This window comes from Xenopus laevis, chromosome 2L (assembly GCF_017654675.1).
Source record: "Xenopus laevis strain J_2021 chromosome 2L, Xenopus_laevis_v10.1, whole genome shotgun sequence".
NCBI classification, from domain to species: domain Eukaryota; kingdom Metazoa; phylum Chordata; class Amphibia; order Anura; family Pipidae; genus Xenopus; species Xenopus laevis.
The window spans coordinates 56,886,222-57,027,966 of record NC_054373.1 but is presented as its reverse complement, the minus strand read 5'-3'; the positions used below and the strand labels follow the sequence as shown (position 1 = coordinate 57,027,966).

The 141,745-nt window shown below is 39.1% G+C and overlaps 2 protein-coding genes across 5 annotated transcripts; both read right to left on the bottom strand.

The window, feature by feature from the left end:
• Nucleotides 1-21,146: 21,146 nt before the first annotated feature.
• Nucleotides 21,147-82,362, bottom strand: map7d1.L (MAP7 domain containing 1 L homeolog). Of its 4 annotated transcripts, none has more exons than XM_018246363.2 (18): nucleotides 81,869-82,362; nucleotides 49,895-50,356; nucleotides 47,995-48,063; nucleotides 44,503-44,666; nucleotides 40,868-40,982; nucleotides 39,660-39,770; nucleotides 36,741-36,863; nucleotides 36,481-36,620; nucleotides 35,679-35,815; nucleotides 35,307-35,602; nucleotides 33,071-33,476; nucleotides 32,439-32,631; nucleotides 26,531-26,635; nucleotides 25,962-26,012; nucleotides 25,281-25,344; nucleotides 24,236-24,335; nucleotides 23,771-23,988; nucleotides 21,147-21,692 (listed from the first exon to the last, which is right to left on the bottom strand). In XM_018246363.2, exons 1-18 carry the CDS (start codon nucleotides 81,921-81,923, stop codon nucleotides 21,682-21,684), a joined length of 2,820 nt encoding a protein of 939 aa, XP_018101852.1. In that variant the 5' UTR covers nucleotides 81,924-82,362; the 3' UTR covers nucleotides 21,147-21,681. The 4 variants fall into 4 exon arrangements, with proteins under 4 accessions (XP_018101852.1, XP_018101853.1, XP_041437834.1 ...); XM_018246364.2 differs by having other exon boundaries at nucleotides 21,147-21,689; XM_041581900.1 differs by lacking the exon at nucleotides 81,869-82,362 and adding an exon at nucleotides 52,281-52,299.
• A 28,840-nt stretch (nucleotides 82,363-111,202) lies between these two features.
• Nucleotides 111,203-135,684, bottom strand: LOC108708071 (angiopoietin-2). The gene is made up of 9 exons (XM_041581256.1): nucleotides 135,661-135,684; nucleotides 134,778-134,933; nucleotides 134,474-134,595; nucleotides 133,703-133,935; nucleotides 129,352-129,476; nucleotides 125,673-125,774; nucleotides 116,476-116,642; nucleotides 114,433-114,563; nucleotides 111,203-112,483 (listed from the first exon to the last, which is right to left on the bottom strand). Exons 1-9 carry the CDS (start codon nucleotides 135,682-135,684, stop codon nucleotides 112,323-112,325), a joined length of 1,221 nt encoding a protein of 406 aa, XP_041437190.1. The 3' UTR covers nucleotides 111,203-112,322.
• Between the last annotated feature and the right edge of the window lie 6,061 nt (nucleotides 135,685-141,745).

The window sequence follows — 141,745 nt, the reverse complement described above, 5'->3', positions numbered from 1 at the left end:
AATGGTGAAAAAATTTTTTGCACTGTCTGTGAGAAACGCCATGGCGTAAAGATAAGGAACATCGTGCAAACAAATAATACTAATTTAAACAAATGTATTTTAAATTGGATGTGAGGCTTCCATTTTTATTTGGTATTTGTAGATTGCTCTTCACTCCTTTCAATGAATTAGCCAGGTGCAAGTAAAAGTCCCTTGATGATCTTCATAGGTTGTCCATCCTTAACTGGAATAATTCATGAACATCACTCTGGCTCTGTTTTTGTATCCATCTCTTAGATCCGTCTTCCTTTTATGACATTTTCCGTAGGTATACTTTTTCAGGTTTCCGTTTCTGAAGATTCTGAACATACTGGATAATCTAATTCCTTTAAGGCCATTTTGGTTTCATTTAACAGCTGTAATGTAATATCTGGTGGTTCCAATGCAATTCCTTCAGTGCAGATCTCTGGAACTTTTATATTAGGAACAAATGGAGGCTGGACTTCTTTTTTCTGTAAAGCCTCCCAGTCTAATCCCTACAAAAGAGGAGAAAGAAAATGGCAATTACAAGCAATTCTGTGCTTGTAAAATAAATCCAGATGGGCAAGAGTAAAACTGTATAGAGGATGTGAGTAATATCAAATAAAAGGCATAAACAGAGGGACTTGCATCAATCGCTCCAAACATCGAGGCTAATCAAGATGCCTAAACAACTTACCTTAAAGGAAAACTATACCCCCCAAACAATGTAGGTCTCTATTAAAAGATACTGAGTAAAACAGCTCATGTGTAAAACCCTGCTTCATGTAAATGAACCATTATCATAATAATATACTTTTTTAGTAGTATGTGCCATTGGGTAATCATAAATAGAAAATTGCCATTTTAAAAAATAAGGGCCGCCCGCTGAGATCGGAGGATTCACTGTGCACACATACAAACCACATGTAAGGTCACATGAGCCAATTAACAGACAGAGTTCTGCCTTTTGCTTCCTCACTTCTTCCTGTTACAGTTAGTGTTGTAGTATTTCTGGTCAGGCAGCACAGATAAGAGTCACGAAATGGTGGTTCAAGGCAAGAGATGTAAAAGGGCAATATATATGTAAATATATATTCCAGTTTGGTAAGATTCTTTAATATGTCATTCAATTTGATATAAACTATCTGTTGCTTAAGTATTCATTTTGGGGGTATAGTTTTCCTTTAAAGAAATCACTTTTCTTTACATCCTCAGCACCATTTATGTCAGACCCAAGGCGACGATATGGGGTTTTGGTCAATAGCTGCAAAAAAGAAATAACATACAAATTAAAACTAATTAAACAATACACAGACAGCATCGTCTTAGCAACAAATTAAGATTATAAATGGGTTCCAGACCATTCCAATCTAAAGGGATTTGTAACCTATGGAACTGGGGACTTGACCACCACAATGTCCTCAAAGGGTGAATCATTTATGAGTTGGACCTTTGCTATAGGCTGGACATTCAGAAATAGTAACTGTACATATACTTTATTTAATGGAAGAATAATATGCTAAACATAAACAGGTATGGCATCTGTTATCCAGAAATCTTAAATTACGGGAAGGCCATCTCACATAGACTCAATTTTAATCAAATAATTAATTAATTTTTTTAAATGATTTTCTTTTTTCTCTGTAATAATATAACAGTACAAGTATGGGGTCTGTTATCCGGAAACCTGTTATCCAGAAAGTGTTAAATTATTTAAAGGCCGTCTCCCATAGACTCCATCCCAATAATCCAAATTTTTAAATATTATTTCCTTTATCTGTACAATAATAAAACAGTAGCTTGTACTTGATCCCACCTAAAATATAATTAATCCTTATTGGTGGAAAAACAATCCCATTGGGTTTATTTTATCTTTAAATGATCGTTAGGCTGATTTAAGTATATGGATGCAATTTACACTGATCTGGAAAACCCTGGTCCCGAGCATTCTGGACAACAGGTCCCATGCCTGTACAAACATTTCCATGGCACAGACCTGATTCCCTGAGGATAATTATTTTTTAATTCCCCAAATTGCCTAATTTTTGGCAGTTTTAATCCACCTAGTAAATTGGCCAGGAATTCCAGGGAAATCAGGGGAAAAGAGTATAATATAATTTGATAATAAGAATGTAAAACTGTGTGTCTAACAGTAAGGACAAATATAAGTGTGGGTGTGAGTGATAATGGAAGGGGCCGTCTCACATTGCACATTAGAACTCACTTGTGTTATTATATTGTAGATTTCCGGGGTTAGGGATGGCGGATATATCGGCTCTTCGTAGACAATGTTATCAATAATTTCATCAGCGTCATCTCCTGTAAAGGGCATCTGCAAGACAAAAACAACACTAGGGTTTTCTAGGGAATTAACTTGCAACGATAGCAAGGCGCTATAACATATGGGCCTGTGTTTCTAGGATTAAGTCCATAACCCCAATAAATCTATAGGCAAGCACCATGGAATCTATTGAAGTACACTTACCTGACTGAGGCGCATTAAATAAATGCACACTCCCAATCCCCACCAGTCCACTGATCTTGTGTAGGGGTATTGTGTAAACATTTCCGGGGCCATATACGGCAAAGTTCCACATTGAGTTTGGCTTCTGTCTGTAAAACTCATTCCTGAAGTAGAAAATAAAAAGTCAGTCAAGTTGGATCATTTCTACATTTATTTTCCTTTATTTATAGAGTGTGAACACAGATGATAATTTTTATTGGTCTCTGCCCCTGAGTCACAGGCATGATACACAAACTAGTTTCAATTATGTTACAATGAACTTGCATGTAAGGGGGTACATTTAGGGGTACACAGGGAAGCAGACCCTGTGGCTGCAGGGGGGCCCAGGAGGTATAGGGGCCTCATGAGGCTCTAATTTATATACAATTTCAATAAATATTGGTAAAATAGATCAACCTCTAGATATTTTTGAGGCCTTAAAAATAATTTGCTGTGGGGCTCAGTAATATCTAGTTACACCACTGGGAGGAAACCAACACAGATACAGTAGTTATGTGCGAGTCATTTTTTTCCCCGATCCGCTGCCCCCTTCCCTTCCACCACCCGCACCACCCGCACCACCCGAATCTGACTTCAGGCTTCCCTTCATTGACCCACCCACACCGGTAATAACATCACAAACAGGGCAGGGAGACCAGGCATGCAGCTATAAAGCCGGAAGCCGCAAAGGGGGGTGAGAGGTTGGCCTGAACTGTGGGACCCGCGGGTATCGGCCACGGCCACACATCACTAAGACACAGGGAAAATGTACAAATTCCAATAGCAGTTCTGCCTCTGCCCTTCATGCCGCCTTAAAATTACTCTATTAACTGGACACATTAATTAGTTTTCCAATTAATAATGTGTTTTTTTCTTACAAGTGACATATACATAGAAGTATCATCGCCACGTCCTTTATTGTCTTGAAATAAAATGAGAGTGTGATTGGAAAGTTGTGTTTGTGTGTCAGAGGCAGATACATCACTCGCTGTTGTGTCCATTTGCTCATCCATTTGGTTTGAACAAATTGAATCAATCCCCATCTAGAGTTTAGTGCTATGGAATTATAACTAGAAATCTTACCTTCTTTGCTAATGCCAAAGTCAGTAATTTTGGCGTATCCATCTCTATCCAGTAATACATTTTCTAGTTTTAAATCCCTGCAAGGAACACAAATGAACATTTTAAAATAAAACTAAATAAAAACATTTCAATTAAGTAGAAAGAAGCTAAATAAGGCAGAAATGTCAAAGACTCTGGGGATGCGGCTGTGTAATTAGGGTCAGACTGGACCTGTGGGGCAATGGGGGAAAAAACCCAGTGGGCAAAGCCAGACCCACTACTTGTGCCACTCCCTGGTCTCCTCTACTGACCCCTATTCCATCATGATTAGACATAAAAGAGCTCAGGGACCAGGTGAGAAGGTTGTGACTGGGGCAGGGGACTGGGAGAGGTGGGTTGTGGCTGGGGGGTTGTGTGGGATGCCCTGATTGATCCCAGATCCTCAGTCTAACGCTGTATGTAATGTTCAGTAGTACTTACCTATGGGTGATGTTCCGATCATGCAAAAACTGCAGCCCAAGTACAATACAGGCGGAATAAAATCTGTAAAGATAAAAAAACACAAATATATTAGAGTAATTCATTTAAGTGCAACAAATGGCAGTTATTCCTGAACGTAAATATTCAGCAGGTCATTGTCTGTGTCACCTTCCTACAGAGCACCTAGATTGGGATATTAATGGTAGGGAAATCTTTCTTAAATCCTCTAGAGCACAGCCATTCTCTTTCTTCCCACTGAAATTAATGGAGGGCTGGGTTTTACTTCTTGGGATCTAGATATTCTTATAAAAATGTTGGTGACAGTTTTCCTTGGGCCATGAATGATCAAAGCATTTTCCTGTTGACTGATCTTATTATGGAATTAATTCCCAGGGAAATACTGGAAGTACAAAAAGTTCCAGCTTGTCTAGTGGGAAAGAAGCAATCTCCCTTACACTGTCTATGGATATCTCAATGGTGCTATTTAGGTGCAATCGTGAGAATAACATAAGGATAAGACCTGCCACCTTCCCTAGAACTCCCAGTGGTGCTTACCTAGTTCTCTCCTGTGACATTCCGTTTCTGACCAAATGGGATGCCAAGTCTCCCCCTTCTACAAACTCCATAGCCAGGCAGATATAATGTTCCGTAGAGAAAGAGGCGAATAATCTAGTAAGGAAGTGGCAATTTTCCTTCTTGGCCAATAGCAGGATGCGTTGCTCTCGGAGAACACTGGCAAAGAAATAACAACGTCAGTTTCAATACAGGAGAATCATACACAGGACTAGTTCTACAACTGCGACTGGGGCAGAGCCTTTAATGGGGAGGCCCGTTTATAAAGTAACCCCCCCAATATATCAATTATTAACTCAGGGTTTGTGGTTTACAGTTCCATAGCTGTATTAAGAATCAAATACAATTCGAATATAAACCCACCTGAGACAATTATGGTGTGAACCCCAAAATTAATAAACATGAATTTATGTGAAGCCTTTTCCTATTTTAAAAGCATCACATGTCTAAAACTACAGGGCAGCAAATGATATATATTTTTATGGAAAAATATAATGTTATTTAAAGCCTTAAATTCAGTCTTAAAAGGAGAACTAAAGCTTAAAGGAAAACTATACCCCCCAAACAATGTAGGTCTCTATTAAAAGATACTGAGTAAAACAGCTCATATGTAAAACCCTGCTTCATGTAAATGAACCATTATCATAATAATATACTTTTGTAGTAGTATGTGCCATTGGGTAATCATAAATAGAAAATTGCCATTTTAAAAAATAAGGGCCGCCCCCTGAGATCGTAAGATTCACTGTGCACACATACAAACCACATGTTAGGTCACATGAGCCAATTAACAGACAGAGTTCTGCCTTTTGCTTCCTCACTTCTTCCTGTTACAGTTAGTGTTGTAGTATTTCTGGTCAGGTGATCTCCGAGGCAGCACAGATAGAGTCACGAAATGGTGGTTCAAGGCAAGAGATGTAAAAGGGCAATATTTATGTAAATATATATTCCAGTTTGGTAAGATTCTTTAATATGTCATTCAATTTGATATAAACTATCTGTTGCTTAAGTATTCATTTTGGGGGTATAGTTTTCCTTTAACTAAAGATGTAGCTAGAAATGTTGTACATGATGTTTTGTGCTTTTGTACCAGCCCAAGGCAACCACAACCCTTTAGCATTAAAGATCAGTATCTTCAAAGATGCCCCAGTAGCTCCCCATCTTCTTTTCTGCTGATTCACTGCACATGCTCTGTGCTGCTGCCACTTACTGAGCTTAGGGACCCACTCACAAAATACAGAACACATAGAATAGAAATGTCATAATATAAGGCTGATTAGAAATAAATACAGATAATTACTACATGGCAGAACAGAAACCAGTGCAATTAGCATCAGAATTTAATAATCAGCCCTGTAGCATCGGCTTATATTACAGACAAACGTAATTTTCTGCTGGATAATTAGTGATGACCCCTAAGCTTAGCTTCTCAACAGCTGCTCAGAGCCCACTGAGCATGTGAGTACAGTGAGTGTCACAGACACTTTCCAAGATGGTGACCCCCTGTGACAAGTATGAAGTCCTGGATCATTGCTGCTATTGACAAGCTGAAACTTTAGGCTGGTGCAATAAGTTCACTATATAAAATATGGCATTTTTAGCCACATTCATTTTTAGGATTTGGTGCTCGTTTAAGAATAACTCACCCAGCAAACGCCGTAGGTTGATCCATATAAAAGCTTTCAATAGTCTTAATGGCAACGGCCCTTCCTGTTTTTCTGTAGTTTGCCTTATAGACCTGAAATGAAAAAGTGCAGCGTTTATACACAATGCATGTTTCATCTTACACACAATTAAATGAATTAGCAACAACAGTTGCTCATGTAGATTACTTGTCTGTAATGCATATCTGCAAAACTGGTATTTTAGGGGTTCATTTAATGACAGTTTGCACTGGGCCTAGTAATCCATAGTAACTTATAGCCACTAGGGGATACTGAACTTTATGCAGACTTTCTGATGTCCCCCATAATGTGCCAAAAGTGTAAGAGTTGGATGTTATGCAATATATTGCTCATGTGTTTCAAGTCCAAGAGGGTTATTTACTAAAGTCCGGTTGGGCTTTTTGGTGCAAAACTCAAATTTTTGGTATTTATTAAAGTCCAATGCTGCAAAAAGTTTGAATCCAAAAATCCGGCATCTCAGACCTTTATCTAATCAATGGGAGAGGTTCCTATCCTATTTGGAAGTTTATGTGGTCTGCACTGAAATTAGCCCAAAAATCTATTTCAGGCAACAATCTGAAAAATGTGGGCTTTTCAAGAAAAAGCCAGAAAGAATTGCACGATTCGGGTTTTTGCTCGATTTAATCAAGTTTTTCTCCAGTCCAATTAATTGTGCTTTTTCAATAATAAATTAGGATTCTAGTTTGGTTGGACTTTTTTTTAACTAAGTAATCGGAAAAATTTGAATTTAAGTAAATAACCCTCCAAGTGTAAAACCCCTGAGTATGTTCATAAAGATCTATCGTATTTAAAGGCAAAGTAACTCACCTTTCCATATGATCCCTCACCAAGAAGTGACTGGATGTTGAAGTCATCAATAGATGGTGGGGTTCCGCACACAAGCCTAAAAACAAATAAATACACTTGATTAACCCTTTTGTTTGTTTCACTGGTAGAACTTTCACAGTTCTAGACTAAGAATCCTTTGTATAACAGGCAATCTAATGGAACATATATCCACCATCAACAAGACCTCATGCAATATGCCATCCAAAATGGACACCAAGAAAGCAACAGACAGATCTTATATCCATACCTTGTGTGGTTCAGGGCAGTATCAATCCTTTGGATCGTAGTATCAAAGCGAGTATTCTAGGGAGGAGAAGGGAATACCATTAATTTAGGCTCATGATGTCATTTAAGAATAAAATCTCCTGGAAGTTTGTTTTAAAATATCAAATATGAAGACTTACCCTCTGATTCTCAGGATGAGCAAAGCTTAGAAGTCCTGTAAAAGAAAAAAAAAGAAATGGTTCAGAAAGAAGCCGCTGCAACCACCAGAATATTTTGGAAGTGAGTGTGAATAAAAAGTCTGTAGCGTAACTAGATGGTTTTGGGCCCCACAGCAAATTAATCTTAGGGCCCCCAACATATATAGATTTTGTCCTGTTTTACCAATATATGTTGAAATTGATCATTACTTAGGGCATCATGGGGCCCCTATACCTACTGGCCCCCCTGCAGCCATAGGATCTGCTTCCTCTTTAGTTACACCCCTGCCTAAAAGTTACGCCCCTGCCTAACGTCTGTAGGTTTCTTGGCTTCTGTCCAGGAATGGCTGATCCCAATCCTATACCTGCACCTTCCATATACTTAAAGTTTAACTGCTCAGTCTGTGATGTGAATATATATATATATATATATATATATATATATATATATATATATATATATATATATATATATAGAGCAAACAAAAAACCGCACACACAGGACTTATGAAGTGCAAAAAAATAAAAAAATTTATTGCAACGTTTCGGCTCCTGTACTCGAGCCTTCTTCAGGTGGTGTCCACCACCTGAAGAAGGCTCGAGTACAGGAGCCGAAACGTTGCAATAAATTTTTTTATTTTTTTGCACTTCATAAGTCCTGTGTGTGCGGTTTTTTGTTTGCTCTATGTATGATTGATCATAACCTGCACCCGGGCAATTGCCTAATGGATTAAGAGTGCTCCAGCCGCTAGAACGAGTATATATATATACGAGTATATATATATATATAGTAAAGAATGGACCCGCACTCCAATGTTCTTAGTGAAAAAAATGATGTGTTTTATTCACAATGCATATCCAACGTTTCGGTCCACGCTGGGACCTTTCTCAAGGATCCTTGAGAAAGGTCCCAGCGTGGACCGAAACGTTGGATATGCATTGTGAATAAAACACATAATTTTTTTCACTAAGAACATTGGAGTGCGGGTCCATTCTTTACTACATATGCAAAAAACTTGACCAACGCACCCATCATCTAAAAAATCCGGTAAGAGTGCGCTCACCACAATTGACTTTATATATATATATATATATATATATAGATAGATATAGATATAGATATATATATAAAGAGTGGAAGTGGAGATCTCTAGCCCAATATATATTTAGTATGGGGATCTAACTGTGATGATCATTGTGCTTGGAAAGCAGAATAAAACTCAGAATAACAAATATTTATTTTAAAAAAACTGCACCTGGAGGGGCCAGAGCTATTCTCTCACTATCTATCCTTTCTACATTTTCCATCTTCTCATTTTTATCTTGATTCACTGAATAAAATTCTGCCCTCTCTTCTTTATTTTCATCTGCCTCCGGAGCAAACACTGAGAAGAGTATCTTGTCCTATTCAAATGAATAAAATACGTTTTTAGAAAAAATAAAATGTTAATCATTATGATTCTTTAATTTGACTTCCATTAATGTAAGATGCAAGTTATCAGAATTGTAAAAATATATCTGTTTCTAACCCCACTGTCAAATCACTTCCAGTCCCCATTTCTTGGTAAGGTAATGTAATATATAGGTATGTACCGAATCCAGAATTCGGTTCGGGATTCAGCCAGGATCCAGCCCTTTTCAGCAGGATTCGGATTTGGGCGAATCCTTCTGCCAGGCTGAAACTAATCCAAATCCTAATTTGCATATGCAAATTAGGGGTGGGAGGGAAATCGTGTAACTTTTTGTCACAATACTAGGAAGTAGTATTGTGAAACAAAAAATGTTTTCCCTTTCCCACCATATGCAAATTAGGATTCGGGTTCGGTATTCGGTCGAATCTTTCGCAAAGGATTCGGGGGTTCGGCCGAATCCAAAATAGTGGATTCAGTGCATCCCAAGTAATATATATATATATTGTTTATATAGATGTGATAAAGAGAATACTAGAGTATGTGTAGCACGTGGTGCCATTAAGCCTCACTACTGAAAGAAGTTCTATAGCTTAGTATAAGCTGTAATTTCTGGGTATCAGAGCCTAGGATTTTCCCTTACAAACATTAAACTCACCGAATCATTTTGGGCAGGTACTTCATGTTCATTGCTGTAACTTTGAACAAAAGAAGCTGAAATAAAAAAGAACAAATAGCAGTTTACCTACTGAGCATCAGTTTCTACCAAATGCTATTAGGAAATATGATGAATGATTGGAAAATAGAAGAATCTGACATTCAATTGAGAAATTGAAATACATTCCAGGCATTTGAGCTGCTGGCAGAACATGTTACACCTGCAGTAGCCATAGTGATCATTTATGGGATCTGTTTGTGCAGATTACGTGATTTGTGCTGGACGTATTCTTTTACTGGCAATTCTCAACCAACCAGTCCCCGAGTGGTGCCAGACCAAACCCATCTCTTTTCATTTCTATAAATGGGTTTTGGACCATATTTGCTCTTAAAGAAACTTTACCTGGAGCGATCATTCGAATTCGCTCGTGCTCCTCCTCGATCCACTTTCTTTGACTGTCGTTAAGTTTAAATAATACAACTTCATCGTTTTCATGGGAGCCAAAAGGCATAGGCGTGATGTTGCTACTACAGCTCTGTAGTCAGGAGAAAGAAAAAAGCATGTTAAGAACCGAGTGCTAAAAAGTACACTATTTAATAAAACCAAGGTCTACAATGTATTGAAAAGATAAAGCCCATTCATGAGTATCAGGTTATTGTCAGTACAAAAATAATATAGTGTCAGTAGAGTTGTGGTGATGAGTATATTGACTCAGTTTGTAGTAAGTAGCACCGAGACTCATTGCACAAAGCTAAAAGTCACTCTAACCCTAATCCTAACCCTATCTTGCAGTTGTAAGACCTGTATAAAGGCAATTTCCCCAGGAGGAAACAAATGCTTTTATCCTTCCCAAAAAGGAAACTTACCGGTGGCTCCCAAGCAAGATCTTCATTTTCTATTGAGCAACTTCTCCTTGAATAATCTGGGGGGAAAACAAATAATGGTCATCTCTATGTATCAAACACCATTAGGAACTGTACAGACAGGCACGTTTCAGGGGCTGCTGCCGCCTGAGGCAGCAGCCCCAATGCCGCCCCTCCTCCTGCTCCGCTCTTTTAACTACCAGCTTATTGCGCTCGCTGCGCTAGAAGAGCCGAATTTCTGTTTTAAAAAACGGAAATTCGGCTCTTAAAGTTACCAGAGGCGGCTTTTTGCCGCCCCTGGTAACTGGCCGCTCCGTGCCGCCTGAGGCAAGATTCTCACCTTGCCTCATGGCCGGAGCGGCCCTGTGTACAGATAAAATGATTGGGCAAAGGAAAAGCCTCTCTTATTGACTAGAGGGTTTTAAAGGCAGAGCAGGACTTGATTTAGTACCAGGCATTTAATCTGCTATTAGGAAATGATAATGCTGCCTCATCCAGATACTACTATGGTAACTCTTTGCAGAAATAAGGTGAAAATGTAACAGGCTTCTGCTCTGGGTAAAGTCTGGCTTATAATATTACTAGCAGTTTTAACAAACAAACATGCCTTCAAGTAGTGTCAGTCCAAGACCCTCTGATCAAGAGACCACATTCTCTGGACACTGTAGTAGAAATATGTATAGAACTTTATAATACACAAAACCATGAATATCTTGTAAATTATATTCTTATAAACGGTGAGTTCTGATGTCATCAGTTATAAACGGTGAGTTCTGATGTCATTCCTGTCACATGACTCACTGAAATTTGTGTATTATAATAAATAAAGTACCCCCAGTTGCAAAATATATGGATATTAGAAGTTACCTCGGAGTTCCATAACCTGTATAATAATATTCGGCCTTTGGCCTCGTGTTTTTATATGGTCATGAAACTCCTCAGTAACTTATAATATCCTTATAATTTATAAGAGGGGGTACTTTATTCACAATATAATACACAAAAGCCATGAATATCTTGTAAATTATATCCTTATAAACGGTGAGTTCTGATGTCATCAGTTATAAACGGTGAGTTCTGATGTCATTTCAGTCACATGACTCATTGAAATTTGTGTATTATAATAAATAAAGTACCCCCAGTTGTAAAATATGAGGATATTAGAAGTTACCTCGGAGTTCCATGACCTGTATAAAAACACTCGGCCTTCGGCCTCGTGTTTTTATATGGTCATGAAACTCCTCGGTAACTTATAATATCCTTATATTTTACAAGAGGGGGTACTTTATTCACTATATAACTGCCATATTACTACTTAGGGCAGGCCAAGACCTTATATTTAGAAATGCTCTTCCCCTGCATTTACATTAATATCCTGTTTCTTACAAAATTTACCTGGAGTGATCGGTCTAATAATATCTTCCTCGATCCACTCTCTTTCTATGTCATCCAGTGAAATGACTTCAGTTTCATCATCTTCCAGGTAGACAACAGGTGTAAATTCTATGTTGTTGCTACAGACCTATAGAAAGGGCAAATAAAAAAAAGAGACTGTTAAGAAAATAAGGAGAAAATAAAACTAAAATGAATGCAACAAGTACACAATTTTAATACCAAAAAACTTCTAATCTAATTCGATCGAATGTACTAGTAATTCGATTCAAATTTAGCCAAATACGGACCTATTCGACCAAAAAAATTTTTGACTTCATTTCAGTTGGTCATTTTGAATTCAAATTTCGAAGTTTTTTCAATTCGAAATTCAACTCTTGATAAATATGCCCCTTAAATAAACTTGACATTCGAATTCAAAAATTCTAATCTCCAATTCGACCCTTGATAAATCTGCCTTGTGCATTTATAGCATCGTATTGATGTCTGTACAATAAACATAGTACATTTATTCCTGTACAATTGAGTTGAATTAGAATGATTATTATGACATCACCATGTTATTCCAGGTGCACAGGAAGTATTCCTATTGACTAAAGATTATGTTAACTAATAACTGAATTGAGATAAACAATGCTAAGAAAATGTTTAATAGCATCAACATTATGTTATAAAGGAACTACAGTAAAACATCAATTTTAAGTTTTCCCTTATTTTACATTGTTGTTTGTTTGTGGTCCCACCTTTATTTTATACATTATACATTTCCCTGATTTCACTAGGTTTTGTAATGGCATATTTATCAATGGTTGAGTGCAAATTATCCTAGCAACCATGCATTGATTTGAATAAGAGACAGCAATATGAATAATAGAGGCCTGAATAGAAAGATGAGTAATAAAAAGTAGCAATAACAATACATTTGTAGCCTTACAGAACATTTGTTTTTTTAGATGGGTCAGTGACCCGAATTTGACAGCTGGAAAGGGTCAGAAGAAGGCAAACAATTAAATAAACTATAAAAAGAAAAAAACAAAGGCCGATTTCCACTTGCAATTGGGGTCAGGAAGGATTTTTTTCCCTCTTGTGGCATAATTGGCACTGGCTTCAAGCTGGGTTTTTTTTTTTTTTACCTTCATCCGGCTCAAAAAAGCAGCTATATGATCATGTATTTTACATTTTGGGAGTTATTTAATAAAAACTGAATGTTAAAATCTCAAAAAACTTGAATTTTTAGAGAAAGAAAACCCTCAAATGTTTTGAGATTTATTATAACCCAAAAAAATCCGCCATCTCAGACTTGTCAAGGTCCTGTATAAGTCATGGGGGAGGCACCTATCCCAATTTGAAGTTTTTGTGGTCTGTGCTGGATTTAGACAGAAAATCCGACTTCTGTGGGGTATTTGGGCAAAAACTGCCTGCCTCCTGTGTTTGGGTTGAGCCATCAGCAAAGGTGGCAACCCTATGTAGCAGATACCAGCTGTAAAATGTATTTTGTAAAGAAGACAACCTACTTTTTAATTTTAAACTATGCAAGTCTATATCGCACAAAGAAGATTTTTTTTATGTCTCTTTATTTATAATTTTTAACATTTTTGTCACAAAACAAATAATAATACAAGAAAAATGAATAAACCATGGACATTACATATTGAAAGAGGTGTTGATCGCAGAAGCATTAATATAGAGTTGCAGACATAATACCCAGATAGTATTAGCATGAAGCCATTTAAAGAAAATTATTTCATTTGTCATAACATCAGTCCATGGGACCATAGCGGTTTTGTAAGTGTCCCAAGGAGACCATATCTCAGAGTGGGTATCCAAACAGTTTTGGATAGAAGTCCAAATCTTTGGCCATTTGTCATCCATATCCTAAAGATAAAGATTGGTTTTCCAATGGGACAAATATGAGAATTCTGAGTCTGGAAGTAATTCCATAAGTAGGTTGTAGATTACATTAATGTTATTGATAGTAGACATTGGATGTAAACATCTCCTTTCAAACTGGGGCCCCTCCAGTGTTGTCTGATGTGGTGCCTGGGAATGGTAGAGGTGTGAGATCTGTTGGAATCGAAGTATCTCATACGGGGGGGATATAATCTATTTTTGTAAATACTGGAGTGTTTTAAATCTATTTGAAGTAAATGATGTATGTATAATTAGCAGGCCCTTTTGCGACCACCAATTGTGAACGGGCCAGACTTGCCATTGGATATTTAGTTTGGAGGAGGCAGTATACCAGAGCTATAGATGGAAAGATATGTTTGTATTTTGGATTCTATATTGTCAAACTTTTGCGGGGGTCACCCACACAAGCGATGATATAGATAACGAAGCCAACACATTGGAGAACATCTGGGTTTTGCGTGCCATTGGATCAAATGGGCCAAACATGCTGCTTTGCAATAATTGCATCGGAGTGGTACCTTTAACCCTTCTTGATATGGCAACCTGTACAATGTTGATTTGTTAACCCTATGATATTTGTTTTGCCAAATGAAATTAAGGATTTTTCTTTGTAACACATCAATATCTTTTGTATTAACAGAAATCAGAAGGTCTCTATAAAGTTGATTTTTTAAGGGGTGGTTCACCTTTAAGTTAACATTATAGAATGGCTAATTATAGGCAACTTTTAAATGATCTTTATTTTTTATGGTTTTTGAATTATTTGCCTTCATCTGATTTTTTCACCTTTCAAATGGTGGTCACTGGCCCCCATCTAAAAAACAAATGCTAATGTATTGTTATTGCTACTTGTCATTACTCATCTTTCTATTCATCTCCTATTCATGTTCCAGTCTCTCATTCAAATCAGTGCATGGTTGCTAGGGTAATTTGAGCCCTATCAACCAGATTGCTAAAATTGTAAACTTGAAAGCTGCTGAATAAAAAGCTAAATACCGGTAACTCAAAAAGCACAATTAATAAAACATGAAAACCAGTTGCAAATTGTCTCAGAATATCTCTACATCATACTAAAAGTTAATTTTAAGGTGGACAACCCCTTTAATAAACATTTAAGAAACTTACTGATTTGTATTCAAATTTATTCCAAACAGGAACGTGTATGGGGCTGTTTACTGTTGAGTGAACCAGAATGAGACTTTAAATTATTGCATTGTGGTTTTTTGGTTTTTTTTTTTAAAACATTCAGAATTTCATTCTTTAAAAATCAGCAGGATAAAGGCCCATAAGTCTACAACTGACCATTAATTCTTTTTGTTCGCTAGTGATCCTTTTATTGTTTTTCATTCTAAAAACTGCTGTGTTTTTAATATCTTTTGATTGAACTGCCTTTTGCTTGTGGTACAGAATATCACAATGACTGTGTATGTTTTCATGTTGATGCTTTCATGAGTTTCCTTTTGAACACTATTGCTGGATTTTTTTAGGCATTTTGATGTTGCACTTTTGTGACGCTAAAAACTGCTAAAAGGAGAGAAAAAAACCTTGCTAGGGTTATAACAACAGAGAAAGATAAGGGTCTGCTAGGAGCCCAACAATATAGAGGGCTGACTGATATCCTAATTGATGAATTAAGTAATTTCCCTTATCTCCTTTTTATTTTTTATTTACAGAAAACTAGGAAGTTACTCCCTGAGGAAAATGCGTTGCACCAAAATTATAAGGCCCTGTAGAGATGAGCAGATGAATATGCACATAAGAAGATTAACCCAGGAAGCCAACTCTCTTCTACACACCCTAAATAGAGTTTATTTTTCTACATAAATCTGACCTTTATTCCAAGTATCTGCCTTAACCTCTTAATGCCCAGAGAGAAGGGCAGTCCTTCCAGCCATGGCTCCCCGGAGGTTTCCTCCACAGGTGGTTTTTCCTCTCCTGAGTGCTGAAGGATGACTCTTCGTGAGTCCAGAGGTTCCTCTAAATATTGACACTACAAGATTTTATTTCTTTAAAGAAGCAGTGAGCGATTTATACATTAAAATACTTTAATTGATCTTGATTGTCCTGTTTATACTTTCAATGATTTAGGAAATCCACATCTCTGAATGTAAAGAAGTTGGGTCATTTTGGGGTTTTTTTCCCAGTAAAGGCCAGGGCTAGAGGACTAGTTTTTACTGTCAAGTACATTGTCGATAGTTTTGTAATATTGACTCCAACCTTGGCTGGTATTTTAATAAGCAATATTAGCACTGGCTACCCCAGGCCACTAAGGAAAAAGGGGCAAATATAACATTTCTTAACCAGTGAGAAGGGTTGCCTTGTCCTTGTATGGAATAGGCATAATCTCCTGCTCAGAAACAGCAACATGAGATGCAGATCATTTTAATTGCCCATCACCTTTTAGTACCCACAAGTTGCCAGGTTACAACCATCACGATTATAAACTTGCTTTCTTGACCTTTGAGTTGCACTATATTGTCAAGATGGTTTAGTTCTATCAACTGCCAGACTAAAAATAAGTCCATAACATGTCATAAAAACGTCTTGGCCCTTAATAACAGCAGGGCGAATGTGCAGGACTAGAAAAATGAGTCCAGGTTACTGTGTCCAGTGTTTGCTTGTCCAAGAACAGAATGACACTTGGCATGACTCCCAGAGCTTGGCCCTTCTCCATTCACATGTGAACCTATCAGGAAGCCCGCAATTCTAAAATAAGATGACTTTAGATTCCTGTTGGTATAAAACAGAAAGAGATAAGACAGAGAGACACTAATAATACTTTAACTAATGCATCATGTACACAACCTTTTACATCCCTTAAATACACAAAATTCAAATGATGTGGCATAAAATATAGCTGAAAGCACAACTGCATCTATGGGCAAAGTTCATGTATATTTCTTGTTGTTCCTGTGCAAAATGCAGACATGGCTCTTATGTTCAGTCCAACACAAGTGTGCATGAAAGGGGGAGTTCATTCCTGCTCTCTAATCATTGGCAGATTGGAGAAGCTGTATACATATGCTAAACTACACAGACAGGCACAACACAGCATTAACCTAAATGATAAGCAAGTTAGGAGATGGGGAGGGGTCCCTAAATTCCTCTGCCTACTCCTGGTGAATTCAGTGCCACCAAACACAGGCATAACTTTATACATGGAGGGACACAAGTCCTTGTGCTGCTTTTTAGAGCACATGGACCTGTGGCCAATGGGAGGGCACTTCACATTTTGCCCTGTCAGAAGTAAATGACCCCCATTATTTAAATAGAAAGTTGAGTTATGCTAGTGAGTATTCCCTAGAGTTGAGACATTTTGATATCTGCCCAAAGTCTGTATAAAAATGTGTTTGCATGGAAAATGCTTCACTTATGACATATAGAGAAAATTAAAACGACCCCCCTAGGGAAGAGTCCAGGCCCAGTTAGTTACATAGTCCTATTCTACAAAAAATTTAATATACAGTTGGTGGGCATTTTACTTTTTCCTGCAATTAATGGTCCATACCAATTCTACGATCAAATCTCAATATGTCCCATTTTAATTTTTTTTTCTCACCTGAAAATGGTAAACCTTGATTTCACTGTATACATTAAAGGGGTTGTTCGCCTTTAAATTTAATTTTAATATGATGTAGAGAGCAATACAATTTGCAGTTGGTTTTCATTTTTAATTATTTGTGGTTTTTGAGTAATTTAGCTTTGTATTCAGCAGCTCTCCAGTTTGCAATTTCAGCAATCTAGGTGCTAGGGTTTATGCTACCCTAGTAAGCCTGCAAGAGACTGAAATATGAATAGGAAAGGACCTGAATAGAAAGATGAGTAATAAAAAGCAGCAATAGCAATCAATGTGTAGCCTTACAGAGCATTTGTTTACTAGATGGGGGTCAGTGACCCCCATTTGAAAGCTGGAAAGAGTCAGAAGAAAGCAAATAATTTAAAAAACTATAAAAAATAAATAATGAAGACTGAAACATTGCTTAGAATTAGCCATTCTATAACATACTAAGGTTAGCTTAAAGATGAACCACTCCCCCCCCCCCAATCTTTAGAATTATTAGAGGGGTAATTAAATGTATAGTCCTCTAAGAAAACTTGCTTAAGCAGGTCCTTCGCTATGTTTAGAAGTACAAGATCTCTGGGCAGTAGGATAGAGAATTTGGCCAATACAGTAGTTTGAATAGATGTAGCACTGAATAGTTGAGGTGAGATTATCTTAAGTTTAGTGAAGCTACAGAACTTTAGTTCAGTTTTAGCCAGGCCTTTATTTTAATCTTCTAAGGCGGGGGCTCCCCCTGCTGTTCATAAGTATGATTGTTTCCCAGCTCAGCATTTAGGGACCGTCTGACAATTCCTATCCACAGCAGTAAATGAAGGGAGAATTTCACTGCATACAGTCAGGTTTCTTATAAAAACGGTACACATTTTTTAATTAAAGTATATTGGAGATAGGTTTCTTTTTCATTAAAGAAAGTAAAAATGGGATTTTATTTTTTTGCCTTTCCTTGTCCTTTAAACAGGACGGTTGGAGGGGATGTGGTGTGCAAGGTAGTGTCACGTAACTGTAGTAAATGGCATGTATTCAAAATGCTTTCTGCCTGTTTATTTAAACAGTGGGTAATTTTGGACCAAATTACCCTACACCAGCAATATATGTAAGCGGGATGGGGGGCATGGGAAGAAAGGGTGGCATTTGCAGGCCTTTACTGGGCCACCACAGTCATAGGGACTGCTCCCCATTAGTTACACCACTGCTTTCAAATAGCTTCTAATTTAACAAATCCAATTCTCAAAAGAGCAAACAGATTTTTTTATATTAAATTTTGAAATCTGACATGGGGCTAGACATATTGTCAGTTTCCCAGCTGCCCCAGTCATGTGACTTGTGCCTGCACTTTAGGATGGAACTACTTTCTGACAGGCTGTTATTTCTCCTACATCCCCTTCCCCTATTTCTCCTACTTCCCCTATCTGCTCTAGCGATTCCATAAGGTTTGCCCCGTCAAGTTAAGGTAGATTTGCCTCCTGTAGGCTTGTTGAAGGTTTTGTTGGTCTTCCATGAGGTACGGCCTTTATCGTTGGGCTTACTGCAAAAGTATGAAGCTGTTTTTGTGTGTATAGCGTGTGCTTTGGCCATGAAAAATTTTCCCCATCTGGCTTTCCCTGAGGATCTGCTCTTGGCCTGAGGAAGAAAGGTACTTTTCCCTCCTGTAGCTTGTGAAATTATTTTCTCGAGTTCCTCGCCAAACAGACGGCCCTTGAAGGACAGCAAAAAAACAAGTCGGCTGACAATTTTTAAGCCACAAGGTTCTACACGCTGCTATGGACAGGGCTGAAGTTTGAGCTGTGATCTGTGAGACCATTGGAGCCCCTTGCCCCATTGAACAGGATATGCACAGCGGTTCACTCTGGCCCCCTGCAATTTTGGACTGACATTTTCTACATACAAAATATGTCACCTGTGCTGTGGTGGGTGCTCTCCCCCCCATCCTTGTGAATAATCCCACTGGCCTACCTTCTGCCATGGGTATCAACTGAGTGGCGAGTCAGTGTGCTGGGCTGAGATAAGGTGCTTGCTGTGCCTGCTTATAACTGTGACACTTCACCACAGCTATGAGTCAGCTACTCCGGTGCTGCTTGCCCAATCGTGCGGTCTTACTGAATGGAGTGTTTCCACTCTGGCCCCCTTGAGCTCCCCCATGCTATCCGCTGCTCTGCAATGTGTGTGTGCTCCGCCGCACGAGTGAGACAATATGGCCGCTGGAAGGCAAGTGGGTTCCACCTGGAACCTAACCCAAAATCGCGCCGGGCACCAAAACGCAGTGGCGCCAAACTCTCCATCCCTCTTCGCAAGTTGTAAGGAGAGCCTCACCGTTTCCTCACAGACGGCACATAGGGCAAGGAAGGAATGCCCACCACGGGAGTATTCACAGGCGCCATCTTCTCCCGAGCGGTCTTCTTCCTGCTTTGACCGGCGCATGCACAGTAGGAGCATTTACCAGTACGGATCTACTGCACATGTGCCGAAAGTCACAAAAACTTTGTGACTTTCGTCGCATGCGCAGTAGATCCGTACCAGTAAATGCTCCTATTGCGCATGCGCCAAAAAACACCGGTCAAAGCAGGAAGAAGACCACTCAGGAGAAGATGGCGCCTGTGAACTCCATGGACAGGACCTGCGCAGAGGGGTTAGGGGCATTTGCCCAGGGGGGCAGGTAGGCCAGGGGGGAGGAGGGATTTTTGCGCCTAGGGGGGTTTCCTTCTCCTTTAACTAATTATTATCAAGTGTCCTGCCTCCTGGACGGTGGAGCTTAACCCAGTCGTTCCCTGTGACCCCCTAAGACGACAGAGGAAAATTTTTTATGATATAGTTAGTTAGCCAAAAATTGCAAACTCACTAAACAGTTACAGTATGTCCCATGTGGCCCCCTTCAAGTAGCTGACTAACTCAGAGTTATGGAGAGCAGAAAAGCAGGTTTGATTCTGATCTGTTAGACATCCAGTCACTCCAGCCTTTATAAATTACATTTTTGCCTAACTAACTATATTAGAAACAATTTTTATTTTGCACACCCTATCTATTTACCCAGTTTTTATTTTGACACTAAACTGTTCCTTCAAGGGTGGTTTTATCATAAATGATACTTTACCAATAATTTACTGGTGAGGGACCATGCACCTGTATACATGTAAATCCATACTTTGGATCCTCCAGCTGTATTTACAAAAGGTGGGTATACAGGGTTTAAGAAAATATCCAGCAAAATACCTACCCTTTACCCTATGTGTGTTTAGTGGTTACCTGTGATATTGTGTCCATTACCAATTCCAGTAACAAAGTAAAAATATACAGTATAGGGAATAATGTAACCCTACTAAGGAGTTCCTTCAAAATATATCAAAGTGCTTTTATATTGGGCATAGAACTCTAAGGGTAACAGTACCATTGGCACACTCCATTCAAGGGGTGGGCAGGAGGAGGCATGTAGGGGTGCACCATTCCCACACCTACCTTGCAAGTCATACTGAGACATAGGAGCAGCAAGATGCACAGCCAGCAATGGGGCCTTGTCCTTAAGGGGAGCAAGTGCTTAGGAAATGAGCACTAAGAGGTGCACTCTTGTACATCATGAATGAACGAACCCCCATATTTTTCAACATCTGCTTTATCATAGGATTAACTGGCATTTGTCTACAAGCAATTCCCCTCATGTGCCGACAGTGAAACACATTGGGTTGATATGGGCATTAGTTCCCACAAAACTAGATAACCCGTATTGTTTTATTATTGTAATATACTTACATTGTTAATATTCCCATGCAAAAAAAAAAGAAAAAAAACCTCACGCATTTTCATTCCTTGATGTAACACTGTGAGGTTTTATTTACAGAATTCACATACAGCAATGTACCCAGCAGTCTCTGGTAGTTAAATAGCTACATAATTAGGAACACCAAAAAAGCTCTTTCAAACAATTTTCAGTCATGTCTGAGATACTCAATCGTCTTCTTCTTCCCATTCTTTAGTTTTTTTTTTAATATTATTTCCACCATCTCTCAGTGGCGAATTAAACCATGTCAGTTTTTTTCTTTAATATAAGGTGCATGTTAAAAAGAAAAACACAAAAAATTGTAAATTATATTAACACTAAGAAGTGTCCATTATTCATCTGTGGTGAATACACTGTGGCACTGTAAAGTGGATCTTGGAAGTCTCTTTCTTAAGCACTTCAATGCCAAATTTATTCGGATAACTGATGCCATTTCCAGCTCAAATCGGCAGTGACCGAAAACAGGAACAGGGACAAGCCCCAAAAGGATTCTGTTCCCTTGCTCGCCTTCTGTGGCTTCCAAAACGTCTTGCAGTCAGCAGCAGTAGAGATTCACTGTAACAACTACAGAACTTCTGGGGAGAAACAAAGGGGGAGTATATTACTAAGTGCTTTCTCTTAAATTATAGTATCAAAAGCAGCACCCTATATCTCAGCCTTTAAATATTGTATAATACCAAGCTAGAAGTTAAAGGGGGACATATAGCCTCATTTTGAAAACTCTATAATGGCTCCTAAACTTAAAATCAAATAACTTTCCCAGGAGTGTGGGTGGCTCGGGTATTCACAGGAGCTCTATACATAATGAAAGTAGAAAGAAGTGCTGTTTTTTGTTTGTTTTTTTCTTGACAATGGTACATGTGTAATACGTTTATAATACACAAAAGCCATGAATATCCTGTAAATTATATCCTTATAAACGGTGAGTTCTGATGTCATCAGTTATAAACGGTGAGTTCTGATGTCATTTCTGTCACATGACTCATTGAAATTTGTGTATTATAATAAATAAAGTACCCCCAGATGTAAAATATGAGGATATTAGAAGTTACCTCGGAGTTCCATGACCTGTATAAAAACACTCGGCCTTCGGCCTCGTGTTTTTATATGGTCATGAAACTCCTCGGTAACTTATAATATCCTTATATTTTACAAAAGGGGGTACTTTATTCACTATATATTATCAAGTGTTTTATTTATGTTTATTAACTAATGCAGAGTTTTCACAATTAGGCTATATGTCCCCTTTAAAGGAGAAACAAACCACTTCACGGTTCACGGCAGCCATCTTCCGGCTCTTTGGTAATCTGACAATGAGACCGGAGTGGCGGCGCATGTGCAGTTGGAGCAATTTCCTGGTTCACGGCAACTGCGCATGCCTCGAAATTAACAGAAATTGCAGAAGCTCCGGAAGAAGACACAAAGACCCGGAAGATGGCTGCTGTCAACTCTGATCCCTGAATCTGCACCGAGGGGTAAGTAAAAAGTTAGGGGTAGCAGCTAGGCTGGGGGGGGGGGTCTATGTGGGGTAGGGTTTTTTTTTTTAATAAGGGGCTTGGTTCTCCTTTAAGAAATGCAGTTTTCCTGTGCTGCATTTAGTCTTCTTTTATTCTTCAGATGTTTGATTTCTTCATATAAAGACAAAAGCCTTCCAATGTGGACTTTACTACTACAGCCCCACTGGCCAGTACTATTTAACCTGTCCATAAGGAATACCACACCTACTCCTTAGTAACAGAATAAAAATACCTGGGCCTACCCAGTTCCCTTGAGCCCAGAAGCAGAGATTGGTAAACAAACTTGAGCAAGAATTACGGTGTCAAAACATGTTAAAAATAGCATGGGGAGGGGAAAGAGTTAATGCCATTTAAGGTAGGCTGAACAAAAGAAAAGAAAAGGTTATTACAGTATAATGGTCATTACTAAAACCTAGAAAAAAAAGCTGTAAGTGTACATAGAGAATATTACATGTCCTGTCTTATAAGCATCAAGCTGAATGTTGGAGTAATTAACATGTTAAAGGACAGGCACAGCTGTATCAAACAGGAGGAGTTGTTCATTCTTGTTGTTTTTACTAAACTCGCCCTGCCTCCAAGTGGACAAACCCTAATTCAATGGTTCCTGTGTCTCTCTGAGGCAAACACAAAAATTACCCCTGGTTATCCAGAACATTACACAAAATAACACACCAGAGACTGCAGGATTTAATTAGCAACCAAGTTATCATTGCACCCGCTGGGCTGAACACTACATTTTTTTGTCAAGATGAAAAACATATATAACAGTAGGTAGCAGACTTAACCACTGTACTAATATAGCATGAGCACCTTGCTTGGGTAGAGGGTGCAAAAATTGAATTAAAAAAAGCAGTCAATGCAAGGCAATTGCAAAGAAGTTGTGGAGGGGGGACGTGTGTCTACAGAAGGGGGCAGTTGCCCAAGGCAACTTTGGGCGACTATTGAAAACGCATCGCCGCGTGTGCATTAGCGCAGGCGATTTTGCGCTGTAGCCTATGGGGAAAAAACGCTGAGGCAGTTCGGGGAGATAGTCGCGAAAAAGACGTGGCGATTAGTCGCCAGGCGACAAAACCTCCCCGAATCTCCTCGTCTGGCCTTACCCTTAAATGAACCCTCAGCAGTGGAATTCAACTTACCTGTAACTTGAGGGGGTTGCACAGTGGCCTTCTTAATGAAAGAGTCTTTGCTGCTGAATGCAATAATGGGGTCTGCAGGTGGTATTCCCTTCTCTCCATTAGAGCCACTTCTTTCAGCCAGTGTTATCACCTCCTCAAAGACAGATGAGGAATCCTTAGAAGAAAAGCCATTTTCCTGTTTTGGAGGCTGCACACCATTTAATATAGCTCCGGTGACCCTAAATAAAGTTAAGAGAAGGTGGTCAGTAAACAGTGCCAGACACAAATGATGACAGACCCAGGGTAAAATTTGCAACTGCCCCCCTACCCTGTTTGTAACAACCCACCACCTTCCTTACAACCCCTGAAACTGTACTCTCAGTGCAGCTTGAAATGATATGGACATGCTGAATAATAGGAATCATGTCACTGACATAGTCGGAACACTACTGCTGAGGTCCCATTAAATAAACAGAAAGTACTTACCCCTGAGAGGGATCCGATGTGCCCATTCTGTCCTGTAACCACACGGACTTCTTTTCTGGATGCTCAATCTTTATAATATCTTCAGAGGACTTGGCTTCATCTAGAAATACATGACACACATTTTAAATTGATGAACTTTAAAGGGATACACTGAAAAACTGTTCAACAAGAGGAAGAGCTGGTGATTTGCACAAGGCTGCACTGCCCAGCAATAGCGTACCCACCCTCAAAAAAAATTATTATTAGAAATATACCCCTTATACCTGCAGCTGTCTTTATGTTTTTGTAACTTTGACGCCTTTCCCTACATGAAATACATATGCTGGCTCTTGTAGCATCAAAAAATGAAATGGTTTCAAAGTAATTAAAATATAATGCTAAAATTGGTCTGTTTGCTTCAGAAACACTTCTATTGTTCATATAAATAAGCTGCTGTGTAGCCATGGGGGCAGCCATTCAAAGGAGAAAAAGCTCAAGTTACACAGCAGATAGCAGATAAGCTCTGTAGATAATCTGTTATCCACTATTTATCCTGTGCCATATAGTCTTTTTTAAATTTCTGCCATTGCTACTCAGCAGCTTGTTTATATGAATTATAGTAGTTTTTCTGAAGCAAACAGATCAGTTTTACCAGTGCACGGCAACATTACATGATATTTTCATTACTTTAAAACACTTTTATTTTTTGGCTTTACTGTTCCTTTAAGATGATGGCAAACAGGATATTTTCTCCAGCCATGATATAGTGCTCTGTGCTGCCTTATACAGACAGTGGTGGAACTACCGGGGGAGCAGGGGGTGCGAGCGGGCCAGGGCCCGCACCCCCTCAGGGCCCCCCGGCAGCCCGTGCGCCACTGAAAATGCGGCCGTACAGAGGGGGGCGGGGCCCGGCTGCACGTCACGCACCAGGGCCCGCCCCCCTCTAGTGAGGCTACTGTATACAGAGTTTTAATAGGAAGTGCCTGAAAGCACTGGTGCAAGGTAATTCTCAGAGCAATAATATGCATTACAGTATCAGTAAAATGACAGCCTATGGTTCATTTACCTTTGCTAGGAATTGATTCTAGCTTGGTCTCCTTTCCATTTAATGCTTGTTTATCTTCTTTCTTCTGCCAATAAACAAAATGTTTTATCATTTCAGGAAAAACAACCACCCAAAAAACATATACCATTTAAAGCAATAGCAATATCACACATCACAGAGTTGAAGTTCTTTAAACTCTATAAAGACCAACAATGTGTTGTTGAAATGCCCAAAACAAACCCTTACCCTTAATTCGGTGTGCACATTAGGGAGAACCTGATTTCCTTTTAGTAAAAAGATGAAAGACAAGTCTTTTCTCCTTCACTATGAGTAAAGACAAATAAATGCCATGCACAATGCTACACAGTAAAATCTCAAAAATGTATGAGCAATGACTAGGAGATTTATGCCAGTTCTTTCCTGTACCACCAAATACTGTGAACTCATTATCATGATTACCTAACTCCTCACTAGTGCTAGCTTGCTACATCAGGCCAATTTAGCACATTTGGCCCCCAAATGTACAATAACTCACGCATACCAGTAGGCAGTATTTTGGCCAGTCTATCATTTATGAAATCCTCAGTCCAAATGGATGGGCCATTTTACTCCTGTGTTTTGCTATGCTCCATCCATGTGACAAAAAGAGCCAATAGCAGATAAGAGTTTCCGTTCTTGAAACAAGTCTCAAGCTTAATTTACCTTGTCAGTAGCATCAGATTTCCTAGTTCTTTTCATAATCTCTTCCAGGCGCTGAAATATGAAAGCATATGGATTGGTTATAGCCTTATCATTTACAGCAGATAAGCTAGTCAAAACAGACATTGCATATGGGAATGGGATATATTGCACACATTCAGGGTGACCAAGAAAGATTGATACTTTGAGGTTAGAAAATTATTATTTGCAATCTATTCCAGCATGGGAAGGAAGAGAAGGGGGATCTCATTAAATGAGTTACCGTAGATTTTAGTTACGCAAATAGAACTGCTGGAAAATTGTATCCTGCCTTTTTTTTGTTATGTATATTTTTGCTCCTGATGAAGACCTTAAACAGTCGAGACGCGTAGGGCCTATATTTATGGGGCCTTTATGTTTTGTATTATTTACTTGATCGAATAAATATATTTTTTCAATTTCTGAGTGTGCAGTCTTCACCTTTGGAACGTTCTATACCCTTGGTGACTCGATTGGTACTGCACCTCACTTTTGTTATGTGCGGTCTGACTTTTTTGTTTCCCAAAATTGTATCTGACAGTTTGATCAAATACCTTTTTACGCTCTAATCGTTCCCGTTCCTCCTTCTGGAAATGCTGTTCCCTCTCCAGCCTCTGCTTTTCAGCTTCTTCCCTGGCTTTGGCTTCAGCTTCTTCTCTCTAGAAAAATGTAATAGATATGTTTTTAAATTAGATGCATTTTATGATTATTTTACTCTCCTTGCAGGTACTTTTTTCAAATCACTTTGTTACTGCAGCAAAGTAACATTCATATTACACAATAAATAACTTGTAAATAGACTTAGCGATAAGACCATCAGTTACAGTAAGTAACCAGCACCCCATTGTGACCTACATCCTCTCAATAACTTGCACATTTAGGGGGTTGGAAGGAAAAGCCTAATAAGGGTTCTCTGTATTGACAGAGTTAGTCGCAGGAAGCCTTTGGCAATTTGTCAAAGGTGGAAGTCAGGGTGCAAAGAGCAAACAAATGGTGACTTGTGCCTGTTTTTTGCACTTTCACCATTTATCTGTTGGGATATTAGCCATTTTAATGGGGATGTAAAGGCAAAAAACAATATTGAATCTACAGCTGCTAAACCTAAAAAGAAGCATATTTGCAATGTACTTCTATTAGAAATTCAGTACTGTTTCTATAATACACAAGAACCATGAATATATGGTAAATTATATCCTTATAAATAGTCCTCAGTGATGCCATTGGTTACAACTGGAGCTTAGTGATGTCATTTCTATCACGACTCACTGAAACTTGTGTTTTATAATAAATAATGTACCCCTTGTTGCAAAATATGAGAATATTAGAAGTCACCTCAGAGTTCCATGACCTGTGTTTTTATACCGAACTCCTCGGTAACTTAAAATATCCTTATATTTTATAAAAGGGGGTTGGGTACTTTATTCGCTATATAAAATAAAATTAGTCTTGTTCAGCTTGTTAGTCTACTACCAACCAACACCGGTGACGGTGCACAGAGGATTTCTTTCTATTTAGAGTAGTAAGAAAACTATCAGCGCTGCTCTGCATTCCAAAGGGCAGGGAACTAGAGTGGGTTGGTTTCATTTGTTTATTTATCTTTGAGGATAATCTCAGAGATAAAACCATGAATATATGGTAAATTATATCCTTATAAATAGTCCTCAGTGATGCCATTGGTTACAACTGGAGCTTAGTGATGTCATTTCTATCACGACTCACTGAAACTTGTGTTTTATAATAAATAATGTACCCCTTGTTGCAAAATATGAGAATATTAGAAGTCACCTCAGAGTTCCATGACCTGTGTTTTTATACCGAACTCCTCGGTAACTTAAAATATCCTTATATTTTATAAAAGGTGGTTGGGTACTTTATTCGCTATATAAAATAAAATTAGTCTTGTTCAGCTTGTTAGTCTACTACCAACCAACACCGGTGACGGTGCACAGAGGATTTCTTTCTATTTAGAGTAGTAAGAAAACTATCAGCGCTGCTCTGCATTCCAAAGGGCAGGGAACTAGAGTGGGTTGGTTTCATTTGTTTATTTATCTTTGAGGATAATCTCAGAGATAAACCACCCTGCTCTGATTCTCTGCCTGTCAGAATGCACAGCAGCGCAGATAAGCTTCTTTTTAGGTTTACACAGTGTAGATATTATATAATATATATGTTTAATGTATATGTATATGTAATAGATGCAATATTGTTTTTTTGCCTTTACATCTCCTTGACCATCTTGGAGATCTTAGCCTTGTGCTTTCATAGGGTCATGAACTCCACAATATCCTTAGTTACGGTACAGGTATAGGCTTAAATGCCCTATACACAAGATAGCAGAAAAGAAAATACAACAAACAACCACAGGGTGGCAGTAAAGGAATGTTGTGGACCACTGTAATACTTTATATACAAGATATCAAAATTACCAATATCTGTTTGGAATTAAGTGATTCCTAAGGCCAACGTCATGCCTCGGTTGTTGGACTGAGAACCAAGTTTGTCAAAATGCTCTTATCTCCACCTTTTTCCCCATTCGATTGGGTGTCACATGGATCCCTCTAGGCAGAGAGTTTAGGCTGTTGGCACATAGGCTGATGGCTCTGGCTGTTGTCAGGCTGCATATTTTTTCAGGCTGAGAGAAGCAGATCTGCTCAGTGCCCCTTCTTCATTGATTTGAATTTGATTTGCCTTTGTGCGGTCACTCACTGACCTCAGCTTCAGCTCCGCTGTGTGTGACTGCACACAAGTTGATCAAATTTAAATTAACAGAGCAGGGACACTAAGCAGATCTTCTTCTCTCAGCCTGCAAAAATACCTAGGCTGACAACAGCCAGAGCCATCAGACTGTGTGCCCTTGGGTTGCAGTTGCAGAGAAATAGAGTCCTGGGGATTTAGGAAAACTTAAGACTCAAACTTAGGGGTAAAAAAACCCAGTAGGTACCCAACTGGTTGCTCTCTGTCAACTCAAAGTTCCTGCATCTCACAGACATTGTATTTGAGCAACAGCTTGAGAGTTTACTGTTGGTACAAGAAATAGCTAATGTAATAGTATAATGAAGAAAACCTTGCCTAGACATTTGACTTGGATAGCTCACAATGCCATCATTTCATTGGATCACCTTAAATAAAATGAATGTTGTGGCTGTATTTTTACCAGTTGTTCAACATTATAGAATAGTGATATTATGCCACACCATGACGCACTAATGCATGCACGCAAAGCTTTGGAAAATTATAGTAAAATCAGTACTTTATAGAAGAAAAATCATAATCCCCACACTCAGCACTATGATTACAGTAAGGGAAGTACAATTCTAGGCTTTAGTCAGAAGCACAGCCCATTGCACTGTGTATTCTTCTCTGGCACATGATCCTGGAGCAGGATATCCTTGTATCTGCCTCAAGGGGTTCTAATATAAAACATAAGGTAACTAGGCATTGTGATGTGGAAAGCATGCTGACACTGATAAAGAGCATAATGTTTAAGTCTCTAGCATATGTGCAAAGGCTTCTATACAAAACCAAAACTTTAACAAGATTTGCATGTTTTAGGCCTACCAAAGGAGCAGCACAACAGTGTTCTACATATTATATGTAAAAAGAGGAAACTGTCCACCCATGGCACACTCTCCAGAATAGACATGGCTCTAGCATCTGCCAATTTTTGCCAATTAGTAGACGCGGCTACATACCTCCCTAGGGCTTTCTCCGACCACTCTCCATTACTGATCTCAATCCTCCCCACTACCGGGGGCAAAAGATCATCCTGGAGATTATCCCCATTATGGCTTACGGTACCCCTGGTTAGAGAAAAAGATCAAGAGGAATATCTCCGGTACTGGGAAATCAACCAGATGACAGCACGACCAGGAATACTGTGGGAAGCATCCAAAGCTGTGGCTCGAGGGGTCCTAATATCAACAATAACAACAGCAAGAAGGGAGTCTGCTGATAAGGTCAAGGAGGCCGAACACAACTTAGCGCAGGAGGAAGAGAAGCACAGGGATAACCCTACACCAGTGAACAATATCACTCTATCTAATGCCCAGAGAAACCTGGAACTGGAACATACCCAATTAACTAAGAAAGGTCTATTATACACCAACCAACGTATCTTTGACCAAGGGGACAAGGCTGGCAAGCTCCTAGCATGGCTAGCTAGCTCCAGGGACTCCCAAACATGCATACCCAGAATAGCCAACTCCAAGGGAAAACTCGAAACCACGTCCCAAGGCATACAAGAAGCATTCCTAAATTACTATACTGACCTGTACAAATCCAGGGTTAACTATACCCAACCACAACTTGAAAACTATCTTAGCCACATCGAATTTCCCACCCTATAACGATGTGAAGTGCTTGACTTGGATGCACCAATCACCCTACAGGAAGTGAGGGAAGCAATGGCCGCCCTCCCACAAGGCAAAACACCAGGCCCAGATGGGTTCCTGGCAGCCTGGTACAAGCTACACAGCGATAGCCTGCCCCAACACCTCCATGAAAATATACTTAATGCAGTGGAACAACAGCTTAAATCTGCACTATATATGTAGAGTAAACCTCTACAAAATGATTTATTTACCCAAGTTACTCTACAGACTCCACAACTCCCTAGTATGGGTCCCTCTAAAACTCTTTTTCCAGATCACGTCTATTCTCACACCATTCCTCTGGGCCAACAAGAACCCCCGTTTGTCCTGGAAAAGCCTGACAGCCCCAGTAGATCAGCCCTTATCTTCATCCAGGGCCGGATTTAACGAAGCGGCGCCCCAAGGCAGCACGATCCATACCCTTGCTGCTTCCGGTCGCGCCGCCCTGTGTCCGCAGGGTCCTAGCGCCGGCTGTGGCGCTCGCTGAGGCAGAAGCGCTGGGGAGAGTTAAGTCTCCAGTGCTTCAAAGATGCGACTGGGCAGCATGCCGCCCTAGGCCCTGGCCTATGTGGCCTCGCCACAAATCCGGGCCTGTCTTCATCTATACTTCCTAGCAAGCCAGCTATTCCACATCCACACTAGGTTTCACCTTGAGGATGATGACCCTGGACTAGTCTTACAAGCAAGCCTGGTGGGCTCGTGGGCGGGCATCAGAAACCTTCCTTATAGGAGACTTACAGACTATGACAAAGAACCCTCAACAATCACGACTCCTTATAAAGCATGGAGAGCAGCATGCAAGGTGATGAACTGTGCCCCACCGATCCTCTCACCCTTCCTCCCCCTCTGGCTGAACAGCAACCTTCCTCAACTCCGTGACCTGCAAGACTCCAGCTACTGGCCAGCACGGAACATTAAAGTCTTGGGAGACCTACTAATGGGAAACCAGTTCCCCACGCCTAACCAACTTAAAGAAAGCTCAGGGCATCAGGGCATACAATTATACAGATACCTTCAGCTAAGACATGCATTTCGATCCCAATTCTCAACTTTAACTATACTATATGCAACAATCGCATTCGAACATGTCCTTAGGAACCCGCAACGCAGCAAATTGACTTCCAGGCTTTACAAATCACTACTCAAAGTATCTCCTTCCTCCTTTGACAAAGCTCTTTCAAAATGGTAAACTTTTCTCCCTATAATAACAAGTGAGCTCTTGGAAGATGAAAGAGGTTCTATCTACTCAGACCTAATTTCCTTGAAAGATAGACTGATTCAATTTAAATTCATGCACCAAGTATACATTACCCCCACCAAAATGGAAAAAATGGGAAGGAATACAGGAGCCATTTGCCCCAAATGTGGCGAGGGAGAAGCTGATTTTTTCCACATGACTTGGAACTGTCCACACATCAATAATTACTGGAAACTAATAGTGAAATATATGACGAACTGTTCTATCAGGGCCCCTGCTCCCCAGAAGTATGCCTACTAGGCCTAGTTGATGACATAGCACCCCTAAACAGAACTAGATCGTTAATCCAAACACTTCTGTTCTATGCCAAAAAACTCCTCATAACCAAATGGATGGCACCCCATCCCCCTACAATACCGGCTTGTAGGGGGATGGGGTGCACTTATCAACAAAATCCTACCTTTGATTAAGCTCACGTATGAGGGGCGTGGCTGCTCCAAGAAGTTTGAGAAGGTTTGGACACCCTGGCTCGAATCTAACCCTGAAGCACAGATAGATTACTAGCCAGACACCTGTAAGACCTAGTAGTGGTCACATCAATGAGGTTCCAACACACTACCCCCTTAAATAACTCCGCTGGACTATACTTGATAAGGGTCACTTTGTATTGTCAAACGCAAATATTCTCTGCTCTAATGTAAAGTATATGACGCAAGGTTTCTTTCAATCTTATAATGTTAAAGCATAAATAAAACATTTAAAAAAAATTAAATTAAAAAAAAAAGAGGAAACTGTATTCTTTTTGTGTGTGTTTATGGGTCTCCCATACAGTAATAAATACAAATTAGCACCTTTTACTAGTTTAGAGCCACTGTCAATATAGCAGCTTCTGACCTGTTTCTGAAGACGCTCCATCTCTTCTTGTTCTACTTTGGCTTTTCTTTCCACTTCTTTTCTTTGCTCTTCTTCCTCGCACTGGCGCCTCTCCAGTTCTTCAGCCTTTTGCTGTTCGTCCAGCCGGCGAGCTTCTTCTTCTCGCTGCAGCCTCTCCTCAGCTTCCTCGCGAGCCTTTTCCTCCCTCTCCCGCCTAAATAAGGAGATAATTCAGATCTATCACCCGTATAATGGCCCAAAATGATGATCCATTTCAGTAATTTAAGCGCAGAAAAAGACTGCAAACTCATGCTGAATAAGGTGAAAATTATATTTTTACATGCTATTGACAACTTCACATTGTTTGCCTACAAATGTTGACAAACATTTAAAGTGAAACTAAGACCAACAGATAAGTAGGATTACATTTTTTAATGTGGAGGGTTATATTGAACATCTGTCTATCTATTAACACTTATAATCATATTATGTCACGATTAACAGTCATACTACTGTTCTCAAAAGACCATTAAAATATGTACCCTCCAATGGTCTAAAATGCAGCATTTAGGTGTTATGGGTATGTAGCACTCCACCCATTTATCTGTGTTGTTCACAAAGGCATTATGCATGCTTGGCAGTGTAACAATTACCTCTTCTGTTCTTCCCGTTCCCTCCTCTCCTGCTCTTCTCGCTCTCTCTGCTCTCGGGCCTGTCGTCTCTTCTCTGACAGCAAACGGGCAGCCTCCTCTTTGTCTGTAGTGCCTGCCATAGTCTTGCCAGGAGAGGGAGCTGGGGACAGGGAAATCACTGCAACAGGGGTTGGTGCTATGGGCTTGCTTGGAGATGGTGCTGGTGAAGAAGCAGTTGCAGCAGGTGTAGATACAACAGGCTTACTAAAAGATGGAGTTGTTGATGGGGCAATAACAGCAGCAGGTGCAGCTGCCATTGGTTTGCTGGATACGGGTTCAGAGGAAGGAGTGACCAATACTACAGGGACAGGTGGTAGTGCTGATGTTGCACTGGTTGCAGGAGGAGCTATAGAGGTTTCATCAACATCTGTGACACAAACAAAAATGTCAAAAAGTTCAGCTGCATAATAGAGAGAACTGTTTATTTAAATATATACACACAAACCATATTTATATAATATATACTTTATATTCCAGCACTAAGAGACCCATGCATCTACCCCACTAATTTATATCTTGAAAGAAGCAGCATACCCCCTTGTTCAACATGAGTTCAGTTAATCGGGCTTGTGCTGAATCTACCTTTTGCACTTTTATTTTAGAAATGAGCTAAACAGGGCAAACAGAAAAATTAAAACTACTCCATGTTTGGTTCCTGTGAGTTAGATAATTGTCAGTGCACAGATAATTCCCTGCACAATAAAAGGGGATGGGTTTGTTTATATAGATCTCATTATATCTAGCTAATTCAGCTAACTAATGGTAAGATACACATTATATATATATATATATATATATATATATATATATATATATATATATATATATATATATATATATATATATATATATATATATATATATATATATATATATATAGTATTAGGGATGCACCAAATCCACTATTTTGGATTCGGCCGAAAACATTTTTAACTTGTGACAAACTGTGTGATGCATTTGTGCATCCCTAATATATAGATAGATAGATAGATAGATAGATAGATAGATATATATATATATATAGATATATATATAGATATATATATATATATAGATATAGATATATATATATATATATATATAGATATAGATATATATATATAGATATAGATATATAGATATATATATAGATATATATATATATAAATAAATATAGATATATATATATATAAATAAATATAGATATAGATATATAAATATATATATAAATAGATATATATATATATAGATATAGATAAATAAATATAGATATAGATATATAGATATAAATATAGATATATATATATATAAATATAGATATATATATATATAAATATAGATATATATATATATAAATATAGATATATATATATATAGATATATATATATATATATATAGATATATATATATATATATATATATATAGATAGATAGATAGATAGATAGATAGATAGATAGATAGATAGATAGATAGATAGATAGATAGAGATATATAGAGAGAGGCTGGCAGACCAATAAAACTGCATTGTGCAGTATAATAAGAATGTTAGAAACTTGCATAAATTTTTATTTACTGGACTAAGACGAAATAATAATAAAAACAAAACAGAGAGGTGAGCAGGGGATGAATTTGAAAGCTTTTTCTTGGTAAAGCTAAGGAATGAAGTGACACTGAAAGATTACTGTCAAAATGATCAGTGTTTGCATGACTTCATTCATAAGAGGAGATTGAGGATGTGATAACATTAAAGGGGAGAGAGAATGAAAGGGATGGCAGCAGTGTGAGGTGGATTGAAACATTTGGAAAAGCGTAGAGGCAAAAACATTCTAGAAAGGGCTGTGAAAAATAAAGAAGCACATGATATTTACTCAAAAAACTAAAAACAGCTGGATAGGAAACCGAAGGAAAAGGCTGTGACAAAATAATTCTGGCACAAAGCCACTGACAGAGCAGGAACATGTGGGATAAGATGGTAGGAATGATAACAGAGGCAGACACAAGATAAATAAATACAAGAACTGGTTGTACTTAAGGAGCCAACCTATAGTTCATTGTGACAAGGCATACTTTGGTATCACACATACTGTATCTGCCTAAATGGTTTAAATTATATAATTAGATAATTTTGTCCCTTCAGTCTTAACCCATCTTCCTTTTGTATTTTAAAAAGTGGAGTTCGGGAACATAAGAAAAGATTTGGACTTAGTGGTACTGACCTGTACTTTTTTCTGTACATTCAGCAACTTTTTGCTCAATAGGCTCCTCTAATTTGGGGACAGGAGTTGATTGCTGCTCCTTCTCTGCCTTTCGTTCCTCTTTCTTCTCTTTAATTTTGATTGGTGTCTTCTCTTCCTTTGACTTCTCTGTCTTAGGTCTGACCTTGGTTGCCCCCTGTGCACTTTTAGGTGAGGTCAGTTTTGGTGTTAAAGGCAACGAAGTGGCTGGGCTGGGGGAGGCTGGGCGTCGTTTAGGCATTGATGGGGAGGAAGGTCGGTTTTTGGATTTCAAGCTCCTGAGCAGGATAGGAACAATTATAGAAAATATCTCACACAACAATATTAACAGTGAAACATTGACACTGAACCTACTTTATTTCAGATGGAGTGGCTGACAAATGAGCTTTGGAACTGGGCAAGGTCTGACGCTTTTTCAGGACACGCTCTCTGCTCAATGCATTTTTCTCACGCTCGTTTTCTCGATCTTTTTCCTTCTTTTCTTTCTTTTTCTAAGGAGAACCAGTGAATAATATTAAAGTGGTTAAATGACCAGGTCAATGTACGGTATATATAGGGGCCAAGTACAAAGGAAGAAGAAAACAGGGCTGGACCTTGAGACACTATGACAGCCCCCAAATTAATGCAATCCTGAGAATATCCTCACGGATCATTAGGTTTGGCAATGGTACATGGGAAAAGAAGAATAATAGGATATATATATATTATTGCTAAATAATGCTGCTCTTTTCTTTGAGGATCTCTGATAAACCAGCTCCGAGGCAGCAGTACACAGTTTAATTTATAACATACTTTCCATTCTACATGCAGCTGATATCTTGTATTATGAATTAACTTAAATCAGAGTGACTTCAATGAATATATCCTGTTTGGAATGTTTATGTATATATTGGTTCCTAGGTTATATAGAATAGAGTTCACCATTTTTACTAGAACATTCAATAAAATAAAAAACAGTCATGCAATTTCTTTCATCTCCTAAGTATTTGTATTAAATACTGACCAGCAGAATTCATAGTGACTAACACAATAGGATGATTTAGAGGTCATCAAACTTCTTTAACTACTGCGGTTGTTTTCAACATTTACAAAAAACTCTGCTTTATTTAAAAATTTGCATTACTCAAAGGTTAAAAGACGGTGTTTTGGAACTTACTGGGGATGAATCACTCCTTTTTTTAGGTGTCACATCCAGGCTACTGCCTATAGTCCTTCTGCGTTCTGGACACCGGTGTTTGTGAGCATTGCATGGGGTTAAGGGACTTGCAGAGGCAGAACGGGGACAGACATGAGAATCTGGAAAGGTGAGAAGGAAAAAAAGACTTAAAAAAAAGAGGAATTTATGGGAAACTAAGGAATGGCTATAAATCCTTTTTTGGCTAACCTGCAAGCCTCCCCCTCTTTATCATGTCTTACTTGTATCTCTGCTATTTCCAGGGAGTATGGCTGCACTGCGGCTCCGTGCTAGGAAGGAGAGTGTTGGAGTCATCAGTCTGTCCACAATACTGCTCTCCCAAGGGCTGAGCTGTAGGCTTCGATCTGAATGGGGGTTACAGAGAGAAAAAAAACAGAAAGACACACACATGATGGTATTTTTTTGTGCTGTTTTCAGTTTTTCATTGTCTGTAAACAAGAGGTCCACCATGATACATGTTTTGTGATCCTTTGGTTACCAAATACACTTTTTTCCATTCCCAGTTTAGAGCTCATGGCAAGATGTTTTGACTGGCAAGGTCCACCGTGGTTAAAATTCCCTTTTTTGCTACCATTCACTTTCCATTTTTTTCAATCATGAATACACAGTTATTGGCATTGTCAGGTGGGTATGGTAAAACGGCAGTCCACAGGAGAGGGTGTTCTAACCAGCCAAAACGCAGTATCCGACTAGCCTAAATGTCTACCACTGCAGAGAACTGAATGCAGAAGTTGTGCATTTCTCTAGAGCGGTGTCAGAGCAGTGATCCCTAACCAGTCAGCAACATGTTGCTCTCCAACCCCTTGGATGCTGCTCCCAGTGGCCACAAAGCAGGTGTTTAGTTTTGAATTCCTGCACAAGGTTTAGTTGCATAAAAACCTGGTGTACTGCCAAACAGAGCATCTTGTAGGCTGCCAGTCCACATAAAGGCTACCAATTGCCAATCACATCCCATATTTTTCAACCCTAGGAACTATTTGCATTATTATGTCGCTCTGCAACTTTTTCACATTTCACCAGTAAAAAAAAAGGTTGGGGACCACTGCCCTAGAGTAGGGCTTTTCAGCAGAAGGTTCCCAAACAGGATCTTGCCCTTTACGGCATTTGTACTGCTCCCCACCTGAGTGTGCATCCCATAGACAGGCACGGATTTGTGGAAAGGCCACCAAGGCCCGGGCTTAGGGCGTCAGGATTTTAGGGGATGGCATGCTGCCCAACCACACTCATATTGGTTCAGAAACACTGGGGATGCATAGGAGATACAATAATTGTTTTCATTTCCCGTGCGCTTATCCCCATTGCTCCATGCCTGATGATGAAAATTTGCATGAATAAAGGGTAGGGGACAGGGGCGACAAACGGCAGTGGGCCTAGGGGTACCCGCTATGTAAATCCGGCCCTGCCCATAGACTTCTTATTTAGGATCATATTCACTTAATATGACTACTATAAAATCGACCAAACACATTGACAAAATTAACTATCAATAATTATTCGACTACTGTAGGCCTTTTCAAATACAGACTACTTATTATTCAATAATAGATGGCACACTGTCCTTAAAGCGGCAGTATACCCCCTTGTTCAAACAATGATATGCAGAATGTATTTTCATGGTATGTTCTATTAATTTTGCTGATGATAAAAAGGTTTATATAGATGTATACTGTCCCTCTATGTTGTAATGTAAATATTGGGGAGCCGGAGGATGCATATTCCTGGACAAACATAACAAATGGACATAAAAGTTTCCAGAAATCAGAAAGAAAGCAATACATTGAACAGAAACTTTGCATGGAGGGGGATTTCACTAAAGTGACACTTGTTTTGCAGGGCACTGGTATAGTGTTTAAACTTGGTGTTTTGAGTTACAGATCCTGGGAGTAGAACAGTTTTGTATGGTACTCTGCTGTGTGATTATTGAAGGACAGTAAATTCTCCACCCTGTTACAAAATAGAACTTCCTCCTCCGCTATCCGCCTGGAAATAGTTGTGAGGCCAGCAACATTCCTGAGAAACAAAACTATTCAGGAACCTGCTGTGTTAAAGGGACAGCTCTTCAGTAAATAGAAGGATTGTATGATGCTTAGGCAATATTAATCGTTCTTAGGAAAGCCATTATGCTGGTTAGAAAACTGCACAAATTCCCAGGTAACTTAAGCTAAAGAGCAATTATTTTATTAGTCATTGCTTGTCCTGGGGAGGTGGTTTACATTTCACAGATGGCCAACTGACAGGGATGCTAGCAGATATGAGAAGCAGTGGGCTGGTAACTGTGCTGAGCAGCAGCAATGCATTGTGGAACATAGGGACTTTTACAAACACTGTGAGTTTGGCTTATTACGTTTATTTACTAGTAACAGAGGCAACAATAACACATTTAGAAGATCTATATAGTAAAGGAAACATCCTGCTTTAAAGGGGAAGTTCACCTTATAAATAACTTTTAGCATCTTATATGTGGACTTATTCTAAGCAAGTTTTAAAGGTCTCCACCCAAATACTGTTTTTTTTTTTTTTTTTGTAGAGTTAAAAATGTTTACCAACTTTATTTGAAGATATAAACTGAAATGAGTATTTGTTCACCTTTTTATTCTCTGCTCTCACTCCTGGTTGTGGCTCTTAAAACAATGTAGCAGAGGACATTTCCTTCAGGTTACTCATCTGCTGGCTACTACTATATTGTTTCAGCAGTCAGAACCAGCAACGCTGATGTAAAGTTCATAGAATTCCATTGTTTAGCTTCATTTTATATGGTTTTAGGCATATAAGCCTTTCTATTTTGCCTCTTCCTGGCCTGAAACTAAAATGTTACCTGGTTGTTTATTTTACAGCTTATATTTACATTCAGGCTCTATTCGTCTTTTATGCTGACCCCAAATGCTTTCAGATTGTTGGGTAATTCAGGTAATGCTCGGTAATCCATTTAGCTGTTTAAATTGCAAGCCTGCATGCTGCATAAAAATTAAAACTTAAAAAGAAAAAAAGAGACCACTTGCAATTTATCTTCAAATACCACTGTCTACATCTACATCATGCTGTAAGTTAATTCTAAAGTGAACAACCCCTTTTAGAACTGTGCGCAGTGAGATGTGTAAGCACTATATCAAATAAGCAGCATTAGGTTTTTCAGCACTTACTTCTACTTGGGGAGTTCCAGAGGGTTGCAGATGACTTAGACAAACGTTTATTGATTATAGAATCAACATGTCTGGGAAGGTTCACGGCAGACACTGAACATCTGTTTGCACCTGGGGTAGATGAATGGGCCTTATTAGGAAATGGGTCACACGCGGGAGGAAAAACACATATCTGTTCTATGTGCCTCCTGTGGTATGTTTAAAAATGACTACAGTACGCATAATAATGTGACGCTAGGTACTGCTAGAAGTGAAGTGTTATAGTTTAGCAGTTGAGAGACTGCTGTCATATCCAAAAAAAAGTAAAATATTAATTTGTATATTCTTAATAAAGAATACATACGATAATAAATAATTGCACATCTCCTGTGTTCTCACCCCAGTGATCCATTTATGTTATTTTAAAATATAACCAGGTCTGTTGGCAGCTACGAAATTAAAATAAAACTAGTTATGAAAGTGGATCAGGAAATTCAATCCACTATCTTGGGGTCAGTGTAGGAAAAAGGCCATAGACTAAGGATTTTGAAACTACCGAAATCTAGAATGGTGAGCAAAAGTTGCCCCCAGCCCAGGCACACTAACGGACCATGAGCACAAACCAGTAGCATCTTTTTCATTGAATAAAAAAACAGCCTGAAGGGCCAAAGGACAATCCTACATGCAGGGGTTAGAGAATGTTGATAGAGGGGATGGGACTAAGATAATGGTGGTGACCGATATGTGTGGATGGTAATGTTGGGGTGCCCAAGCCCAAATCTGGCACCAGGGACCACAGGCTTCTAACAAGGTTACTGAGTCCTAGCATTAACTGCCAAGAGCTGCTGCAGAATGCTAAAGCTATCGGTCAGTGACAGTTATAGATCACATTCTAGGCAACAAATTAGTTCATGCACAGACAAAGAAGCACACATAGGTTAATATTTAGTAGATTAAGAAACAATATGGAAGGCAAATGGTACTGGGTTGGTGAAAGCGATGCGATGAAACTACACAGTGACAGGCTCCACTGCAGAACCATGCTTTTTACCAGCCCTTTGACCATGCCGCAGCTTCAGGGTTTTATTTTTTTAAATAAAAATATGACAACAGTTTTTAAAATTGCCTATTCTATCTTCTCTAGTAGGTAAGCCCACATATCTACTATAGCTCTTGCACCGATTGGAAATCTACCCCTGCACCAACTACTCATGCTGTTACTTACTCACCCCCTTTATGTCCAGGAGAGTTTCGATTGAGTGCTCCGGCCCATGACCAACGCTGCTGGCGTATTTCAGCCCACGTCTTCTTAGTATTCCGGGTTACTGCAGATTCATAGCGTTCCTACAGATGAACACTTGTCATTAGCTGCAGTATGGCACCGTGGCTTTATAAGACGCTCAGTAAGAAAGGTTCACCATACCATTTTAAAGGTGGCCATAAACATAATAATTATCCTCTTTCCTGTGACCAATAGTGATGGAAACATTGCGTGTTTTCTCTATAAATACTAAGAGCTGAATCGTCCGATATGCAGGTATAAACAATAGAATTCTACCTCTATCTGATGATTCAACAATAACATTTTGCCAGTGTGTTTAGTCTCCTTCAAATGCATCCGATAAAAAATATTGACATCCAGTCTGATCAACAAGGTGACCAATAGCCAAGGCTTTTGCCAGTCAGTCACTTTGTTTCCCACCACACACGCATGTAATATAATATTGGTGTGTGTGTGTCGCCACCTTAAAATTGTATATCTCAACTTGTAAACAATCCAAGAAAACTTTCATTGTACCACAAAGTCAGACTGACAATTACTTAGAAATGAATACAGCATGTGCCTTAATATCAGAAGGTAAACATCAAGAAAAAGACCCAGTACTATACACTCCATTCTCTTTATAATTTCAAATTAAAAAAAACATTCACATTATAAACCTTTGTTATACAATAAAAGGTGTACCTTGATTTGGCAATGGCACACATTGGAAATTCTGGAGTTTGAGAAGCAAAATGCCTGAAATCCCCCTACACTGACTTAAAGGTGATCACCTGAACCCTGTTGGTGCACTCATGCATCAGGCAATTATTGCTCTGAAATTACACCACCATTTCTTAAAAATATTCACACAGACCAAGTCTAGGGGATCCCCATTTAGAAAACCTTGATTTTTTTTTCCAGTCGTGGTTTTCAGGGGAAAAAGGCAGATCTCCTTAAAATTGTTTATTGACTTCATGATCTGCGCTGATAATCTGAAAAATTCAGGGTTTTTGGCCAATAATCCGAAAAAGTAGAGTTTTTGAATTGAAAACTCATTGTTCTCAAAAGAGCATTCTTCACTGCTTGGCATTTATATGTACAAATTGAAACTCTGCAGAGGCCTCTTTATTATTAGACCAAGAGGTTCTCTGTTACTGAAGTATAACATGCCAAGTAAGACAAGTCTTACTGTTAGAGGAAAGGAATGTTTTGTGAGCACAATAGTGACCTTATGTCTAAATACTCAATATACAGGATAAGTTTTTCCTTTCAATTTCATGTTGGGTTTTCTTAAGAGGTGGGCGGGGGACATCTCACGACTTTTTTTTTTTTTTTTTTTTTTACAGGAAAAGGAGAAAAAGTTTGGAGTGCTGGGTTTCACCTTAAATGATTTTGCTGTGGAGCAGTGACTTTTAGTTATGTCACTACAGCTAATCCCATGTAACCTTTCATCCACTATGCCATAGTGAATACCACCTATTCTACAGAGTGAATCTAAGGGGAAGAGTTATCAAAATATGAGATTAGAGCTCACCACAGAAAACCCCAATAAATATAAATGCAGATATGTATGTCTATATATTTCCAGTTTTCTGCCAGAAGGATAACAGATTCTGCTTTTTGCAATCATATCATAAAAGAAGAAAGTACATTATCTTTCTCAATAATTGCAATACCACTTTTTTATTCATTCCTATGGGATTCTTAGAACCGTATTTATTAATGAAAATTAGGGTTCACCACTTGATAAATATCCATAAAATAAAAATCCAATAGAAATGAACAGAAAGTGGGTACATTTTTCTGTGGCGAGCTTTAATTTCAAACTTTGATAAATCTACTTGGATCATTTGCTTGGATCAAATAAGCCAGCACTGACCACTAGTGCCTTTGTCCCATAGGAAATAAGCAGCATTAAACATTCATCAGTTTGAAAATAAAAGCTATGGGCAACTGCATTGGAGCAATTTATCACTCATGTTAGCAAATCAACCCCCAGATATATTGATTATATAGTGCTTAGCTTTGTTTACAACTAAACATCTTTGCTTGGCGTTTCTATTTCAAGTAAACTAATGGCATGTGTGAACAATACTTTGTTCAAAAGGTATTGCATTGCAAGTGGTTACCCTAACTAATAATCAGTCACTTGAAGAAAACGTTTTATTAGCATGTATGGCTGCTACTGTATATATTTGTCAGAGCTAGAGTACCAGTTCAGCAGCTCATACTCATGTAAATAAGCATATATAGGCTGAATAAGGCTCTCTGTGCAGAATAATCCAAGAAATACATCTTATTAAGTGCTTTAACAGATAACAGCTCTTTTTAAAGAGGCTGTATTTCCCTTGAGCAAATAAAGTGGAGAACTATGGGAAGAGTTCACAAGGCTTGGTATTTCTTAGGATAGAGTAACAAGAAGCTGATATATTGTTTCCAGGTGTAACAAGATATCTCGACATAACACACTTGTTAAAGGTGCATAGTGCAGCTTCTCTTCTAGAGGCAATGGGCTCGATTCAAATGAACAGGAAAAACTTAGTTTATGCTTTATCATCTGAAAATACATAGGAGAAAAACTTTTCTCCTAATTCAGTTCCAGTTTTTCCCATAGACTTCAATGGAGTTTTCATATATAGTAAAAATGTTCTCCATGAATTGCATATGGCTCTATGGGACAATTTGGAACTGAATAAGGAGATAAGCTTCACCTATCAAATTGAATCTGGCCCAATATTGGGTAGCATCATGCACTTAAAACGAATGTCCCACGGGGGCGGTTCCCGACCTGCATATAAGCGCAGGCTAAAACTAGCTAATCCACGGGCATCATCTCAGTTTCCTGTCTGCACCGGGAGCCGGTCCCTTGGCCCAGGTGCAGACACAAAGTGGATTTCGGTTTCAGTTTCTTAATCTGCTCTGTGCCAACGCAGTAGCTCTGGGTACAGTCTCCCAGGATCTATATGAATATGGTCCATAAACTGGCAAAAAGTGTCAGATGCCCACAGTTTCAGGCTGGTCTTCAGGGATACCAGGAAAACTCCCGGTGGGGTGGGTGGGTCAGTGGGCCCTCGTGCTGCTAAACTTTTGGTCTATTTCATGGCCATTCCCTATTTCTATGAGGACAAAGAGGCTAAAGAGATGGAATAATTGATTATAGCATAAAGAAAACAGACTAGGAGAATTGAGGTTGATTGAAGAGATGAAGAATATTAGTACTGAGAGTGGGCCCCTGGTCTAAGGTTTTATGGTGGGCCCCTGGTCTAATATTTTTGGGTGGGCCCCTGGTGTCCCAGTCTGACACTGGATGCCCATAATAATCACTTTCCTCTGACTTGGTCATTACATTGTTCAGTGCAACATCTCTCTCAACAATGGATCGTTGGGCCACTTCTAATGTGACGGAGATATCTTGGAAAAAGCAGGAAAGTTACAGGAATGTGGGCAAAGCCTAAGCATCTTAGTAATTGTGCTTTAACTTGCACATCAGATGGATCATTAACCATGCTGTAATGCTTGCTTAAATTTAAGCACGAACTTGTTGCTTTCAGGTCATGACTGTAAAGCAACCCAGTTCCAGGCCTCATTTATACCACGTACCTTGTTCTTTTCAAATTTTATCCGCTGACGTTCCTCCAGCACCACCCTTTTTTTCTCGGCTTTTAGCCTTTGCTCCTCCAACTTTTTCCTTCGATCCTGCAACTGCTTCTCCCGAAGCTGCTTAGCCTTTTCCTCTTTCTCCAGCCACACACTTTTCTTAGCAGCTAAAGGAGGTTAAAGACAACACATTGTTAACTATTTTAGGTGGGTATATATTAGTAGGTTATGGTTCAAAAAACATTACTGATGGTATTAAGTTCATTTTGAAATTGTCTCACACTTGGGGAAAGTGAAACGTTACTTCACTACATTAAAACTTGAGCCCCCAGCATCTAGTGTACGGGTCTGGCCTAGAAGTCCAATAATAGCAGGTTATATCAAGATGGAGGTATTTTACTTATTCTTTTTTAAGGGCAATGGTATACAGGGAGATTACATTACTCACAGCGATTCAGCTTAATCGCAGGACATTTCTGGGGAGATTTGTCACCTGCAGTAGTGAATTTTTAACCTGGGCATCAAATCTCCTTGTGGGTCATTACTCTAACTGAAAAACAGTGCAGGTTTGAGGAATATATATGAACGGTTCCTATTTTGGAGGATTAAAAAAAAAACATTTAGGCCACAATCGCTCAATGCTTCTGATGGTTCAGGGCACAAACATTGGCAACCTAATCATGACACCAGGTAAATACATTACCTTGGCATGCACAGACATATGCCAGTGATACTAAGATATATGCTCAGCATTTTTTACTATACAATTCATGTTACAGCCATCTCATGCCTGTGGAGATGACTTATATTAAATTAAACAATATGGTCCTACTCAGTACCTATTAAGTACCTTCTTGCTGCAGTTGTTTGGTGTGATGTGGGTATGCAAGGAGGCCCACTTGTCCTGCACAGAGTTCTAATATAGACAGCAATGGAATAATGGAATATCTATTATGGTACTGCTAACCACCTTAAGGTTTTGTAAGAAGAATCTAAGGGAAAAAAAAGAGAGCTACACTTCTAACTGCATGGATGTGCCAATAAGAAAACAAATTAGCAGAATGTGTTGGGTCTAAATAATAATAATAGATTCGATGGATAGTCACAATAAACATAACTGTACCCCAATCCCACCCTAAAAATATAAGCAGACAGAAGCTGTGTCATTAGCACAAACGGTATATATCTGAGTGACATTGAGAACTGCCGAAATACAGAGGGCACTGGAAGATTCTGCAGTAGGTGTGGATCGATGTCTGTGTTTAGGATAAAACATTATAAAGCATCAGATCAATACCTGAAATCCGGCAGTTTATAAAATTTGGATGTATGCCACACAGGCTATTCTCATTCCATCACATTTATTTAATAGCAGCATAGAATACAAGCACATTATGTTTTATGTAATGCAAGAACATAACTGCATGTTCAAGAAAACGAAGGGTTCATAAGATTAGTAAGTTAGAAGAGACTGTACCAGGAAATCTATCTAGTTGTAATGTTATGGGACGATTGGGAAGCTCACTAACAAAGGAACCTTTAATATGCTGTAGGCAGCAGAAAATGATAACAGATCATTGTGCATGTTGATTTATTTTTCTATATTGATTCTCTCTGGTAAGTCTTTTTATCTGCTGTATGGCTGCCAGGCTCATGAATGTCAATTTAATAAAAGAGGCATCAATGTTAGGACAAGGTTTTATGGACTTTTTGCCCACTGGTGTTGATTTGGTTGAATTAAATACAAATCCTAACCATAAACAGCCAGACTCATCAAATATCTACAGATTGGCGGCAGGATCGCATTGAGATTCAGTTACAAATCACAAAAGGGAGCAGACATATAGAATAACCAACCTTAACTCTGTTGGTTGGATCAGACATTGATAATTCTGATTGATTGCTTTTAACCTAGACACAGACTAATTAGCAGTTAAGTATAAAACCAACTGCAATGCATGATACTCCATTTATTTTTAATTTAGCAAAAATGATATAAAATGTTAAATTATAAATAGAGAATGGTTCTCCTACTTATTGCCCGAGATGGGTTCATGGGGTAGATACTGAACGGGCTATACACCACAGCCCAGATAAATACAGTGGCAACATTTTCTGTTCTCTGCACTACTGGTCCTGACTACATGTACCAGTGAAAGAAAGTGCTAGTAGTTAAAGGGGGCTGTTCACTATAAATTAACTTTTAGTATGATGTAGAGCTTGATATTTTGAGACACTTTGCTATTAGCTCTCACTTTTTATTCTCTGTGGATTTCAACATGGCAGCTCTCCTGTAATTTTAGCAGGTATCTGGTTGCTAGGGTCTAATTTACCCTAGCAACCAGGGAGTGGTTTGAATGAAATGCTGAAAAATGGCTATGGGGTCTGTGACCCCCATCTGACAGTTGAAAAGAGGAGTAAGAAGAAGTTAAATGAATACCAAATGAAAGGTTACTAAGAATTGGCCATTCTTTAACATACTAAAAGTTAACTTAAAGCTGAACCACCCCTTTAACAATCTCAAAAAATTTATTATTTGGCATTGGTTCCCCTTTAAGACATAAGGTGGAGTGCACAGAAAAAAAAAGTTCTGAAATATGAGAAGAAAGAAGATATAGACCTTGGGTTTTTTGCATTTGTGAACAGTTTTTACATTTATATTAACCCTTAGTAATCTTTCATTTAACAGCAAGTTCTTTCACGCAGGGATCAGAGACTTGCAGGCTGATAAACATGCAAAGCATAGGGTGACTGAGCTACTCCTGTTCCTCTGGCGTCTCCTGACATCTCTAGTAGACATGTGAAATATTTATGCCTCTGCACGTCCATAGTCCATGAAATATTCATTTGAGATTTCCTGACAAGCTTTGTTTGGGGTGTCTGGATGCCAGCACTTGAACCCTTTGTCTGCCAGAACATGGTGCATAGGTCTAATGCACCATGTAATTAGTTTAAATAATAAGACATTGAAAATGAATATCTAACCTGCACCTCTTAGTCTGCATAGAACATGTTTACATTTTTTAAGAGAACTGCATTTTAAGACAGTTTGCAATTGGTCATTACTTTTCTATTCTTTGTATTTTTCATAAATCTATTTAACTTTTTTTGTTCTGCAGCCCTCCGGTTTTGGAACGTAAACAGTTATTTGGTTACTAGGGTCCAACATACCCCAGCAAAAGGGTCACTGTTTCAATCACTGATTTAAAAATGTACAGGAGAGGGAAATAAATATCTAACCAATAAAATAACAAAAATGTTGAATACATCTGATTGGATGGTTGCTGGATAAATTTCAAATTATATGTCAGAAAGGAAAGAATAAAAAAAACACAAAGGAAATCAACTGCAAACTTTATCAGCACATCAATATCACATTAACATTAATTCTAAGATGATTCAATTTAAAGCTTACCGTAACTTCTAAAATTTTCCCAACAACAAAAGGCTTCTAAGGTGCTCTTAGGACTGCAGGTTATACAGCCCAAAACTCACCCAAATACTTGGCTCTCTCTTCTCTCCTTTCCTTGGCTTGCTTCTGCCGTTGCTCTGCTTTCTGTGTATCTAGTGGAGTATATACAAATTAAACGAATACAACATAAATTCTAGAATACAGACATTCTGCTTCTGTCACAGAGACACAAAAGTACATAAAATTTGAATTTGAAAATCTGGGGTAATATAATGTTGTCACAAGTAAAAAATGTCATTAGACTCATTCAGACGTCTTATAATTCCATTATCCCCAAATCTCCTGTATATGCTTTAAAGTCTCCTGAAATGTAATTAAGCAGGTTCTGCCCATGATGAAGCCAATTTATTTAGTCTAATCCGTTTTGTAAGTTGGCTAAACCCATTATGGTGTAACCAAGTGATTCAAATTGTTCCTTGTGTGCTTTACACACCTACCAATCATAAAATTAAATGCTGCTGTTTAGACTCTAAGTGGCACTGTATGTCCTGTTACTAGCCTGTGTCTACTGGGTGATCTGTGTGTGTGTCCTTGCAAAGACACCTCAACTACACAAGCTTCTTGAGACATGAAGGTACCAAATTTTCATGGAAAGAGACAACAATTATATATTGAATCTGCTATTTCCAACTACATATACATACATATATATATATATATATATATATATATATATATATATATATATATATATATATATATAATATATATATATATATATATATATATATATATATACATACACACAGTATATATGGTAATAAAGATAGAAAAAATAAATATTTACAGCACTTATCACTCGTCGTCCTAAAGAAGATAGCTTCCAAAGTTGGACTGGGCCGATGGGACACTGGGAAAAAAACCCGGTGGGCCCCATCAACCCAGACCCGTACCTCAACTGAAAGGATTAGCATTCCCCCTCAATATTGGTGAAGTAAGTATAAGGTACATGCAGGGGGTGGGCAGCGTGTTGCAGCAACCGCTCATGACTGGGGCAGTGACAGACTCAGATTTGTGGAAAGGCTACAAAAACCAAGGCCTAGGGCAGCAAGATTTTAGGGGTAGCATGTTGCCAATTCCCATCCACATGGTTCTGAGGGCTGTGGGCCTCTGAGGTATTGTGGGGGGCCCTGGGATGTCAGCCCTGTTGGGCCCTGGACCACCCTCCAAGTGATACTCCATTACTTAAAAAAAATACTTGGTTGGGTTCATCACTAGGCAGCATGAGACATGTGGTGATGGCAGCAAAGAGCAACAATAGACAAATAGATATTAGGTCCCCTATTACCACATATAAAAGTAGGCCAACATTACAAATTTTACTTAATTAAAACATATTAAATAAATATAATATTATGAAAAATACTAAACTATCACGTGCATGGAGGCACATAATGCATTGGTCCATTTTTTGTAGAAGGAGAACTCTGAATAGCTGCAGCTATCAGCAGCTGCTTGAGGTACAATGCAAGCCTTCAAAAGCAAAGCAGTGCTTATTGCTGGTACTGCACCGAAAGGAAGAAGATTGCACTTTGTTGTGAAAAGTTATGCCTTCAATATTTTTACAGCACTGCAACACTTGCCCTGAAATGACACAGTTACTGGGGATCATTTACAAACACTGGGCAAATTTGCACCTAGGCAGTAACCCATAGCAACCATTCAGATGATTGCTTTCAGCATTCATCATGCAGCTGGCTGAAAATGCAAATAATTCATTGGATGCATAGGGTTACTTCTCAGGTACATATTTGCCCAGTGTTTTTAAATGACCCCCACTGTTTTCAGAAACATTTGATATACTTGGAAGGATTTTCAACATATTTACTTAATCATTTCATTGAGATATTGTGATCTTTCTGTTTTCCAGCTCCATACTGCAATGTAAGTATGTATGTCACTGCCTGAAACAATTTGACTCACCTGGCTTTTGTCGAGGGCTAACTGCAGAGCTGGGAGAAGGTACAACAGGTGGAGATGATCCATCATATTTTACATTTTGATCTAGTTTTGGGGAGCTATGTCCATCAGAAAAAGGTGTTATACTCTGACCTTCAGTCTGTGGAGAAGAACTTTGACCTTCAGGGGATAACCGAGGTCCTTCTACACTTGTAAAGCAGGGAGCTTTAGTTTGAGATGGGGAAACCGGTTTTTGCTCTGCTGGAACAGTAGCATGTAAAGTAAAGGTAGCACCGTTATCTGTCATAGCAGAACTGGGTCCATCAGTCTGTGGTGGGGAGCTGTGACTGTATGCCACTGGTGTTGGGGTAATTGTCTCTGTCTTTATTCTCTGTTGATCAGCTTGAAGCCGAGATTCTGTGTTACACGTTGGGGTCTCTGAAAAATGCTGAGGTACATCTTCTGCATCGCCATTTAATAAGGGATCTGGAAAAAAGTTAAAATATTTTTGTTAGTGGGAGCAGGTTCTCAAGACACAAAAAAACGACAGTATTCAAAAATAAAGTACCAACAGGATGGGGGGGACAAACATTTCCCATGGCTGTTGTTATACTAATGAGGCTATTAGAGCAAAGTTAAGTTCTAAGATACAAAAACTGTGGAGTTGGCCTTTAGAAAGAGGCCCTGAGTGATGCAGCTGTGCAGTCATTGTTATACAGGAAGGTGGAAGGGAAAAAAAGGGGGATTAATGCAGACAGAGGGCAGGCGACAAATGTAGTAGAGAAGTCTCCAAAATAGATTGTTGCTAAGGGAGTGCTGAAGTGGTGATGAAAATTGCTGGGCAATGGCAAGCACTTGACATCAAACAGATGAGTGACAACTGCACTATAATAGCTAGCAATTCAGCCAATTCTACTGGACACTCCTGTGAAGTTATCAGTAACGTTGCCTTTGCAGATGCTTTTGCAGAATAAACTTTACAAATATATTTGATTAATGATTTCAGATTATAGACAGATTTGACAGAAAACAAGGGCAACAAAAGCAAAGGGATTAGAAGAAAGAGATTTTACAATTCAAATGCCACATGCCATATATTTAACACACTTTTATAAATATTTATATTGGACTTTTATAAATATATCGAAATATATAGAATTCTGAGACACAAGTCACCAACGACAAAATTGAATGCAGAACATTTAGAATTAAATGGAATAAAGAGCACAAAAAGCATTTTTCAGTGAGATGAGATTAAAAAAAAAAGTAAAAAAACTTGTAAGATTACTCAGCACGTCCACTTGTTTAAGAATTACTTATACTATATATGCCATGACCTAGATGAATGAAAATCTTCATAGTCATTATGCCTCTAAGTTCCTTTTGTGTAGATTAAAAAAAAAAGGCAGCAGCGATGGCTGATACACAAATCTTGAGCAAGTAACCACTGACTGCAGCAAACATGGTTAAATCTCGGTGGAAACATTTATGCATATTTCCCGTCTGTCAGCTTCATTAGAAATCTTTGCATGTGACCCATCCCATCAGCAATGACTGAGCCGCAGAATATTTTTAGGTCCTATGTGGCAGCAACAGAAGATGCTCGTGTCAAATGTGACACCCTTTAGGCACTGGAAGAAAACGCAATGGCCAGGAGCATGGCCTGGTTAGAAATGCCTGGTGGTTCTACACAATATTGCATCTTTCATTTAGCCTTGCACTAGGTAAACCCAATCACTGCTGCACAATTAAAGTGCCTTTGCTACTAGCAATGGTTCTTTAAAAGGAAAGGAGATCCTGAATCGCTATTGTTCCATTCATGATGTGTCTATCTCCCCATGCCCTCTGAAGAAAAGAAATATGCCTTAATAAGAAATGTTGTGAAGGGATGGGGGCCTACCATCCCAGCTGCCCACTATGCATTCTCCACCACAGCTGCCCTCTCTAGGACTGTCAGTAATGCAGCACCTGTCAACTGACAGTTTGTCTAGGGCACATCCCAAACCACAGGGCTCCTGCCAGCTGCCAGCCTGGTTACACAGTGACACTGACTAGCTTGTGACTAACCTGCACTTATCCCAAACAAAGTGTACTAATGAAATGCACACACACACTCAGCAGGCAAAAATGGATTAAACATTCAAAGGTGACATTTAATTTACTGCCGATTAAGGAGTCGCTTAGATGTATTATTACAAGAAGCTTATGTGGTAAAAACCGGCATACAGAAGTCAGTATGCTTCAGAGGAAGGAGTTTCCCTTCAATGCTGCTGACAATTTCACAGACATAAGAAGTAAAACGGACAATAGTTACCAGGCCCCAGATGTTTTTCAAAATATATTAAACGTTTCCATGTTCTTTCCAAACAATAAATAAACTGAAAAGACACTGTTTAAACAGTAACCTTACCTCATATACCTAACTCCCAGCTGCTATCAATAGCTTCCTTTACATGTGCAATATACATATGTAGTTACCACGTGGCTGCCAGCTCAAACTGAAAGGCGTAGGCCAGCTCTCAGCAGCTACCGCAGTGTGCAGGAAGGAACTATATTTAAGGCAATAAGCTATTGTTAAGCAAACCCTTCTTTCATTAAAGGAGAAGTAAAGGGGGGTGCCAAAAGTTAGGCACCCCCAAGTGATTACATATATATATACATATAAATACATATAAATATATATATATATATATATATATATATACACACATATAAATATATATATGTAAGGCAATAATTCACAACAGGTCAATATGGCAAATAAGATGGAGATTTTATTTGGGACCACAAATAAAATCTCCACCTTATTTGCCATATTGACCTGTTGTGAATTATTGCCACATATATATATATATATATATATATATATATATATATATATATATATATATATATATATATATATATATATTTCAGTAAATGGACCCGCACTCCTTTATTTTGGTGAAATACATCAATGTGCTTTATTCACAAATTCATCTCCAATGTTTCGGTCCTCTCTGGGACCTTTTTCAAGGACTAACTTTTGGAACCCCCAAGTAAACAGTGCCTTTCCTTCTCCTTTAACAAGATTTAAAATTTAGTCCAGAGGTGGCAGATCACAATCATGCAGACAAATGTCCGTTTTGCCCCAGTCCCCAATGTCAATAAAGACACAGGTGGTGTGTTCACCAGTGTGCATCACAGGTATACTGGTAAACATTTATCCTCTGTTTTTAAAAACAAAAAAACAAAAACTGCATGTTGTAATAAGCCATACATATATACATACTTGATACTCCATGTGCTGCTTTCAGAAAATAATATGCTAGTTTATGTAACTAGTACCAGACAGGATAAGCATGACTGTACACACATAAATTACATTTTTAGGGGACAAATGGCAGATGAAAAACCAAAAATCCCTGCAATTCGTTAGTAGGGAGTCGCTATACAACGTGATTTCAAAAAAGCATGCATGTGACAAGAAGGCTGCCAGGTTTTATCATCATCAAACTAAGGAACACTATAATTTCCTTTGTGTCTGGAGTTTTCTTGTAATGCTCACAGACATATATTATCTCCCCATTATGTGAAGCAATTTCGTTTTAACACACTGGCAATGAACATGTTCAATGTCTAAATTAGCACAGGATTAGAGTTGATGCTGAGTGTCAGATTCACACTGGCAGCATTCACCCATATCTGACCTTCACAGAACCTCAGAGAAGGGTCCTAAAATGACCTTGCTATGCCTATACTGCAGTGTGACTGCACAGCCTTACCCCTCAAATAACAACCATTGCCAGCAGTCTGTCTAATTAATCAAGCAAAAAATATATTAATAACTGTTAATTTAAAAAAAAAAAACAACAAAAAACACTACGATTGTGCCAAGATCAGCGCCATCTTGCCTGAACTTTTTTAAAAACCAGCAGAGCCTGCAATTTAGGCATTTTAGCTTTTTATAAATGGGCAGTGTTGCAGGGTATCCAACTTATCAGTTCACATCATCGTCAGCTGCATGTTTAATTGTACTGACCACTCCACTGACCACTACAATAGTCCAATTTTCCATACAATGGTCCAATTTTCTATCTTGATCAATTGTGGTTAGATTAAACCAGAGGTACCTACTACAAACTGATTATTATTATTATATTTATGCACATACTTTCATGCAGATTGGTTGAATAAACACATATACATCAATTTAAAATGAAACCTTTTCTCCAAGACCCTTTCAGTGATGCCCAGCCATCTACTAAAAACCTAAGACATTTGTGATAGATGACATGTAGCACAGTTGGAGACATGCCTGCAAAGTCTTGTTCACAGACATCAGTCTGTAGGTTTTCAATGTGGGTTTGCTTTCATCATGCCTTGTTACATCACTGCCATGCCCCCAGCATTACTCAACATCTGTATCTGAGATAATTTCATGGCTGGGCTGTTACTGTTGGAGGCTAAGAAAGCCCCAGAGGGCACCATATACTGTATGGATGACATCTGAAAAATTTTGGAGAGTTGACATGCCTACTTGTTTCACTCAAAGCACAACATTTTCACACAAGAGCAAGCTAAATAAATAAGGCAACAAGCAACCCAAATGCTTATATGGCACTGGCCTACATAGAATTAACTTTGCTGTGTACTTTTTAAGGTGAATACTGTCCAGTAGACATATATATACACAATATCCAAGGTTGTGTACTATTATTAAGGGAAAGTTTACAGGGAATAGCAGCTGCAATCAGTATGTTATAAGGAATATGCTTCCATGACACACTGTCTTGCCAACTAACAATAAGCATCTGTAACTTCCTCTTAAGTGGCTAATGAACTGGTACAGGCATGGGACCTGTTATAGGGAACTGGGGTTTTCCAGATAACAGATCTTTCCATAATTTGGATATTCATACCTAAAGTCTACTAAAAAATCATGTAAACCAGCTGATTTTTAGAATTATGTATTTAAAATGGAGTCTATGGGAGATGGCTTTTCCATAATTCAGAGCTTTCTAGATAAAAGGTTTCCGGATAATGGATGACATACCTGTATGTTGTTGTAAATTTCATGAGCATTATTGTAGACAGCCCTTACACATATATTTGTTGCTTTGTAAATACATTAATTAATTAATTAATTAAAAGGTGGCGAACATCAACATAAAGCTGGTAACAGGCATTTGCAGAGACAAATAAGTTCCAGGAGCATGCATGACCCCCAAGGAACCATAAAAATATATTTAATAAACAACAATACTACTGAACTTATTTGTGCAAAACACCGCAAGTTTGCTCATCACTATAGGTACTTTTGTCGGACAGCTTACAGTGTTTTTGTTTGTAAGGTTAAATCAAGCCATAAAAACCTTTGTCTGTCTATGTTTGCAAGTTCTAGCTTGCATCAATCAGTCTTTTCTGTGTCCATTTAAAGGGGGAAAAACTTGGGTAGGAGAATAAGTTAAGGAGGGGTTTCTTAAGGGGAGACACAAAGCTTAACAGGCAGGCATAAAAATAATGATGGGCCATGGAGAGTTTTTTAAACGTCAATGGCAAGCCAAAAGAAAAGGGGACAATGGCTAAGCCAGGCATTTATCCTGCCTTTGACCGCTCAAAGACACCATGGAATAGACAGGCAACAGGGTGGGGGCTCAGGAATAGATACACAGTGGCTGAAAGATTAATATACTCAGGCCACACATTGAAACGCTCATTCACACACAGCCCAACATGTGACTCCAGTCAAGCACCAAGGGACAACAGTGTCCCCCTCCCTGCACTACCGACTAGGCTTAAGTAATGCTGGAAGAATGTATCTCCTAACAGAACACCCTCACTAACAACACTTACCAAAGTGCTTTTTATTTAGAATTTTCTTCAAGAGACTGTGCAAAGTACTGAACTTAAAGCATTCTGGCCTAGCCAAAACAGTAACCAAAGTTAAAAGTCAAAGAAACCCATTGTACTGTATATTTCAGTAAGCATCCTCCATTAACATAACTACACCTATTCCTATAAATAACCACACAAAATTCCCTCCGTTGCCTTGTTGTTATAAACACTACTGCAACCAAATCTTGTTAACGGAGGTTGCCTCAGGGAAAGATATTAAATAATGTGCTGTTTCCACAGATACAAAGTTTATCATCCCAACACAGTGCTGCCTTACAGTCCTGGAGTCTTCAGTTCTGACTAACAATGGCCATATCTGGGCTAATAAAAGCTGCTGACCAGGCCTGGACTGGCAATCTGTGGGTTCTGGCAAATGCCAGAGGGGCTGCTGTATAGCTCCGTAGAAAGTTACCATATAGTGGGCTGGTAGGGATCTGTTTGGGCCTCTGTGTACTTGGAATGACAGGGCCTATTTTGACTCCCAGTCCAGGCCTGCTGCTGACCCAGTCTCTCCAGACCCAGATGAGGAGTTCAGCAGCTTGTTGATGTGTTCCTCGCTTGACAGATCTCTATATGCTCCACTGGATGATCTGGTCATTGGCCTGATTTGGCCGTGCGTGTGGCTATATATAGCCACCTTAGGGCCAGGGCACATAAAGCTTTGGCTCCACTGCTCTCATCCTGCATTTTTTCTTTTGGCATGCTAAGAGAAGCAGATCTGCTTCCTTCCCCAACTACGCTGATCTGCACTGAAAATGTGTCCGCTCGCAAGCAGAAGCTGGGGTAGGCTGCGGATCCATGCACATAATAAGTGCACTCATTGTGCCCCAACATGGCACCCACAACAGAAGCTCCCTCCCAGTGATGGCAGCCTAGCACTGACGGGGGCAAGTATTTTGAAAAAAAGACTATTTTATCCCCCAACTGGAGAGTGGACTAGGTTGCACCTCTAGCAGGGTAAAAAAAAAAAAAAAAAGGTGACCGGTTTAAAAGGCACCAAAAGGAAGATACAGGTATTTGCTAAAAGTTCAAAATCAGTAAAGCAGAGAGAAAGAGGAATCACAGTCATTATGTGATCACTGGCATTATTATACTTGTATTATTATATTTGTATAACCAACATATTGCACAATGTTTTTCGGAGGCTGGTAATCAGTCATCAATTCTCTTATTAAATGCCATTAGGATCACATGACCTGGAAGTGACACACCCCACCTGAGGGTATGTTTGTCTCTGTATCATCTGTACCTGTCTACCCACCTAAACATGAGTCAAAACTACTCACTTCCTGACCCTCCCCAAAACATGAGACAAACACAAATGCTTCTATAACGAAAGATAAGGAAAGCTAGGAAAAGGAACGCATGCAGATCTGGATTCCTCTTATACTGTACTGAAAGCAGTGAGCTAAAACATTTTTGCAGCTTTCGCCCCAGGGCAGACATGGCCTATTTATCCACTGTAACTAGACTACAACTCCCTGATATCTCAGGCTGCATATTGCTGACACATACATAAAGTGGGAGTAGTTAACCAACACAAACTCCTTACTCATCATGTATCATACATACTTCCTCGTGTAGTCAACTATTCTGCCACTAGTGCTCCATGTGTGTGTGTGCATAATTTAACACACACAATATACAGTAACAATGGAAATAGGTACGCATGGTAAAGCAGAAGCAAAATTTGCATGGAAATATTGTCTCCATAACAGTGATGGGCAAATTTCTCAAAAAAAATTAGCGAAACGTGAATACCGACGCCATCGACATTGGACACCCATTAAAATCAATGGGTAACTGTTAATCTTCGACGGTGTCTAAATTGTCGCTGGTGTTGGAACTGTCGTTGGGAGTCCAAAAAACTTTGACGCCGGCATCGGAACCGTCGCCTGCATCAAAGTTGTTCCGACACCGGCAAATTTTCGCGGCAAATTTATTTTATTTTTTTATGCCGGTTGTGAACCACAGAAGTTCACCGCAAATTAGCACCTGCCGAATAAATTTGCCCATCACTACTCCATAACTTTCCTCATATAACATTCATTATCACTAGTTAACAAATAGAGGAGTCGCTCTTCACTCAGATAAGATATAAGCAAGATCATATTTGCAATGACCACTTTTCACAAAACCGATTTCTCCCGCAGGTATTCAGCACAAGTGTAAAATATCTAAATGGAACCGTGTATTCAGTGGTTTTGTTAATGAAGGACATTGTACAAACAGCTCATGTAGCCCATGTTACCAAAGGAAGAAACAATCCCTGTGTGCAGAAATCTCCCCCCACTCCTTCCAACTCCCATTAGATTTCCCAGGGCTGAGCTCATCCCCTCCCTTCCTTTTCTGTGTCATGACAACTGGTGTAAGGCACTGAATATTTCCGCACATTTATATAACTTCTCTCCCCTCTATACAAACTTTTTATACACTCCCAGCTAGTACAATAAAACTCGGACTGGGAATTATTAGAAGCATATTTGTCTAGTCTAATGATGCTACAGCTTCAGACAAATTAAAAACTTGGGGGTGCATACAATTACACTACAAGCACAGCAGCCCCAGCCAGGGGAGTAAATAACGTCCTCACTTGTAATAAAGCTGAGCTATGGGCCAACATAGAATGTTTATTGTAGTGCAAGCATAATGGGAGAGAGCAGCTCATAGACCTGGAAAAACCAGGAGACATTAGTTCAGGGCAGGGCTGTTTAACTGGAGGTTTGATGATTAAATGAACCTGCCAAAAAGGATAGAACTCTTTGTATGACATAATTTTGCCTCCCTAGCATGAAGTATGATGGATAACTGGCCCTCACTAGAGAAAAGTTGAAGAGTATTGGTCCAAAAGAATAAAAGGATCAACTTAGTTCCCAAAATCTTCCTGTCTACAGCATCAGTATCTGTCACAAGTATCATATTTCCCATTTGTGTGAATGGTGTGATGCTGCAGGTGGGTACAGGCATTTACATGATGCATATACACAATGCCAGCCTTTGCACTGGCACTTGAGAAAGTAAATAAGAGAGTACAAATCATCAGAACACTAAAAAGGAAGCTCTCTTATGTGTGGTCCCTTGCACCCACACTTCCAATCGGCCCATGGCCCTTATGATGCAGTTCTTAATATGGTAGATGGACTTCCTCTACTGCTAGGGACTGAGGAAAATCAATATTTGCTGCAGATTTCACATGCACATGTACAAATGGAGGGATAAAATGTGTTCTATAGTAGCAATGACAATTGATCAATAATAGCAACATATGGATATTAGACCTTTTTTGTTGAACATTTGAGCCACAGTAGGACAATACACATACATATAAAAAACACATCAATATATGAAATAACCCCCATTATATGCACATTATATGCTATGTACTGAATTTTATTGATGGTTCTAGCTCACATTCATGTATCAGCTTTGCATCTATTTTCAGTTGGATGCATATAAAACATTAGCTTTTTACATGCATTTATAGATGCAAATTCTACTGCTGTGTGAGCACTCTCTCTACATCTCACAATATACTATACCTTGGTGCATATATAAACACATATTAAACCCTATGAGGCACATTTATGAAGCATTTGGGTGAAATTACCTGATTGCAATTCTTATTTTTCATTGTTGCGGATTATTCAGGCACAATGAATGCATGTCCAATAGACCGTACAATGGTATGATGTAAGCTTTTGGCACTCGAGGCACAGTGAGAGTAAACAACTTTGTCATTTGGCACAAAAGTGATCAAGAATCAATAACAGTTCCCCCACTGACCAAACAAATAGACTATCCCTGGGAATGCCTGAAAATGCCAGATTAAATTTTACAGCATTGACACTTCTATCCAACATAAACAGAATAAATCAAGCTTGTATGAAATATAGGGTTGCCTTATTTTCAACTAAAAATCACATGCAATGCTGAAAGGTTTTAGGGCTTGATCAGGCAACTAAGCTGGTAAAAGGTATGGAAAATCTTAGCTATGAGGAAAGACTGGCCAAATTGGGGTTGTTCACGCTGGAGAAGAGGCGCTTAAAGGACCAGTAACATCAAAAAATGTAATTGTTTTAAAGTAATAAAAATATTATGCAGTATTGCCCTGCACTAGTAAAACTGCTGTGTTTGCTTCAGAAACACTACTATTGTTTATATAAATAAGCTGCTGTGTAGCCATGTGGGCAGCCATTCAAAGGAGAAAAGGCTCAAGTTACACAGCAGATAGCAGATAAGCTCTGTAGTACATAATGCTATCTGTTATCCATTAGTTATCCTGTGCCATATAGCCGTTTTTCAATTTCCGCCATTGCTACTCAAAAGCTTGTTTATATGAACTATAGTAGTGTTTCTGAAGTGAATAGATCAGTTTTACTAGTGCAGGACAACACTATATGATATTTTCATTGCTTTGAAACACTTTCAGTTTTTGGTGTTACTGTTCCTTTAAGGGGTGATATGATAACTATGTATAAATACAGTATATAAGGGGATCGTATAATCTCTCTGATGCTTTATTTACTAGTAGGTCTTTCCAGCTGACGCAAGGTTGTGAGGTCACCCATTCCGATTAGAAGAAAAGAGGTTCCGCCTAAATATTCGGAACAGGTTTTTTTTTACAGTGAGAGCTGTGAAGATGTGGAATTCTCTCCCTGAATCAGTCATACAGGCGGATACATTAGATAGCTTTAAGAAGGGGTTGGATTGCTTTTTTAGCAAGTGAGGGAATACAGGGTTATGGAAGATAGCTCATAGAACAAGTTGATCCAGGGAAAGGAAAAGTCTTTGGAGAGGCTTCAAATGTTTTTTTTTTACCTTCCTCTGGATCAACTAGCAGTTAGGCAGGTTACAATAGAGTTAAAAGGTTGAACTTGATGGACATATGTCTCTTTTCAACCTACTAACTAACTAACTTACTAAATAGGTTGCAGCTTGGTAAACCAGAAGGAAAGATGGTTTGGAGAATGTAATTGGTTTGGGCCAGGGTCGTAACTGGACAGACTGCAGGCTTATTCCACATAAAAAACGACTATTTGCATGATGAATGAAAAGACAGTTCTAAGCAACCTTTTAATAATTATCAATACAGATAATCAATACAGATAATTATTTTAATAGCAGTTCTAAACAAAGATTTTCAATGGTTTTAATGTTAATGAAAATTGCTTAGAAATATATTTCATTCACTAGGCAGGATTCTGGCTGAAGGACCCCTTAATTTAAAATGTCCATTTTAAAAAATTTGTCAGATTTTGGGATATCTCAACACATTTCCAGGGATTTTAGGGTCTGTTTTATGTTTTGCTAATGAAGGCAACTTGCCCTTTAAGCTAAAAAAAAATCATTTCTCCCAAAAGACCTGCTTGTATTAAATAGTTACAATTGTATCTTTGCTAATCTTAAATAGTTACGAATAGTATCCAAGTGCAGAGGCTGATTATTTTGGGTTTTCTGCCAAAAAGCCTCTTATTTAGTTAAGTTTTAGTAACTTTGTAGAAACTGACTGCAGGCTGAGCAGCCAAAATTGAGAATGTCCTGTGAAATATGGGACAGTTGGATTGTATGCCATGCCATGACTAAACAAGTCCAATGGAACCCCAGGATTGACAGGTATGTAGTAAGCACTGGTTCAATGGATACAACCCAGCAACAAGGACAAGCTGGATTCCACAGCTCAAAGTGTGACATAGACCGATCACTAAGCGGTGCATATTGCCAAAACGAAAAACAATGAATTCTTATACACAGTAAGAACATCTGCCCCATCACCACTGTGCAATGCATCGCTACCCACAAAGCTGGCTAGGAGCAGAAATTTTAGAAAGCTGAACTAGGAGTTGGAAGGTAAAGGCATGTGCCTAGCACCCCCAATCTGCTTATTGCATCCTTGACATGTACATCTTTTGCCTACAATTGCATTAAAAATCCCAATACATAGAGAAACCTCAACATTTGCCTGCAAAAAAGTCAGGCATGCAAGTATATTACTTCAGCTGCTCTGCTTTCTGTACAAGGTACCTTTTGTCACTGGAAACACCCTATGATTTTTGACAATGGTGGCTACTTATCTGTTGAATGCATGTAATGAGCAGCACTGCTAAAATTCAGAGTTTATAATGATTTTTTTTACAAAAATGTTAAAGGTGATACATATACATAAATTCGACATTTGTCAAATCTAATTTATTCTTTTAAATAAGAAAAAAACATTCTTATTTTTATTATTAAAAAAATCATTGTTTTGTTTTAACATTTACTTCCTCTTGCTCTAATCAAGTTTGTGGTTCTGAAACTCAGGGACTCTCCTCTAGGGGATACCCAGTGCGTGAGGCTTGAAGGTTAGATAGGGTGAGCCCAGGCTGAGGATAAGATAGAGTAAGCTCTGAGGTCCACATTTATCCTCTGTAATGGATATTCTTTGTGCATTGACTGGATTACCTACAGAAAAATGTTTTCAGTAGTTGGCATCCTTGTTGTGCGATTATGGGGGCCCCAGACACGGTAGCCATACATGCGCGGATTCAAGATGCCGATTTGGGTCCTTTAGGCCAACCTTATCTGCCAGTGTATGGGGCCCTACAAGAATGATATCTGTTCTAAAATCGTCCAGATATCAATCGGGCAGGCTTGATTTTCCTGCCTAATCGAGGACCCCATCGACTAGTTAATGCGGTCCTCGTCGCGCCAGTCTGTATGCCTGTCAATGTAATTAGAGTGGTTGGCCATAGGGTCAAACTATCGTATTAGTTCCGATATCACCCACCTTTTGGTGGGCATATCAGAGGAAGGTCCACTTGCTTTGGTGACCTTGTTAAATACAGGCATATACTGCCAGTTATGCTCAAATTTCACATTCTGTTGCTCCCTGACATCTTTTGTTCCATATTAGGGCTATAGCAAAAAAGAACAGGGCAAGAAAAAACATCCCGAATTGCAATATATACTCTTGTTTCTATATATTTTATCTTAATGAACGTTCTACAAACAACAGGCTCACTCATCCTGAGGAAACCCATTGTGCAGTCATATATTCATCACAACAGAAGTGCATAGTTACTTGCCTTTCATAAAACCAAATTACTTTACAGAAATCCAATTAGCCTGTAAATGTTTGTTTTCTGTGTGGACGGAGTAAACAAACTAGCACCTATCATACGTTATAGGAAAAAAGATGGATCAGCGCCTTTGGCAACGGAGTCGAACTCACCAGAAACAAAATGAAGGGAGGAAAAAAAGAGAAATCGACATATAGTATTTTCGGAAATATTCGTTCCACACCAGGTGCTTGTATACAAAATTTCTATTTTGTTATATTTGTTCCCCTTTTTCCAAAATTTCCTCTATTTTAATCCTCCATTTCTGGGGCTGTGCTTTTACTTCTCAACATGCATGTGTATCTTCCACCAACAAATGGTTAAAGTGCCTACTTACAAGACTTTTTATTTTTTCAACCACGTATAATAGTGTTTTCTTTTCCCTTTGGGACAAACTTCTGTGCCTTCCACCAAAAAATGGCTAAAATGCCTACTTACAAGACCTTGATGTATGACTCGCATGTAGTATTAATCGCATGTAGTATTATTTTTCTTTTCTCAGTTCCTCCAATCACTTCCACATGGAATAGAGACGTATATTGTGTAATACGTTTTAATAAATATTTAAAAACTTACATAAAAACCACGAGGGATAGGAAAAGCCGGCTCTTCTATTCCTACCCCGGAAAGACCTGGGCAACCTGCTAAGGACAGCTGATTTTATCGAAATGTTTGTGAAACTCGATTAAAATGTGAGTGTAAAAATTTTTATGTAAGTTTTTAAATATTTATTAAAACGTATTACACAATATACGTCTCTATTCCATGTGGGAGTGATTGGAGGAACTGAGAAAAGAAGAAAGGGTCGTAAAATAATACTACATGCGATTAATACTACATGCGAGTCATACATCAAGGTCTTGTAAGTAGGCATTTTAGCCATTTTTTGGTGGAAGGCACAGAAGTTTGTCCCAAAGGGAAAAGAAAACACTATTATACGTGGTTGAAAAAATAAAAAGCCTTGTAAGTAGGCACTTTAACCATTTGTTGGTGGAAGATACACATGCATGTTGAGAAGTAAAAGCACAGCCCCAGAAATGGAGGATTAAAATAGAGGAAATTTTGGAAAAAGGGGAACAAATATAACAAAATAGAAATTTTGTATACAAGCACCTGGTGTGGAACGAATATTTCCGAAAATACTATACTATATGTCGATTTCTCTTTTTTTCCTCCCTTCATTTTGTTTCTGGTGAGTTCGACTCCGTTGCCAAAGGCGCTGATCCACCTTTTTTCCTATATGAAGCATTCCACAGTTGAGAGACTGAATTAGGATCGGCAGGAGGGGACTAAACTAAAGGACTAACTTTTTTCATTTCTGGTGCATATTTTACATTTTGTGCATGTATTGCATTTAGAGAATTTCTGTGTAATTTTGTTGTATTACCTATCATACGTTGCTTGAATGAAACTACAGTGTGTTGGCTCAGTGCAATACAAAGGAAGATCCGTCAGTTCAGCAAAACAGCTTTTCATAATTTGCCCAACCAGATGGTGGGATAAGCTGGCATTCATCACAAACGGGGTCCAATGCAAACCTACCGAGAAAGGACCGAATCCAAGTCATCAATACTGATCAATTGATATCTGACCATAAAGTAGAAGGGAGGTGTTGCCCCTGCATTTTCAAGTCCTCTGAGAACTGAATACATATCATGGAACATGTTTTTGTTGTCCTAGTTAATGAACTCTGGTGCAAGTATACCAGAGGTTTATTGGCCTAATGATCAAGTTAAAGGGGTCTTGCATACAGAGATGATACTTCAGTTGGTAGTTTACATACAGCTCAGTTGATGAGACTGTATAAAAAATATGTGTAACCACCACCACCACAATTTAACTGAAGTCATATCAAACAAAAACTCCCAAGCAGGATGCAGACACACTACTTAAGATTTGTTTGTGCAAATACCTTTTAAAACTAAATAACAGATCACATGCCTTTTATTTTTTTAGACTGCTGTTTATATATCTGATTAAGACACCTAAGCATCTTGCATTGTTTTCTGTGGGATCACAAATACTCATATGACTCAGATGGTATTCTTTGTAATTTTGAAGCTCAGCTGCAAACGTGTAGACATGAAGTTGCATTAAAATAAGAAGTTGTAATAAATTTGTCCAGGTATTAACTAGGGTACCTAGCTTCAGACATTTTTACTTGTCTCTGTACTGCAATATGACCCATGGTTGTTTCTGAAGTGAAACAATGTAGTTGAAGTCAGCAGATGAAGGACCTGACTTGCCTGGAGAACTGAATTGTAGTATATGGTTTCCAAAAGCCAGAACTAGAGGACAGAAATAAATAAGTGTAACTTGGAAAGTTGCTTTTACCTGAAGAATTTTCTTTCTTCAGGTAAAAATGTATTTTTTAGTTTAACGGCCCTTTAACTGTAGTTCCCTGAAGCTGTTGTAGTTCCCTGAAAATCTCCTCTTGAGAATAATAATAATAATAGAAATGAATAATGAAAATGTAATACATCTAAAAAAAGATAATAATAACAACCATTGTTTAGACTGCAGGTAAATAAGTCACATAATAAATGTAATGTCACAAAACAAATTAAAGCAATTCCTTTCTTCCTTAAAACTATTTTTTAAAAAAGTGATCACCAATCTATGTACAGAAGGCCAAGGTTGGCTTTGGCCTTCAGCATAGGGAAGTGGATCACACCTATATATACACCTCATTCTAGAGCATACAAAAAAAAAAAAAAATGTTTTTCCATGGATGTTCGTTCCACAAAAGCCTGATGTGTTTCGTGATTCTTAGTCATTGGAAGTTTGCTTTGGTGTGACCAATAAGTCACTCCTTGAAACAGATGAACAAACCTCTATACTACATGAACAAACAGACTAATTAAAGCAATGTCAGTCAGAGAACTGGACAGGCAGCATTACCATATCCACTTATGCTTCTGAGCAGATAACCAACAGCTGTATGTATCTAGAAGTTCCTCGATGCCACAACTAAATATTTTTAGCTCCCCAAACTTTGCAGAAGACAAATTTTGTGAATATGTGGTGGAGAACAACAAGAAAGCATATATGTGGAGTAGTATGTACCAAATACTTTTTTAATGTGATTATCAATAAATTATTTTTGTTTTTACTCTAAGAGGCCTTGGGACATATATCTTTTTTGATATAAACCTTTTTGCAGTTTGATTGCCTTTGGAACTGGAGCGGGTCCCTTCGGCCTGGTTGAATAGTTATAGGGACTCCCGATCCCTCAATTGATATATGAGATAAACAAGAAAGCACACATTTTCCGGCCAATCTCTACTATGCTCAATGTAGTTGCATCTAGGCCGAAGCTCTGCCTGGCAGTGCAGAGAGGATCTGCTTCTCTCTGCCTCATTTAAATCCACAGCTTGAGAGAAGCGTTTCAAAGAAATGTGTCTTTGCTCTTAAATTTAATTTTCCAACTCATGCCTCCATGGATTGCCACGGAGGGGGGGGGTGGCAGTGACTGTAAACTGCTCACTAATTTGATTAATTTCTTCATTTATATTAGTCCTACTGAATTTAATCCCATAACCATAATCTGAAAACAACTGTATTGGAAAAAAATGTTTGGAAGGTAAACAGCTGCTAGAATGCATACTGGAAAATCTGTAAACTCAGGGGCGGAACTAGCGGGGATGTGACGGGTGCATCCGGCATAGAAATTGCATCCTGGGGGGGTCCCCGGGTGCACGGCCTGCACCAGGGCCCGGGAACTACTAGTTCCATTACTGTGTAAACTTGTAAACTTTATGGGGCTCTTTACACATTGCACTTGATCTTTATAAGTATATATGTATGTTTATTTATTTATTTTTAACTACTTATGGAAATTTTAAACCCATCCATACTTTTGCTATATAGCAAACCCATACAGCACTGTGTATACAAAAAGTCTTTTTTTTTTTTTTTAACTTTGTCCTTAAATACATCAGCCGGGCTCCCAGTTATTTATTGCCAGGAAGTGGATCAGTCAATTTAATCCCCACATTTGTCACTAAACTGACCAGAGATCATTAAGCCATCAGGAAAAAGAATCAAATTTGTCAGTATCTTTCTGAAATATGACACAAGTAGACAGAAAGCACAAATACAATCACCAGGACTTATTTCTTTTTGTTCATATTGATCCCCACATGCTTTCTCATACAATGGAAGGCAGGCTAAATAAAAGGGGGAAAAGGGGGAAGAAAATCTCTCCCTGGGCCAGAAGATTATTTGTGGCACATTGCATATGCTGGCTATGCCAAACACTCTCATTATAAAACATTCAGCAGTAGTAAAAGGAAGCAGTGAAGCATTCAGCCTTTAGAACAATGCTGGATAGGGAGGGGGCAGGGAGAACTGCTGTTACAACAGTGCTCCCTAACACTGCTTGCTGCTATATGAAATTTAACAATCATGCTATGGGCATTTTAAGCATTTCTTCTGTATGAAGGAGTATTTCTAGTTTTCCGCATAATCCATGAAGAGAGAAATACAATTCGTAACATGTTAAATGACACTATAAAGTATTATTTGATATCAGGGAATGTGTAATTTGCACAATTTGCACAGGCACCCCATGTGATCAAAATGTTTTGTAAGTGTCAAATCAGCATATCAGGATAGTTGGATGAAGGCTGAAGCTTTAATTATTTGTCTGGTAAAATTCTGTACACTAAATAGATTAATGAACTCTGTTAAAATTAAACTTTTCAGCAATAAGATATAAAATATCATTCTACAACTGTATTCCAGATGCCTTGTCATAATTTTGAAAAAGTGCATGACATCAGTTCAGTTTTTCTAAAGCTACCTCTAAAATATGGTAAGTAAATTCATTTAACCAACCATTACGGAGTTTTGGGCCCTTCTGGTAGCAGTTTAAAACACATTTTTATGCATTTCTATCAAAGCAAAGCATCCTTTCTGTTCAACTCATGGGCCAGAACAAACATCTCAGAACAATATGGCCACCTATGTGTGTGGATCAGCTCATTTTGGCAGCGCAAGGAAATTGGACTGTCTGGGGCTGCCTTAAGAGAATAATATCATCCCTATAACAATATTTGCTGCACCAATCACTGAGTTAGGGTGCTGGATTGTATATAAAAGTGAATGATGAGATGTGGCAGAAGCAGCTGCATGCACCGTTGTGCTGTAACCTATAACAGCTTCTTGGAAGACTTTTGCACCCTTGATAGCAGCTGTTAGGGGGAACTCAATATACAGTAGCTGTAATAGCAACAAACTTTATTGTGTTTGCAGCAAACTGAAGAAGAGGAGCAGAGGAATGAGACTTTTTTAAGTGGAGGCTTTCTGTTGGAGCACATACACATTAATATATAGAAGTTTTTGAGGAAGAAGAGTGTGCCCGTCACCCAGACATGAAAATCTGTATAATAAAAGTCCTTTTTAAATTAAACCTGAAATCCAATTTCTTTTTTTAATAAAGCATTCATAGCTGTTGTAAACTCATTTAAAAATATCAGCTGTCAATCAAATATTGCCTACCCCACCTCTATGCCTAGGCATAGAGGCGGGGCAAGCAATTACTTTCACTTTCCATTCAGCACTTCCTAGATGTCACCGCTCTCCCCACATTCCCCCAGCTCTCTTAACGATTTAATTGTGTAACCAGTGCATGGTGATGGGCATTGGGTCCCTGTCCCCTGGTGCACAAACAAGATTCTGAGATTATGTAAGGATTGCCTTAATAACAGTGTCCACAAAATGGCTCCTTCCTGGTTGCTATAATTTTGAATTCCCAGACTGATGGAAACAATATTCAAATAATTTACACAGTGTAATTAAAGTTCATTTTGCTTGACTAACATGATAAAATAGGTTTTGGAATAATTTTGTTTGGGTGACGGGTCCACTTTAAGCATGGGGTCCCATGACTTTTCAATGGATGTTTTTACATACATAATGGAATGCTGTGGTCTTTCCATAATAAAGGGTTCCATTTTAGGCATCAATGTGGCTGGCACATGTAATTATAGGGATGGGTTCTGGAACAGTAATGCATAGCATGGGTGAGGAGTAAGACTATTGCTTCTCATGTTTGAGCACTGGTGGCTTAATCAGTTAAAGGATCAATAACCTCAAAAAAGTGTTTTAAAAGAATTATAAAATAATGTACTGTTGCACTGCACTGGTAAAACGGGTGTGTTTGCTTCAGAAAAGCTGCTGTGTAGCCGTGGGGGCAGCCATTTAAGCACAGGAGATAACAGATACGTTTTGAGGAATCCTACAGTATACTACAGATCTTTTTGGTTATCTGCTGTGTATCCTGTGCCTTTTCTCATTTTTAAGCTTTGAATGGCTGCCACCATGACAACAGAGCAGCTTGTTTATATAAACTTTAGTAGTATCGTTTGGACCGATTTGACAGCTTATCTGCCCGTGTATGGGGGCTTCCGACGGGTCTTCCCGATCGATATCTGGCCACGATATCGATCGGGAAGGTTGGATTTTTACCCGACCGACCCGTCGGAGCCGCTTGGCGCATCGTAATTCGATCATTCGGCCATACGGCCGAACGTTCGAATTACCCCCGTTATAGCCATGCAGTTTAGTGGCATATCGGGGGAAGATCCGCTCGTTTGGCGATGTCGCCATACGAGCGGATCTTGGAGTCTATGGCCACCTTAAGTCTCAATTCCCCCATGAGACCTGCTTATTTTAAAGGGGGTGGCTTGCCTTTAAATTAAAGGGATACTGTCATGGGAAAAAAGTTTTTTTTTTCAAAATGAATCAGTTAATAGTGCTGCTCCAGCAGAATTCTGCCCTGAAATCCATTTCTCAAAAGAGTAAACAGATTTTTTGATATTCAATTTTGAAATCTAACATTGGGCTACACATATTGTCAATTTCCCAGCTGTCCCAAGTCATGTAACTTGTGCTCTGATAAACTTCAATCACTCTTTACTGCTGTACTGCAAGTTGGAGTGATATCACCCCCCAGCAGCCAAACAAAAGAAAAATGGGAAGGTAACCAGATAGCAGCTCCCTAACACAAGATAACAGCTGCCTGGTAGATCTAAGAACAGCACTTAATAGTAAAAACCCATGTCCCACTGAGACACATTCAGTTACATTGAGAAGTAAAAACAGCAGCCTGCCAGAAAGCATTTCTCTCCTAAAGTGCACAAGTCACATGACCAGGGGCAGCTAGGAAATTGACAAAATGTCTAGCCCCATGTCAGATTTAAAAATTTAATATAAAAAAATCTGTTTGCTCTTTTGAGAAATGGATTTCAGTGCAGAAGTCTGCTAGAGTAGCACTATTAACTGATGTGATTTGAAAAATACATTTTTTCTGATGACAGGATCCCTTTAACATTTAGTATGTTATAGAATTACCAGTTCTAAGCAACTTTTCAATTGGTCTTCATTACTTATGTTTTAAAGTTTTTAAACAATTTGCTTTCATGTTCTGACTCTTTCCAACTTTCAAATGGGGGGGGGGTCACTAACCCCATCTAAAAACAAATGCTCTTAAAGTTTACAAATATATTATTATTGCTACTTTTTCTATTCAGGACTCTCATATTCATATTCCAGTCTCTTATTCAAATGAATGCAAGTATCGCGAGTGCCATTGCGCTGACGTTTTCTCACTATAGTTTGGGGAGATTGTCGCCCCGCAAAAGAGGCAATTAATCGCCAGGCGACTAAATCGTCCTGAATCTGCCCGTGTGCCCCTGTCCTTAAAATAGGGATTGTCCCAGAAATGACAGTTGGAAGGTATGCACTGGTTAATTACAATTAATGAAAAGACATTTTTTTACCCATTAGCCAAGAAACTAAATGCTGTACTTAAAAGTTCTTAAATGGTATTGTATACTGTGTAGCTCTTAAAGAAAGCAAACAGAATACTCCTATTAAATCACTACTGAAGAATTGCCATCATTGGATGTAATTGCTTCCTATGAAGCAAGGCAGACAAACCAAATCAGTTGAGACAGTTGTTAAACTCAGCTGACAACTTCACGGTGACACCTATGAATGGAAAAATGCAGGCAGCACAAGCTGTCTACCTGGCTGTAGGCCAGCAAGACAGATTGTGTGAGAACCCTGTTCATTAAAAGCCAATAACAGTATGTACGACTGGGGGGCAAAGAAAATGTTCCAAGTATGAATGAGTGTCAGTACCTTTGTGAATATAGCATCTATATTGGCACAATTTATAGTGTAAAGCTAGAAAATGAACCATACTACCTCTAAAAGAATTTCTTTGGAACAGGAAGATATTAATTTGGTTTCTAAATAATTTAACCTCACAAGTGTTCCAGAACCATGACCAATAAAGTTTTTCTTGTGATATTTCTGAAGCCAGTGGGGAGGAAGCACAAAAAAAAGCTTGTGCTTATACAAAAAAAGACAGGTATTAAAGTCCTGGTCACAGACCCTAAGGGCACAATTGAATGGATATTGGGGGATTATTGCAGCATAAACAATTTCTGTTTTTAGAATTTTGATTTACTTAAAATCTCCTTTAGGACAACAGTTGAAAGATACCTGTGCTGGCACAGGTTTTCAGTTGAGTCTGAGTACATAGTATCTATAATTAAAGCACAATAGAAAGGCAAAAAAATTTAAGTAAATCAAATGAAATATTTAGCTAAAGTATGAGTCAGTGGAAACAGCAAATAAAATAAACCCATATTCAGAAACATACCTGTCATTGGTGCCTGCAGCAGAATGGTACAGTAGTCTAGCTAAATGAAAAATGAAAGAAATAGCAAACCATACTGACCATACTGTCCCTTCTGACACACTTTTACTTCCACCTATAAAACTACTAGGTCATATAAATGAATCTACTTTGGCTGCTTTTCAGCATTTATATTACCACAATAATGGATTTTTTGCAATGTTACACTAGGTCACATGTAATAAGAAAAAGAGCTGGTTCTTTGTTGTCATTTAAACACAGTATATTAAAATGTGCAACAACTATATAAATTCTTAAAGTCAACAGACACTCCCCATCTAACCATCAACTCAGCCACACCAAGGTCCTATTTAGCTATTGTTATAATAGGAAAAGGTTGTTAAGAGGGAGTGGTATATGCTCATTAACCTTTTCAACGAACCAGGATATTCGATCATTAAAATTGTAGACATATTATTAATATATATATATATATATATATATATATATATATATATATATATATATATATATATATATATATATATATATATATATATATTTATTTAGCAAAACATCAGATAAAAAATGTAGTATTACTGTTGGGGAAAGCATTTGTCCCTTTGGTTAAGGTCATGTCGCACAGGAAAACCGACCAACACAGTGTGCAGCCCTTGTGGTCATCAGTATAGATGAATTGGGTTCAGTCCTTTCAGGGTTTAGGTACTCTAATTAATGCCCATGTGGACAAAACACATTAGTTGAATGGGGTCAAAATACAATGACACTGATACAAAAATCTGATGGGTAAACTAAATGGAACATTTTTCATCCAACATGACACAACTGTCAGATGGGAACGCTGCATGCTGCATCTTCATCAGACAAGATAAAATCTGGTGGCCTGACCGACTTTTTTTTTTTTCTTCATTGAAATACTGTAGAAAGAAGATGCATGAACAAACTACACTGTCTGACTTTATCTTGTGCTGTTGTGTGGTGTTGCATGCAATTGCGTGGCAAGATCAGACCCACAGAATCTGATCAAAATCTCCCATGTAGTTTTACCCTTAGGCTTTGGGCATATAAGCATAAAGAATGCTTCTCTCAGCCTAATGAATATTAATGATGTAGTGAGAAGCATATGCACTTCCTAGAACTGCATGTGTGCGGCGACATAGAGCTAAGCGGAGTGGATACCGAGCAAAAAGAAGTTAATTGAGCGCTAAATTGTGGTGTAATAACTTGATTGCAGCTCCCCACTCTGCCAGACAAAGTAAAGTAACAATTCTGTAGGGAAGCGCAAAAAACAAACCCCTGGTGCAATACCATCAATTAAGTAAATTACAGTGCAAAAACAGTTTAATGCATAAAAGAATTAATTAAAAAGGAGAAGGAAAGGTTAAAGGGGACCCCTCACCCAAAAAAAATATTCCAAATCCTATTTTATCATGTTAGTCAAGCAAAATAAACTATAATTACACTGTATAAATTATTTGACTCTTGTTTCCATGAGTCTGGGAACTCATATTTATAGCAAGCAGGCAGGGGCCATATTGTGGACACTGTTATTAAGGCAAGCCTTGCGTCATCTCAAAATTTTGTTTATGCAGCAGAATGAGGGACCCGATGTCCATCCCCATGCACTGTCTACACAATTGAATGTTTAAGAGAACAGGGGAATGTGTGGAGAGCAGTGACATCTAGGAAGTGCTGAATGGAAAGTAAAAGTAATTGCTTGCCCCGCCTCTATGCCCAAGGCATAGAGGAGGGGCAGGCAATATTTGATTGACAGCTGAGATGTTTAAATGTGTTTACAACAGCTATGAACGCTTTAATAAAAAAAAAGAATTTGGATTTCATGTTTGATTTGAAAAGGACTTTTATTATACAATTTTTTATGTCTGGGTGACGGTCCACTTTAAAACTAAGTAAGCTTTATCAGAAAGGCCTATATAAATACACCAGTAAACCCTCATTGTAATGCTAATCTGAGAAACACAGAATGTTTTTCCTTCTATTGTGTACACATGGGCTTCTGGATCAGACTTCCAGTTTTCATCTTAAACCTCCAGGGCTTGGGCTTGAGCATGCTCAGTTTGCTCCTTTCCCTAGTTGCTGTGATCTGAGTCCATGAGTGAGCAGGGAGAGACCCGGACAGTGATGTCACACCAAGATAAAATGGCAGCTGCTAAACTAAACAAACAGTGAGAGTTTCTAGAGCCATTTACTCAGGTATGTTAAAGCATTCTACAGAATAAATATAGCATTCTAGCTGGCACTATTGTGATTAATCTATTAGTAATAAACTGCCTTGGTAGATTTTCTTTTCCTTTAAAGTCCAGGAACTGGATCTCAGAATTTTCATGGACTTTAAAGACTTTTTATTTAATGTTTTTATGAATCTCTGTTTGTGAGTATGCCATTTGTGTTTCTAATTATTTCTTATTAAAATGCTATTACACTATTGTGGCGCACTTTGTTTTCAGTGGATATCCACATAGGATACACAGTCCCTGATGAGAGATTGATGTTTGGCTTGGCTATAAATGAATCTGGTGAGTAGGTGATTCAGCAAGAGTGTATTATTTAGATCACTTTACACCTACACGTATAGGCAAGGAAAATATTTGCACTTACACTTTTAAGGAAATTAAGTAATAATACCGGCACATATGCACTTTCATTTATTTCATTGAAGGTTTGCACCAGGAGTTTGTTTTTTGCGCAAACAGAATTGTTGATTTTAATAGGAGTGCATATCTGCCTGAAAAACGAGAAAGCAGAAAATGTTTTCAGACATAGGCCTAGACATATTGTCAGTTTCCAAGGCACGAGTAACGCGGAAGAGGAGCCGGAGCACTGGGGAACTGAACGTCCCCAGTGTTCTCAATAAAGTGGCTGGAGCAGCATGCTGCCCCTAATACTTTGCCGCCCTAGGCAGGGGCGCTCCGCCAATGAGGCGAGCTGAGCCGCTCGCCTCAGGCGGCAGCGCCAGACAGGATTCCAGGGGCGGCAAAAAGCCGCTCCTGCACCTTTAAGAGCCGAATTTCCGGTTTTTAAACCGGAAATTCGGCTGCACTATTGCGAGAGAGCGCAATTGCGCTCTCCGCAATCGTGTTCCTGCCTCCCCTCGCCGACAGGTAAGTCGGTGCGGGGGGCGGCATTGCAGGAGCCGCCTCAGGCGGCTCCTTCCCCAGAAACGGTGCTGGCCCTAGGCCTGTCAGTTTCCCAGCTGCTCACAGTCATGTGATTTGTGCTCTGATAAACTTCAGTCACTCTTTAGGGTCTGGCCACACAAGCAGATTCGGGGAGATTAGTCGCCCCAGTGACAATCTCCCCTTCTTTGTTTCCGAAGTCGGCGAAGTTGCCTCACGAGGAAACTTTGGGCGAATTCAGAAAACGAAACGCCGCGTGTGCCTTCCCTCAGGCGATTTTCATTTTTGCCAGCGGAGGGCAGAGGGAAGGCAGTTTGGGGAGATTGTCAACTGAAAAAGAGGAGGTTTGTCGACGGGTGACTAATCTCCCCGGATCTGCTTGTGTGGTCTGACCCTAACTTGTACTGCAAGTTAGAGTGATATCACCCCCTACCTTCCTCCCCTCCCCCAACAAAGAGCAATGGGAAGGTAAACAAATAGCAGCTCCCTAACACAAGATAACAGCTGCCTGGTAGATCTTAGAACACCACTCAATAGTAAAATCCAGATCACACTGTGACACATTCAGTTACATTGAGTAGAAGAAACAGCAGCCTGGCAGAAAGCAGTTCCATCCTAAAGTGCTGGCTCTTTCTGAAAGCACATGACCAGGCAAAATGACCTGAGATGGCTGCCTACACACCAATATTACAACTAAAAAAAAAAAAAATACAATTGCTGGTTCAGGAATTAAATTTTATATTGAAGAGTGAATTATTTGCAGTTGAAACAGTGTCATTTAGGAATAAAAACCATATCATAAAAATCATGACAGGATCCCTTTAAGGGTTACTGATTTTGCTAATTGAACCAAAGTACAGGAATGTCATTTACACAATGACCTTCAATGAGAGCTGTTGAGCCAAAAGACTGGTATTATCAATCTAAACTGGTCTAAATGTGTTAATATCTCAGAAACAGCTAAAATACAAAAATGAACGTAAAAGGGGTAGGAGGACCATAATAAGTAGATTTACATTAGTTCTTTGCGTTTAGATCCCATTTAAGTAGTTTGTGTATCTTCTCAAATATTGGTCACTGCTTACTGCAGGATAATTTGAACCTTTCTAAACCACACACATTTAGGATTCAACTACTGCTAATTGACAATTTGGTGGACATTCAGTTCCACTGTGAAATGTTCAGGCTTTCACTTTTGTAAACATTCCAATTACATTCCTCACTGTGCTGCCCTAATGAAAACAACTGCATGCCTAAGCTGCTCGCACACATCCACACAACTACAGCCCTACAAAACACTCTGCATCTGGATTTTTGTTAAGGTCTTTCTGGTGGCACACATAGTATGCACTATTCTGTAGTATTTTTCAGTTGGCAGAGAAGTGCCAAAAGCAGGCCATTTGTTTAACTCAAAACCACGGATGGAGAATGCGTCAAGCATATGCCTTGAGCCTAAGTGTTTGAAGAACCATAAATATTTTACTCAAGTTTATCACTTAAAAACTGAAACTGAACCATTCTATTCTAAACTGAATACCTATTACCTTTTCTACAAAATGAGAGAGAGCACCGTTCATAATAGCTACAAAGTTCAGATATCTGAACAAGCTGTATGGGCACACCTTTTGATCCTACTGTTTGACTGAGAACCAGATATTCAGATCAGATTTGTTTGACCATTTATGTGGGCACCCTGAACAAAGTATTTCATCTCTTTATGCACTGTCAGCTTTTATTTATTTATTTTTTATAAGGTTATATAAACCAAGATACAAACAAACTTAACATGAGTGAGTAGTATTTGCTGTGCAAAATATTAAGCCCCTTCATTTTCTTGTGGAAACACTGGTCCATGAATTTTCAGGACATGGCGACAGATAACCAGGCTATACACAACTCCAAAAAAGAGAAAGAAGAAATTTACTTTGTCAGGGTAAAACTGCTGACAGACCATAAATTGAGACTCAGAAACATTACTTCCTTCCGATATTTTAGGCAACATTTCTCAGTGTAAATATTACTATTAAGATTAGCGGTAAGAACAAGGCCTCTTTCATATACATTCCTAGATATGAAGCACATCTCAATGACACACAAATTAAAATCAGTAGTTTGAATAGGGTCTGAATCATTCACTGATGGATTTCTCTGTCAGTACACCCTAAAAATTCCTTGAATACAATTCCAGTAACCTGACAGATATTCAGTCTGTGAACCTCAAGCTCTTTCTGAATGAATTCTACAATATAAGAAACCCTTTTATACTAAAGGGTATCATTTTGATCTGAGAGTCTTGCATATGGTGTGGGCAGGTGCCATTTAAACCAAACAAATGTTTAATAAGTGATTGTAGTGGTGAGGAATAGTGTAATAGGAGCAGCAAGTGCAGCCTTTGACTTAAGAGGAAGTTAATAATGTTTTTGGAGATGTTAGTGACTTAAACAAAACCACAACAGCAGACACATGGGTGCAAATCTGAGTGATATCATAAGTCACACTGCCTGAATTTATCTCATTGTTCTAAATAATATTGCTGACTACATTTGCTGGAAAAAGAATACATGAAAATAATTTGGGGGAAACTGAAAAGGAAACACAAATGATCACATGATTGTGATGACTGAGAACACATGATTAAAAGTCAGAGTGACTCTAAAAAGAATAATGTTTCTAATGGCCAACGTGAATTAATTATCAGGTCATTAAATTAATTGGTTAAGTAAAAGAACGAGTGCAGATTTCAAACTGCCTCGGAAATGATGTCTACCGGTACATAGAAACCTTTAATTACTGCCAGCACAGGGTTGCACAGTTCATGTGCATGGATTGTGGGAGATCAAGCATAGCATTCTAAAAATAAGGGCAGGTCAAATGGAACAATTTGTATACCTGATGATGCCTTGCATAGCCCAAGTGGGTAGATGCTGCTACCAAAAGATTGCCATAACAAAAATCTGCCATGATTTATAGTGCCTCAAGCAAGATGATGAAAAACACAGAGCCAAACTGGCAGATATGCAATAATCAGTGGCTGAACACATTCCTGTTGTTTGTTAGGGATAAGTCCAGTGCAGAGGAGAGGAGCAGTATCACTTCCCAAACATGAACCCTCAGGTTGTCACATTGAAGTGCTCAGAGGTTAATACTTTTGCAAACAGTCCAGGCCATGTGGAGAACTGCTAGAGGTGTCCTGATACAGCCTTTGGCAGCTGTCTTAAAGGGGACCTGTCACCTTAAGATATGCTTCCAAATCCATTATATTAATGTGTTACCCAAGACAAAAAAAAAGAAGAAAAATGAAAAATTTTACTTACACTGTATACAAAATTTAAATATGGTTTCCTTTCTTCTTTTGGAATCCGTCTGCACTGGGAAATTTGAAGAAAGAAGAAGCCGAAAGAGGATCGCTCCATGGTGCTCACTGGTTTAACCCCGGGCCGGTGCTGTTTTCTGCCGATAGGAGCACCGGCCTGGCGTTTCAGGTAAGTATATAAAATCACTTGGGAGTGCCTAACATTTGGCACCCCCAAGTGCACGAATCCTTTCCTGCTCCTTTAAAGGACTTTTGTTATACAGCTTTTTAGGTTAGGGTCACTGGTCCCCTCTAAGGGGTTCAGGATAAGACACATAAGCTTATTGTAATGTAATGGCCCTATTTATATTTCCAGAGAAAAGTCACTAACAAATAAATGCAGCACATCTAGCTTGTGTCTTAATGCTATCATAATTAATATTACATTAGATATGTCAGGAAAACACTGAGCAAGTTGACATGTCTGACTTGTCATCTCTGATTTCGTTGGTTGCTTTTTTCCCCAGTAGGCAAGTAGCCGGAGTTGTTAAATTAATGATTGCAGTAACCATCACCCTGGCAACCAATAGGAAACAGAGACACAGTAAAAATCATGACAAAAGTAGCAAAATTCTTTTTGAAACGGACTCTGTGCAGAGGAGGTTCAACTCAATCCATATCACAATAGAAGGTGTGCATAACCCATTTTTGTATACAATAAAGAGGCCTGAGGTGCAGTGACTGTGAAAGCAGATGTATTTATAATACATATTTAAAAGTGCAAATCTTAAAGAAGGAAAATAAAACTTCACAAACAATGAGTTATCGAATATACTACATTTTCTGCTTGGACAACTGAACAGCTAGGGTCCCTCCCTGATCCTTGTAGATGGTTTTAAATCTCATGTAAAGTAATATCTGGTCTTTGCCCTTTTTGATAATATAGGATCACAGAAATTCAGACCCCAAAGGACAATCCTTGCACAGACCAATCTATAATCTTTTGTTCAGTGCTATTTTCTTTTTCATTTACACCAAACCAATGTCACCTCAGAGAATGACCTTTTGATGTGCACTAACAATTATGTCACCCAGGAAACATTTATCAACAACTCAAACAACCTTGTTTTTTTTATCATAAGACGTCCAGGTGAGCAGGCAAAACACAAACAAGAAAGCACAAATGACTTTTCTTCTCTCACAGTGATTTTCCAGGAAGTGACATAACAAACAGGATATGATCAATTGCAGCTACAGAGTTGCATGTCCAAGAGTTGGGCCACATTGTGTTACCTCTCTACAGTGAGAAAATATCATGGTAGATGCCCATGTAGCGGATTGTTCTTAGGGCCAGGCTGTCCAACAGGAGACCTGTGGGCAAGATGTCACCCATCAACGTATTTTATTGCACTCTGCCTGCATACAGGCACTATAGACTGCTTCATCAATACCAATTTGATAAAATCTGCCCCAAGAGCTTTGTCATGAATTTTGCTACTTTTTGTCATTAACTGTCCCACTACATGGAAAGAGTTGGGCAGTGCTCCTGAAACAATGTATCTTGAAAGTTTATTGAACGACCTGGAGGAGAATTGACTCCTGTTTAAGGGCAGGGACACACAGGCAGATTTGTGGCCCGGCAACAAATCTCCTCTTCGGGGCGACTAATCTCCCCGAACTGCCTTCCCCTGTCAACAAGCACAATACTGTATATTGCCTAGTGTTCTTATTCCAAAGATAGGCCAGGCCCAGCACATACGATGATGAAACAGAACTAGAAAGGACAAGACAGGACTTAGGAGGAAATATGCCATATATCAGTGGTTGAATAAAAACACATGGGGATATATTTACCAAAAAGTGAAGTTAGAGATCGCCACAGTTCTCTAGAGTGAACTTCTGCCACTCTCTATATTCCATTCTATGGGATTTTTAAAAGAATATATATCAATGGGTGAAAGTTCATCCTCTGATAAATACGCCTTTAAAAATACCATGGAAATGAATGGAGAGTGGCGGAATTTCACTCCTGTCTATGCCTAAGGAGAGCATTTTCATTTATACAGCATCTGATAAATGGTATATTCCCTAATATATTATTTTTTGCCCTTATTGTTTTGATTTATTATAAGACCTAAAATATCCCACTGTTAAGCAACCTGTGGTCATATAACTAAACTAATCTAAGCATTTCTGTGTTAGCTGAACTAGTAGGGGATACTGAAAGCTGTGGTTCTGGGTACATGATAAGTAATCTGCTGAAATAGCAGCACACAGAAATTAATCACATTTTTACTCCCAGCATTGGCTTATGCAGCAGGAACATCTGCCAGTCTAAAATTGAGGCCTGCTTTTTGAAGGTATACAGAAATGCATTGCGTGTATGGGAGGGTGAATTAAACAGTTAATATTCATGGATTATTTCATTTTCATGCTTGAAAGATTGCTGTGAATACCCAGAAATCCTTGCTCTAAATTTGCACCCTAATTAATCATTTTGCTGCACTGCATTAAGCTATCTAGTAAATACATCAGCTGATAAATCAATACATAGCTTAAGCATCTATGGAGCTTGCACTGAAATTTGTTCCATGATTAACTCATGCACAACTCAGATTTTGAAGTCATGTATTTATCCATAAAATCAGACCATTCAGGTAATTAGGTGTTACTGTTAACCCTCAGGACAACCATCAGAAACATGTGCAGAACACTTTTCCTGGCTCTACCAGCAACAGGGGGCTTAAGGTAATGTACCAGACAATCCCTTGCAGAGCAACAGTTTAACCACTATGCTGTGAGGAGGGAAATACTCTTCCCCCTGAATAAGTCTATTGTTAACGCCTGCACCATCGTGCCTATCTGCAGCATTGTTTGCAAAAAAAAACCCAACACACAAGAGAACACGTATTTGGTATCCAGTGGTGGAATCTGCAGTGTCATTAAATGCACAGCACTGAAAGCAGCCACAGCCCCCACAGCTTGGTGCCCTGTTCTGTGCAAGTGATCTCAGCCAGTCTGCCTGTGGGGAGTGGACAGGCATATGCTACCAGCCTAAAACCAACTTCTCTCCCAGCCACAGCCTTGGTCAGATCTTCCCACTGCAGAGCAGATATTTAGGCCAGCCAACAGGGTCTGCCTAACTAAAACAATTTACAGATCATGAGACAAACAATGCTTGATTATCAACAGAGCAAATGCTGCTTGATTTAGATTTCATGTTAAAAAAGAAAAGCACACAGTTAGGAAAACTATTTCTAGGAAGCAGATTCATCAACCAAAAACACAATTTTTCTGCATCAGGGAAGAACATTCCTCAAACGTTGCTGGAAACTGTGGATTAACAACAGCAGTCATTTTTTATATAGTACAGACAATCAGACATTCTTCAACACAGAGAATATACATCAGTCATGTCCCAGAGGAGCTTACAATCTAAGGTTCCTATCAATATTAGAGTTGCCACCTTTTCTGGAAAAAAATACCGGCCGTCCTATAAATTTATCGTTTTTCCCTATTAATAACATTGGGATCAACCATCATTTTTACCGGCCAGGCCAGTACAATACCAACCAGGTGGCAACCCTAAATATTCAAAATGCAGAACATTTAGCAGGCAAATTAACCTGCCTGTATGTTCCTATGTGTGTGGGAAGAAACTGAAATACCCAGAGGAAACTCATGCAAGTCAGGGAAGGACATACAAACTCCTTGCAGCTACAGCCCTGGGTGGAATCAAACCTGGAGCCCCCAGCTCTGCAAGGCAGGTTCTATTCCAGCCAGGAATTGCTGTTGCTGAGTCACCCCAATCCAGAATAGGTAGAATAGGCTGATACGTTTCTTATTTGCTTGTGATTAAACTGAGATGTTCTCCCAGGGTGGAAGGGTTACATATATCATAAAACAGTAAGATTGACACTGTACCTGGTATTTTCTGCTCCTGTTCCTCTTTATGGATCCCCACTGCTTGGTTGTCCATGTCCTGTATGGATTAAATAGCCAGCAATCTCTCAGTGCCAATATATCCCCGATTATCTGTCCAATCTCAGGGTTTATTCTTGTTTCTCTGGAGCAGGCTCATTCCTCAGGGCAACCGGATCCTCTAACAGTTAAAGGGGGAAAAAAGTCTCATCACCACGAAGGGGGAGGAATATTGTCTGACCCCCCTCCCTTCTCAAACAGAAAGCCAAGGGGGCTATGGAGATTTATTTGTTATGAATGAAAAGAAGGATTCTGGTTTGGATCGCAGGTATAAAACAAAAATGTTCCCCGGTTCCGTCTTTTTCACGCCAAAAAAATTAATTTAACCTGCAAAACAAAATAGTTGAAATGAGAAATATTGTTAAAGAGAAAGAGACAGAGAGATCTTTAGGGAGCAGCTGATGTGATTGCTATTGTATCACAGGCTGTCCAACCTCTAACACAGGGCTCAACCATTTACAAGCCCGGGGTGAAAGCTTGATGTTTCTTTCCGGTAAAATTATAGTTTATCGGGATTCGTTAACTGCTCTGATAGCGAAATAAAGATTTAGCACACAGTTTGCTTTTGTTGGGACGAAATAAGCTTTTCGTTTTCAAACATCCTAGGATAACACAGGGGCGGGGTTAAAACACACCCCCTCTTGAATGAGGATTTGGTTTAGCCCGACAGCGTGTTAAAGTCTATCTAAGGAAAGTTACATTCTTTGGGAAGCACAGATGGTGACGCATTCTGCCTGGGTTAGACACACAGCCCAGTGGTGAGGATGCGAGCAGTCTGTGGTAAAAACGCCCGTGTCAGCTATGGAGGCGACCAGGCACACCCCAGCAATGGGGCACAGTGGGATATTGCTATAGTTTTCAGATGGAACATTACAGCAGCAGTCAGGGCTGGACTGAGAGTCAAAACAGGCCCTGCCATTTCAGCTGCACAGAGGCCCAAACAGCCCCCACCAGCCCACTAAATACTGACTTTCTATGGACCTTATAGCAGCCCCTCTGGCATTTGCTAGAAACCACAGATTACCAGTCCGGGCCTGGCAGCAGTATGAAAACAGTTAACAGCATGTTTAAATCCACATACAGCACAGTACTCTATTGTAAACAAAATAAATAAAAATTTGAAGCTGACACTTTTAATAATCTTAATAAAGACAATAGAGTTATTATAATGCCTTACACATGTGCCCACTGTAAAATTAATGTTCCATATGTTTGAAAATGTATGGGGTTACAGTTACACAAAAAAAGTCTAAATTAGGACTTTTGCAGGCAATCCCGCTTTAAAAAAGGAAAAGTCGCCAGCGTTTTTGATCTTAGATGCATTTTCAGCACACAGGATATAATGTATGTGGGGATTGAGGAAGATCTAGCTACTTTATAGCACTTCGCCTGGTCTGAGGTGGCGAAGGCAAGTCCGGCGAAAGAGCTAACGTTCAGTAAAATCCTCATTTTAGTAAATTTAACGTCCGTTCGACAGATTGAAAAATCGGCTGCCGATAGAGAGTGCGAATGACCGATAGTGACTGCTCTGTTCGCTAGTGAATCGACACCTGTTAGTGAATTGGCGATGTCCCTGCGGGTGACACTGGCGAAAAGTCGCTAGTGTTAACTACTTTGCCCTTTTAGTAAATCTGCCTCTTGGTGTGTGAAAACACCTCCATGTTTTTTTTTTATATATCATCAGTAACCATTTATGTTGCATACCTTTTATACAGGGGCTTTCTGCCATGAGGCAAAGTGAGCACCTTGCCTCAGGCAACAGTTCCCCAGAAGTTACCAGGGCTGTGAAAAGCCACTCCTGGTAACTTTAATAGCCGAATAATTTGGCTTTTCTAGCACAGAGAGCACAATTTCGCTTTCTGCGCTAGAGATGTGGCCCCCATCAGACCCCCATCAGCGATGTTAAGGTAAGTGCAACGGGCATTAATGTCTGAAACGCCCCTGCTTTTATATAAATACTAGCCTACTTTATATCGTAGAATTTTTACACCAATTCCTTCAGATATTTCTCCCATTGTGTGGCAATATGGTTGCCTTTCATGAAGATAACTTCTTTGTAAAATAGTTTGTGTTTCTGTCAGCTTTAATTCGTCCTTTTGAGAACTTTTTTTCTAATTTGCCTTGGACACTTTTTTAAAATACAATAATGTATTGTGTACCAGATTACAAATGATCTAGAATATGCTCTGTACTGTATATATGTTTTGTATATTGTGCTGACTGTTTAAACGTAGGTGATATTAATGAGCACAGTACTTACAGTATGACAACCACTGTTGTCCACTATATAATTTACAAAAGGTCAACTGTTATTCCCTGTGTACTCATCTAGCAATTAAATATTATACATTACAGAGAATGTCTAAGCATTCTATAAGCAGAACTGTGGAATCTGAGTTGTTAAGTACATGGAGTCAGAGTCGCCAAAAATTTACTGACTTTGAATAAAAGCACTGAAAATAATCAAATCAGATTTCTATGAATGTGGATATGGCAGAAGCAATTCTGTTTCTAAGAACAATACTTTAGTTCATTTTGGATTGTATTTAACAGCTATTCTACAGCTATATGCCAGTTAATTGATATATATATCGTTTATGTAGTTTAACTTTGACTTTGGTTTAGAAGGATGCTGTTTATTTTTGAGCAGTGATAAAATGCCTCGTATGTTGTGTACTTAATTTCTTTCAATCAACATGGACAATACGTTACTAAATTAAAGGATCAGTAACACTAAAAACTGAAAGCGTTTTAAAGTAATTAACATATAATATTTTGTTACTCTGCACTGGTAAAAGTTGTGTGTTTGCTTCACTACTATAGTTTATATAAACAAGCTGCTGTGTAGCCATGGGGCAGCCAGTCAAGTTGCTGGAAAAACGGCACAGGTTACATTGCACATAACAGATAAGCCATGTCCAATACAATGGTGTTTTATCTGTTATCTGCTGTGTAACCTATGAGGAATACTTTTTGTACTGAAACAAAACTATGTACCTAGAATTTGGAAGCAATGTGTAGGCAATGTCAAACAAATGTAAAAGATAAATTGTAGTTGACATGCACACTACATTTGTTTGGGTAGCGATTAAGAGAGAACATAATTATACTCAAACTTACTGACTAAATCTGGCCCAGAGCATTTCTTAAAGGCCTAAATGTGCTCTTTCATAAACCGGCCTCACATGAGAATGCTAATTTAACTCTCTAGTGAATTTATCTATACCTCTCTCTGGGAATTTATGTATACCTAAGGCAATCTTACAATAGATTTTTTTGTTATTAACATGTTCACATTTGTAATAAACCTGTACCATAATTTTTTTTAGCAAAGTGTAGACAAAGTAAACGTAATTTTGTTTTTTGAAGAGTTCTGTGGTGAATAGCCTCTTCATCCTTTGGCAAATATGCCCTTTTGGGTTTACATGGGGGGGGGGTGATTTTCGTAAGTCAATATATGACTGCCTATGCTTTCCTTCCTGGGAGAAAAACAGACCCCAGTGTTATTTGTATGACAGTCTAGATCTAGAATCAGCAAAAAATTTTTAGTAGGGGGGTGTATTGCCCCTTTAGTTTTTTATTTACCCATATGACCATATAATTTATGCAAGAACAAAGGTGTTTTATATATGCAACAGATATATATTTAATTAAAATGTGCCACATCCCTTTCTAAAGTTGGCCATACATACAGAGCACCTCTGGTTTGCGAGGTCACCAAACGAGTGGATCTCTCCTCGATATCCCTGATAGGCCAGATATCAAACGGGGAAACCCGTCAGAGGGCCCCATCAGGCCCAGACTGGCAATCTGTGGGTTCTGGCAAATGCCAGAGGGGCTGCTGTAAGTTGCCATAGACAGTCACTATTTATTGGGCTGATGGGGGACTGCTTGGGCCTCTGTGTACTTGGAATGCCAGGGCCTGTTGTGAATCCCAGTCCGGACCTGGGCCCCATACACTGCCCAATAAACTGCCGACTTAATCTGTCGGCAGTTTATATTGGCCTGTTTATGGCCACTTTAAGGGCATCACTCAATTTCCTGTCAAAAACCTAAAAAGTGGAACCCTGACCAGGTCCAGATTTATGGCAAGGCCAAAAAGGCCCAGGTGTAGGGCGCCATATTTTCTGGGGCACCCATGGTCATTCTCATTAGCACTGGGGAGTCGCAGCTCCCCAGTGATTAGCCACATGTGCTCACATGCTCGTGCTAGGAGCGCGGCTCGCATGAAGAAGCAGGCGATAAGACCTGGCGGCCTAGGAGCGACAAGCACGGAAATCTGGCCCTGACCCCCTCATATTGCTTAGAGAGTTGGCAGCGGCATATCGACACGGTGCTGGGCCCCAAGCAAAAATATCTTTGAAGGGTCCCAGCACTGCAAAAACCCTCATTGGTGGACGCTTGTGCTCCTTCACATGCACACACTGAAACTTTACAGTGTGCATATGCGGGCACTTCCTCCTGCTCGCATGTGCGCTGCCTGCAGAGGGACCGTGCAAGGGACCGATAGGGGAATTCTACACTCAGTGGCTTAACTATAGAGGAAGCAGATCCCGCAGTTGTGGGGGGGGGGGGGGCTGGGAACAGGTGGGCCTGGACCGCGGTTACACTATAGTTACAATAGTTACACCACTAAGTGAAGGATTCTCCTATCCTGCTCCTCCCAATCATTCAGACATGCAAGGTGCAAGTAAGCGGCGCAACTTCAGCCACCCAGCACAAAAACTTGGGTCACCTGCAATTTTTCATGCATTGTGAATAACCTATTGGCCCTCTAGCAGGTCTCATCTTGAGTATCTAAATGAACCCTGTTGAAATTTAAGGCGAGATGGCAGTGTACATAGTACAAAAAATTCAATTTGCACTTTGCACACTGCCTTCTCAGTTGTAAATTAGCCCTATCTTTATGTAAACATGGACCCTAGCTACAAGGCCATCTGCAAGCTGAAGTGGCAGTGCCATTAATTTAAAAAATTGGGCTATAAGAGAAAAATAGATTAGCATGTTTTGTATTTTCATTCCCACACCCCAATTAAGTATGCCAGTAGTTGGGTAAATGTAGTATCACTCTTATTACACATCTTTATCAACACTAATAATTTAGACCAAATCTAAAAAAAAAAAAAAAATTAAAGATTTTTGTGTTTGATTCTCTTATAATCCAATGCAGGGCTCAGGCCACAAAAGCTCATCCAGTGGCCAAAACTGGTCATAAATGTGGTCTTTCAAATTCTTTGGGTCAGCTTTATAAATTAAACATTTGTGTTTCAAGGCTAAGCATAAAAAGTATTGACAAACTGAGCATTACATATTGAGGGTGCCACTGCTTTAGTGTATTTCTCCTTCTTGTATTCAGATATTGTCAACTATGAGCCAATAATATTATGAACTGCAAAATGAATTAGAATACCCCAGTTCTAGGGAGATTTCATACATTTTGGGTTCCCCTGAAGTTGGCTTTCTGCTAGAGAAACAAACACATTGCTTCAAATGCTGGATTCAGTCTTCAGTGCCTATAATTAGTTTGCCTCACCAAGATGGTTAGTTCTTTTGTGTATTTTGTTGTTGAGGAGAACGCAAACATAGAAACTCGTGGACATTTGTAGGTACAGTATGAACGTTATATATGCAAGTGGACCTCAAGTTATTATTAGTACAAATATACCATGCCATGGAATAAAATACTAAAAAACAATAATCACATTGCTTCAAGTGATCTTATTTAAACAGTTGCTTCATTGAGCCTGGAATTTCAGTATATAACTCTGCTATGTTGCTAAATGGTAGGCATTATAAATTCGTATAGTCAGCTGATTATCAGTCATTAGGTAATCATGTAACGCTAGTCTGAAGATAAGTGTAAACACTGATAAGACTTAATATATGTTCCCCGCTTAAACATTAAAATAGGGGCCGATTCACTAACTTCGAGTGAAGGATTCGAAGTAAAAAAACTTAGAATTTTTGTGCTCCTCGACTATCGAATTGGCGTAAATTCGCCTGAGTAGAATGATTCGAATAGATCGAGCGCAAAAACGCTGCGACTATTCGCCATTCGATAGTCAAAGTACTGGATCGAGCGCAAAAACGCTGCGACTATTCGCCCATTCGATAGTCGAAGTACTGTCTCTTTTAAAAATACTTAGACTGCCTACTTCGCCACCTAAAACCTACCGAATTGCTTTAAAAGCCTATGGGAAAGTCCCATAGGCTTGTTTTGCAAGTTTTTGATCGAATAAAAAGGCATTCGATCGAATGAAAATCCTTCGAGCGAATATTCGATCGAGCGCCTATTCGCCTGGCGAATATTCGCCAATTCGACTATTCGCCAGCGCGTAAATTCGCCCGAATTGTCTATTCGATTCTATTCCCCAGTCCAATTTCGAGGGATTTAACCCCTCGAAATTCGACCCTTGATGAATTTGCCCCTAACCATCGCAAACTATAAAGAATATACAGTAGCTACAGTGGCCACAGTCTGGTCTTTTTTGTTCAGATTATACTTCATATTCAATTAATTTTCTACCTATTGCACTAAATATTTATTCCATCCCCAATGTTTTGAGTAATTATAAGCAAATACAGGTATCGTACTATTTCCAGAATGCTCAGGACCTGGAGTTTTCTGGATAACAGGTATTTACGTAATTTGGATCTCCATAACTTAGTATACTAAAAAATATTTAAATATAAATTAAACCAATAGGATTTTTTGCCTTCAGTTAAGATTATTTATATCTCAGTGAGGATGAAGTACTAATTTACTATTACAGAGAAAAAATAAATCATTTTTACACTGGATTTATTTGATTAAAATTGAGTGTATGGCAGATTGCCTTCCTTTATTTTGGATAATGGGTTTCCAGATAATGGATCTCATATACTGCTTTTAATTGAAATTCCATATACAAATAAAACTGTAAACATTTTTAAGTTCACCTGCTTATACAGTACAGTACTTGCATTACCGTACTTTTATAATGCAAAATATAAATGATTTGGAGTTCCCCTTTAATGAACTTTGTACTTCTTCTTTATGCAGGTCACAAATATTTTTCTAGACTTTTCTACGTAAGGGAAGGTCTTGAAGGGAGTTGATTTATCCCTGTAAACTTGTACAGGAGAACATCACTCAGAAAAATATCCTAGATTTGCAAAAGGTGTTTTGTTAAATGCAACTTTAGAACAATACTAGAGGAAGGCATTCATAGCAACACAAGATTAGGGAGCATTCTTTGTGCCCTATTGGCAGACAGTTAATAAATGAGAAAAGTTGGGTACACCTATATACACCACATATGTAGCACATACCATGTGGTGGAAGATGTAAAAAAATACTCATGAAGACCATTTGCCCAAACAACATTATATAAGTGAGACAGGGACTAGTATTGTGCTATATCTCTTAGATGCAATGCTCAATATCATGTAACTGCTGAGTTGATCTCTAGGAGATACCACTGTGTGAAATAACCCCTGGAATGTATTATGTGAATGACCCCTTTATGTGACCAGGAAACTAAGAGTACAAATAAAATACCTTCCCTGGAGCTTCTTTAGAAATAAAAAAAAACCTGTGGCTGAAATGTTATAGCATTTCAAGGTGAAACAACATTAACAGATCATTTTACCACAAAATCATTTAAAATCCCAGTGAGCTCATTAGTCCTTGTCTGATGCTCGAGGCCAAATAATATATAACCCACTCTGTTGCTTGAAAGGAGTACTGTCACATTATACAAAAGCATGCCTATGTCATCCCCAGGATATGTTAAAGTTGTGTTAACCTCTTTAATCTCTTTTTTTTGTTTTTAGACAGTAAAAGGTAGCCTAAAAAAACCATCCCAGATGCATTTTGTGTCATATCTGCATTTAAAGAATGAGTCCTAATTCATGAATTCCTATGTGTAAAATTACTAAAAAAACATGCACTTGTGTAAGAGCCTTTAGACTCTCAAAAAATGTTTTATTGTGGATTATAAATGTTGGGGTATAGAAAGTGAAATTTAAACAGGGCTGAATATTGATGGATTTACTCACGATTCTATAGCTAGAAACTGAATGCTCTAACAACCCCTCTGGGAATGATAAACTCAACCATCCCAAACACCAGTAAGATTTAGCTGTGGAGATTCTTTACTGGTGCTTGACCCAAAGGCGTCAATTTAGGGGGTTATTTATCAAAAATCGAGTTGTGTTTTTCCCAAATATATTTAGTAGTTTCAGTAAAAACTTGAAATTTTTGGGGATAAAAAAACAATTCTAATATTTCAAGATTTATTATGCTCCGAACTGCAAAAAGCTTGCATCCAAAAATACTCCAGCTAAAACCTGTCAAGGTCATGTAGAGGTCAATGGCAGAGGTCCCTTGAACCATTTGAAGATGTTTTATGCCTTCATGATTTTTAGACTTTCTTTTGGTGGTTTGTGCTCAAAAACTCGGTCAATTCAAGCAATTTGATATTTTTCCCCTGAAAACGAGATCAGTTGTAGCCTAGCTATTCAAGTTTTTTTTGCCGATAACTTGATCAATTTGAGTATTATCGGCCCAATTTACATTCGAGATTTTTCATTAATAAGCAGACATTTGAGTTGTGAGTTTATTTGAGGTAGAAAAAAACCTCACAAATGCAACATTTGATAAATAACCCCCCATGGGGAACAGCTACTAACCTTGTTACAGTCTATTTTAGGATTAGCTTTTTTGCCTTTTTGGTTAGGGTACTAAACCTGCCCATATAAGCTCCACTCGGGCCTGATGTATAGTGCTAAGGAATACTGTATATTATAGCTATTGTGTATATATATATATATATATATATATATATATATATATATATATATATATTTATATATATATATATGCTATGTATATGAAAAATATGTATCTGCAGTAGGAAACACCCAAGAAGTGTATAATTATCCTTTTTTGTCTTTTATAGAGCCCAGCCCAATAATTCTGTTTACTTTATGCACACAGACCCTGGAGCATATAAACGGTCTATTTTTTTTCCAACCTTTAGTAAATATACAATGTGCAAAAGGGTAGATAATTCTTGCTGATGCCTACTTTACAAACATTTCATAGTAACAATTTAGCAATATTGCTTATTTTAAAAGTGATCCAGACCTGGACCTTTTTCCTTTGACTGTTGCATCTGGTATATTTTAGCTCTGAATACAGTTTTAATCTGTTATGAACAGTCATACAGCCAAAAATTAATTAATGTCTCCATGTGAGCAACAGACGTTTCACAGACAAAGACAAAAACAAACAGAGCTCAAGGCTTAGATGTGATGTCAGTGGGCAAAGTTCTCGGTGTTGTGTTGTCTCGCTTATTCATTGCTCTCCTAATCTGTCTTAATTTCATTTTCAGTCAATCAGGTGATCTATCATATGATCTAAAAAAAAACTGGCTGAAATGTAGTTGTAGGTGCATTGTGATATTTATATATGCATCTTATTAATTTTATTTAAAGAGCACAATCTTTTCTGCAAATAAATCATTGGCACAATATTTTAATTATTTCCAGGTAATTACTACCATAATGATAAAAGTGAAACTGTAGAACATTTGTGTTTCCAATCAAGAACTTTAAATGTAGCACCAGCCAGGTGCATAACTAGAGAGCCATAGGGGTAAATTTATCAAAGAGTGAAGTTCTGCCACTAGAGTGAAATTCCGCAGCTCTCCATTCATTTCTATGGGATTTTGAAAGGCGTATTTATCAATGGGTGAAAGTGAAATTTCACCCATTGATAAATACGCCTTTAAAAACCCCATAGAAATGAATGGGAAGCGGCGGAATTTCACTCTAGTGGCGGAACTTCACTATTAACTTCACTCTTTTATAAATATACCCCATGGACCCTGGCCAAATTATTGTGTCTGGGTCCCTCTAATTGTTTCTCCAAAGAGTCAGGACCCAATCAAAACTGTATTATTCCAAAACTCTCTATCCATCAATATTCCTCCTCACCTGGTGCCTCAATGTGTTTTCTGCACTTGCATCTCCTGCAGATATTCTACTGCTCTTTGCATTAAACAGTTAAAATCATTAAAGTTAAATGGATCACTTGTATAAAAGAATGTTATATAACAGTTATTAAAAGGATTTATGAGAATTGTACCTTCATCAAAGAGAATAATTGAAGGCAGATAGTATGTTGTCACCTTGACAAGTAAATGAGCAAAAGGTGTATGAGGCTAAATGGGTCCTTAAATGGGCATTCTATAAATCACTAATAATAGGGTTTCACTAACTTTCTTTATTAAAGTGTCTCCTAAAACTACAGAACACACAAGGATAAAATTGAATTGTTTAAAAAAGGGAAGAGAAAAAGAACCTTGTTTGTGACTGTGAATTGCCTTTGAAGGCGATTCACAGTCACAAACAAGGTTCTTGTTCTCTTCTCTTCCCTTTTTTAAACAATTCTATAAATCACTGGCACACAAATATATCATCTTTGTTCAGCAATGGCATATACCAGGACTGTCCAACTGGCGGCCCGCGGGCCGAGCCCCTTTATATGGCCCTCCACATCAAAGCCTGCCTGTTGTGTCTGTTTACCATATATAAAATTTAAAAGGTATCACTACAGAGTAACTGGCCCCTGCATTGTTTAAACCTCAAATTCACACTGTAATCCCCTGTATTGTTCACACCTGTAATCCCCCTGTATTGTTCACACTTGTGACACCTCTATTGTTTATATCCTAAAGACCTGTACTGTTCACACCTGAGACCCAGACTGAAACTGCCCACATTGTTCACCTGTTCACACCATATCCAAAATGCACCAGCACTGTGTCACTGCATGTAGTACATATTAGACTGGTCCTGATTCCTGTCTCCTGCTCTGTTCTGCCTTCCCTATGCTCCCTGTGTGTGTCCTACTTTGGTATTTGTTCTGGGGGTTTGTTGGCAAATGAAAATTATTGTTAGTGGCCCCTAAGTGTTTAATCATATGCTGGGGTACTGTATTATACACAGGGGAGGAGGAGGCATATGGATTTATGGGTCTTTATATGACTTAGCTTTTTTCAGATATGAGTGACATCCTTGCCCGGGCAGGCACAAGGTAGTTTGGCACCCTAGGCAAGAGCTTCAATCAGTGCCCCCTGTCCTGCATTACCATTTCCCTCCTTACCATGATGGTTTTTAAATAAAGAGAGCAAGAAAGTGTACAACATTTTTTCATTTATATTACTGCCCCCTGTACCTGTACCAGCAAGCCCAGCAGCCATCCATAATACACCCTGCCCATAACTGTGCAAGCAACCACCATATTGCTCCTATACCTGTGCCAGCAGCAGCCAAAAATAAATCTAATCATATTGCCCCCAAGTATTTATGTACCTGTGCCAGCGCTCAGCAGCAACAGCAAACATATGGGCCCCAAATCTGTACCTGGCTGTGCCAGCAGGAAGCTTCACACTTTACAGTAATAGAAAGAATGTCTTCAGTTCAGTGCAACTGTGCAAGGCTGAGAGCAGCGAGAGCGAGCCACACCAAGCAGGCTGCCAGCTCTCTGCCTCTCTCTGTCACCCAACAGCATCAGTGACGTTATTGTACGTGTGTATGCACATCGCGCTGCACCGCAAAAAGGAGCTATTACTTGCCGGCAAGAGGGAGAAGGTGAAGGAGATGGATTCCACCCAACTGGGTGACCATGATTACTGAAACAAATTATTAAATAAAAGCTTGAAAAAGAAATTAAAAAACAAAAAAAATCCCCTTAAAAGTGCACCCCTCAATGATGGCATCCTAGACAGCAGCCTACTCTGCCTACCCGTAGTTCCAGCCCTGATCCCTGCAGTGAGCACCAACCATTTGGTTTTTAGGTGTGCTATTAATGTGGACATGGTCTTGTGGTAACATGGGTGTGTCTTAAAGTGGGTGTGGTCTAAAAACAGGGAGTGGCTAACACTGGCTTCCGTTATCGGCCCTCCACCATGTAGATTAGAAAAATTCCGGCCCTCGGTACCATAGAAGTTGGACAGCACTGGCATATAAAATTCTGTTCTTCTAGTATAAAAAAAGTGCAGTTCAGGCAATGATCACACCCATGTATTTAACAAGCATCATCCATTTTGAATGATTTATTGATTTATTTCCCCAGTATGATAGAGGAGAATCAGACTGAACATCTGAATCCATTTATCCATTTTTTAGTCGCTCTAAGACAATGGTTTTTAGGCTTTTTGATTTCCATCCCTCCTTTTTGGTCCAACATTGTTTCAGACTCACCTCATAATAAGATCAAAGATACAGTATATGTAATCAATATCATACTACTATAGTTCCAATACATTAGTCCTGCAAATGTATTCTCACGAAGTATACCAACTGTCCTTCAGGCAAGATTCCAGGAATATCTAAGCAAAATTACACACTCTTTCCTATTGTTCATTTTGGCTGACTTTTATACTGCCCACTTTAAACTTCCATTAGCGTCTCAAACCCACATAACATGAAGCAAGATAGCTAAGAATCTGAAGCTCTACTGAGATTCGTACAATGCCCCAGAGAGTAAAGGTATAGCCTACAGTATATAAGTACCATTTTTACATAGACTGTACAGGTATGGGATCTGTTTTCCAGAATGCTTGGGACCTGGGGTTTTCTGGATAAGATGTCTTTCTGTAATTTGGATTGATCTCCATACCTTAAGTCTACTAAGAAATGATTTATACATTCAAAAAAACCTAAAGGATTGCTTTGCCTCCATTCAAAGGGAACTAAAGTCTAAAATAATGCTAGAGATGCTGTATTTTGTATACTAAACATAAACATGAACTTACTGCACCAGAAGCCTGATAAAACAAATTATTTATGTTTTCAGTTTGGCCACAGAGGGTCATCGTCTTGTAACTTTGTTAAACATCTTTGCAAGACCAAGACCATGCACATCCTCAGTGTGTTCTGGGCTTCAGTTGGGAGGTTAATCTTAGGGATCTGAATAAATTATCAAGACAGCACAAGTCAAATAATATCTGCCAGAAGCCGATACAGCGGGCTGCTACTTGCACAGGTAAACAGATAATATGAGGCAATATTATGGATTTTTGGCTGCTACTGGCACAAGTACATATTTGGGGGCAATTTTGTGGATATTTTGGCTACTGCTGGCACAGGTTCTGATCGGGGGCAATATGAGGGATTGGCTGTTGCTGGCTCAGGTATATGGGGCATTACAGGCCCGGACTGGCAATCTGTGGGTTCTGGCAAATGCCAGAGGGCTGCTGTACGGCTCCATAGAAAGTTACCATATAGTGGGCTGTTTGGGCTGGTAGGAGGCTGTTTGGGCCTCTGTGTACTTGGAATGACAAGGCCTATATTGACTCCCAGTCCAGGCCTTTGGGGCAATATGGTGGCTGCTGACACAGGTACACAGATGTTCGGGGCAATATGATGGATCTTTGGCCCTTGCTGGCACAGATACAAATTAGGGGCAATATGATGGATTTTTTTGGCTGCTGCTGGCAAAGGTGCAGATTGGGGGCAACAATATGATGGCTGTTTTGGCTTATGCTGGCACAGGTACAGATTGGGACCTTGGGAGCAATCTGAGGGATTGACTGCTGTTGGCACAGGTACAAATGGGAGCAATATGATAGGTGTTGGCACAGGTACAGGGGGCAATATGAATGGTAAGGTGGTAAATAGTAATGCAGGACCGGGTGGGGGGCACTGATTGAAGCCATTGCCTAGGGTGCCAAAATACCTTGGCCTGGCCCTATCCACAGCAGTAAAACTAAGTAGGAATTTCACTGCATACAGTCAGGTTTCTTAAAAAAATGGTACACATTTTTTAATGTAAGTATATTGTAAATAGATTTCTTTTTCATTGAAGAAAGTAAAAATGTGACTTTATTTTTTGCCTTTACATCCCATTTAAGGATTACATATATATTTGCTGGACCAAATACAAGCTCATGGTTTAAGCTTTCAGAGTAAAAGGAAATAGTTTTTTAAAATTTGAATTACTTGTTTAAAAGTGAGTCTATGGGAGAAGGCCTTCCTGTAATCTGAGCTTTCTGGAAAACCCGGTTTCCAGATAGCAGATCCTATACCTGTACTGCCATTGAATTGCATTAACACATATTTTGTGTTGCCTGGTTGTTAATAAATTGTTACCATTTACTTAGCAACCACAAGTTCTCAACTTAGCGATTTTTCTTTTAGAGTCCACAGTTAAGCTGGCCATAGACGCAAAGATCCGATCGTACGAATCATCGTACGATCAGACTTCCCCATCTGCCGACATGCCACTATTCCGATCAAATAAAGTACAAAAGAACAGATCAGCCGATGTTCTGCCCCTGACAGCAATCGTAGTAAAGTTATGTCCGACAAAGCTGGTGACAGTCTCCCTCTGAAAATTGTACAATACATGCAGAGATATTATCGGCAGCCGACAGAAATCTTTTAACTTGTCCGATCGACCAAACGACCGATCTCCGTAGGACGAAAAATGTCGGGACTCTCCACACACGGTCCGAAAATCGTAGAAATCCTCGATTCGTACGATCAGATCTTTGCGTCTAGGGCCAGCTTTAGTGATAGCAGTGAATTAAAATACTTGAAATGCCCAACTACCAGTGAGCTTCAAAAACTGGCATCATCAGCAGTACTTATGCCCAAGTACTCCTTTCCATTTCCTATCTTGGGCACTTAAATAATGCTGACCACCAATGTTCCCTCTAATTCGTGCTTGGCTATGTGAGCAAAAAAATTCTTCTGTGCACACATTTTAAACTTTTGTGCACAGTTTCTAAAAATTGTGTATTCAGGTCAGAATTAATACACACTTTCCCCACAAATTTCTTTGTGCGAATTCAACAATTTGCTGTGTGCGCTGTCCTCAGAATGTGTGTGTGCTGGTCTCAAATGTGTGTGCGCATGCAACAGCGCACACCTTAGAGGGAATATTGCTTACCACATAGAGCTGGTTTTGGATATCCAAGTGGATATCAGATGAAAATATGTTAAACGGCAATGCTAGAACTAATTGTTTCTTCCAGTAATGCATTTAAAGCTCACGACAGATTGGGTCACACAAATGTGCAACATTCCTAATGAGGCCATTAATTCCTATCCCGGTCTTTTTTTTTTGGCCTGGCCAACAGACAAAACTGAATTTTTTTTTTCTCCTACTGAGGTTTCTTAAAATCACATCACTGCGGGTAAAAATTATTATTCAACTTAATGGCAGTATCACATTCCCCATTCAATGTATTGTCGTATTAAAATCTAATAACATTTACAAACTCTAAAGACACTTAGGTCTCTAGGACAGAATCTACCTGACCAAAGTGTTCATAAGCTAAATAACACGTTTTCTGTAAATAACATAAGGGTTTGGTTCTTAAATACAGACTGCTCTTTATCCTGGAAACAACTAAGCTAGTAAAATGTTTTTCATTGATATTTGGTTTATTATTTTTATTCTTCTCTGGGCATTAACATATGTGCAACCCATAGGGCTGTTCCAATCATTTGTACAAATCCCTGTTTATAATTGAACAGCATTGCTCTAACCCTTTCCAAAACTAGCTGCCTCCCATGTATGGGGCATGCATTTATGTGATGGCTAAAAATATCATGGGACAAACCATTGCAGAAATTTTTAAACCATATTTTTGTTGCCTGTCTCAGTTCTTCTGCAGTCAGAACCTGTACAGAATACATGTATAGCTGAGGCAGGGAAGGAGGTAGCCACACTATATATTTTGGACATCAGGGATGTTTTGCCTATTTGGACACTTGTATTTACTTGTCTCATAGTTAGTGGCATCTATACTATCAATTTATTTGTGTTTGCTTGCAGCAGGGCCAAAAACTCAAGGAAACATGAGCCTTGGGGAGACCAATTGCATTCATTTTATAGGTGTAATGTTGCCCCATTCTTGCTTGATATTTATGCCCCAAATGGTACACAGATCTGGACTGCAGAGGGGGGGGGCAACTTACCATCTGGTCTCTTACTAAGAACACAGGAACTATATTCCCAGACAATGGTTTGGGGAAGTAATCCCATGCAGTGATTTCCATTACAGAATCCTTCCTGTTTTAATGTAGTGCTGTCTGCAGTTCTGAAGATCACTGCCATCCAATATTGGCTTTCAGCCGTGTCCCTTGTGTACAGATATTTCTCTGGATTCTCTGAATCTGTTAATGATATTATGTACTAGATGATGTAATCCATTTTTTTGCTGAGAAACATTACACTTAAAGGGGTTTTTCATCTTCAGGTTAACTTTTAGTATACTATATAATGTCCAATTCTTAACAACGTTTCCACTGATCTTCATTTTTGATCTTTTATGGTTTTTAAATTATTTGCTATTCTGTCCAAATTTTAATTTTTTTTTGCTCCATGAGGTAATTGGATGTAATTTAATACATAAATAGCCCTCTGATTTCTGCACAAAACAGCTGTGTCTGTCATTCTCCAATCAAACAAAGGCATGTGCGACCCACCTATCATCTGCGATTTCTTCTGTCTACAAGATATTTAGTTAAACCTACTGCTTTGAAGCTGCTCATAAGCAATTCCTTGTAGACAGCACAACATATACACATTGTTTCAAACCTGGTGCTGATACAAGTATTACCTATTCGAAGACGTGATATACAATTTCAAATCAGTGACCTCATGAAGTGTTTGATCTATATTGCTGGTCCAGTGAACGTGCTGCTCAGAGCAGTTGCTTTAAGTCAACAAGATAAAATGAGTCATAGAGGTGTATTCATGAGTAAAGGTAAAAATCTGTTGTAGTTGCAGCCCATTCACTGTTCTTTCCACCCATGCTGCTTACATAGCAATAGTGGTTACAACAGGTGTTTTAACTGTTTCCAGATAAGCAAGCAAGATTACTCCCTGTGTTGAGAAAGCAAAATAACTGCCCTTAAAGGATCAGTTACACCAAAATGAAAGTGTTTTAAATTAGTGAAAATATCATGTACTGTTGCCCTGCACTGGTTAAACTGATATATTTGCTTCAGAAACACTACTTTAGTTCATGTAAACAAGCTGCTGTGTAGCAATGGTGGAAATGGAAAAAATGCTATATGGCACAGGTTAAATAGTGGATAACAGATAACACCATTATGTTCTACAGAGCTTATCTGCTATATGCTGTGTAACTTAAAGGAAAACTATACCCCCCAAACAATGTAGGTCTCTATTAAAACATACTGAGTAAAACAGCTCATGTGTAAAACCCTGCTTCGTGTAAATGAACCATTATCATAATAATATACTTTTTTAGTAGTATGTGCCATTGGGTAATCATAAATAGAAAATTGCCATTTTAAAAAATAAGGGCCGCCCCCTGGGATCGTAAGATTCACTGTGCACACATACAAACCACATGTAAGGTCACATGAGCCAATTAACAGACAGAGTTCTGCCTTTCGCTTCCTCACTTCTTCCTGTTACAGTTAGTGTTGGAGTATTTCTGGTCAGGTGATCTCTGAGGCAGCACAGATAGAGTCACGAAATGGTGGTTCAAGACAAGAGATGTAAAAGGCAATATTTATGTAAATATATATTCCAGTTTGGTAAGATTCTTTAATATGTCATTCAATTTGATATAAACTATCTGTTGCTTACGTATTCATTTTGGGGGTATAGTTTTCCTTTAAGTCCTTTCTCCTTTGGATGGCTGCCTCATTGCTACACAGCAGCTTATTTATGTAAACAATTGTAGCATTTCTGAAGCGAACACAGCAGTTTAACCATTGCAGGGCAACACAGCATTATATTTTTATTATTTTAATCTTTTGGTGTTACTGTACTAGGCAACAAGATCAGGCTTTGGATTAAAGCTGCTGCCCACCAAACAACTGGTGTAAACACACCTAACTAGGGATGAGTGAAAATTTTCACACCGCAAAAATGACGCCCACAGACTCCAATGGGTGAAAAAAATTGTTGTGCAACAAAAAAAAAAATTATGCCATAGAAAATTTGCCAGCGAAGTGAAACGGGTCAGATTTGCCCATCACTATTACCACCATTGTAACACAAAAGTAACACAATACCAGCATGAGCTTTACTTCAGTTGAGGAGACAGCAGAATCAAAATAGATAACTGTTTTCCACCAATTATTTATTGGGTACCCAGAGGACTGGGCTTGGGCCTAGCATTAAAATTCTAGACTTGTTTTTGGTGTTGGTTCTGTGACTAAAGGCTGTGACATCTGATGTAGTCAATGTGAACTAGTGTTAGGCTGGCCATACACAGGCAGTCATAGGGCAATTGTTTGGCCCAAACCTGCTTAGTTGGAACCTTCTCCAGCCTTCAGGTAATTTGCTTTTTGAAGGTTAAGGAAGGTCTGGGTGTCAGGAACCATTACCTCTAGGGTTCCCAACTGGCCGGTATCAGCCTAGCCTAGCAAGCAAATTACCAGCTAGGGGCGGCACCAGAATTATGAACTTACTGGCAATTAGGCCCGTATTTGTGGAGAGGCCACAAAGGCCTAGGACGGCAGGATTTAAGGGGGCGGCATGCTGCCCAACCACACCCACACTGGTTCAGAAACACTGGGGGTGTGCAGGAGATCCCCATTGCTCTGGTCCTGATTATGAAAATTTAAGCAAATAAAAGGGAGTAAACGGGGTGACAAATGACAGCGGGCCTGCCGGCAATGTACGTGCCGGTAAATTTAAAGATGCCATAAATCCCTACTTTTTTACTCTTAACGCGTTCCGCTGCCATTCTACCCTTCTAACCCATCTAACAATTTTTCTGCTCCATCTACCTTTCTTCCACCTAACCACCTACTTTCCTGTATTTATATATATGCAGGACAAAGAAGGTAAATAGGCAGACAGATAGCAATTACATTTACAAGTAATTCTAAAACCAGTGAACATTTTTACTGCATAATGAAAGCTTGCTTAGAATCATCTTTCACTATACAAGAAATTGTTTTTGGCTGAAGTTTCCTTTTACTTCCTTTAACAAGAAAAATAAGACTAAAAAGATGAGACATCAGCAGTGACAGTGGGAATGAATATTTTCAGCACAGTAATAGAGGCTGTTTACAAATTTGTGCAATTGCTGTTGAAATTCGTTGCCACGAATCCAGTCACTGGGAAATTAGGTTGATTTATATTGAATCCACCTATGTCTGGCCTAGTGGCCTATTAAAGGAAGACTAATGCTTGAAGAGATACTGACAGACCAGAAATGAAACCTATTTTTTTGCATCTATCATAATGTTGCCATTGTATTTATAATTATTTATAATTTTGCCATAAAAGTGTTTGCCCAACACATTTACATTACCTATTTGATCCCCTGTGTTCCTCTATGCTTCCATATCTGTACAGCAGTAGTCTGTTCGCATTTATTTAGCATAATACTGCATTTCTATCCATATTAATTTTTAGAGTTTAGTTCTCCTTTAAGCCGGTAACACATGGCCCAAGGATCAGTGTGATCATGCGAGTGATATTTTGAATTGTATGTACCTACTATAGACAAAATGCAGTGGATGGTATTTAAATTGAGATGCCATGTCCCACTGGACTGGCATTGCACAAGCAGAGCAAAGTATATATTAGGCAATATTTTGTAATTAATGGGTATTTACAATATGATAGCAAATAGGAGGAAACCAAAATAATCACTACAGAAGGAATTAGATTTAAGGGTGATACAATCCTGCTGTTCTAATGGGCAGATTAAATGTGTGCGCCTAAAGCTAATTAATTACAGAGAAACACACTAACATGTTTTGAGCTGCAAGGGAGGGAACAATGGAGAGAGATAGAGGGAAAGCCCAGAGAGCATTTAATTACAGGCTAGCTGGCTGCTTGATAGTATTTAGAATGGCCTTCAATTCTATAGATAGATAAGAATTATTCTGTATCAGACAAGAATATATAGGAAGTAAACACCTGAAATCCCACCTTACCTAACCTTCAAGGTGCTAAGTGAGTGCATGTCCATTGTTGTATTCCATGTAGAGCATGTCCAACAACTAATGGAATGATAGAAAATGGTACCAAGAAGGGGGGCTTCAGTGTCATGAAGAACTGCATTGAAAAGAGACACTGTACACAAATAGTACATGAACAGTTTAAAACGGAATATATATATATATATATATATATATATATATATATATATATATATATATAGTCCAAAAATAAAAGGAAGCACTCACGGCATAAAGGTTGTTAGAAGTCCTTTACTGAATCATATAAACATCTATGCACATCTATCCACATCCTGATGATGGTCCCTTGAGATACCGAAACGCGTAGATGTTTATATGATTCAGTAAAGGACTTCTAACAACCTTTATGCCATGAGTGCTTCCTTTTATTTTTGGACTTTATATTGAATTGGGTTAGCACCCGGCGAAATGATCGAATGGCGGAGGTGAGTGCCGGCAACCGATGGCTTTATATATATAAATATATATGAAATATACCCCTATCAAATATATTGGAACTAACTGTCAATGAATATCTGACACCCAACTGCTGCAAAAAGACTGAATGAAGAGAAACAGATGATGAGAGAGGGATAGTGAAGATAAACTTTATTTCATAAACGATTCAGAATATTTAATTGACTGTATTTAGAAAGTTTCTTATTTCAGTATGAAGCTTATATTAAATTTTCATGTTTACAATAGTTCCCCTTTAATGTGGAAAAGAGATCTTCCTCTAGTTATGGTACTATATATTTTACAATGGAGTATAGTGAGGAATTTATGTCAGTCAAAAGGATCATTCATAAATATTTATCAATCTTTATAGAGACACTAAATTGAAGCACATTCACACTCATTCTGAAATAAAATGTGTGTCACGTAAAGTTCCCATTTTAGGTAGCGTTATTAAAGTCTTTTAGAATAAACCAATTAAGACAATCAATAGTGAAGCAAATATGCAGGCTTTTCAAAGGAACCACCTAAGCTGTGCATGCTCAATCAAAGGAAGCGATAAAATTTGGCTGTTGAAATTCTGAATTAGCAAGTGCTGAGGGGCTGGTGCATCCCTTCTACAGTAAAGCTGCTTTGTAGAATATTGGATGGGGCTTGGAAACAACATAGATGTGAAAATCCCCTAGGCTCAAGAATCCATAGGTCTGTCCACACCGCCCTCTGTTTTAGAAGGATAGAGAAAGAGACCTTCACAGAATTAGTGGTTTGAACTGTCACGCTTTCTGTTCCAACCAGTAGCAGGGACAGAGGCATCAGACCAGCTCATGTACACCTGCATCACTTGAAGAGGGAAGGAAGCATTTATACTTATTACAATAATTATTTATAATGATTATTCATATCCCACTATCAGTGTTAAAGGGCAAGTGAATCTTGAGATAAAAAAATGTATTCCCATTCTATTAGATGCATGATAAATACAGCACAGTTGCTTGTATACAATGAATTAAAGGATTTTTACACTTGCATAAGTAAGTCACAACTGAGACAGTGAAAAAAAACAAGTTCATGACATTGCAGTGTTTACATGGTAATGATGGTTAGTATTGGACAATTGAGTTTCCAGAAGGGAAGGCAGTGAGATCACTACTTGGACAAACTGTGGGAGGCATAAAGAGGAATGCTCAGCAGATGAACATTATTTTCCTTGCTAAGGGAGACAGAATCTACTTCTTAAGCCAAAAAAGAATCAAACTTAAGATATATGAATTCAAATAATAATAATAAATAATAATATGTGCCAAGGCAACATTCTAAGCAACGTTCTAAGCAATTGAAATGTACAAACTAACAAAAAGCCTTCATGTGCCTGATCATGTTCATGTGTTCATATGTTCACCTACCTCCTCCCAAGCTCTGCTGCCTTTATTCTGTACTTACACTGACAACTGGAGGATGTCACACATGCCCAGGGAACTGGTCATTACCAGCTCACTGTATTGAAAGCGGGTATAGAAAAGTCCATAGTTAAAAGGATAGAGTGGCACCTGATTCCCATAATGGTATTTTCTCCCTTGCATTGTATACTTCTCCATCAGTGGCACATGGGAACTGGAAGACAGAATAAAAAATATAGTTACTGAGTGTTTTATTAAGTTTCATAGAAGTATTTTCTTTCATGAAACAATCACTGTGCACCAAAATTGCCCCACCTGTAGATTTATATTATTGCTCACTAATATTATTCAAATATGTATCTAGGCTGAAGAAGGAAGCTGTACAATTGTTTGTTTCCTCAAACCCTACCTGTTTCATGCTGGATGACCATGTTGTTGGCCAGGGCTGATACGTGGGATACAAAGTAACTCCAGCACACGTAACATGCTCAAGGGATTGCTCCCGTGTTTAATGTCAATCCAACAATACAACGTTTCGGGGGCACGCCCCCGAAACGTTGTATTGTTGGATTGACATTAAACACGGGAGCAATCCCTTGAGCATGTTACGTGTGCTGGAGTTACTTTGTATGCATTGAATTCTGGAGGGGCCGTCCTCCTATACCCGAGGCACCGTACTTAATCGTTTGGAGAGGCCAGGTGTGCGTGTGCAAATTTTTGCCTAATCTTGACGTGATACGTGGGATGCTGCCACCGGAGGCAGCAACCCTGATCTCACCCCCTCTCCCGCTCCGCGCTTAAAAGTTTAGCATCGGAGCAGGTCAAAAGGGGCGGTATCGCAAGTGCAATGAGGGCGTACTGAAAAACCAGAAATTCGGCTCTTAAAGTTACAGGAGTGGGCTTTTTGCCGCCCCTTGTAACTGGCTGTTCACTGCCGCCTGTTGTCGGCAGGCTGCCTGCAGGACTATCAGCATCTTTGCAATTGCAATACCTGCAGCCTGTGCAGGAAAGAAGCACCCCAGTATGACATGAACCCCATCACAGCTCTTTGCCCAAGAAACATCCAGCAATAAATAGCAGCAGAATAGCTGGCCCACCTGCAACTAGGGTTGCCACCTTCTCTGAAAAAAAAAAGTCCTGTGCAGGTCCATTTTTTGGAACCCGTAACCGACCCGTACCCGCAACCTGCAATCTGCAACCTGGACCCGCATTCTTATTCGCTTGGACCCGCTACCCGACCCGCAAGTACCGTATTCGCAACCCGGACCTGCGACCCGCTGACCCTCAAGAATCAGGAAGTGCTGTCATTGTAAACCGAAAGTGACATCATCGGAAGTAGGCGTGATCAGAAAAAATAGAGTAAACAGGAAGTGCTGTCATTGTAAACCTGAAGTGACATCATTGGAAGTAGGCATTATCAGAAAAAAGGAGTAAAAATCGCTATTGAGAAGAACCGCGGCCCGACCCGCAAACCTGCAGAAACCGCCGACCCGCGTCTATACCCACACCCGGAACTTCTACCCACAACCCGCAAGGAACCACAGGTTTTTGCTGGTAACCCGCGGGTAATGGACCCGCTGCAGGACTCTAGGCCCTGACCCCACCAGTCTGACCCTGTGTCAGTGTGAATAATGCTAATAACAGAACATGGTCTATGCTCCACATGTTGTTTATTACTCTCTAGTGTTTATGGCCTGGTCCCTGCCCCACTCTACATTCTACACAACCCCCTACCAGCACAAGAAAGTTTATGGCTGTACTGGCTCAATACCATTTCACATTAATTATTAAGAAGGCCACAACTGAGATTCCCTTATTGTGGCAGCTATAGGTTCATTATTGGGAATCCTTTCAACTCATTTACCAGTCTTTCTCTGTTCTGCCTCCACACTGAGCTGATTGAATGTTACACTAGTATGAAGAAGATACCACCAAATACCACCTGCCTGATTTGGCAGGTTTGAAAATGTCACCTGTTGACCTGTACTTTGCATTGGCAGCGGTGGAGGTAGGGTTGCCACATGGCCTAGTTGGTAATATAGCCGTGTATAGCTGCCCTAAAGGAACAGTAACACCAAAAAATAAAAGTGTTTTAAAGTAATGAAAATATCATGTACTGTTGCCCTGCACTGGTAAACTGATCTGTTTGCTTCAGAAACAAAACTATAGTTCATAAAAACACAGTGCTGTGTGGCAATGGTGGAAATTGAAAAACGACTGGTTAAATAGTGGATAACAAATAACAGCATTATGTTCTACAGAGTTTATCTGTTGCGTAACCTGAGCCTTTTTTCCTTTGAATGGCTGCCCCCATTGCTACACAGCAGCAGGGCCCAGTCCGACCCTGCTTCCTAAAGATTTTTTTAAGGTACTGGGTTGTCACATAAAGAAAGGTTACTACCGCATGCAAATAAAATTCTCTCAGCATATGTACTTTGCACTCATTATTTATGTTCCAACTCCAATCATTATTCCGGTAGTTGCAGCAAAGGAAATAGTAGCTCCATAATCATTAAGTAAATATATTCATGCAGAGATGAACTATTCTACTTATACAATTACCTGCCCTCCCCTAATAGTATCAATTTAAAGGAAAATAAAAACACAAACCCTGCTTAAAGGAAATTTAAATCCTAAAAACATATTCATGTAAAATTCTAAGCACAATTTACATTATTACGTTTTCTAGTATCACTAGTGATCATAGATTTAAAACGGCTGATATAATGAATTTGGAACAATAGCGCCACCTGCTGTTCATTTTGGCCAACTAGCTGCAATCAGTTGAAAATGTATTTTGAGAGCAAAGAGATGTTTCTCTGGTCAGTTCAAAGCCCATCACAAGAAGTCACAACAAAGCATTCTGTCACTTTGGTGTATATGCATATTTGAAAACAACTAAATTGAAAAATATGTGTTGGAAAGTGAACAACCCCTTTAAAGAGTTTAAGAGGGTAGTGTAACAGCAGCACCAGAATCTATACTTGTTGACACCAGATGGCAGCCTCTCTCCTCTAAAGCTGAAATAGAAAATTTGCATCCATGTGTAAATTTACACTGCTGAACATCATTTAACTCCAAAATCTCAAACATCTTAACTCCAGTTTTAGATTTTGTCACACACGATTTTGCAAATGTTTTTTTTAATGTCAAAAAGTGAAACTTTATCAGAATATGACCAATAAATATAACCAATTTCTGATGTATTATCACAACTAGCGGGAGGATTTTGTGTGTTGACATATTGTTTGCAACACAGCTGTTGTATTACATTTATTTAATTTACTCTACATTTAATAAATCTATGCTAAAAGTTGTCAATCATAGAACAATACTTACAACTGATACAACTGATAGCAGTTCTCTGATGCTACTGAGGCATGTATAAACTCATTTAGCACATTTTGATAGTTTTGAAGGAAAAAAAATCATTATTGAAATATAATGTAGGGACCCGTAGGGTTAATTCCCCTCCATTTTTGAGCCTCATGTCTGGAAACCCCTGTGTAGATTTAGCTACAGGGTTTCTCAGGTGCTGGACAAGGGGTCCTTGTGCTGGTGCAGCATGGCAGATACTGGAGTATGCCACAAGGTGTCGCTGCTGCACCACTATAAAAGGAGATGCCATGTGCTCAGACCCAGGATTACAGATTTACTGCCTACTTACTGCTGGATGTTACTTCTTGGAGGAGAGAGTGAATTCAGCAGCCAAGATGTAGAGGCAGGAGGCCTCTGAGGCTGGGGTAGGCAACCCCATGCCTGGGAGCTCAGCCAGCAGGGTCTAAAGCTCCAGATTTTCCGAACTGGATGTGGAAATGCTTGCGCTATATACAGTGCTGGGAGCTACAGTTCAGCTATGGATTCAGCAACAGTGGGCTCGCGCTATAGACAGTGCTGGGAGCTATGTCTGGAGGATCAAGCAAGCTGCATGTGCTTCATGGAATGGATTCATCGCTGTGGATACCTGCTCCAGCTCTGGATGAGCCTACCCATATGTGTGAATCCCCAGGGTAAGGTGTGCCCAGGGGAGGGTAGAAAAAGAGATCCAGGATGGTTTCTGTTTGTGACACAGGATGTTTGTAGATGCCTGCCACGTGGGAGCAAGTACCTAGTTCGGAGGGAGAGGTATTTGTGCACTAGCCCTACCTGGGACCAATTGTGCTCATTGGGGATAAGGGACTGAGACTCTGTATCTGCCAATGCAGTAGTATGGGTAGGGAAGTGCCAGGAATGGACTGTAACAGGGTTCCCAGGGTAGTGGGTCATGCTAGTTGAATGCATATTTGTACTTTTACAGTTTACTTACCCTTTAATCTGCACTTCCTTATATAAAGTTGATATTTTTATAAAGCAAGTGTGTTTGTATTGAATGTTACACCCGCAGGTGTATTCCCAGATCCCATTAGGTGGAGGCACTGCCAGAGATAGTTTTCCCAGTACCCTTTCACCTAGCAAAGGGGACTCATGACCTGTAATTGGTAAGAAATGGTATGATGAATAACCTTTGGCACAGGGGGGTGGCCAAAAAGGGGTTACAATGACTATGAAGATTTTCATTCATCCAGGTCATGGTATATCTAATATAATTAATTCAAAAACAACTGAATGAGTAGTGAAACGTCTTCAATAATTACTAAGCAAGTCCAGTTGTTTTTGAATTACTTATATTAGATATTCATTATTGAAACCACAACTTTGGAAAATTTTATATGGGAAAATATAAAGCATTTGAAAAAAGTTATTATTTGTGCGATAAATTTGAAAATCATACATTTTGTGGGCCAGGCTAAGGGCATGTCTTGGAATAATTGGGAGGTATGATTTATAAAATATGCTTAGCCGCCTGCAGCCTTTCTAGACAAAGACCAGCAAATAGAAATATGCTTTATTTAAATGTTTGCAGGTACACAGAGCAGAGCGTGGCCCTAATATACCTGCTTTTGCATATTTGGGCTAATTTCCACTTTATGTACCTGCACACAAGCAGATGCATGGAGCTGCAGAAAAGAGCGGATTCACTTCTCTCAGCATGATAAAATGCAGACAGAGAATGGCAGGACTAATACTCGGTTTGACCATGGCTTAAGATAGGAAGGAATTGAAATAAAGATAAGGAGCAGTGCCGGGCCAAGTCGACCAGGCGCAAAGGCAACCTGGCCGACTACGGCGCTCCCAATCGTTCTCACATGCGCAGAAGAGAACGAGTGATTGCGCATGCGCGGAAGTGCCGAGCCTGCATGAGTGTGCATGCCCGAAAGCGCTGGTCCCACGAAAATGCGCATGCACGGAAGAGCGCACAATCGTCATTGAGCAGGAACTGCAGCCACAGATGGGTCCGAACTAAGGGAAAGCATCAAAAGAGGTACGCCCCTCTGCCTTTGCGCCCTAGGCACGTGCCTCTTCTGCCTACCCCTAGTTCCGGCCCTGATAAGGAGTCATCCCAAAATGAGAAAAGAGAGGGAAGTGGGATATACTCACTATTCCCTTTTAGTACACCCTGCATCCAGTGTTACAGTATATGATTGTGCTGCTAAAGAGTTTGTTTCTGGGAGTATATTATGGTGACATGTAGCTGTGTAAGTATTTGCTGGGTTCCTGGTAGCATAATACGTGGATGTGCCACTCTATCATCTGCACTGTTTCTGGGGGGCTAGCCAAAAACACTTTTATTAAAGGTACTTGTGTCAAAACATGCTCCTTGCATTTCTGTGTAGTTGCACTCAGCTTCACATAAGTAGTAGGCAGGCCCGGATTTGGGGAAAGGCCACCTAGGCCCGGGCCTAGGGCAGCAGGATTTTAGGGGAGCGGCATGCCTAGAGACAATCATTTTTTAAATTTCCTATGCGCCGATCCCCATTGATGATGAAAATTTGCATGAATAAAGGGGAGGGGACAGGGGTGACAAACGGCAGCTGGCCTAGTGGCACCCACTATGTAAATCCGGCCCTGTTAGTAGGGTATAATTGCACTCCACTATACAGAGCTAGGTCCAGGGGTCAATCACTGCAGTTCAGTTGTACTGAAAGTTTAGGGCGCACACGTCACTTGCATGCTGAACACCAGAAATGATTCCAGACTTTTGGGAGTTGTAGGTTGTTAGAACAGCAGACCAGGTCAGGCCAGGGAGAATGGGAGGCTCACTTTTGCCTGCATGTACATACATGGCTAGTGAATTTGTAATGGCCCCAACCCTAGCTGGTGGTTTACCGACTAGGCCTCCAGAGCCCTAATCTTAGTATAGTCTACTTTACATCATTACAGAATGTGTAAATTTGTTATGAGGGATGAAGGCATCTGATCTCATGTAATACCTCAAAAGGGTGGGATGCAATGAAAACAGCTGATCTAGCTGGTCAAAGTGATAAACTTTTTTTATTGGAAAAGGTTATTAACCTGGAAAAATAATTTGCACGCACAAGTTAGGGGGCGACAGGACGCGCAATCTGTCACACTCTTTAGAGAATCAGAGAGCGTTGTCATCTCTCTACTGCAAGTCCCATTGTACACATCTTTTTCACTCAGGAAACAGTTTGAATTTCTGAACTGATTTTTTTAGGTTTTCCTGACAAAGGGCTACTGAATTGTGCAGATAAGATATTGTACCATATAATGGTTCTTGCTTGCTGGGAAAGCAGTTGCAGCAATGCTTTTAGTAGTATTTGGCATTCTGTTGATACAGCAGTGGTGACTGTAATGCAGCTTGGTATAGGTATAGGATCATACCAAAAGGTACAACAAGTATTCAGGCATTGCTCTCTTACAGTTGTATTTGGATTCTAGGTCAAGTGGGCATTCAAGTCTGCGTGTTTAACATAAGTGACTATACTGGGTTGCAGCATTGGTTCATCATTTGGTGACTAGTCCATGATATGTCCTCTGTCCTGAGGATAAACAGGTGGTTTTTACAGTTCTTCTTAGATTTGTGGTTCTCTGGCTGAGTGCCAAGGAATTCTACCTGTAATCTGGGCTTTCCCTACACTGTTCTTGTTTCAGGGAAATCATGTCCAGGTTGCTTTGCTGAAGAGAGATTTTTCTGGTAGAGCTCATTCCTTGCATAGTTTGCTTGATGCAATGGTGGAACTCTATGGTATTTTATTTTACTTTAATAGAATCCAAAAGATGGTTCCTTCCTTACATATCAGGGCTATGCATGGAACATAATGCATTTAGCTTTGGTGTTTCTCAGATATTAGATTTTCTTTCATTATGCCAGGTAATCTAGCTGTCTTTCGTTTTAAGTTCCCACAGGTCTCATTCAGCAAATGCCGCACCTTTGCCTTATTCTGTGTGGAATTGTCAAGGAGTCAAGGTATGTATATAGACATATCTTACCACTTACACACTTGTTCACAAAACATTATATTAAAGCGACTTGTCCAGGGCCGCTCCGGCCATGAGGCAAGGTGAGAATCTTGCCTCAAAAAAAAAAAAAGCTGCATTTGGTAACTTTAAGAGACGAATTTCCATTTTTTAAAAAGTTGGAGGTTAGAAGAGCGGAGCAGGAGGAGGGGCGGCATTGGGGCTGCTGCCTCAGGCTGCAACAGCCCCTGAAATGTGCCTGGACTTGTCATCCAGACATAAAAAGCTGTATAGTAAAAGTCCTTTCCAAATTAGACATGAAACCCAAATTCTTCTGGACACATCACTATCCTCTTGATTCATCAGGCAGCTTCACCAAAACTGAACCAGTCAAAACAGAGAACTTATAGACACAAGAAGTTTCTTCTCTACCTTAAAATATGTAAACCCTTAGCCTTTTAAAATTGTCACATCATTTCCTTGCTGCAAAGGCTAGTGCAGCAAGGAAAAACTGAAGAACCTCTTACATAACAGGGCTATCATTCACTGCTTGTCAATTTCAGAAAATAACATTCATTTCCACATTGTGCTCTAAGTTCTTTTCTGGGCAAAACTCAAATAATTTCTGTTTTTTTTCATGTATATGTTGGACATATAATAGCTAGGAAATGCAGTCCTACTCTGAAATGAATTTCATTATTTCTACACGTGTATATTTTAAGTGAGTGGAGTGTAGGGGGAAGTAAATTCAAGTTTCTTCGCATCCTTTGTGCTTTTCAGATGCCACGTTGCTCTGAGCACTTCATCCAAAGTTAAAGTAGAATTACAACTGAATATACAAAACAAACATTACATATACTATACAGAGCACAGTCTATTGCAACTGGAGCTTAAATATCGTATTATCTGAATATTTTAGACTAAGAAATAATTTGTGTTGATAATGTGAAAGTCCAGGGCGATGATCGAATCTCCACTATGTACTTGGAGTGGAATTGTTCTTCATTTTCCTATGAGAGATGTGTGAGAAATAGGTAAAATAGATTATCTTAAATTGTGAGGAAAGATGATATAATGAGTTGTTTTTCACCCATAAATATTGAGCATATTGAGCATACATACTAAGCAAGAGCTAGTGACCTAGTGAGTTTCAGCATTCAAACAACTTTAGCTTGTCAGAGACGGCTTCAGCACATTTCTTGGTACATGAATTCCCAATCATCTCCTCTTTTTTTTCTAAAGTCACAATAATGACTAAAAAGCTTCTCCAATTAGGTTTGACACTCTTAAAAGTCTGTAGGGCGGATCATCATGCTCACAGATTTGAGGCCATGAGTGGGTCCTTTCCAGTAGTGCCATTTTAATCCATTAAATTTTGCTGTACTGTGCCCCCCTTGGTAATAGATTCCATTAAGATTAGAAGGACCACAGGCATCAAACCACCATCCTAAAGAAAAAAGGTACACTTAGTCATTTAAATCAGACATTGCAAGCCATATATATGTTACTCCTCACTAGCAAAATGTGATGCTCTGTCTCTGCTCTTGATTTTTTTGATGGGGAAGGATTTAACTCAGCAGGCTTGTTTCTGGATGCTTAGCCATAATCCATTCCTATTACCAACACATCACTACTTTTGAAGGATAACCCAACACACATACTTGTTGGTCATGGAGACCAGAAAGTGTACATGTACCCAAGCAAACATACATGCAGAGTTAACATATGAGCAGAATACAGAGGAAGCAACAGGAAGTGCTATATCTTTCCAGAGAGTAAAAATGGCTCAATTGGGCACAAGGTGCAGAGCACAGCCCTGTCAGCAGCTTTGTATTCATGTGAAACCTGAATTCCATTCCATCCTGGAATACTTTGCCTGTTGATGGTAAATAAGGCCCAGATATTCTCCCAGCAGAAACAAGGATCTAATTATGCTGTGGCCTAAGGGGCTGAAAACTTGGAGCTGTTTCTATTAGGAATGCACCGAATCCACTTTTTTGGATTCGGCCGAACCCCCGAATCCCTCGCGAAAGATTCGGCCGAATACCGAACCGAATCCGAACCCTAATTTGCATATGCAAATTAGGGGTGGGAAGGGAAACACATTTTCTACTTCCTTGTTTTCTGACAAAAAAAGTCACACAATTTCCTTCCCACCCCTAATTTGCGTATGCAAATTAGGATTCGGATTCGGTTCGGCCAGGCAGAAGGATTCGGCCGAATCCGAATCCTACTGAAAAAGGCCGGATCCTGGCCGAATCCCGAACCGAATCCTGGATTTGGCGCATCCCTAGTTTCTAGCAATAAATAAAAGCTGATGGTTACTATGGGCTACTGCACTTGTGCATTTTAGCATGAATATTAGACCTTGATTGTGTTAGAGGGCAGACCCAGGCAATACTATCAGACTCCATAAAAATAAGTTTGGCCTCTGTAGGGTAGAGGTTTATGGAGAATAGCTTGGTTGTGATACAGTAAGTATGACATCTTTTATACAAATAAATGAAAATGTGCAAGGATAAACCAATTTCTGTGCACATTAAAGGGGTTGTTCACCTTCCAAACACTTTTTTCAATTTAGTTGTTTTTAGATTGTTCCCTAGAAATAATGACTTTTTCCAATTACTTTCCATTATTTATTTTTTACGTTTTTTCCAAAATCTAAGTTTAAAGTTGAATGTTCCTGTCTCTGGTGTTTGAGTCTGGCAGCTCAGTAATCCAGGTGCAGATTCTGAACTGTTACAATTTTGCAACATTTAGTTGATACATTTCTCAGCAGCATCTCTGGAGTATTAGCAACAATTGTATCAATTCTAACAGCTGCCTGTAATGAAACCCAGAGATTCTGCTCAGCAGGGACAAAGATAAGAAATGTATCAACTAAATGTATCAATTTAGAACAGTTTACAGGATCGGCGACCCCCCCTCCCAGAGCTGCTTCAGAAGGAGAGAAATGACACTTTATACTTCAATATTAGAAAAACCGTGACACATAGAAAATAGAAAGTCATTGGAAAAAGTCGTTATTTCTGGTGATCTATCTGATAACAACTAGTTGTTTGAAGGTGAACAACCCCTTTAAGCTATGCCATCATATCTTCTATATAAATGTCAATGTTATATTACAATTAAAGTTTAAATCTCGTTTAGTCAGTAGCGATTCAAGAGAACCTGCAAGCGTCTTCTATTTATATGTTTATGGATTTTGAATATTTTTTTTAGTGTGCACCTCTCCAATTTGTCATTTAAAATGCTGTCTAGTTGCTAGAGTTGCTTAGAGGCAGTTGTATGAATGGCAGACCAAATAGAAAACTAAAGAAGGGAAGGTCTAAATCCACTTCTGGTGCTAGGATCAATGTTTTATCAGATTATATTTCTGTAACATACTGTACGTACCTCCTGTTGCCATTTGTGCACATCTGCAGCTGCACCTGTCATTATCTACATCCTTGGTGCTAAACTCTGTCCCTGTGGGGCTAAAACTGCTTGTCCTTCCGGCCGTCCCGCTGTATCCTCTCACCTGCAGCCTTAAAGAGAAGCAAAATAATATGTTATCCACAGGCTCAGCCCTGAAAAGGGGGGGAAAGTGAGAAGAGGTTGATGTACACTTCTGTCATTCTACATTGGCAGCTTTCTCCACACAAAGGCAAAGATCAGCCAAAAACAAAACTTCATGCAACACATGAATTAAATTATCAATTCATATAAAAGCAACAAAAAATAAATATAAACAGCCAGATGTTTGCTTTAACATGTTTGCCTGAAGAGTGAATTACAACAGCCTTCATCAAATACACCGACTTCCAAACACCGCAAAAGTGTGTCCTGATTATCCCATGGAAGTGTCAGGGGCCAGCCCTGATGAAAGGATTTTTTTTGTTCTCAGTTCCTGTATACTACTAATACGTAGAAGTCATACAAACATATAAATATGGCTGCAGCATCTTAGTAAGAGCGCATATATACATTTGTAGAATGAAAGACTGCTGCATAATTTTGCCAAAAGAATTTAACACAACCTTGAATAACCTGCACATTGACTCGCCCCCCCCCCCATACAATGTCTGCACCATGAGAAAACTCACCTTCCAGGTTGTTTTGTCACTGCTTAATTGTATAGCATATGACTTTCTATAAACTCTTGTAAGCAGGGTCCACTAATCCTCCTACTTCATTCTGCAACGTTTGTGGGTTCTTTTGTTGTGACTTTATTATCATTTAAATAAATATTGTATTGTGTTGTATAAGTAATTAAAGGGGTGTTCGCCTTTAAGATAACTTTAAGTATGTTAAAGAATGGCCAATTCTAAGCAGCTTAGTTGGTCTTTATTATTTATTTTTTATAGTTTTTTTTTTATTTTGCCTTTTTCTTCTGACTCTTATCAGCTTTCAAGTGAGGGGTCACACTCTCTTTCATATTCCATTCTCTTATTCAAGTCTGTGCAATGTTGCTAGGGTAATCTGGACCCTAGCAACCAGACTGCTGAAATTGCAAAATGGAGAGCTACTGAATAAAATGCTAAATAACACAAATAAAAAATTTAATGGTAGGGTGCTTATTGGAAATAGAAACTTAGGGGCCGATTCACTAAATTCGAGTGAAGGATTCGAAGTAAAAAAACGTCGAATTTCGAAGTATTTTTTGGGCTACTTCGACCATCGAATGGGCTACTTCGACCTTTGACTACGAATCGAAAGATTGGAACTAAAAATCGTTCGACTATTCGACCATTCGACCATTCGATAGTCGAAGTACTGTCTCTTTAAAAAAAACTTCGACCCCCTAGTTCGGCAGCTAAAAGCTACCGAAGTCAATGTTAGCCTATGGGGACCTTCCCCATAGGCTTTCCTAAGTTTTTTTGATCGAAGGATATTCCTTCGATCATTGCATTAAAATCCTTCGAATCAATTAATTAACCCTCGATATTCGACCCTTAATGAATCAGCCCCTCAGTGTGAGAGAATACGTTTTTGTTTTACACAGCATAATAAATATTCCCCAGAATGTACAAGGGGCCACACACAGCATGGATGCCTTTCAGCAGGAAGTAGGGGGAGCTGTGACTCCACTTCTTCAACTGCAGATGCACCATACACATACTGACGTGCATTGGCAGATACTATTTTCAAACATCCCAATCCCAGAACTGATTAAAATAGATAGAATCTGGATCCTGGTTAGGATTGGTGGTAACCATACATGGCCCAGTATCTGTATGAAACTGTTATATATGAATTATATGAATTAAATTAATTGTGTGTGTATGGCCAGTTTAAGTATATTAGATAGAGTAAGTACCCTTCATGCTTAAATGTGTGTGGCTGGTATTACTTCTATGATGTCCCACCACCAGGCATCTAGGTAGCTACAAGCATATGTGAGTTCTGGAACCATAGTACCGTGATGCATTTGTGAGGCATGTCCACATTTTGGCTCACCTATATTTCTGCTCCTCATTGCCCAGTGAAAATTGATCATACAAGGAGTAAGCTTCATTTCCATCCCAGTCTCGAAGCTGGATCCACAGAGCATATGATCCATGAGTTGTGAGCTGGTGAACAAATTCATTCCCAAGCCAGTACTCCCCAGATGGGGACCCAAAGCCCTAAGAACAAACCAAACAGTAAACTATTGACTATCGTCAAGGCAATTTTCAATTCACAGGGCTGGTAACCCTGTCTACTGTAAAAATGCTACAATATTCATTTTAGTAACCTTCTCTATAAAACCGATGGAAAGTTATGGCCAAAAATATTAACGTTAATCTGGGCCTTTGCAAGGTTCCTATACATCTTGGCGACTCAGCAATCACTGGCTATGCTGTCTCTTTTCTTGCCACAGTTATCTCTTACTGCAGATATTAAATTAATTTATGCATTAGCAATGCTTGACTTGAGGTTGGCGACTTACAACACAACAACATTGTGCAACAGTCTGTGAGCCTGATACCCGTTGTCATTAGTACAGTTTGATTTCTTTTCCATCAATTTACAGTAGAGTTATTATACAGAATGCTCAGGAACCGGAGCTTTCTGGATAATGTATCTTTCTGTAATTTGGATCTTCATATCTTAAGTCTACTAGAAAACCATGAAAATGTTAAATAAACTCAATAGGCCGGTTTTGCTTCCAATACGGATTAATTATATCAGTTGGGATCAAGTACAAGGTACTGTTTTATTATTATAGAGAAAAAGGAAATCATATTTAAACATTTGGAAAAAATGGAGTCTATGGGAGACGGCCATTCCGTAATTCAGAGCTTTTCTGGATAATGGATCCCATAACTGTACTGTGAGTATAATAGCTTTGAAAACAATACATAATAATATCTGTTAAGCCACAGAGGGGTGTTCTTTTTATTGGTCATAGAGATCTAAATGTGTTCTTGCTGGAAGCCCTTTCTTCTACAGAACTGTATGTTTTTTATGCTGTTATACCTTGATAATCCATCAAGGTCATTCCTAATGTTCCATGGGGACTTCCGTTTAAAATCTTCTTAGTAATGGAAAGATGTTTATGGTGCAATATTCTAGTTCTTATCTTTGCTTCTCTGTACACAGATTCCTTTATTGCTAAATGTCAGTTTAAGGCTTTTATCTCCAAAAGGAGTGGGTGTTTGAAAGGATTCTTAATCTTTCCATGAAGGGGAAAATACAACTGAGGGTATAAATATGAACTGTGACAGCCTCTTCTTCCATTCATCATGATGCAGCCAAGCTTTGAAATGTGGCTATTTTGTGGGGTATGTGTGGCCTCTTTCCTACTAACTTGGCAATTTAATGGTAGGGTGCTTATTGGAAACAGAAACTTAGCGTGAGAGAAGGAAAAATGCATTCTAGTATCCTAACATCAGTTAATGTTAAGGTGGCCATAGACGCAAAGATCCACTCGTTTGGCGACATCGCCAAACGAGCGGATCTTTCCCCGAAATGTCATTAACGAGCATGGCTCGGGGGTAATCTGAACGTTCGGCCATATGGCGCAATCCTCGATTCGTACGATAGGATCTGTGCGTCTATGGCCAGCTTTAGATGTGCTGTGTGGTTATTCTTTTTCAGCATTGGCAGTTACTACAGTTTGGGAAACAGTCTCTATTTGTAGCATGTGTTTTCCAAAAATTTGGGAATATTCATGTGTAAATGTATAATTATCAGGGATGGGCGAATTTGCCCCATTTAGTTTCGCCAAAAATTCGCCGCTGGCGAAATGTCGCAGACTCCCATTAAAGTCTATGGGCGTCAAAAAAATTTTGTCGCACGGCGAAATTGTTTTGACGCACGCCGCCATACAAGTCTATGGGCGTCATTTTTTCGGCGAAACGAGGTGAAAAAATTTGCCCATCCCTAATAATTATATCCCTTTTACTTTTTTTCTCACAAGGTATAGTCATGTTGTACATCTACAACTCTTCACTTGCTGTCTAGCCACAACGTTCTCTATTACCTCCCACAACCTCCTTTAGTACTTTAACACCCTAACAAGGCAATATAAGGGGAAAATGGGTGTTGATGCCATAGAACCCCATGACCCACTCAGCAGTAAATGGTAGGCAATAGGAAATTCATTGCATTAGAAGATACAAAATGCAATATAATATTGTAACCCTTTAAAGTTTCTTTTTGGTGCTATGCAGACAGTAAATGTTTATTTTAACCATGTAAAGTACTGTATTGGATTTTTTATCTAGAAAACCTGTTATCCAGAAATTTCCCATATACTCCATTTTAATCAAATAATTCTAATTTTAAAATAATAATTTCCTTTGTCTCTATAAGCTACATGCATCCATATTGGTGACAAAAACATTCTATTAGGTTGATCCCTTAAAAAGAATCCTTTAGTGGTCAATTTATTAAAAGTCGAGTTTTATTTTTTTCAGTATTTGAAAAAAAAAGGTAAAAAATGTGAAAGCTAATATACTGGAGAATATTCTTTGGAATAAAACCATGAAAGGTTGAAAAACTCGGCAAGTTAAAGCTGGAGTGGTTCAATAGGAGTCCATGGAAATTGTATCTAACCACTTTAATTGGATAATAAACACGTTCTGTCAAGGTTTTTCTTAAATAATCTAGTGTTCAAGAAAAAAAAAAGTCACACGAAATTTGAAAACGATTTTTTTTTTTTGACAATCAAGTTTTTTTTTTTCCAACCATGAAAATTAGTAAATATGTCCATTCCAGATACTAGGTCCCATAATTATTACTCATAATCTGAATTCAATGTTGTACAATCTTTAATATTTACATTTGGGAGTGAAACACGTCAAGGAGTTTTATCCTAATTATATAAACCATTTTATCCTAGACAGCCTTTTCCCTTGGAACCCACTCATGTATAATGGTTAATGGGGCAGAGAGGAAGGAATATTTTTTGTAGTCTGACTGTGTGATGAATCTCTTTACTTGCCACTTTTCAAGCATTTTGCAGAACATTTCACAAATCATGTGTAGAACATTTTCCAGTCATCTACTCCCTAATTGTTAAGTGCGATAAACTATGGAAATTCCAAGGACTTTAAAACCTGCACAATTGTTTCGGTCCTCTCCAAATATTGGTGTTTTTATAAAGTATTGGTCAAGCTTCTGTTACTTTATTGCTGGTGTTCTGCTATAGAAGTTAGACAGCACAGTTAAAAGTTGAAAACAAAAATGATAGCTATCCACATGATTTAACGTTACATTACTAGGTTGTTTTTGAAATTGAATGTCTAAGGACCATACCATGTCACTTAACTCTCATGACAAATTTGTTATGCAGAATATCTGTATACCTTTCCTGCATTTCTTCTGTACCCTTCTTTGTTGAAAAACATAAAGAAATTATAAAAAAAATCTTTAAAAAAAATGTCTGCACAAGGCCACTGTGAACAGCCTCTAATTTAGCTAGGGTTGAACAGTCTCAGTTTATGACCCCAAAAGGTATAGAGTTACCCAAAAGGGGGTAGACTTTAGGGGTATAACTTGGTGTAAGAGTATGGCCAAGGTGGTTGGATGCATGGACTAAAATGTACTGATTTCAATGGTTAAAATGTACATGATAGTCTAAACAGAATAATAATGCATATAAAATTAAAATCTATCATTGAAATTAATTCTAACCTTAAATCCCCCATTAATGGAATAAGCAAATGTTTCCACCTGATACAGATGCATGGCAAAATTTACCAAGTTTTCGTAAATCTGTGCTAAAATCTAAACATAAGTTTTTTTCTTTCGCTGGACAAAAATGTATAACCTTTAGCATGTTATAGAAAGGCAAATTCTAAGCAACTTTTCTATTGGTCTTTATAATTTTTTTTATATTTTTAATTACTAGCAAGGCTACACATGTATTGTTATTGGTGCTTTTTATTACCCATCTTACTATTCAGGCACTCTCCAATTCATATTCCAGTCTCTTATTCAAAGAAATGCATGGTTGCTAGGGTAATTTGGACCCTATCATCCAAATTGCTGAAACTGCAAATTGGAGAGCTGCTGAATAAAAAAGCTAAATAACTCAAATGGTAAAAAACAGCCCCTTTTAAAATAAATGCCCATTGACTCGCACGCGTTTGGCACGAGAAAAAACACCCATTGCATCCAATTAGAAAACACTGAAATATTTGCAAAATAGCAAGATTTTGCCATTTTTGGCCAATTTTTCAGCAGTTCCCCAAATTTGAAATGAAACAGACCAGATTTGTTATTCACTACCCATTAAACAAAAGCCCACTAATTATTGCAATATATAATGAATCTAAGGTTACAAGTACAGTACATAGGTAAGATGTTCCTTTTAGTCTAATATTGGGCTGTTGGGTTTAAAAAACCTACTGTAAATCTCTGTAAAATCAATGCTGGCCGTTGGCCAAGCAGATGAGATTTCATGCTCACATTCTCTTAAGCGTGCAGCTGATTTACATATGGACCCAATAGTGGCCATGAAACTTTCAGAAAGCCTTCTCTGATATCTGGCAGGAGTTGAAATATATGGTGAGTGCTAAGGGAAAAGGAATGCATGTGCTGGAATAAAAGACCTTGCTAACCCTGCGTGTGTAATGCTGTGCTAATGAGCACCCCAAAGATTCATCTGGGCCACACTTTCAAATTCCTGCCGCAATTATGAATTATCTGGCTTGCAGAGGAGGAAATTACATTTCAGTAGGAGGTGGAAAATATAAGTGTGCATATAGGTGTACTTATTGCAGAGAGGTCATCTAACCCCAAGTCATTATTGTGCTAATTATTCACCTTATTTCAAATTATCGAACAGAAGGAACAGAAAACAAATGAAAAAAACACTGGTCTGAATCATTATCACCCTAATGACATGGAGTTAGGTGACATCTCTGCTTATGTGAATAATCATGAACAATTTCTGGGACCCTGTAGATGTATTATTATCTATACATAGACCTGACATCCTTTAAACATATGTAAGCAATTTGTGTTTGAACTGTAACTATTTGTGCTTGTGTTTATCTCTGGGAATGTGTAAGCCTTGTAATGTGTCTTTATATTAACTGTGTATCCCTTGGTGTGAATTTTAGCATTATACATGCCAGTACAGAATGTGTGCCATCAACCTTAATGTAGCAATGTGTCTTAGAATTACTTTAATGTGTCTGTATATATTAAACAAAATGCCCATGAGTGTACATAAAAATGTGTCTGTCTCTGTGTCTTTAGTTGTGGAGCTAGTATATCAGTCCTGTCCCTATTGGTTGCCAACCGGGGCCAAGATACCCAGTCAAATAATTCATTGTATAGTTTGGTAGTTTGGAGTAAAAAAGACACAATTACCCATTTTGGATTCGTCAGAATGTGAACTTTAAAAAATATATGTTTTTCAGGGGTCACCATAATTTTTTGTAGCTTTTATCTCACATAAATCTGGTAGTGTTTATATATTATTGTAAATGTAAGTCATTATATAAGTATGCCCAAGGTAGTTTTTGGGTCTTTACAAGCTATATACTTCAATAAACCTATGTACATTGGGTATCAAACTGTTCAGTGGACCCCAGGCTTTCATATTTAGGGTGTTTTATCCTGGTGCCTAATAGTATGTGGGAGATAAGATGCTGCCAGTTGGAAGTTTTGAGGCGGTGCTTTGGAGTAGAAAGACAAGCATACCCAATTTGGATTCAGAGGAATGTCTACTTTCCGTAAATATATGGTTTTCTGGGGTGAACGTTTTTTTTCCCTATCTTTACCCCTCAGAAAATGCTGTAAATGTGTTGATTTTGCAGTACCTGAAATGACAGACTATATGGGGGTGTCTTCATTTTGGGACCAGTATATGCCACATGTTTAAGTAAACATATTGGACATAAAACTGTTCAGCGGACCCCAGGTGTTCATGTTTGGGGTGTTTTATCTTGGTACCTAATAGTATGTGGGAGATAAGTTGGAAGCTGGAAGTTTTGATGTGATTTGTGAGTACATGGATGTAGTTACCCATTTTGGATTCGCCAGAATCTGTTCTTTCTAATTAACCATATATTTCTAGGGTAAATCTACTGTTAGTGAAGTTTTTGGCCTTGAAATCAGAAGAATGCCATTTTGTGGAGCGGTGCTTTGGAAATCTGGTTGTGTACTGCTTGGAGTTTTTGATCTATACAAGTGAGAATCATCATAAGACTCTATATCTATATATATACCTACTGTATATATATATATATATATATATATATATATATATATATATATATATATATATGTGTGTATGTGTTATTGGCACATTCAGGAGACATAGAACTTTCCAAATCTTTTGTGTTCTTGTACATAAAATAAATTATGTTTCTGATATATGCGTTTGTATTATGGGAAACATGATTTTATTTTTCCTTTTTGTCGACACTTAGAAGGCTATATCTTTTTACAGAAGTGGAATTGCACCAAATTTTGAATTACAGCATATGAAAACTTAGTTTGCCTGGGGTAAACTAAAAGACCCTCCCAGGGAAGGTCCTTAAGTGAAAGAGTGCAAAATGTTCAAAAATGGTCCTTCAATAAAAGTACCAAATCAGCCAAATTGCCTGGCACTGAAAGCATTAAGGCAATCATAGTACCACTAAATCCATCATTTTATCAACAAAGTAAAAAATTAGTTTTACTAGGGGAAGATGGAGGTTGTATCACACCTGAGACCCTGGAACAGATGGGACCGCCACAGAAAAAATAAAATATTTCAATACAAAAGCAAAAATTACCTGGAGCATGTAGGAGCTGAGTGGTATGTCTGTATAGAGTGGCATTAATAAACTAGTGGTGATTGGAACATAAGTGTTTTGGAGAGAAAATAAGAGGAGGCCTGGAGTAAATTGCATCAAGTACATAGGCATCGATTTACCCCCCTGGTTGACACCCTCAGTTTGGAAAATATGAAGGGTTACAGTTATTTTCAAAGTCAAAAAAGAATTCAAAAGTACATCTAAATGCCAAAAAGTCAGCTGCAAATACTCATTTCCATATCTTACAATTCAACAGATACTGCTACCACAATCCATATGAATCCCTCAGCAGAAGTGATGTTCCCTTTCATAACAACTTTACTTAGTATTGATATTTGTCTTACTCTTCTGTTAAAGTTATTCTTGGTAAATAATTTGTTACCCCTTTCCCTGCTCTTTATTTGACACAGATGGATGAACTAACTTCAACTGACCAATGATACATTCAATGACAATGTGACAATATACTGTTTTGCAAGGCATACTGGGAGGCATGATTTTAAATAATGAAGGGTTTTTTCCAGGAAACCTTGTTCATTGCATTTTTCAAAAGCATAAACTGGGTTCTAGCTTTTGTTGCCCTTATGTTCCTTTACTCTTGCTTAAGATAGAAATGGGACAGGTTGGCAGATCACTCTGATATCAAAGCTGGCTTGCTCCGAGGGGCATATCTATATATAGGCACCCGAAGGCCTGTGCCTAGGGTAATAGATTTTGGAGAGCTGCCCTCAGATACCCAAATAACTGAAAGTTTTTCTAAAGAAAAATAAAAAATGGCCCCCCATCCATCGCTGAACACTCATTGCAGAAATCTGCTGGTGGAGCTGGGGAGGTTAGGGATGCAGGCCTCCGAGTATGGCAGGGTGGAAGTGACATAGTGCAGAAGTGACATCACATGCACTTGTGACATCACATTGTTTCATTGGAGGTGCTGGAATGTCAAGTGCCTAGGGTGGCACCTAAATAAAGCCCTGTTTGCGCCTATTGGTTGCTTGAGAAACATAATATTACTATGTTAAAAGACAAGGAAAGTCTAAAATAGAATAAGGCTAGAAATGCTGTATTTAGTATACTAAACATAAGCATGAACTTACTGCACCACAAAGCCTAATCAAACATATGATTTATGCTTTCAAATTTGGCCACAGGGGGCTGTCATCTTGTAACTTTGTTAAACATGTTTGCCTGACCCTGACCTTGCACATGCTCAGTGTGGTCTGGGCTGCTTTGGGATCATCATAAACAAAGCTGCTTGAATTCTGCATGGCTGGTAAGTAAGGCGGGGACTCCCCCTGCTGTTCATAAGTATGATTGTTTCCCTGCTCTGCAGTTAAGGACCATCTGACAATTCCTATCCACAGCAGTAAATGAAGGGAGAATTTCACTGCATACAGTCAGGTTTCTTTTAAAACTGCACAAATTTTTTAATTATAAAGTATATTGGAAATTGGTTTCTTTTTCATTAAAGAAAGTAAAAATGGGATTTTATTTTTTTGCCTTTCCTTGTCCTTTAAAGTTCACATATACAATAGCTGTTTAATAAGTTAACATAATAACATGGTTTGATAAAACTCAGTGCCATGAAGTTCCACCACTGGTGCAACTTTAGACCTTAGGCAAACATGGCATTTTCACTAGCAGTGTAAAGGCCCACACCACCCACCCCACAGGCCTATGGGTACTAGACCACTAAAAAACTAGGTTGACACCAACCACACCATGTGTGTCATAGGCCTACGGGTACTAAACCACTACACTGGAGTGTTCACTACTCCAGTGAATTATTAAACATAATCTGCTGTGCTCACGCATAAATTGAAAATTTACAGGACCCCAATGGACGCATTGTATCTGCTGTCTCTATATTTATCTGCCATTGAGTTTAACACTTTATGGTGCATGGTCTATGTGGATTATGGTCAGCTTTAAATGATGCCTGGTATTTTGACTTAAGTCTGCATAATAATATGCATTTATTAACAGTGGGCAAACCTACACTGTGCAGTCACCCGTCAAATGTTTGCTTTCCTCATTATTTCTGATGCTTGTTCTACATTGCTAATCACTAATTGGTTGCTTTGAATTACTGCCCAATTGCAAATTTGCCCATTAATGACAGTGTATAGTAAATGGGCCTATTGACAATTTCTGACCAAACGTACACCTTCAAAGGTCAATACACAATGAAAAGGGTTCTCCGTAGAGAGAATGGATTTTAGTATGGTAAGTGAATGAACCATCAGGAATGCACAGGAATGCAGCAGACTTGTACTTGCTGCCTGGTCGGTTAGTTGCCCATAGTAAAGTGCCCTGTTGGCATTATTACAATTCTAGACATTGGCTCTGGTTTAGAATCTGTCAGATTCTGACAATTCTATATGCTTTTCTGTTATGGTTGGATATTAATTGTCTCACCTCTTTATAGTCCTTCCAGAGACGGTGAAAATCCACAAATCCATCTTTACGATGTTGGATAACAGTCCAGCCTCCTCCACTTAAATCCATTTCACACAGTACCTGCACATAAACGGGGGGTTATTTACCAGTCTGCTCTTATTATCTGTATCACATTGGCAGTTATGCAGTGCAAACTGTATGCAATCGGGATGTTCAATAATCACCCTACAGCTGTTTTTATACAATCCCCCCCATCCTCCAATAATATTCCCCTATCAAAAGATGTGGTGGGGCCACAGGTTAAACATATGCAGACTAATCATTGCCATGCAGATCAATGTTAAGATTCTTATATAAATTATGTAGGCAAACAAAATATTTTAGGGTCAATTAGAATAGTTAAGTATCTCCATAAGGCTGCTAAATGTATTTCTTGGAAAAATGTTACAGGTGGCCTGTATTGTCTACCTCTAAAATTCTTTGCACATGTGAAATGCGTGGCCTTTGAGAGCAATGTAATTAGCATTCTTTGGGTATGAAGGTTTATGTGTTCTCCTGTCAGCATAAATTCAGCACCTGTTTGGTAGAGTAATACAAATCGTTTGCTTATAAAACTACCGTTTATATTAGTCAAACTAGACTTATTTAGCCTTTAACTAATGGCTGAAATGGAGCCACCTGCCCTTTATCTCCTTCACTGCTACAACACGTGTAGGAGTTAGAGACAAGTGCATCCATATATCTACTTTTCCTCTGTTTCAGTGTAGTGTAATCATAAACATGACTCGATTTTCATCTATAAATGGAAAAACTGCTGGCTGAATGCTGCTTATTTACAGAGGAGCCAGGGAGGCTGCTTTGTGAGCCAAAATTGGTTTAAATTTAATCATGCACCAATCCTGGAAAATTAAACTGGCCATTCATACCCAGAATTGGTTGGACAGTTTGACCGATTTTGACCATATTATCTGTCCATCTTAACCATTTTAACTATAAAATCCAAATTTTTCAAGATTTTTATACCTTGAGGATGGAAAAAGTCTGAATACGAAAATCCGGCATCTCAGACCTGCCGAGGTTGTACTGTATATAGTCAATGGGAGAGAAGTTTCTGTGGTCTGTGCTGGAATTAGCCTGAAGAACCAACTATTTCAGACTTTTCAGACAAAAATAACATAAGAAAACAAACAAATACAAAAAAGTATTGTAGAAGTGATAACTATATTGGCTAACAATAAAAATACATTGCAAGCTTTCGGATGAACCAAGGCCGCTTCGTCAAGCAAAATACAATTGAAAGCAAGAAAGGCACAACATATATACTGTTAGATTAGTGAAAGGCATTCATGGGCAATAAACCAGGAAGTTACAGATAATACAATGAATTAGGGTGAGTTATAAATAGTCCAGGAGTCTGGATTCAGTCAGGTCATATCATGTGACATGAAACCTGACCCTAAATTAAGGCCTGTCTTAATGTGTTAAATAACTCCATACATGTGAATTCATAAATCTTCCTTTACCGTTCAGTTTTAAAGTTCCCTTTTAGAATTAAGACCTGCATGTCCTGGCTGTGATTTTGACTGCAGAAATGTTGCCTCACTGGTGTATCACATGATTTGGTGTTGATTTTATGATTTCATCCTTGTGTGCAATTTTTGTCCTGTCCTGTATGGAGTTATTTAACACATTAACACATTAAGACAGGGCCTTAGTTTAGGGTCAGGTTTCATGTCACACTATGTGACCTGACTGAATCCAGACTCCTGGACTATTTACAACCCACCCTAATTTATTGTATTATCTCTACCTATCTGTAACTTCCTAATTTATTGCCATGAAAACCTTTCACTGATCTAACATAATATATGCTGTGCCTTTCTAGCTTTCATTTGTATTATGCCTGATGAAGGGGCCTTGGTGCTCCGAAAGCTTGCAATGTATTTTTATTGTTAGCCAATATAGGTATCACTTCTACAATACTTTTTGTATTTGTTTGTTTTTTTATTTGTTATTTTTGCTACTGGCTAACACGGTACAGTTTTTGTTTTAGACTTTTCAGGCAAAAATCGGAAAAATTCATGCTTTTTGGGAAAAAGCCCAAAAAAAATGTACGATTCTAATATTTGCTAGATTTTTCTCGATCCGAATAAATTGTGCTTTTGGTCACATCATGGATTCTGGTTTGGTCTGATTTTTTTGTTTAAAAATATCAGAACAAAACGGAATTCGATAAATAACCTCCTAAATAACAAATTAAATGTAATGTTTTGCTGCTTAAAGGACAAATTTACATTTATCAGCTTTCATGCGTTAAAGTGGTGGTTCACCTTCAAAATAACTATTAGTATTTCATAGAATGGTCAATTTTTAGCAACTTTTCAAATGGTCTTAATCTTTTTTTTACTTTTTGAATTATTTGCTATCATCTTCTGACTCTTTCAAATTAAATGGGGGTCACTGACTCAGTGAATAATACCAATACAATTGTACCCTCACAGAGCAAAAGTTTATGGGCTACTGGGATCATTGACCTCCATTTCAAAACTGGAAAGAGTCAGAACAAGAAGAAGGAAAATAATTTAAAAACTATATAAAAAAAAAAAAATTAAGGACTTAGAATGAGCAATTCTATAAATACTAAAGGTTAACTTAAAGGTGAACCATCCTTTAATTTAAATTTAATGATCAAATTACAGTTTTGGACACTTTTTTCAGGATAAAGCAAGTGACTGAAACTTACATTACAACTATATATATTTATACTATGTGGCATACACATTTATACACACAGTTTACGCACCATTACCCAATTGTGACCTAGGTAGGTGAAAAATAAAGTTGAGACCTAGCTGATAGTAATGACCCACAGGGGAAAATCCTCCTTTGCAGTCCTAGTGGAACAGGGCCGGAACTAGGGGTAGGCAGAGTAGGCACGTGCCTAGGGCGCAAAGCTGGGGGGCGCCAGGCACGTACCTCTCTGTCGCCTACCCCATGTCCGGTCCCCTCTCTCCCCAACTGCCGCTGGCATTTTCTTCACCTATTGTGCTCCTGCGCACGGTCCATTTTTGTGCATGCGCGCAGGAGCTAATTCCGTTTGCGTACACGAGTGCTCCATTGTGCACGTGATAGGGGCGTGTGCACGCACGAGCGTCAATTCGCCTGTGTGCTCTCAGCCAGCGCCGGGGACAGACAGGATGCCTTGGGCACCTGGCTGGCCTGGCCCGGCTCTGTAGTGGACTCTGCAAAATCCTAATGCAAGGCACAAGATAAAGGTATAAGATCCATTATCTGGAGACCCAGAAAGCTCTGAATTATCGAAAATTTCTAAAATAATTCACATTTTTTTTAAATGATTTCCTTTTTCTCTGTAATAAAACAGTACCTTGTTATTGATTCCAACTATAATATCATTATTTCTTATTGCATGCAAAACATTGCTATTGGGTATAATTAATGTTTAATTTGTTTTAGTAGAATTAAGGCATGGAGATCCAAGCCCAGGTCCCAAGCATTTTGTATAACAGGTCCCATATCTGTACCTAAAAAACCAACTCCTGATTATTCTATCCAGAACACTTTTTTTTTTTAACCAGCTAGTCATTCAGGCAGTAGTCTACTGTGCATATTTTCTAACTTGGGACATATGTAAATATAAATTAGTTTGTTTGCAGTTGAAGTACTATACAGCACTCACTTTCACTGTGCTGGTTGTGTTCGAGAAGTGCAAAGTATATACTCCACTTGTAGTCAAGCCAGACTTATAAACGTCTGCACAGTCACGAAATGTCATCTGATCCTCTTTGGGTATGACTGGAATATCTGTTGAGAAACACAGCAACCACTTTTCATAAAAGCCTAGCAATCTTTGTGTAGATGTAAAAATGACTTTCACATTGAATTATCAAACTATGGGCCAGATTAATTTGGCGAACATGTTAAAAGAAAAGGAAAGTCATCTTGCACTTGGGGGGCCAAATTTTAGGCACTAGGGATGTAGCGAACGGCGGAAAAAATGTTCGCGAACATATTCGCGAACTTGCGTCCAAAAATGCGAACGGTTCGCGAACGTCGCAAACCCCATAGACTTCAATGGGAAGGCGAATTTTAAAAGCTAGAAAAGACATTTCTGGCCAGAAAAATGATTTTAAAGTTGTTTAAAGGGTGCAACGACCTGGACAGTGGCATGCCAGAGGGGGATCAAGGGCAAAAATGTATCTGAAAAATACATTGTTGACACAGCGCTGCGTTTTGTGCTGTAAAGGGCAGAAATCACACTACGTCACTCAGGTGATGTTTCTGGACACGGAATGTGAAAAAGCTCACACAGCTAGGTGGCACTTGGTTAAAGACTGGGCAAACAATGCCTGCAAGGGCAACGTATACAGTAGTGGATACGGAATATATTATTGCTGCTGTAAAAAACATCACTCAGGTGATGTTTACGGACACGGAATTATTATTGTTATTTAGACAGAATGTGAAAAAGCTCACACAGCTAGGTGGCACTTGCATACCTCCCAACTGTCCCTCTTTTGACCACTCAACCCCCTGTCCCTCTTTTGTACTGGAAAGTCCCTCTTTTCTCTGCACTGAACAGCCAGAAAAAAACCAGTTTCTAACTTAATTGGCTTTTGGCAGAGAGCTCAGAACAGCTAACAGGTGCAAATAAGATACTTTGTAACAATTTTGACTCTGGTTGGTGTTGGTGGTGGTGAACTACTAGGAGGAGCAGCACACCAGTCCCTCTTTTCTCTGCACTGAACAGCCAGAAAAAAACCAGTTTCTAACTTAATTAGCTTTTGGCAGAGAGCTCAGAACAGCTAACAGGTGCAAATAAGATACTTTGTAACAATTTTGACTCTGGTTGGTGCTGGTGGTGGTGAGCTACTAGGAGGAGCAGCACACCAGTCCCTATTTTCTCTGCACTGAACAGCCAGAAAAAAAACAGTTTCTAACTTAATTAGCTTTTGGCAGAGAGCTCAGAACAGCTAACAGGTGCAAATAAGATACTTTGTAACAATTTTGACTCTGGTTGGTGCTGGTAGTGGTGAACTACTAGGAGGAGCAGCACACCAGTCCCACTCCCCAACACAGCTAGACTAATAGCACTGGGCTCTTATAGTAGCAAAGTAAAAAAACAAAAAAGAAAATAAAAGCAGTCCTTACAAGGACTATTGGGTTATTACAGCAGTCAGCAGATGAGATCAGAAGCAGTGCCCACAGCAGCTACATACAGAGCACTGCAGTAGAAGGTAGATTACTAGTCAGCAAAGCTAACTAACCTAAACTCACTGTCCCTCAAATCCCTGCAGAGTTCTGTCCCTACAATCAGGGCCGCCATTAGAAATCACGGGGCCCCGTACAACAAAATTTTTGGGGCCCCCTGGGCCCCGCCCACACTGACGACCAAGCTCCGCCCCATATCCCGCCCACATCGCAGTTAAAAGACCACACAGACATCAGCGCTAAAAAAGTAACCCCCCCCACACAAGTTGTAAAAAGCTATTGATGGTCAGGGCCCCCTTATAAAAAAAATTGGGGCCCCAAAAAAAAAAAAATTAAAATTTTTTTTTTTTAAAAACATTGGTGGCAGGGGCCCCCTGTTAAAAAAAACTTGGGGCCCCAACAAAAAAAATTTAAAAAAAACTAAAAAATAAACAAACATTGGTGGCAGGGGCCCCCTTCTAAGTTAAAAACAAATTGGGGCCCCAAAAAAAATTTGAAAAAAAATTAATTTTTTTTTGAAAAAAAAAAAAACATTGGCGGCAGGGGCCCCCTTATAAGTTAAAAACAAATTGGGGCCCCAAAAAAAAATTTGAAAAAAAATTAATTTTTTTTTGAAAAAAAAAAAAACATTGGCGGCAGGGGCCCCCTTATAAGTTAAAAACAAATTGGGGCCCCAAAAAAAAAATTTGGAGAAAAAAAAATTTTTTTGAAAAAAAAAAAAATGGTGGCAGGGGCCCCCTTACAAGTTAAAAACAAATTGGGGCCCCAAAAAAAATTTAAAAAAAAAATAATTTTTTTTTGAAAAAAAAAAAAAACTGGTGGCAGGGGCCCCCTTACAAGTTAAAAAAATTTGGGGCCACCAAAAAGAAAATTAATTTTTTTTTTAAAAAAAAACCCCAAAAAAAAACAATGGTGGCAAGGGGCCCCTTACGAGTTAAAAAAAAAATTGGGGCCCCAAAAACAAAAGTTTTAAAAAAAAGATTGGTGGCAGGGGCCTATAGAATATTAAAATAATACATTGGTGGCCAGGGGATTAAAAAAAAAAACACAAACTGGTGTTCAGTAGAATTGAACTCATGGCTTCAGTACTTCAACTTCGCCTCCTTTCGTGACTTCGGGTCTTTTCACCGCTTCAGGACTTCGGCTTCGGCTGTTTTCGTGACTTCGGGTCTTTGCGCTGCTTCAGGACTTCGGCTTCGGCTGTTTTCGTGACTTCGGGTCTTTTCGGCGCTTCGTGACTTCGGGACTTCGGCTTTTTCCGTGACTTCGGGTCTTTTCGTCGCATCGGCTTCGGCTTTTCGGCACTTCCGCATTCGGCACTGAAGAGGCAAGACGTACGGCTCGGGCGCTCGTAAGGGGGGCCCGGATCTTCAAAAAAATGCAGCGCTGCCGGGCCCCCCTTCATGCCCGGGCCCGGTACGCTTGTCCCCCCTGTCCCCCCCTGATGGCGGCCCTGCCTACAATACAGAGCAGTATCAAGTAGATTACTAGCCAGCAAAGTTACTATCAACTGTCCCTCAAATCACTAAACAGCTCTCTCCCTACACTAGCTCTTCCAAGCACACACAGGCAGAATGAAAAAACGCTGCAGGGCTTCAGTTTATATATGGAAGGGGAGTGGTCCAGGGGGTGTGGGGGTGGTCCAGGAGGTTCCTGATTGGCTGCCATGTATCTGCTGGTCTGGGGTGAGAGGGCAAAAATAAGCGCCAGCTAAGGCAAACCCAAATTGGCGAACGTCGCGCGACGTTCGCGAACATTCGGCGGACGTGAACGGCCGATGTTCGCGCGAATTAGTTCGCGGGCGAACAGTCCGCGACATCCCTATTAGGCACCCCCAAGTGATTGTATTTACTTACCTGGAACACCGGGCTTGTGCTCCTAACAGCAGAAAACTGCACTGGCTCAGGATTATTCTAGCGAGCACCATAGAGCGATCCTCTTCCGGTTTCTTCTTTCTTCAAATTTCCCGGGGCAGACGCATGTGCAGTTCAACAAAATAGCCGACTTCGTAGTTAAAGTTCGGCTTCTCCTACTACTGCACATGCACAGCCGCGCAAACGATCAGTTTTCTGCTGATAGGAGCACCGGCCCGGGGTTTCAGGTAAGTCAATACAATCACTTGGGGGTGCCTAACATTTGGCACCCCCAAGTGCACAAAGACTTTCCTTCTCCTTTAAGCCATTATAATATTGTATACCAAAATACATTCTTTAAATGAAAAGGGAATATATTTTGTCATTTAGTGTGTTGAGTAACTAAACACCCTGAGGACATTATGAGCACACAGCAAGGGTAAAGACAGTAAAGGAGAAGGAAAGTTTCCGAGACAGTTTATTGGCAATAGATTAGCCACAATAGTGCAAGCTATAACACTATATTTATTCTTAGAATGCTTTACCATACCTATAGTATAGAGTAAACAGCTCTAGAAACACTCTCTGTTTGTTTAGGATAGCAGCTGCCATATTAGCTTGGTGTGACATCACTTGCTGCCTGAGTCTCTCCCTGCTCACTCATAGCTCTGGGCTCAGATTACAGCAGGGAGGGGAGGAGGGAGGGGGGAAAAGGGAGGGAGAGAGGAAGAGAGGAGCAAACTAAGCATGCTCAAGCCCTAGCCCTGGAGGTTTAAGCTGAAAACAGGAAGTCTGATACAGAAGTCCATGTATACACAATAGAAGGAAAGAAATGCAGTGTTTCTTTTGACAGAGGATCGAAACTGAGAGTTTACTGGTGTATTTATATAGACCTTTCTGATAACGCTTACTTAGTTTTAGCCTTTCTTTCTCCTTTAAAGAGGATGCTCCAAAGTACATACTCACGGTTGTATTGCGAAACCATATTGATGAGTTGCCCAACAGTCTCCATAATGGCCACCTGCTGCCTCTGCAGCATGCCGTTGTTCAGGGTTGCTTCGCTAAATTGTTGTCCCAACTCCCCAATCAATCCATTTTGCTTGGAGAGTACATCATCCACCTGGAGCTTCTCAGATCTAAGATCTTCAATCTCTTCTTTGTGTTTTTCCTCCATTTCCAGGACTTTATGCTCAAGGAGGCTAAAAGGGCAACACAACAGTAATCTCTTAAAGGGGTTGTTCAGTTTGAAATTAACTTTTAGTATGATGTAGAAAGTCATATTCTGAGACAATTTGAAACTGGTTTTCATTTTTTATTATTTGTGGTTTTTGCGTTATTTAGCTTTTCAGTCAGCAGTTCTCCAATTTGCATTTTCAGCAATCAGGTGGCTAGGGTCCAAATTACCCTAGCAACCATGCATTGATTTGAAAATGAGACTGGAATATGAATAGGAGAGGCCCTAAATAGAATGATGAGTAATATAAAGTAGCAATAACAATAATATATATATATATATATATATGTATATATATATATATATATATATATATATATATATATATTATAATAATTATAACAACAATATTTGCAAGCAGGGTTACAACTAAGATGCTGCCCATAAAACATAGTACTGTATGTGCAGTAGCAGACTGTAACCTTTCATATTAACAAGTATTGAGGGTTGGAATAAGACACCATTATTGATGTACATGGTCTTTTGCATGGCATGACTCTTACCTATTTTTTTCACGCAGTTTGATTATTTCTTGTGTCTGCAACATCATGTCTTTCTCCAGTTTGTTAGTGAATAAAGAATTTTCCAGCAACTGGATTTCCAACCTAGTTGTCTGGTTTAGAACCTAAAATACACACAAACACATACACTCACACACACATATATATATAAATGTATTATTTACGCATAGTTAAAGGTTGCTGCATTTAACAAATCAAACTCAATAACAGGTCATGTTAAAAGAATCAGCTCATTCAAGGCTGTAACTTTGGGTTCCAAGCATTACAGATGTACCAATTTTGATACCTGGGTCTCCACATCTGTCAGCTTCCTTGTTTGCTCTGCTGCTTGAGTTAGTATATTGTTGCCAATTTCCAGTATGGTGGCTGTTTGATTCTGCACTGCTGACCTATGGCCACCTCCAATTTCACCTCTTACACTATCCTGGATTAAACTCTCAAGCTGCAATAGAAAAGGGAAAAAACATAACTAAACTCAGCACCACAACGCATGGTTTAGATCAGGAAATAGAGATATATAAGAGCCAATCCCACCATCATTGCTGGGAATGTTGGTATATATTATTTATACTATATGCACAGTGTAAGTGAAGGGAAATCAGAGTTATTACTTGGGAAACTGTTATTTGTCTTATAATGATCTGGAAGCTTTTATTGGTGTATAATGTTCACCAGAAATAAAGACTTTTCTCTTCCCTGGACTAGGTATCACGGGGATGTAGATCCTGCAGCTGGAGAAAGGACACTAAAAGGTTAAAGTGCACTCCTCCTCCAGTTCAGGGCTACATCCATGTTTCCCTCAATTTCCAGTTTTGTTTTAGTGTCCTCAGAAGGAGGAAGGACATGGTGTCCTGTGATCATATGGCCAGAACCTGAGGTTAAGGCCATGTCACCACCTGGGGCCAGGGATCTATTCTAATGCCTCACTCAGCCCCCCCCAATACTACCACCCTTAGCCTTTCGGCTCCCCTGAGGCTGCAGGCTCAAGCTCCCCTGATCTGGAGGTCTACTGGCTCCCGTTTCCCGAAAGGACTGTGCTGGTATATTGCCTCCTAATCCTAGTCACTTCACCATCTTGCCACTCTGGATCCACCGCACCACCAGCACTAGCGCAATCTCTATCCTGAAGTCCCCACTTTCCACACAGGCAGCAGGCAGCACTCTCCAACCTGAGCACAGGCATCAATCTCCATCCTGACTAGAAGCAGTGCTCTTCATCCTGAATAAAGACAGCACTCTCCATCCTGAGTACACGCAGTGCTCTCCATCCTGAACAGGCAGAACTCCTCCATCCAGTGCTCTCCATCCTGATTAATCCAGCACCTTCCATCCTGAGAAGGGATCCCAACATCCTCAGATGCAGTCTACCTGCACTCCATAGACCACCTTGGGGAAACAAGTTGCAGATAAGTGGCTACAACCCCTGCCTGTCCTTCTTCCTCTCTCCCCCTGTAATGGCAGACCCTATAGAGGAGGCTTCCCTTCCCAGAACCGACATGCACCCCAGACCCACCACTCTGGTGTCCTACTTTGCTTGTTCTCTTTGCAAAACAAAGTTCCAAGAGGCTTTAGCAGACCCCTACTGCACTCCCTGTAAATCCACAAGACCTCTTCCTCAGGGGTCTTCATTTCTGTACCCCCTTCAGACAGAGGAAAAGAGTTCTACTCCAACCTATTCCAAAGAGGGATGGTTCCTTTCACCCCATCTTGGACCTCAAGCAAATCAACAAGTTTACATGAAAATTCCACTTCAAGATGAAGTCCATCCAATCCATACTGATGTCCATGGAACCCAACTAGGATATGTCGGTGGTAGACATCAAGGACGCTTATGCTTACGTAAGGCACATAAGGACGCTTACGTGCCTATCGACCCCAACCATCACAGGTTCCTCCACTTCTTCGTCACAGGACATCACTAGCAGTTCGTAGCCTTACCATTCAGCCTGACCTCCGCGCATCTTCACCAAGGTCATGGCAGCGGCATTGGCACATCTCAGATTACAGGGGTTGAGGGTAATTCCTTACCTAGACGATCTGCTGATCAAGGCATCATCGAAGGAACTGTCAATCGCTCAGACAGCCACAGTGCTCAGCACTCTCTAATCAATTACAGGAAATCCAGCATCATCCTGTCCCATTGCCAGGAGTATCTGGGCCTATTTATAGACTCCAATAGGCAACTCACCTTCCTCACCCCATGCTTATCCCTCATACAATCTACAGAGACTATCATATTGAAGACGGCCATGAGGGCACTGAGGACCATGGTATCAACCTTGCAAACATTACCATATACTCCGCTCAACACCAGACCCCTACAGGGCTTAATTCTATGAATTTGGACCCCTTTAGAACTTCACGACAGATGCCAACCTCAAGGGGTGGGGAGGCATCTGGGGCTCCCTCACAGTTCAAGGAAGGCGGGACCCAATAGTACAAAGTACAAAATAGTCCAAAGTCCGGCCCGGGGGCCAATTGCGGCCCGTTTTCAAATTTACACTGGCCTGCAGCCTCTGTCATGAAATTAATAATAATGCGGCCCGCCAGCACAGTATGATCAGGAATTCCACACATTTTCACGTCACCAAATTTGGCCCTCATTGAAAAAAGTTTGGACACCCCTGCAATAGAACAAGGCCTCCCAATCAACATACTCGAACTGAAAGCGATTTGCCTCTCCCTAAAACACAGGACGGATCTCCACGAGGGATTATCGGTGCGGATCCAGTCCGACAACGCCACGGCAGTGGCATATGTAAACCATCAGGGAGGCACTCGCAGTCAAACAGCCAGAAAAGAGCCAGAAAAGATTCTTTCCTGGGCAGAGGACAACCTGATAGCTCTGTTGGCAGTCCACATCCCGGGGGTGGAAAACTGGCAAGCAGACTTCCTGAATCGCAAAATTTTGGATTAGGGCAAGTGGAGCCTCCACCCCCAGGTGTTCCTCTCCCTGGTACACTGCTGGGGCTTGCTCTGCACATTGGATGCATTGTTTGTGATCCAGGAAGGCCCAAGAAGGTGTCTAAAAGCATCAAGGCTACACTGGCGAGGTGGATACATTCCACTATAATCAGGGCTTACACAACCAGGGATTGGCCATCCCCCTTCAGGGTCCAGGTCACAGAAACAGACGGGGTCAAAAAAAATTTGCAATTCTCCACAAAGCAAATCTTTTTGTTCCTTTATTTATTTCAAAAATATATGAAAGTATGTTTCTTCAGCTGCAGGATCTACACTCCCATGATGCTTGTCTCTCCAATGTAGGAGAAGAGAAAAAGATTTATCGGTAAGTAAAAAAATCTCTCTTTTCCATTTTCAATTTTTGGTGAACAATTTGAAAACAACTTAACTGAAAACAGTGTTTGGAAGGAGAACACAGGGGTGCTTCGCCAATGAGGCGAGTTGAGGCTGTCGCCCCCCCACTAGGTACCAGGGGCAGCAAAAATGCTGGCTGCTCCTGGTACTTTAAGAGCGAATTTCGCTGCTCCTGGTACTTTAAGAATTTCTGGGGGAAAGGGGGCAGCAGCAACTGCTGCTGGACAAATGCCCTTTTATGCCCATGTATTACAGTAGACATGACTTTTTTACCGCTTTGCAGTAAAAGCTTTCTGAATAAAGAAGTTATTTCCATTACTCATCCTACATACCAAAAATGAGAAGCTTTAAACCTCACTCAGGCGTATGCACATGCCAGTGTGAAATCTTCGTTACTCAAAGACACAAATCTCAGAAATATACCTTTGCACTGGTGTCAGTGGGAATCTCCAGCTCTAAAACATAGGAATTGAGAAAATGTAGGAGAAGGCCATTTCCTGTCATTATCATCTCTTTTAGCAACGGAGAACTCCACTGGCACCAATACAAAAGTATTTTTTGGGAGATTTGTTGCCTATGTGGAACACAGATTTCCCATGAGTGACTTATCTCCCCATGTTAATGCCTCCACTGCATATAAAGGCTTTCTCAAAAATTCCCCTGTATGTCCTTGTGTCAACCTACACATTTAAAAATGCTGGTTTAGTAGCACAGATAAAACCTAGTAAAACAGAATCCATGTTTGCAGCTTTTCATTGTTTTTTTTGATCTCATCAGTTAGTAGAACATGAATACTGAGGAGTATGACATAAAATATAGAGCAACCAAACAAACAAACTATCCATAAAGTTTAGGGTTAGAAGTGCTTTGCTCATGCAGCATGTTTTGATGGAAGAAATACCTCTTCCATCTTCCTCTGCTCTAGTATTTCCAACCTGGATATGGGCTTTTTGATGTTAGGTATTAAAATGCACCTTGGATGTACAATACATATACTGTTTATAAAGATGATAAAATGAGGCAAGAACCATATTCATGTATCATGTAAATGCCTGTATATAGGGCTATATGATATGCATTGCCAAAATACCGAAATGGAAACTAAGGCAAATCTGAAAACTTTATGGGTGTTGCCGTCCCTTGAACCCTGCTGTGGAAAACTTACTGTCTGAGATACACTATATTTCTCACTCTGCATTTCATCTGTTTCATTTTGAAAGCATAACCTGTTTCACCTGTTACCAATATGGTCACAGGTGATCTGTGTAAGTCATTAGTCTGCCTATAAACCCCCCTACACTGCACTGACTCATTGCCCAAAGTAGGTCTATATTCATAATAGTTCCTGGGTGTGATCTTTGTCTGATTATCTGTTTCCGACCTTTGCCTGTTTTTTACCATTGCTCTATCGCTGCCTGAACCGACCATTGCCTGTTTGACCACTTTTCTGGATCCCAACTCTGTACCTTGTTACAGATTGGTTTTGACCCTGGCCTGTTTATCCTGACTACGCTCCTGGCTCCTGATTCTGTACTGCACTGTCTGGTTGGTACTGTCACAACCTGTTTCCCAACTTCATTCTCTGTTCCCCATTCCTCCTGTATACATTATGGTTCCCTTGCCTGCCCAGAACGTTCTCCCTGGTCCTCTCACTTTACGACCTGGTGGCATCTAAGTAGCAAAGTGCTCCTCCCGAAGCCAAAGGCTGCTGTAGTCAGTGTGAGCCAAGACCGGGACCTTGGGGTTTGTTCTAGGTTTTGTAATACCATACTTTACAATCCTGTGGCTATCACTGAAAGCTCTCTATGCTTATCTCATAATTTCTCCCTGTTGCTCTCATACATGATGGCTTATAATTTATTCTTACCCTCAGCCTAGAAACAGGCAGGCGTGTGCTGTGGAAAACTTACGTTTCCCCATGCTTCATGTCTGTTCCCTCTCCCACTAATCTGATCCTTTAAAGACCACTCTCTGTCTGTCCCTTCTCTCATCATGTTGGTGTTATCTTAAAGAAAAAAACCTCCCTGAAAATCACATTAATTTTGCTGCCTGGCCCCTTCATGTCATGCCATGTTTTTAGTAACAAGGAGAGACTACATGATAAGTGTGAAACTGCTTAATCGAATATTTTACATTGTCTCGGACAGGGACCACAAGTTGATGATAACATATAAGATCTTTAAAAGACCACCTGAGCAAGCTATGAAAAATGTAATATTAAGTAGTCATCTGACAAAATCTGTGGTCCAGATGTAAATTCCCTTAATGCTTTCCAATGAATGTATTTTTTGTGGGGAAAAGTCAAGTTGAGTTTGCAGTTATAGATTAGGTATAATATTTAGTGATAAGACTTAACAGCACACACACTTTCTAACCAGTCATATTCCGAGATCTTGAATTATTAACCCTTACTTGAGTATGGTGTCTCTGCAACATATCCTATTTAGACATCTTAAACACCTTATACACTTGGCAACTGCACTACATCCACCATTAGAATATTATTATAGCTTTTTCACAGATTTGCTTTTACTAGCCTAATTGAACTTGCTGCAGCTGTTGCATATGCTTGGGTATAATGTATTCATTGCCATGGTGCATAGGATACAACATAATAAATGGAACATCATAAAATGTTCTATGCATTCAGACAAATCTATGGCCAAAAGTTTTCAATTGCTTTAGTTTGCAATGAATTGCTGCGTATGTATATAAAATTCATGGTTGATTTATTTATACATTAGATTAGAAGGAATTTACATATATAATGACTGAAATTAAAAAGAAAAAATGTAGAGTATGTAGAGCAAAGGCTCAAGTACAATATATAAACAACGAACAATATACAATAATACAACAATAAACAATGCTAACTTACAGCCAGATTCCAGCTAGCAAATATAAATCAAGTACTAACAGGACCCCCAGCTCGTAATTATAAAAACAGCCAATGATATTGAAATGCATGTATAGATCCTAATCTTAATAATGTTTAGGCAATAATAAGAACAACAATATGGTCATGTGCGTCTCTGTGTGATATTCAACAACAGTGCTGATATATTAAATACAGTAGCTATGCATTAGCTATACTATCTATTATATTAAAAAGCCAATAAATGACAACCTCCATGTTTTCCCCTTATAACACAAGTAGTACAATTACAGGAAATGGCCAAGTATAATTCCATTTGTACTAATTCCAGCTTATACTATGCACTTGCCCATAGCACATCAATTTAAGGTTATATGGAGGCTCCAAGATGCTGCACAGGTATTACTTAGTCAGGTGATGTAACCGCTGTGAGACCATGCAAATCTGGGCATACTGTAGTGCCTCCTTATACACATGGCAGCTTGTATAATGAATATCATAAAATAATTGGAGCTACCAGCTGCCATGTGTAAAAGGGAGCACTACAGTATACCCAGACTAATACACATCAGTGCACATACTGGTGCATACACACCTATATACAGGTGCTAACATGTGCCCTGTGTTCATTTTCATTTGCTTCATCCTTGCTAGTGATGGGCAAATTTCTCAAATTTCGATTCACCGAAAAATTCTCGAATTTCCTGCAAAAATCGTGAAATTCTAATGTTTTCATGAAAAAAAAACGTGCAATTTTGAAAGTTTTCACTAAGAAAATCGAGCAATTCGAACATTTTCACAAAAAAATTGAGTAATTCGAACACTGAAAAATCGGCAATTCGAATGGTTTCACTAAAAAAATCTAGCAATTCAAACATTTTCACAAAAAAATTGAGCAATTCGAATGTTTTCACAAAAAAATAGAGAAATTCAAACGTTTTAACGAAAAAATATTGAAAATCGGAAATTGATGCTGGCGAATTTTCACCGGTGAATTTTATGGGAAACTCTCAAATTTTTTCGCCAGTGGCGAAACGTGGAAATTGTTAATCACTATATAT

Bases quoted from the DNA above. Each gene is read 5' to 3' on its own strand.
- map7d1.L (XM_018246363.2), bottom strand. From the start codon at position 81,923: ATGGACAACCAAGCAGTGGGGATCCATAAAGAGGAACAGGAGCAGAAA. The intron at 48,064-49,894 runs GTGAGTCAAATT...ATACTCCACTAG, and splicing joins TAGCCCTCGACAAAAGCCAG to ATACACAGAAAGCAGAGCAA. The intron at 36,621-36,740 runs GTAAGACATGAT...TCACCTTTCCAG, and splicing joins TGGAAATAGCAGAGATACAA to ATTCTCATGTCTGTCCCCGT.
- LOC108708071 (XM_041581256.1), bottom strand. From the start codon at position 135,684: ATGGAGATTGATGCCTGTGCTCAG. The intron at 134,934-135,660 runs GTTGGAGAGTGC...TTTCTATTGCAG, and splicing joins AGATTGATGCCTGTGCTCAG to CTTGAGAGTTTAATCCAGGA. The intron at 116,643-125,672 runs GTGAGACAATTA...GTTTGTTCTTAG, and splicing joins TCTGGAAGGACTATAAAGAG to GGCTTTGGGTCCCCATCTGG.